Genomic DNA, 144179 nt, shown 5'->3' on the forward strand with positions numbered 1-144179 from the left:
CTCAACTCTAGTTACTAGAGACTGAAACTCTTTATACAACCAGGGGGTGCTGAAAAGTTCTCAGCCCAGTCAAGAAAAGAATGATGTGGATATAGTTCAATAAGTGATCTGAAACAATGTCAAAACATAGACTTACATTTCTGCAAATTGGCACTTAACGAAATAAGATAACTCTCTTTTCAGCTACAGTGACAAAATATTGCTCAGAATTTAGGGAATTGGTTAATTGGGCTGAGAATTTTTCAGCATCCCCTCATACAGTATATCTTCATAACAATCACAATTGGTGGCATAGACTGAAAGGATCACTGGCTAAGATCTAAAGTTGAAATTGATATGGAAACTTTAGTTGGTCTATCACAGGGGTAGGCAATTCCGGTCCTCGAGAGCCAGAGCCAGGTTAGATTTTCAAGACAGCCACAATAAATATGCATGAGATAGATTTGCGTCTCAAGGAGGCAGTGTATGCAAATCCATCTCATACAAATTCATTGTGGATATCCTGCAAACCTGACCTGGCTCCGGCTCTCGAGAACTGGAATTGCCTACCCCTGGTCTATCACATCTAGGATACGATATACTAACTTGAAACAGAATACGGGAATAACCTTTTAAATCTCTCCCGCCCATTGCCTGTCTCATTTTACATTACATTAGTGATTTCTATTCCGCCTGTGCCTTGCGGTTCTAGGCGGATTACAAATTAGAAGAGATCTGGACATTACCGAGAGAATTACGTAACAATGATTACCTAGAGAATTACATAACAGTGATTCATGTTCTTTATATGGTGTGGTAGAGGATTCAATTATAAGATATCTGGATTTTTCCAAAAGAATTACATAGCAGAGAATCAAGCAGTGGCGTACCTAGGGGGGGGGCGGGGGGGGCGGGCCGCCCCGGGTACCAGCCCTAAGGGGGTGTTCCCGGCCTTGCCGTTCAGTCCCCCGCCACCCCCGAAGGACCGCTCGCCCCACTGACCTTCCTGCACCATCTGTGAAGCAGCCCGCAGCAGGATCGCGAAGTCAGCGTCAGCATCCCTGCGCTGCTTCCTGCGCCGCGATCCCGCCCCACCCTGAAGGCCTGATGCCCCGACCCACCCCGAAGGACCGCTCGCCCCCCTGGCCTCCCCGCACCACCTATGAACAGCCGCAGCAGGATCGCGAAGTCAGCGTCAGCATCCCTGCGCCGCGATCCCGCCCCTCCTCTGACGTCAGAGGAGGGGCGGGACCGTGGCGCAGGGATGCTGACGCTGACTTCGCGATCCTGCTGCGGCTGTTCATAGGTGGTGCGGGGAGGCCAGGGGGGCGAGCGGTCCTTCGGGGTGGGTCGGGGCATCAGGCCTTCAGGGTGGGGCGGGCGGGCAGGCAAGCAGGCTTTCAAGGGGGAGGGGGGTGACAGGCAGGCAGGCAGGCCTTCAAGGGGGGACAGGCCTTCGGGGGGGGGTGCAGGCCTTCAAGGGGGGCAGGCAGGCCTTCAGGGGGGTGCAGGCCTTCGGGGGGGGGTGTAGGCCTTTGGGGGGGTGCAGACCTTCAAGGGGGTGCAGGCCTTCAAGGGGGGAAAGGCAGGCAGGCCTTCAAGGGGGGGACAGGCCTACAAGGGGGGGACAGGCCTACAAGGGGGGGGGGACAGGCCTACAAGGGGGGGGGGACAGGCCTTCAAGGGGGGGTGCAGGCCTTCAAGGGGGGTGCAGGCCTTCAAGGGGGAGACAGGCCTTCAAGGGGGGGAAAGGCAGGCAGGCCTTCAAGGGGGGGACAGGCCTACAAGGGGGGGACAGGCCTACCAGGGGGGGGGGACAGGCCTACAAGGGGAGGGACAGGCCTACAAGGGGGTGGGACAGGCCTTCAAGGGGGGGTGCAGGCCTTCAAGGGGGGTGCAGGCCTTCAAGGGGGAGACAGGCCTTCAAGAGGGGGAAAGGCAGGCAGGCAGGCCTTAAAGGGGGGACAGGCCTACAAGGGGGGGACAGGCCTACAAGGGGGTGGGACAGGCCTTCAAGGGGGGGACAGGCCTTCGGGGGGGTGCAGACCTTCAAGGGAGTGCAGGCCTTCGGGGGGTGTGCAGTCCTTCAAGGGGGTGCAGGCCTTCAAGGGGGGGAAAGGCAGGCAGGCAGGCCTTCAAGGGGGGAACAGGCCTACAAGGGGGGGAGAAGCTACAAGCCTTCAAGTGGGGGACAGGCCTTCGGGGGGGGGGGGTGCAGACCTTCAAGGGAGTGCAGGCCTTCGAGGGGGGGGGTGCAGGCCTTCAAGGGGGTGCAGGCCTTCAAGGGGGGACAGGCCTTCAAGGGGGGAAAGGCAGGCAGGCAGGCCTTCAAGGGGGGACAGGCCTACAAGGGGGGGGGGAGAAGCTACAAGGGGGTGGGACAGGCCTTCAAGTGGGGGACAGGCCTTCGGGGGGTGCAGGCCTTCGGGGGGTGCAGACCTTCAAGGGGGGGACAGGCAGGCAGGCCTTCAAGGGGGGGACAGGCCTACAAGGGGAAGGGACAGGCCTTCAAGGGGGGTGCAGGCCTTCAAGGTGGGACAGGCAGACCTTTAAGGGGGGACAGGCCTTTGGGGGGGGACCATGATTTAGAAGTACACAGAGGGAAGGGGGTGTTCAAAGAGACATGCATATGCCAAACTTTGGGGGGGGAAGAAATAATGGGTCTGAAAATAGAGGAGAGGGAGAGAGATGATGGACCATGGGATTTAGGGAGGGAAGGAACAGAAAGGGAGAGAAATTAGACACAAGGGATGGTGTGGAGGAGGGATAGAGATACTGGATAGGAGGGTAATTAGGAAAAGAAACGGAGAGATGGTGGACTCTGGGATGGTGGGGAAGGAGGGAGAGATGCCGGATGAAAGGGTATTTAAGAAAAGGTGGATCTGTGGAGGGAGATAGGGAGATGAAAAAAAGGAAAGATACCAGACTTCCTGGGAAGGGAAGGGAAATGGAAAGGGAGGACAGAGTTGGCAGATGGATGGTTAGCATGCAGAAAGAAGGAGACCCTGGCAAGCAAGTTATCAGAAGAAAACCAGAGCCTTGGACCAACAAAATTTGAAATATAACCAGACAACAAAAGGTAGAAAAATTAATTTTATTTTCTGTTTTGTGATTATAACATGTCAGATTTGAAATGTGTATCCTGCCAGAGCTGGTGTTGGACTGCAAACGTGAGCTAGGATTTAACAGAAAGAGGAAAAGTCCTTTTTGTTTCTTTATTTTATTTACACCACAGCGCCAGTGTGGTTAGGAGAAGCCAAAGGGGGTGAAAAAGCTATAAAACCCACCAGGAGTTTTGAAAAAAATCACCCAACTGGGCAGGAAAATCGAATTGAAAAACCAATTCAATAGGGCTGAATCGAATCAAAATTTTTTTTTCCTGTATCTGGCAGCATTAGTTTGCGCTACTGTCTTAGACTTTAGGACCTGGGATTGGGGAGAGATGGCATCCTCAGTACTTTATAATGCAAGTGAAACGAGGATTTGGTCAGACTTTTGAAGGGTCTGCAGAAAAAAAATATTGTATAGGCCGGGGACATGAGACAGCAGGAAATGGGAACTTTTCTTCCTTCTATTTTTGTGAATGGAAAGGCTGAGGATGTCAGAGAGGTCAGTTAAAATATGTGCTTTATAAGAAAATATAATAATGTGTTTTATAAAGTTTATAGCATAGCTGGCCTACCCAGTGAGGTGTTCCTAGTGGTGATGGTGGCAGCGTGTCAATGTGTTGAGAGGAAGAGGTGGTCTGGGAAATTCTGCTGAGCAAACTACGGGCCCATTTCCACCCCCCAGTTAGTCCACTCCACTCAACTGATTCACACACTGAGTGGGTCTTTGGGTGTTGTTTTGGGATCTCTTCCAGTGGTTTATCTCCTTCTGGTCCAAGGAAGGAAACTTTGTTATCCTTAGCATTGACCTACAGAATATGTTTGTAACAGCGCTGCTTGTGTGGCATTAGGCTATGTAGTGATCGAAAGAAAAAAACAGACCTTTGCACATTTTTGCACTATATGGTGGGTGTATGAGGAGATTCACATTTCCTGCACAGCTAAGTCCATGTGAAGTTACCTTGTGCTGTATTTGACATCTAGCAAGGTCTCTGTTTGAAAGGAAAGATCTAAACTTAAAAATGAAGTGGCCAGAAGTTATGGTAAAAGCAGATAGTGTAGCTGGTTTTAAGAAAGATTTGGACAAATTCCTGGAGGAAAAGTCCATAATCTGTTATTAAGACATGGGGGAAGTGTCTGCTTGCCCTGGATCGGTAGCATGGAATGTTGCTACTCTTTGGGTTTTGACCAGGTATTAGTGTCCTGGATTGGCTACCATGAGAATGGGCTACTGGGCATGATGGACCATTGGTCTGACCCAGTTAGGCTATTCTTATGTTATGTTCTCATCTGTAGGGGCCTTTGTTTTCACTTCTTATTTTAATGTATTTTTTTTCTGGGAACTTATCAGTGTTTTTTATAATGGGAACAAAAATGGAAGAGAATTAATGTGTGTGGAATGGGGGGTAACTAATTTCTTCAGCTAAATAATTCAATCCACTTCAAACAGACATAGGAGAACTTGTGCACCATTCACACACCCTCCAACCAAAAACGTCAAAAGAAAAAAACTGTTCGACAACCTCCTAGCCATTCGAGCTGCAACACTCGACCCCCAACTCTACAACCAATTGATATCAACCACAGACTGCAAAACCTTCAAAAAGAAATAAAAACCCTTCTATTCAAAAAACACATAAAACCGAACTAACACAATCAGAACTGTCCCAAGCATCACCTGCAACTACTCCATATGTACTTCTAATGTCATGACAATTTAGACATAATTTATGTTATGTTATGTTTGGAATAATGGTTACATATATGAGGTTCAATAAAAGAAAATTTTCACTGCCTGTTTCTATTCTGACCATTTATTCCATTTCATGGTTATTGCAAAAAAAAAAAAAAAAAATTTTTTTACATGGGGGGGGGGGTGTCAAAAAATGATGGGCCCCGGGTGCCACATACCCTAGGTACGCCACTGGAATCAAGTGATAACAGGATACAGTGGAGAATATCAGTATATATGGGTTACAGAAGAGAATTACCTAACATTTTCATCTCACATAAGCGTTCAGTGACAAGCAGTGACAATTTTTCACATTTCATGATAGAGCAGAACTCATGAGCATTTACCAACCAGTTAAAAATCACTTGTGTTCCTTTATGCTAAAGATCTTAATTCTTTTCTTTTTTCATTTAAATAATCTGCCTAACAATGGCATTTGCACTGCTTCAGCTTCAGTCATATCCTTAACCATAACCCAAATAAAGACCTTAACACCAATCTTTGTGAAAATTATTTTGGCCGCAGCTTTATTAACAAGTTTCTTTTATAACCATGTAATAATAATAATAATAATCATAATGTCCAAGTCATCCACCCCCATCTTCCAGGCCAGCCACTTAATCCAAACTTGACTGTCAGCTAGTTGGTGCCGACCTAGCTAATTCCAAATCACAACCTTGTATTCATGTAAATATCCATATTATTCACTTCCCATCCCCACCCAAGTGACCTGCAGTGTCGCCCGGCCTCACCCCTACTTGTAGCGGTGTTGCATACAAGTAATCACCAGTAATTCCATTTACTAATACTTCAATAACTTCACCAAAGTTCACAAACTGCTTGGCCCTGGAAGATCCACATTCTGCCACAACAGAGACTGCTAATACTTGTCACTGCTCCCCTCAATGTACACATCAGCTGCGACCACCAGAAGACCTGAAAAAGGGATTCAAACACATCTTGAATGATAAAAAGATATCCCAGCCAATGTTGGATAAATTAACTCCATCCGGCCTAAACATGCCAGGACAATCAACAGTCAATAAATCATGTGTTAAAACCACCCCCACCCCCACTCACCCCAAAAAAGCACTAACACACTTAGATACTTGCACATTCACCCTCTTCCTCAAATGCTCAACCCCTTTAACACTTCTGGCCTCCAGCCACACTAAACGAGGGATAATATGTGACCACACCACTCGAAAGGAAGGAAAAGCACAAAAAAATTGCACCAAATCTCGCTTCATTTGTCTAATCAACTCAACACCCTTCACCCTACATAAATCAATGCCCCCCTCCCCCCCCCATGAATAAAAATCACATCAGGGTAAGAATATCTTGGAACATTAAATACAGTAGGCAACAGTTGACTCCAGTACATTCCATGAAGTTCTATTCAGTGAATGGTGATACCCAGATTGGACCCCCCCAGTGGGATTCAGTCGCATGCTTTCCAGCCCAAAAGATGAATGAATGCCCAAACATCCAAATACAGAGTGGTGCAGGCATACAGCCAAGCCCAGAAACTAGAAAAGAAAAGACAAAACATTAATACTAAACATCCCGCACATATTCCAGATATTCCTGTACGCTGAATAAAATCTGAAGACCCACCTCTCACTGCAGCAAAGGATGCCACACCAATCCTAAATGAATGAGTCCCAAACATACAATGGTCCAGACCCACACTACCCAAAGCCTTGGCCAGCACTGACCCAAATTGAAAGCGAGTCAACAGAGACCCATGAATCAGCCAATACAATCCACCCAAAGGCCTTACGGCAGCATAAGAATGAGCCAAATAGACAGGACAAAAAGACAAAGAGGGAGACCACTGTAACTGAACCCATATATCTTTTCCCAACTGATCCTCACAAAAAGAAAGAACCTTATAAGACAAAACCACATCAAAACCAGTCCAACCTGTCGCATTCTTGGATGGAGCCACCAACTCACCCACTCACATTGCTCCAAAAAAGGCTACAGAAAAAAAGCCAAACTAAATAAACTTCAAAACTGGAAAAACATATTTGCCCCAAGACAGACAATAAAGCTTTCAGCGTCTCAGGAAGAAAAGGCAACCGAACACGACGGGGACTGACAGGAACAGCCCCCCGCCCATAACCAATTGCCAACTTCTGAATCAGAAAGGAAGCCATGGGGTCATGATGCCCAAGCAACTTTAAAACAAAAGACACACCAGCAAGGGACTGATGAACTAACCCACCTGACTACCCCACCTGCTTGGTGAACATTACAAATTGCACCACAGCCCACTTATTGACAGAGGAAAATGATGCCCCCCTAACCGCTGCAAAAAAAGACTCAAATCGCCGCCAACCAGCACAATAATATCTCCAGGTGCTAGAAGCAACATAATTCTTCAGAAGTGTTGAAAACAATCCAGGAATTTCCTCCAAAGAGCCACAAGAACAATGATAGGGAACTCCTCTGCACCAGGAGCCAGCGCCCGAAAACGCACCAACTGTGAATGAGAAAGGGCAGCAGCAATTTCATTCACATAACCTGGTATATGCTGTGCCCCCAAAGTCAAGTTCAACTGTAAACAAGATAAAACCACCAACCGCAACATATTCACAAACAATGGACAATGCGCAGACTGTCGGATTACAGCATGAACCACCGCCTCATTGTCGGAGAATAAAAGCAACCTGCGGTTACACAGGCACACATCCCACAACTCTAATGCCTCCAAAACTGGAAATAACTCCAACAAGGCCACATTAGAACACCACGGGCCTTCCACCAATTGGGCCAAACCTCCGCTCACTAGGCACCCTGAAAATACACTCCAAAGCCCAAGCCACCCGCAGCATCAGTGAACAATTGCAAATCCACCGACGAAACAGGTGGCTGTGGCCACATACACATAAGGTTGGGGAGGCCTCATCGGGAGGCCCCTGTCTACCCTCTCCCCCCCCAGTCAGAGTCAGACACCATGGTTAAATTTCCGCTAAGGAAGTTTTATTTATGGCCGCAGCATGGTTACAACACAATAACATTAACCATAATCAACATTTATGTTTATAAATAACATTGAAATAACAATAAATTATCAAAATACCGTACTTCAACTCATCCTAACTTCTACTAACCTCACCCTCGGGGGAGGGGTCTACCACCCTTCCAAGCTGGGCCCAAGCTAGGGGTCCATCAGCACTGCATATAAGTAGGCACCGCCGTTCAAGCGAATGCTCTACTCCCACTTGGCCCGAGCCGACGTCCAAGCATTCCGGGCCCCGTTTGCTATCCCTCCCGATCGCCGTCCAAGCGATTGGGGCTAGCGATGGTCCATCCTCTGCTTTCCCCTCCGTCCAAGAGGGGTCTCTCATCCATGAGGTGGTAGGAGCCCTCACTTTAGAGCGGCAAATCTTATTCCCTTCCCAACTGTTCCCCTCCCCGCTTGTGTTAGTTCCCCCCCTTTTCTTAAGCACTATCCCACAACTCGCGGCAGTGACACCTCACTTGCTGCGAGTTACCCACACCAAATGCCTCATGCTGTGTCCCTTCTCATTAATAAGGTGTCAATCCCATCTTGCATATTACCGATGAAAAGGTCCAAACCTATATCTGAAAGGTGAACCCCATCTGGCCGATATAAGCCTGGGCAATCTTCTGTGATTAATTGATGCCCTATAGTGATGCCCTTCAAGGAATATATAAATTTGCACATCCACTTGTTCAGTTTTTATCTTGCCTTTTCGACAGATTTATGTGATCTTTCATTACTCCACACCCGATGAGGTATGATGTGGGACCACACCAGCCGCGTACCCCTGCACATGTCCAGCATGTCCCGTTGCTTCTTTTTTAGTAGTTCAATACTGTGCGTAGAAGTAATATCATTACCTCCGAGATGCACTACGAGTGCCCACGGCTGAGGTCGGGTAAATAACAACTCAGAGATGGATGTTTGCAGCTGGTCCCACTTCATGCCTTGCATTCCGAACCATTCCAGCGTGATACCGGACATGAACAGGCCCAGGCCTACAGCTGCCTTGCGGGATTGAGCTCTCCTGCTTGCCCAGTATACGTAGGAATGGCCGCAGATCCAGACTACTTTCCTTCCTAAAAAAACAAGACAAAATTAAGGCATTTGTATTACGCTAGATGGGGGTCTAACGTACAGCTGGTATCGGTTAGACCTCCATCTGCCGATCTCCTGAACCGTGGTGCTCGGTAAACCTGCTAGTCTAGCTGAGGTGGCTTCCCCAATTCTAAATGAATGTGAGCTGTACTGTTTACTGCTAAGACCTATGTGTTCTAGAACTCTAGTGAGTAGCCTTGTGAACTGGTAGCACATCAGTGGGAGTGTATTGGAATGGCACAGTAGGCGCCCTTTTGGGCGGACAGCCAGGTAGTCTCCCAATGCTCTAACCGGGCACATGCTGTTGCCCGTAATTGCCCGCAGAGTAATTCTGCATCCTCTTGCCATCTGGTCCATCTTGGACCTATGTATATGTATGTACAAACTATCATGTTTCCATTCAATATCTCCACGCATTAGCCCTGTAAACTGCTGTGTATTGGGTGGGACCAGCTCCCCTAGCCTGAGGGCTCCAAAAAAGGCCAAAGTGAATGCAGCCTTAAATAAACATATCTCTAGCTGGGAGTAACATATTTTGGGAAGGGCTCGCAGCAGCACTTCTAGAATGGCAAATGTAATGGGTCTTCTGACATCTGTGGTCCTGGGCCGCTGTATTGACCAACCCTTCAGTATATGACATATAGCGATGTGATTAGTGGGATTCTTGACGCCTATTGCCTTGGCAACAAACCTAATTCTTGCCATACGGGATCGCACACTGGATACTGATGCTCCGCGCTCTCTCAAGTGGAGTAGATATTGAAGCAACACCTCAGGGGACGAGAAGGATATCTCATGTAGCCGGCTCTCTTTGCAGAATTGCATGAAAGAAGAAATCCCTGCATTGTATTTCCTCTGCGTTGCCTCAGATAGGGATGCGAAGATCATTCGCCAAATGTGTGTGGGGGGGGGCGGCAAACTTCCAGAGCTCTGACGGCAAAGGGGTCCTGTGTTTGTTTGCAGCTGGTGCGTAGCGACGAAAATCTTCCATCTTGAAACGAGAAAGAGCATCCACTATGTTATTTTGTATACCCTTGATATGCAGAGCCCTGAAAGTTATATTAAAACACATGCACTTTAAAACTAACTGCCTCATAATGGATACCACCCCTTGCGATCTAGCATGTAAATGGTTCACTACTCTACTACCATCGCGTTGTCTGATCTGAAAACTATGTAGTGATTGGCTAGCTGGGGGGGCCCATAATGCAATAGCAATCAGTATCGGGAAAAGCTCTAAAAATGTAATATCCCGAGTAATTCCGGTTTCAAGCCATAGAACAGGCCAACGCTCAGTGCACCAGGCCCCTTGAAAATAGACCCAAAAACCTGTACCACCAGAGGCATCTGTGAACAACTGTAACTCGTCGTTGGTCGCAGGATGCCTCTGCCAGAATGCTAACATGTTGAAAGAGCGCAGAAAATTGCACCAGACCTGGAGATCCGATCTCATCTGTGCGGTGACTCTTATATAATGGTGACTCCAGCGCACCCCAACTATTACTAAGGCCATTCTCCGTGAAAATATTCTACCCATAGGAATAATACGTGATGCAAAGGCTAAGCCCCCTAATAGTGATTGAAATTGCTTTAGCGTAGCCTTCTTCATTTCTGCAAACGTTACTATCTCCACTCTCAACATGTCTAGCTTGTCCTGTGGAAGACGAGATACTCAACCAACCACATCTAATTCTATCCTCAGGAATGACAGGCACTAAGAGGGACCCAATGATTTTTCTGGGGCCAGCGGTATCCCAAATTGCTCTGCTACCCGCGTGAAAACCCCCAAGGCCTCGTTACACTGTTGACGCGATTTCCCAATGAATAGGAAATCATCCAAATAATGTACTACCGCCATATAACAGAGTATTTGCTCCACTACCCAGTGCATGAAAGTGCTAAACGTTTCAAAATATCTACAGGAAATGGAGCATCCCATGGGAAGGCATTTGTCATAATAAATTTTCCCTTCAAATGTAAAGCCTAACAACCTGAATGAATTTGGGTGAACTGGAAGCAGCCTGAAAGCCGATTCTATATCTGCCTTTGCCAAGTGAGCATCCGGCCAAGCCTTGAGAATCATATCCACGGCTTTATCTATGGACGAGTAGCGAACCACGCACTGTTCCAGATCAATGTGGTCATTCACTGATGTGCCGTCTGGAAAAGATAAGTTATGTATGAGGCAAAATTTTCCTGGCTCCTTTTTGGGCACGATACCCAAAGGAGAGGAGACGTAAATGGGCCGGCCACTCTCACTAGCTGTACTTCTTTATTTATTTTGTCCCTTGCAATGTTCGTGTGAGACACAATTGACTAGGCATTCCTCGGGCAACGATCCGTGCCCGGTATGCCTTGAACTAATGGGATATTGAAACCTTCCGAAAATCCTACCCTTAACATTGTGGCCTGTTCCCTCAATGGGTACCGTGTTAGCCAAGGAAGTAGGGCTGAGTACTTAATTGGGGTGTGTGCTAGGGGGAGGGTCAGTTGCCCTGGGTTGGCTTTCTGGGTGGAAACACCTGTTCCTCCCCACCCAGCATTGGGATGCCGGGTGTGGGGAATCGCACTGAGAGCAAGCATGTCGGAATTTGCAGTTTAGCCAGGTGCATTGAATATTATTGAACTGCAAATTATTTTGCTCTGTGTAGGGACTGTCCTTTGTGCAAAAGTGGGTCTGTAACTGGCCAGTCAGAAAATTGATATTGCGGTCCGAGCTATAATTGTTAGCAAAGGTTGGTCCACTATCTGGATTATAAGGCCTAGCCAGCGTCATCTCATCCAGTCACAAATCCACCACCCGGTGCCCCCACGTAATAGTCGAGTTCTCAGACATACATTTCCAAAATTTCATATCATGGTTCAACCCTGGATACTTCTTGTGTGCTTTAGTGATTGTGTCTAGATATCTTATTAAGTATGTACTTATCCCTGGCTCCTTTTCAACAACTACACTCATGAAGATATGAAAAGCTGCCACCTAATTCGCAATAGACTTGCTAATCTTGTGCTTTCTTTCCCATTCTTGGCAGCAATGTAATCTATTGTCCCCATTAGCCCCCCCCCCCCATCTTCATTGTCCTTAATCTGCAAGGAAAGTATGTCTATGAACTCCCTTTTCCATATTTTTTGCTTAATTTTTTGAGGCGCACCCCCATCGAGTGTATGCACCCCACAAACTACATCCACTTTTCTAGCCACTCGTTGAGATGCAGTGTCTTTAGGCTGCAAGGAGGGGTTGGGCACGGATCCGGGAGCGGGGACGCGGCCTGGTCACCCTGTAGTGGCACCACCTCAATACTCGGCACGACTATAGGATGCACTAGGCTCCCCCCAGTGAATCCCAGACACGGTGTGGCCCCGCCCCCCTGGCCAAGCGCCCTTGCCTAAATGACTCAAAAGCATTTTAAATCACTGTTGCTAGGGCCAGCTCCCCATCCGCATCGTCTGATATCCCGGCTGATGCACCCGCCTACTGACTTGAACCTAGCAAAGCAGGAGTGCTGGGCTCAGTGGATCCCGGTACAGCAAAAGTGCTGGGCTCACCCAAACTTGGCACTGGCAGGGTTCTTGTCGCCGTGGATGACTCCTCCCTCTCTTCCGCTCAGAAGGTGGGATTCTAGCTCGGCACTGTATTGTGCATGCGCTGTCTCATTTCACCAACCCCAAATCGTTGTATATTTTCCCTAAATTCTTGCATCAGCGCTTCCACTGCACAATCTGACAATGTAGATGCTGCTGCTCTCGGTGTAGTCTCTTTCCTTGCCCGTGAGGCTCGCTTCATCCCCTTCCCCAACACCGGCTGTGCAGGGGCCTTGGAAGTCTTTTTCGCTGAGGGTGCCTTGGCATTTTGCGGGTGATTTCTTTGTTGGAGCAATCCTGCAAGCAGATACTATTGCCAAAGGAGATAGAAATACAATAGCAACAGTATAGGAATATACTAGCAACATATAATATGTACAATTCAATAACCAGTGTAGTCTCTGTGTGAAAGGAGTAATGCCTGCCTTTTAAACTACCATGCCCCTGCCTATCGTAATTACATTCCAACCTGATGACTACGTAAAATGCTAAATTTTCCATGAGTTAAGCCTCATAAAGCACCTTGCCAGCATGAAAATCCCAGCCCGTAAATTCAATTTAAGCCTTTCTACTATCATAATTAATTCCCCTTCTTGCTGAATGCTTCTTGAGAATTTATACATTCAAAACTCATACATATTGAAGCCATTTTAAAAGGGCAGGGCTGGATAGTTTACTTATGCTCTTGGGCCCTTCCCAATGTGGCCAGACCCGCCCAACATCCGAGCTCCCAAACTTATTTCTCACCCATCCCTCATTCTGGCAGCCCGTCACGTGCACCCTGACCTCCCAAAACCCCTTGTGCACTCTCCACACCTGCCTGCTTCTTGATGCCAGCTAGCCGCCCCTCCCTGCTGCCAAGCGCCACTCACTATGACTGCCTCCCCAAAGGAAGGACACTCATAGAAGCATGCGACTGTGCTCTACCCCCCAACTCACCCTGCAGACCTGTGAACTCCTGCCGCTGTCAGGTACAAGCGCCACCTCAGCCCTGCTCTCCGCACGACTCGCGGCTGCTGGGCATGCCAAATCTTCCTCTCGTGCTCAACCACGGGGCGCTCCGACGCAGGCACCGTCCGACACCGGCAAAGATCCTTCCTGCTCCTTCGCGGGGCGCTCCGACGCAGGCACCAGCCTCCCACACACCTCGGCTCACGACGATGAAGGCGTCCCGTGTTGGATACCCCAGAAGCAGTCGGCCGGGCCAGGGAAAACCAACTCAGGTAACCGAAAGGGGCGATGTGTTCAATTTGCTCTCCCAGGCGTGCCGCAAAGGAATGGCTGCGCTGAGAGTCAGTTTTAAAACCTCCCGCTGCCCCTCCCCTCCACCTATCCCTTCCTGGTCCCTTTCTTCCCATCCTGCCTTAGTTCCCCCGGAGCCCCCCACCCCACCTTATGCACGCCCTCCCCCCCCGCTATTCACTCCTGGGCTTCTCTCACCATTAAACTTCTGCAAAAACATCTGTCACTGGCGTAAATCAGCACGCACACTGGCAGGAATAGAAATGTGGTAATGTGGTAAAATATGCGCCCCATAGGGATAACCCGAGCAGCAAAATTAAAATGACCCACCAAAGATTGAATAGCTCTCAGAGTCATTTTTCTTTTACCCAAAGCCTCACCAATTGCTGCTCTCAACGCCTCCACCTTATCAGCAGGTAAACGAGATTCCATACAAGCAGAATTTAATTCTATCCCTAAAAAGGTCAGACATGTACATGGACCCTCTGATTTTTCGGTTCATAGACAACCCCACGAAAGACAAAGGCGCGCACCGAAAACTGAGCGCAAGACGGAGGCGCACGCCGAAGAAAATTATAGTTTTTAGGGGCTCCGACAGGGTGTTTTGTTGGGGACCCCCCCCAGTCTACTTAATAGAGATCGCGCCGGTGTTGTGGGGGGTTTGGGGGGTTGTAACCCTCCACATTTTATTGTAAACTTAACTTTTTCCCTAAAAACAGGGAAAAAGTGAAGTTTTCAGTAAAATGTGGGGGGTTACAACCCCCCACACCCCTCATAACACCCCCACAACGCGGCACGATCTCTATTAAGTAAAGTGGGGGGGTTCCCCCCACACCCCCCCCTGTCGGAGCCGTAAAAAGTGTAATTTTCTGTGGCACGTGCCTCTGCGCTGCGCTCAATTGTCTGCGCGCGCCTTTGTCCCGGCACGCTTTTGACCTGACACCGATTTTTCTGCTGCCATTGGAATACCCAAATCCCTAGCCACTGCACCAAACAACTCCGCCAAATGCTGACATTGAAAAGAGTGACTAACCCCACCAAAAAGAAAATCATCAAGGTAATGAAAGCAAATAGAATGTTAGGCATGATAAAGAAGGGAATCATGAGTAGATCTGAGAGGGTTATAATGCCGCTTTATAGAGCAATGGTCAGACCACACTTGGAATACTGTGTCCAACATTGGTCTCCCAACCTAAAGAAGGGTATAAAACTGCTGGAGAGGGTGCAGAGATGAGCAACGAAGCTGGTAAAAGGTAAGGAGAACTTGGAATACGAGGAACAACTGGGATTGTTCTCCCTTGGGAAGAGGAGACTGCGAGGGGATATGATCGAGACTTTCAAAATACTGAAAGGAATCAACAAAATAGAGCAGGAAAATAAGTTATTTAAAATGTCCAATGTGACATGGACAAGAGGACATGGTCTGAAGCTGGGGAGGGACAAGTCCAGGACAAATATCAGGAAGTTCTGCTTCATGCAGCGAGTGGTGGACATCTGGAATGCTCTCCCAGAGGAGCTTATTGTGGAATCCACCATCCTAGGATTTAAAAGCAAACTAGATGCACATCTCCTTACGCATTTGCAGATTGCCGGACTTGATGGACCGAAGGTCTGATCCAGAGATGGCGGTTCTTATGTAACTTATGTATTAGTATCACTACCCGAACTCTGCTCTGTCATCCAATGCAAAAAAGTGGAAAATGCTTAAAAAAAAACAACACAATGGCATACAGCTATCAAAATAAAACTGACCCTCAAACGTAAAACCCAACAATTGAAAAGACTGGATGCATCAGCAACAGGCGGAAAGCAGACTCAATATCTGCCTTAGCCATCAGCGCACCCTGGCCCAATGCCTGCAACATGTCCACTACCCAGACACATAACGAACACATAAAAGACACATAACGAACGTAACAGAAATGAGAGTCAATAAAAGCATTTACCCCTTCATCAAAAGTATGACAAATTGTGGATCAAACGGAACTTCCCCAACTCCTTCTTAGGCACTACCCCAAATGGATATAGCACCAAATTAGCAAATGGAGGAGTAGAGAAAGGACTAGCGATCCTACCCAACTTTTCCCAAACAACAGAAGAATGTGTAAAAATAGAAGAAGCATTCTGACATGGGTGAACAAATGCTGAACATTCAAAAGAGATCACAAAGCCCTTAGCAAAACCCTTCCCTAATAACTTGGCATCGCTCCTATTAGGATAATGGTGCAGCCAAGACTGCAAAGACACCAAATTGATGAGAAAAGAGGCCTTGCCCAACCATCCCTGGAGATCCAGGCCAATTGGGATTAATGGATTGCCCTCTACTCCATGCCCCTGTACAACTAACGGCAGAATGGGAACTCTGGCACTGGCTACATCGATGCCTGAATCTACATCACATATTTCCGGCATTAAACTGAAAACAGTTCACCCCAAAGGGCCCACTCCGCTGTCCATTCAGGACTCCAAACCCACCTCCACTGGCAGAGGAAAATCCCAAGTAGCCCCCGAAAATTGTCCCCTAACCGATCCCAAAACACTGAAGGGGACACTGCCCTGAAAAAAACAACACACCAACAGAAGTCATATCTGCTAACCACAGGCCAACATCCCTAAAACTCCAAGCATCAGACTTCTATTTAGCCAGACTGTGCCAAAAAATGCTCATCATATGTGAGCGATGCCAAATCACCATACGTCCAATAAGCCCTCAAAATTAAATCTTCATAACGCAAAACACCAGGATATAAATCAGGGTGAACACCACCCAAAACACTGGAATAAATATTAAAGCCCAAGAGCCAGTTAAAAATTGTCCATGACACACAGCCCTTCGGTCTTCTATCAGCATCCCTCCTATTCTCCCCTTTTTTCTGTTCCGACCTATCCTGATCTCATTCTAACAAAGAAAACACATCCACATAGCACCCTTTTAAAATTTTCCGCTTCAGTTTCTGCGATAACTGAGAGTCCAAAGGCACAATTTCATACAGTGTGTGATCTTACTGCAAACAACGGGACGCAGACCCCTCCACTCTTTCAACCACAGGAGGGGCCACCACACCACCAACCAACACCGAAGAAGAAGAAGGTGAGCAAGAAGAGTCCCATGAATCAGATGACTCCCACACCTGCATAAGGTCACCCGTCACCCCCTCTTACTTTTTTTTCCCCCTCTCCAAATGCTTCACGACATGCTGTAAACCAGGGCTGCCCAAGTACAGTCCTCGAGATCTACTGGCAAGCCAGGTTTTCAGGATATCCACAATGAATATGCATGAGAGAGATTTGCATACAAAGAACACAGTGCAGGCAAATCTCTCTCATGCATATTCATTGTGGATATCCTGAAAACCTGGCCTGCCAGTAGATTTCGAGGTCCAGACTTGAGCAGCCCTGCTGTAAACTTTTCAAAATGTTTTTTATTTCCCCAAAGATTTATTACTACCCCCCCCACCCCTTTAGCTTCCCCATTCCTAATCCCTAGAACAGCCAAACCACTCACCGCCCCAAGTCTGAAACCTACCGACCCAACTCACCAGGATCCCCAGAAGATGCGCTTACAGCTCCCGCAGCAGAAGAACAGGAAGGCACAACATCTGGATCAGCTGCCATCTGAAGACACCTTACCGCCACCACCCACACCACAGGAACTGCAGCAGGCTTAGCCTCTGGGGAGCACACACTCCACTGGAAGTAGCAGCTGGAGCAGCACCAGAGCATTGAGGCCCCTTAACACAGGCCCCACCCTTCTGCATTCCCCGCACCCTGAACCCCCTGCTTCTTTGGAACCATCACTAATGCCCTTATCCACACACTGCCACCCACCACCTACCCCCAAATAATTAACCAGCAAATGCCACAACAATACCCACAAAAATGCCCCCAACCCACACTCCCAAATCCCCTCTCCAACAACCACCCCCTCACACCACCACCACATGCCCCACCTCCCTAGCAACCACAAACCTTCCAACCAAAAGGCAGCCAAGAAAGCAAGCAAAGGCTATACTTACTCCCGAAGCTGCCATACAGATTCCTCCACAGCCAAAACAGCCCCACCACTGACAGGCTGAGAAAATAGATCACTGCTGCAGCCACATTATCAAGATACCTGAAACACAGGCTTTCCTTGATTTGAGCTTGGTAGTTGAAAAACTCAATGGCAGTGCTTGTTAATGGGTTCCTTTTTTTTTTTTTTTTTTTTTAAAAATCATAACAGGTTATACAGCTGTGGTAAAAATAGCCAGTCAATTCAATGGCTATTCATACACCATTATCAGTCATCAAAAAACTAGTCACCCACCTGAAATTGAAATTCACCACCCTTTAGAACATTTTTGATGTGTGTATCTTCTTTGACTTCAGTATACTGTCCTGTACATCAGCCAACAGATATTGGAGGTTGAATGTGTCTTGATATCCTTCCCCCCTTTCTCTCCCCCCTTCTACACATAAGTTCATGTAATCCTTTTTCTTCTTCTCTACCCACTATTTTAAGTTCTTGTAAACCGTGTCGAGCTCCATTCTCATGGAGATGATGCGGTATATAAACTTAAGGTTTAGATTAGATTAGATTAGATAATATGGGGTAGTTAATATATAGCCAGTCCCCGAGTTACAGATGCCTGATTTAAGCATGACTCATGCTTAAGAACGTGGTTGCAGTTTCATTTGATTTCACTGAGAGTATTTCCAGTGGCATAGACTCCTACACTTCTCCTGTAGCAGATTCAGGAATGATGCATGGCTGCATTAAGAACAGTGTGTGGTTGTGCGTGCTGTACCTTAGCGGGAACACTGAGCAGAGGTAAGCAGAAAGAATCTTAAAATCTACAAGTTCTGAGTTACATACAAATCTGATTTAAGAACAGCTTTAAAAATTTAACTCGTTCTTAACCCAGGGACTGCTTGTACTGAAACAGGTCTATACAGTTATTGTTGTGTGTTCATAAACTTCTAGGTAATTGTCGTGTTTATAAACTTCTCCCATTCCTCTTTGTCCTCTTCTTAATTTTTTCTCTGCACAGGACACAGTCTTATCATAAAATGCTTACATCCTGCCAGAAGTAATAGGGCAATTCTTTTTCATAAGTTAAATATCCTATTTTGTTCTCACTGTAATAGCATGAAAGCCTCTTTCTCCTCAGGCGTCATGCTTTTAATGCCACAACATTTTTTTCCACATAACTGATTTTTCTCTGTATTAAAAAAAATGAGGAAAGTACAAAATAACACTTTTTAACCCCCCACCCCTTTTTTAAAAAATAAGCTGCACTAGAGATTTTTTTTAGCGTGGGCTGGCACATTTAGCATGCCGACCCGCACTAAAAACCTCTTGTGCAGCTTGATAAAAGGGGTAATTTAAAATTGAAATAATTTTTCAAAACAAGCAATTTATCTGATTCTACCTTAAAGGTTACAAACAAAGTAGCTTATGAAGACATTATATTTATTTTTAGTATTTGTATACCACTTGATGACTAAGTGGTTACATTCAGGTAATCAAGCATTTTTCTCTATCTGTCTTGGTGGGCTCACACTCTAACTAATGTACCTGGGGAAATGGGGGATTAAAATGGCTAGCACGCCTTAGTAAAAGGACCCCTAAGTGACTTGCCCAGGGTCACAAGGTAAAGCATGGGAGTTGAATCCACAACCTCAGGGTGCTGAGGCTATAGCTCTAACCACTGTGCTACACACACGCCTTGGGAGGCCTCAAGGACTGCAGTGAGATCCCCCTCCCCTGTTAAGGGCTGGAGTCCACAGTACTACCCATATAGAGTTTCAGAAAAATATAAATGTTTCTATTGAGACATTGAGATTATTGAGATATTATCCACATTGTTCAGACATACGTTCCCACATCATTAGAAGTAAAATTAGCCAACTGCACTATTTTCCCTTGTATCATTTCTGACATCCCCTATATGTCCTTCAAGGAAAACTCCCCGTCGGATGATGATGTTATCTGATTAGTCTCATTATCTGAATAAGTTCATAAATAACTGGCATCAACTTAGGGCTCCTTTTACCAAGCTGCGCTAGCGGTTTTAGAGCACGCTTGGCACGCGCTGCATTGTCGCGTGCGCTAGCTGCTAACGCCAGCATTGAGCTGGTGTTAGTTCTTGGTACGTAGCGCAGGGTTAGTGCGCGTGGCAATGCAGCGCACCTTAGTAAAAGGAGCCCTTAGTATGCCGGCAGTCATCAGACTGAAATGTTCATAGATCTCATCTTGCCGGAAGTTCTCAAAAATTAAAACTTACATTTCCCTCTCTCAGTGGTAAAAACAGAACCTTTAAGAGATTTACCCCCTCTTTTACTAAGGTGCGCTAACCGATTAGTGCGCGCTAATCGAATTAGCGTTTTCTAAATGATAACGCATCCATAGACTAAGGGCTCCTTTTATCAAGGTGCGCTATGGGGGTTAGCACGTCGGACATTTCATCACGCGCTAACCCCCGCGGCAAGCCTAAAAACTAATGCCTCGTCAATGGAGGCGTTAGCGACTAGCGTGGCAGGCGGTTGAACGTGGGGCATTCTGCGCGTTAACCATCTACCGCACCTTGATAAAAGGTGCATTTAGTGCACGCTAAATTGATTAGCGCGCGCTAATCGGTTAGCACACCTTAGTAAAAGAGGGCCTTAGCCATTCTTTTGCTTTTAAATTAACCAAATTCTGGAATGCTTTACCGCTTACATTAAGAAGTTTAGGTTATTTTGCTTTATTCCGGAAAGTTCTAAAAACTTTTTTTGTTTGCTACACATTTTGGAAATTTACTATTTCAGTCTACTTTTCCTTGTCAAGTTTATGTATTAGGTATTACATTATTGTTAACCGAGTCGAGCTCCTCTTGGTTGATGACTTGGTCTATAAAACTAAGGGCTCCTTTTACGAAGCCACGTTAGCGGTTTTAACGCACGCACCGGATTAGCGCGCGCTTGCTGGAAATCTATCGCCTGCTCAAAAGGAGACGGTAGTGGCAATTTAGCGTGCGCTATTCCGCGCGTTAAGGCCCTAGCACGGCTTTGTAAAAGGAGCCCTAAGTTTTAGTTTAGTTTAGTTTAATGCCTTAGGGTAAACAAATGTTCCAGGATTGCCCCATGTCCCATGAGGACCAAACTTTGCCTGCAAACTGAGCATTCGTATATCTTCAATTCCAAAAGAAATCCCAAAGCCCACTAAATAGAGAGAAACCAAGATACTACATATTATATGAAAACAAAACAATTAGAAATCAAAAGAAGAGCAATTTGCCCCTTTACATATTAGATCTTAAACCTTCATATTTCACTTTTCACTTGATTTTATAAAAATTTTCCTGGTGGACCAGGTCAAAAATGACAAACCTTTGCTCCTGCAGATATATCTAACATTAAAACGTTTACCACCTGGAATCTATATTGTTAACGTCAGTAATAAATCTCAAAGGGAAGCCTCAGCCCCACCACTCCACCGCAAAGCCACTTTTCAAATTGTGGGAAGCTTTACGTGGTGCCTCATCATTGGCTTTCACCTTATTGATAATAAACTTTTCCTTGTTCTGCTTTTTATGACCTCCCTGAAGCTCCTTAAACTATCCCCCCCTTGAAACAATTTACACATATGCAGACGATATCCTCCTCCTCCTCGAAACAGATCCAAACCTTACAAACCTCCAAGAGAACATCACATCATGCATAATGAGACTTCACGCCTGGTCCCTCTCAGTACAGATGAAATTAAATGAATCAAAAACAAAATTACTCTGGCACGGCCCAAAATTAGCTCACCTGCCCGCCCTCTTCACCCTACCCACAGGCCCTGCTCTACACCTTGAGTTCTCAAGCAAGGTCCTTGGCATCACTATCGACTCCTCCCTTTCCCTCAACGATCACCTGAATTCCCTGGCAAAATCTTGTTTTTTCAGCCTCCACATGCTGAGGAAAGTTAGATCCTATTTTCACCAAAAGCATTTCACCGTCCTTGTACAATCCATCATCCTATCCAAACTCGATTATTGTAACGCCATCTACTTAGGCCTAACGAAAAAAAGTCTTCGCAGACTCCAGCTTATCCAGAACACTGCGGCTAAGCTGATTTTTGCTAAACGCAAATATGACCACGTCTCCCCTCTACTTACCAATCTTCACTGGCTCCCAGTACTTTCCAGAATTCATTTCAAATGCTCCTGCCTGGCTTTCAAGATCATTCAAGGCATCCTTCCGCCCCTAATCCCTCTATCCTTCCTCGCCCCGACACCAACTACCACCATATCTGCCCACAGACATAAACTATCCTTCCCCTCTCTACACGGCATCCTCCACGCAGGTAAACTGGGTAGATCCCTCCTCTCCAAAATCACCGGCCTCTGGAACAACCTCACTGTCCCACTGCGGAACCTGGACTCCCTCCAACTATTCCGAAAACAACTGAAAACCTGGCTTTTCTCTAGCATATAATAATCTCTTCTCCTGATTACATCCCCTCTTTTTATGCTTTGTAAACTCTTTCTCTTCTCTCTTCCCATATTTTTTAAACTCTGTAAACCGTGTCGAGCTCCACTTCAGTGGAGAAGATGCGGTATATAAACCTAAGGCTTAGTTTAGTTTAGTTTAGTTTTATGTTAATGAAATTATCTAAAAATCTTTTTGTTGCATAATAGCATAAGCTAAGTACAAATACACTATTTAAGCACTGTATATTTATATATATATTTATTAGAGGAAATGCTATTATGCAACAAAAAGATTTTTAGATAATTTCATTACATAAAAAGCAGAACAAGGAAAAGTTTATTATCAATAAGGTGACAGCCAATGATGAGGCACCACGTAAAGCTTCCCACAATTTGAAAAGTGGTTTTGCGGTGGAGTGGTGGGGCTGAGGCTTCCCTTTGAGATTTATTACTGACGTTAACAATATAGAGTCCAGGTGATAAATGCTTATATGAGATAGTACTGGACTTTAAGGAACACCGAGGGACCAATATGCAGACCAGATATGCAGTCGAGGGAAGTCTGCTGTCTTCCTGGAGCCAGAATACGAGATGTGACCACCTGTCTTGATAGACTACTTCCCCATGCTGCTCATCCACGTCGGAACGAATGACACTGCCAAGAACACCCTGGAGGACATAGCCAGAGACTTCAGAGCTCTGGGAAAGAGGCTGAAGCAGACAGGAGCACAGGTAGTATTCTCTTCAATTCTTCCTGTTAGGGGCAGAGGAAGGGACAGGGACGAACGTATCCTGAAGACGAATGAGTGGCTACAACGATGGTGCCGGGAGATGAACTTCGGATTCCTGAATCACGGAGAGACACTACAGGGACTACAGGGACCAGACGGACTCCACTTGACCAACAGAGGTAAGAACGTCTTCGGACACCGACTAGCCCATCTACTTCGAAAGGCTTTAAACTAGGTAAGTCGGGGGTGGGTACCCACTTTTACACCAGAGCAGTAAGTAACAATCCTGATGTGGCGAACCAAAACTCCACTTCTAAGTCTAAGGTAAGTACCCTTACTGCAAAAGAATTGCTAGGAGACACTTTAACTCAAATGGGTGGTTCTCTGCATGAGCTTAGTAAACAAAAAGAGTGGAGAGCTATGTATGTTAACGCACACAGCCTAGGGAATAAATTTCTAGAACTGGAAACAGAAATAGTTAATGCAGACCTAGACGTAGTAGCAATTTCAGAAACATGGTTCACAGACTCTCATGGGTGGGATATAACTATACCAGGATACAACCTGCTTCGCCAAGACAGAGAGGGTAAGTTAGGAGGAGGGGTAGCACTTTATATCAAAGAAAACATCAAGACAACCAGAATCACAGATATCAAGTATACTGGGGAATCCATCTGGGTAAACCTGGCCAGAGGCGGAGAAAAATGCCTGTATCTTGGTGTGGTGTACAGACCTCCAAGACAATCGGAGCACAAGGACATTGAATTAATTGAAGACATTGAGAATATCACCTTACGGGGAGACGTTGTTCTGTTGGGAGACTTTAACATGCCTGATGTAGATTGGAACACACTCTCAGCGACTACTTATGATAGCAGGAGGATATTAACGTCCATGAAGGGAGTACGACTCAAACAATTGGTATTAGAGCCCACTAGGTCCCAGGCCATCCTGGACCTGGTACTTACGAACGGGGAAAGCGTCTCAGAGATCTCAGTGGGAGAACCGCTAGCCACCAGTGACCATAACATGGTATGGTTCAACCTTAGGAAAGGCTTCCCTAGATCACAAACAAAAACAAGGGTACTCAATTTCCGGGGCACTGACTTCACACGCATGGGAGACTTCGTCCATCAGACGCTTTAGGTTCAAGAAGTAACGGAGAATGTAGAGGTTATGTGGTCAACCTTGAAATCGACCCTTCATGAGGCAACTATCCGCTACATAAAATCAGTAACTAAACAACAAAGAAAAAAGAAACCCCAATGGTTCACTGATGAGGTCTCGTACCTCGTCAAGGATAAGAAAAGAGTGTTTCTCTTGTACAAACGCACGGGGGGAAAAGAAGCAAACATTGAATACAGGACAAAGTCTGCAGCAGTCAAAACAGCAGTCAGGGAGGCCAAACTTCGAATGGAAGAAACTCTAGCGAAGAACATTAAAAAAGGGGACAAATCCTTCTTCAGGTACATTAGCGACAGGAAAAAGAACGCAGACGGGATAGTACGCCTTAGAACGCCAGACGGGAATTATGTGGAAACAGATTCTGAAAAAGCCAAACTACTGAACGATTACTTCTGTTCAGTCTTTACCTGCGAGGCGCCAGGGCACGGGCCACGGCTGGAAGCAAAGGAAAGCAAGGAAGACCCATTTCTGAATTTTGAGTTCACACCAGCTGATGTTTACAGAGAACTTTCAAGACTCAAGGTGAACAAAGCCATGGGACCGGACAATTTGCACCCAAGAGTGCTCAGAGAGCTGTGCGATGTTCTGGCGGAACCGTTAGCCATGCTCTTCAATCTCTCCCTAAGTACGGGGAGAGTCCCCCTGGACTGGAAAACAGCTAACGTCGTTCCTCTGCACAAAAAGGGTTGCAGAGCAGAGGCTGCGAATTACAGACCGGTGAGTCTCACATCAATAGTGTGCAAACTCATGGAAACTCTACTTAAAGGTAAATTAGACACGATAATGGATGAAGGGAATCTAAGGGATCCCTGTCAACATGGATTCACCAGAGGCAGGTCATGCCAATCCAATCTTATAAGCTTCTTCGATTGGGTGACAGGAAAGCTAGACTTGGGAGAGTCTCTGGACATAGTGTACTTGGATTTCAGTAAAGCTTTCGACAGTGTCCCACACCGTAGACTACTAAACAAGATGAAATCAATGGGTTTGGGTGAGAAACTAACTGCATGGGTCAGTGATTGGCTGAGTGGAAGACTTCAGAGGGTGGTGGTCAACGGCACCCTCTCTGAGACATCGGAGGTGACTAGTGGAGTGCTGCAGGGCTCAGTCCTGGGACCATCCCTTTTCAACATATTCATAGGGGACTTGACCCGGGGGCTTCAGGGTAAAGTAGCACTGTTCGCCGATGATGCCAAACTGTGTAACATAGTAAGTGAAAGCAACCTACAGGATAGTATGACACAAGATCTGATCACGTTAGAAAACTGGTCCTCGACATGGCAGCTAGGCTTCAACGCTAAAAAATGTAAGGTCATGCATCTCGGCAGAGGAAATCCATGCAGAACATACTCCTTGAAAGGAGAAATGCTAGCTAGGACCTCAGAGGAACGGGACTTGGGGGTAATCATCAGTGCAGACATGAAGGCTGCCAAACAAGTAGAGAAGGCCTCATCAAAGGCAAGGCAAATGATGGGATGTATCAATAGAAGCTTCGTCAGCCGTAAACCTGAAGTCATAATGCCACTCTATAGAACCATGGTGAGACCCCATCTGGAATACTGTGTGCAATTCTGGAGGCCACATTACCGGAAAGATGTGCTTCGAGCTGAGTCGGTCCAGAGGATGGCCACTAGGATGGTCTTGGGGCTCAAGGGTCTCTCATACGAAGAAAGACTGGGCAAACTGCAGCTCTATACCCTAGAGGAACGCAGGGAAAGGGGTGACATGATTGAGACATTTAAGTACGTCACGGGTCGTGTCGAGGTGGAAAACGATATATTCTTTCCCAAGGGACCCTCGGTCACAAGGGGGCACCCGCTCAAACTCAGAGGAGGGAAATTTAGTGGTGACACCAGGAAGTATTTCTTCACAGAAAGGGTGGTAGATCACTGGAACAGACTTCCGGTGCAGGTGATCAAGGCCACCAGCGTGCTCGACTTTAAGAATAAATGGGACATCCACGTGGGATCCCTACGAGGGTCGAGTTAAGGAACTAGGTCATTAGCATTCAGACTTAATGGGGTGGGTCAATAGAGTGGGCAGACTTGATGGGCTATGGCCCTTTTCTGCCGTCATCTTTCTATGTTTCTATGTTTCTATTCTAACTTATGCCACAGTTTATTTGGGCTGATGTATCTAACATTGGCATTCACATCACTCCTCAATATAATCATTACTAAAGAAGACGCAATAACACTTAGCAATGGCAAAGCATGGGCCACAGCTTTAATTATTTATTTATTCAACTTTCTATACCATTTTCCCAGGGGAGCTCAGAGCAGTTTACATTAATTTATTCAGGTACACAAGCGTTTTTCCCTGTCTGTCCCAGTGGGCTCACAATCTACCTAATGTACCTGGGGCAATGGGGGTATTAAGTGACGCCCAGGGTCACAAGGAGCAGCATGGGTTTGAACACACAACTCCAGGATGCTGAGGCTGTAGCTTTAACCACTGCGCCACACACTAACCACTGGGCCACACACTAACATTTTCATACAGAAATAATTCAGTGTAGCTTAACAACCATAAATCTTTTTGAGTTATTCGGTGTCGAACTAGCTCAACTCACAAAACTCAAACCCCTTGAGGCTAATCGGTGTCGAATTAGCCCATCTCACCACATTCATCCCATTCCAGCAAACCCCACTTCCCCCAGCAAGACTCGCGGTTTCGCAGAGTCATGCCGGCCATCCATGGCGGTTCCTCACATGAGCAGAATAAGCATGTATAATACATAACTTTATAAGCCACACTGTCCGCAATTCACCCCCATAACACATTTCCGCAAAAGCTGCAACCAACCCAACCTCCACCCACGAAAACCAAACAACCCAAAACTGAGCGGGTGGGAAGGGAACAAATGTTACCCTACCTACCCACCTCTTCCCACACTCCCACCCTTGACAAAAATGATTTAGCCCGCCAAATTCTACTTACTCCTACCACAATTCCTTTACAAATCACACTTCTCCTTTCCTAATACCCAATCCTTCTGTCCTAACACCCCAACAACCAATCCCTGCCACCTTCTACTTCCAATACAAACCCTCTCATTCCCAATACAAACCTCTACCCTACCCCCATTACAACTATAACGGGTTCGCTCAGCCACTGTTATCAGCTTACAGTTAATCTGTAAGCTCCCAAACATCTGCAAGGATATGCAGAAAAAAAAGAAGTTCCAAAAGACAAAAACTTTAATTGCAATTAGGGGGTAGTTAAAAAAAAAAAAATTGAAGAATTGAGTCTGATTAGGTTTAAATTATGAGGCACTGACTCTTGAGGGGTCTTTAAATATACTTGAATTGTTTCTGTAGCTGTGATTTTTTTTTTCTTTTGTGTATGTGTATGTGGTTTAGTGTCAGTTAAGTATATGCAACACAACAAAACAAAAAGGGAGACTCAGTTTTCCACAGTAAAAACAGACCAAAGATAAAAACAACAAACTGTGGATGTGAATGTTCTGAAAGATGATTTTTACTCGCTCTTCACAAGACAGTCATACGTGTTTTACTAATTCAGACTTTTATTTGTATTTTTATTGTGAAGAGCGAATAAAAAATCATCTTTCAGAACATCCACATCCAAAGTCTGTTGTTTTTATCTTTAGTTAAGTATATGCACAAGAGGCCTCTAAAAAGTTCTCAGCCCAACCAAGAAGAGAATGATGTGGAGACATGAAACTTACGAGTTATTCCATACTCTTCTTAACAGTTTTCAATGAGGCAAATGCATCTAGCAAATGGGCACAAGTATAGGGAAGCCAAGCCATTGTGACACCCAATGAGCCAATGAGGTTGGCTCTTAGGCATTGGTAGAATGAGGCATTATGACATCACAATACAAGGGGCAGTTGAAAAGTTCTCAGCCCAACCAAGAAGAAAGTGATGTGGAGCCATGAAACTTAAGAGTTATTCCACACTTTTCTTGATACTTTTCATTTCATAACACTGAAACAAAAAAGTGTCACGAAAAGTGTGGAATAACTTGTAAGTTTCATGGCTCCAAATCATTATCTTCTTACATAACATAACATAACTATTCTTCTATACCGCCACAATCAGAAGATTTCTAGGAGGTTTACACTGAAGAGAGCTGGACAATCAGCGAAATACAAAATACAAATAGCAAAAGTACGACATATATCTTAAGAATAGTCAGAGTAAAATTATTGTAATTAGTATAACTTCTGTTTAGGAAATAAATCTATCAAATACAGTCATAATTTCTTTCTGAAATGCGCAATAGTTCAACCTGGCTCCATTGATGTAATTACCTAACCAGGACTGCTGTTTACTTGCTTGAAACATATAAGTCCTATCCAAAAAGGACCTGTATTTACAACCAGTGATCTTTGGGTAGGCAAATAATTACAATTTCTGGTTATCCGTGTAGGGCTATATAGCACGAAATGAGATAAAAGATAGATAGGGTCCACTCCCCGACCAACTTGAAGCAAATGCAAGAGAACTTAAATATTACTCGTGCCTCCATCCGCAACCAGTGCAGTAGGAACTAATATGATCGCTTTTCTTCTTGGTTAGGTTGAGAACTTTTCAGCAGCCCTTCATATAATTTTACAGTTTGAATTGGTAAAAATCACAAGTATTCCTGTTGAACAACCTAAGCAGTCTGCTATAAAATTACCTTGCTATGTATTATAAAGTTCAATTCTGCCCTTTTCTATGTATATTTCTCTTTGTATTAGCAACATACAATTTATAGCAGAGGATGAGAATAAAATAGATTGTCCCATTCAATCATTGACAACATTATACATATTAATTTCCAAACTTAAAATAACCCCCATGCCAAGCCCAGTCCATGTGTCTTTCCAATCTCTCAGCCTTCTTCCTTACACTGGGGTCTATTTACTAAGGCACACCAGCTGTTTTAGCGAGCGTTAAAAGCTAACGTGCCCAATGGACACGTAAGCGCTTAGTGTGCGCTAAAATGGCTAGCGCGCCTTAGTAAAAGGACCCCACTATGTTACAAGCATGTTTTAATTCTCTTATGGTCCTTGGGCTCTACCACCTTCATCTGTTTTTGCAGAATTTATTTTCTCCCTCTATATCCCATTAAGTAGATGGTCTTGGAAATTCACAAAGCTAAGGGACATTTATTCCATGCAGGGGAAAAAAAAATATTGTACTTTCGACATTTATCATTTTATCTTGTGAAAACATGTTTAATATACAGATAAACAGGGTCATGTTAGATTTGCTGTTAGCCCAAGCTTCTCAGCTTCTGACAGACCTCGTTTTATCAACAAAGACAAATGGATGGGCAGAAATTGCACTGCAGCATCTACTAGTTCATCATTGTCAGGCCAAAAATAAATTCATTGAGTGAAGAATGGATGTTTTTCCGAGCTCCCTCCACAACCACTAAGTTGTCAGGATATCCTCTTATGTGGACGTGTCTTCAGTAGTAATAAATTCACCTTCATATTTTCCTGTCCACAAAACACATTTCCCAGAGTTTTTCCCTCAAAATGGAAAAGCTTGGTTTTCTGGCTTCTTATAAACTGCTTGAGTTGCATGGCACAATAGTGCAGTGATTCCCAACCCTGTCCTGGAGGAACACCAGGCCAATCGGGTTTTCAGGCTAGCCCTAATGAGTATGCATGAGAGAGATTTGCATATGATGGAAGTGATAGGCATGCAAATTTGCTTCATGCATATTCATTAGGGCTAGCCTGAAAACCCAATTGGCTTGGTGTTCCTCCAGGACAGGGTTGGGAACCACTGGTGTAAAAGATATGGTAGATAGGGACAAGATTCTAAATCAAAACTAATACTTAGGACACTTTTTGAAGCACTTCACCAACCGGCCCAAGTGGTGTGTAGCAGGATTATTATATTATATTACATTACATTTATTGACTTCTATTCCACCTTCACCTTGCAGTTTTAGGCAGATTACAATGAGAGATCAACTGGACATTTCCAGTAAGGGCTCCTTTTACAAAGGTGCGTTAGGGCCTTAACGCGTGGAATAGGGCGCGCTAAAATGCCCTGCACACTAGCCACTACCGCCTCCTCTTGAGAAGGCGGTAGTTTTTCAGGTAGCGCGCGCTAATCCGGTGCATGTGCTAAAAACGCTAGCGCACCTTTGTAAAAGTAGCCCTAAATATAGAGCAGTATTAACATATCCCGACATATTTCCTGAATAACGAGGTTTTTATTTCCTTTCAGAAAGTTCTGTGGTCTGGCATAGTCAATAGAACAAAACTGGCACTCAGCACTTGTTGCCCCTCACCCCCACCCCACTTCCTCTCAGGACACCTGTAAGTACCACGCAGACTCGCTGCTCTTTGACAATTGTGGATTTATTAATGGCCGCAACCATAAATGCTAAACTACAAACATCTTCAAACATCAAATACCAACATACCAAAACCATTAGCAATAAACATTTTAGATACCATTGCACAACATCATATTGCTGCATATCAATTCTTATAACAAACAACTCATCTGTTGATTGCCTAGCATATCTGGCCAGACTACCGTTGCTCTCCCAGGAGAGCTGTTCAAGCTGCCCCCACCTTCTCCCCATCCTGTTCAAGGAAGGGGCCATTCACCTGTCAGGTGTTGAAGTCAATGCCACAAAGCCTCCCCACTGTCCAAGCAGGGAGACATACCTCTAAGTGTTTACATTACTTGCTTCTGCAATGCTATACTGTACATTGTCACATCTTTTGCTATGAACAAATGTAACAATGTGTTCTTTCTTGGCCGTATGCTGTGCCTATGACCCCACTATGATCTCCCACTATTGCATCTATAGCTGTGATGAGCTTCCATTGGGGTGGGAGGGAATGCCACGACGCTCCCTTGGCAAAAGCCAAACTACAGCCTCCATCCTGCTCTCATTAACCCCACCCCTTGTGCCTACATCCCTGCCCCTAACTGGACCCCTGCATGCTTCACTCCACCCTTTCCCCCTTCCCAGCCTTCCACCTCTCCCATTTCCCTCCCCAGGCAATGATATGGTGGTCCAGTTTAGCTGCCTTGAAAAATAATAGACCCTCCAACATTTTTTTTTTATTTGATGCCCTTAATTGAGTTCTGGGCTCTCCTGGATCTGGTCATTTTTTTCAGAATGAAACACTCATTTGGGTAGCAGACAATAAAATTTAAATAATATTCTTGCCTGCTTCCTAGTTTTATCTTGCCATTATCCATTAATATATTATTTTGCTATGAAGAAATCTGCACTTGACAATAACCCATTTATTATTTGTTTCAGGCCATTTATAAGAATCATTTATGAGGGAATTGATCAAGGGGCACTAACAAAATTCATTAAGAGGCACTAATCGGTCCACTATGATTCTAACATGTGTTAGTGAGACAGATAAAATCTTGTTAATGAAACTTTACTTTAAAAATAGACTAACCAAGTTCTGTGGGAATTTGGTTAGTATGTTTCCTGATGTCTCAAGAGCTACTCAGTTTAGAAGGAAAGAATTCCTGAAATTAAGATCTAGAGTATTGGCACTTCAGGCTTCGTTTTATTTGAAATTTCCATGTAAATGTTTAGTTAAGATACAGGATACAGAGTTCATCTTTTGGGATCCCATTCAATTGCAACAATTTTTGGTAGCTCGTGAACAGAAATGAGTTTTTCTTTTTTATTTCCTTTTCATTGATCGATGAGAATTAGGGTAGGAATGTCTAATGTCTTAATTTAGTTGGGAAGGATTTGGGTTAATTGGAGCCCAACTCATTTCCTTGATTTTCTTTTAAAACTTAGTTGATATAAGCAATTTGTTCCCCCATTGTGGGCTTATAAAGGATTGTTTTTAGTATTATTTGTTGTATTGAACTTGTATGTAAACCTTTTTTTTCCTTGATATCTTTATGATATTGTAAATGAATTAAATTCCAATAAAAAAAAGAGGCACTAACAAGTAGTGTTTGTTATTCTTATGGGCATCTTAGTATGTACCATGTGCACTAATCGTTAGTATGCACTAACACAGTTAATACACACTAACCCCCTCTTTTTAGCGCACACTATATATTATCACGTGCTAAACACGCGCACTAATGCTTGCATGTTATCCTATGGATACGTTAGCGGTTAGCACACATGTTGATTCAGAGCGCGCTAAATCTGCAATAAAACGCTTAGCGCGCCTTTGTAAAAGAGGCCCTTAATGGCATAGGCCTAGATTCACTAGGGGGGTAATTTTAGAAGCATCTGTATGTGGCAACAGCTACAATTTGTGGGGAAGTTATCAACATCGGCTATGGTTAAAACATGTTACTTTGTTAACCCCAGTTTTTAATAATTAGCTCCTTCTTTTACAAAGGTGCGCTATGCTTTTTAGCACGCGCTAAATATTATCGCATGCTAAATGCTAACACAGGTATGTTATCCTATGGACACGTTAGCGGTTAGCACACGCATTGATTCAGCACGTGCTAGTTAGTTGGCAAAGATACTGTATATATGGGAATGGAGTAGAAATTGTACCATTCACAGAAGAGTTTATAAAATACTAGAAAAACAGAACATGGACAAAACCATGGGTACAGATAGCATAAGCCCAAGATACTGAGGATGCTCAGAAATATCCTAGCAGATTGGAGAGTAGCAGATGTCGTCTGACTTCACAAAAATGAGGAAGCGGGAAACTGCAGGCCAGTAAGCCTTGCCTTAGTGATTGGGAAACAAAATAAGATGCAACTGAAGGAAACGACATTGAATTTCTTAGAATCTAATGGGTTATAAGATTCTTGATAACACAGGAAAATCATCCCAAATGAATCTGATTGATTTATTTGACTGGGAACCAGAAAACTAAATTAAGGACATGCACTAGATGTAGTCTACTTGGTTTTCAGCAAATCTTGATATAATTCCTTACATGAAGCTCGTGAATAAATTGAGCTGGATGAAATTAGGACAACATGAGGGAATGGACAACATGAGAGAGCATTTACAAATGCTTGAAGAAATATATAATATCTGACAGTTTAAATTTAATGTGAAGAAGTACACAGTGATGCACTTGAGGTATAGAAACCCCAAGGAAATGTGGCAGTGGGTAGATGGACCTTGAGGATCTCAAGGTGGCAAAACAATGTGGAATATGGTGGACAGTTTCAAAAGGATGCTAGGCTGCATAGAGAGATGCATAATCAGCAGAATGAAGGAGGCATTAATGCCCTTAAACAGGTCATTTGTGGGGCCTATTTGGATATTTTGTTTAGTTTTAGAGATAGAATCTCACTAAATATATATATATATATATATATATATATATATATATATTTTTTTTTTTTTACAAAAAAATACACTTGAAGTGGTCCAGAGGAAGGTGATAAAAAGGCATGAGGTTTGTACCAAAAGCATATAAGAGACTTAAAGACCTGAATGTGCATATCATAGAATAAAGGAGGGACAGAAGAAACATGATATAAACATTTAAATACCTGAAAGGTACTTATATGCACACAAATCTTTGGAGTCATAAAAATGATAGAACTAGAGGACATGAATTGAGGCTGCAGGGTGGGGGATGCCTGGAATACCCTACTGTAGGAGCTAATTGGACATAAACAATGATTCATTTCAAAAGCACATATGAAAAACACCAAGAATCCCTATATAGAATTTTATGGAATCAAAATAAAAATTTAAATGACCCTCACACTTTCAACAGGACATAGAGAGATATAAACTCTGGTCACAATTGATAAGAATTACCATTTATCTAGATGTTAATCCATGCTCAACAAAGTTGTACAAATTTGCAGGTGAAATAGTCTTAAATAGTTGAGGACAAAGGATGTAATGTGGAGAAAAAAGCATTTGATAACCCCCAAATGTGAGTATAGGCAGCCGAAACATCACTGGTAAAATTTGCCTCTTTGAAGGTAATACCAAAATCTGCAATAGAGTAGACACTCCTGATGGTGTGGAAAACATGAGGAAGGATCTAGTGAAGTTTGAGGAATGGTCTTAAATTTAGCAGCTAAGATATAATGCTAAGAAATGCAAGGCCATGGATTTGGGCTGCAAAACCCCGAGGGAACAGTACAGTTTAGGAGGTTAAGAACTCTGTTAAGCTATAAGGAAGCATTGTTCAAAGTGTTCTGCGGTCTGTACATATGTATTTGTAACTTAATTCTGGAAAATAATCCAAAAGGAAAGAGCTTTCAGGTAACTGTGTGACTCTGAGGCCAGTTCACCTTGTAATTAGGCCTCAGAGTTGTATAACTATATAGTAAGTAAATGTAATGTAGCTTGAGTCTATGCTGCTTCTGTTATCTGTCTCACCAGTCTGAATTTTCTGAGTTCTTGGGCTTTTCTTCTGTTGGAGTCCAGTCTTTAATTCTTTGTTTTCTTGAACCTACTTCAAGGGGGAGAGTGTGGTGCAGTGGTTAGAGCAATAGCCTCAGCACCCTAGGGTTGTGGGTTCAAACCCACGCTGCTCCTTGTGACCCTGGGCAAGTCATTTAATCTCCCCAAGTACATTAGATAGATTATGAGCCCGCTGGGACAGACAGAGAAAAATGCTTGAGTACCCAAATAAATTCATTTAAACCGTTCTGAGCTCCCCTGGGAGAAGAGTATAGAAAACTAGCTGATGCCCCGGCGTTGCACGGGTATTTAATTATAGCAATAACACTGTAAATGGATTCAAATAAAGATACTTTATAGTGGTGAAATAAATTATTTTTTTACAGCTTTATAAAAAGTACAATATTCAAATTATAATGTGAAATATTTGACAAAATGAATACAATACAACTAACACAAAACTTGATTATAAACAACATTTTTAGTTTCACCTCCAGGAGCAAGAACATATAAATTCTTGGGTGAACCCACCCTTGAGCAAGCAACATAGAGTTGTCCATGGGAAAAACAGGGGGATCTTAAATCCACTCCACAGTATGTAATAGTCTGTCCCTGTGATTTGTTGATTGTGATAGAGAATGCAAGTCTCACTGGAATTTGCAATCTCTTAAACTGAAAAGGAAGATCTGTTGGAATAAGTGGTATCCGCGGGATAAATACGGTTTCACCTTGTCCCTTTCCGGTTAAGATAGTCGCTTCAATTACATTGGACAGTAACCTCTTTACACAAAGCCTTGTGCCATTGCAAAGTTTTGGTGGGTCAAGGTTGCTAAGTAAAATAACTGGAGATCCCACAGCTTTTTACATTTTTTCCATTGACATGAATGGGTGAAATATGATTTTATGCTTGTAGCTCCGCCCACGTGTGCAGGTGGGCAGCGAGACCCCCAGAACATATCACCCCAGGTAGTGACGGATCTGCATACCAAGTTTCGTTCAAATCGGTCCCACAGCTTTTTACATTTTTTCCATTGACGTGAATGGGTGAAATCTGATTTTCTGTTTGTAGCTCCGCCCACGTGTGCAGGTGGGCAGCGAGACCCCCAGAACATATCACCCCAGGTAGTGACGGATCTGCATACCAAGTTTCGTTCAAATCGGTCCCACAGCTTTTTACATTTTTTCCATTGACGTGAATGGGTGAAATCTGATATTCTGTTTGTAGCTCCGCCCACGTGTGCAGGTGGGCCGCGAGACCCCCAGAACATATCACCCCAGGTAGTGAGGGATCTGCATACCAATTTGCGTTCAAATCGTCCCACAGCTTTTTACATTTTTTCCATTGACTTGAATGGGTGAAATATGATTTTCTGTTTGTAGCTCTGCCCACGTGTGCAGGTGGGCCGCGAGACCCCCAGAACATATCACCCCAGGTAGTGAGGGATCTGCATATCAAGTTTCGTTCAAATCGGTCCCACAGCTTTTTACATTTTTCCCATTGACTTGAATGGGTGAAATCAGATTTTCTGTTTGTAACTCCGCCCACGTGTGCAGGTGGGCCGCGAGACCCCCAGAACATATCACCCCAGGTAGTGAGGGATCTGCATACCAAGTTTCGTTCAAATCGGTCCCACAGCTTTTTACATTTTTTTCCATTGAATTGAATGGGTGAAATCTGATTTTCTGTTTGTAGCTCTGCCCACGTGTGCAGGTGGGCCGCGAGACCCCCAGAACATATCACCCCAGGTAGTGAGGGATCTGCATACCAAGTTTTGTTCAAATCGGTCAAGCCGTTTTTGCGTGATCGCGGCACATACACACACACATACATACCTCCGATTTTATATATATAGATTGAATAAACAAATAGTCTTAAAGGGGAAAAAAAACATAACTTACTATATAACCCAAAGCCTCTAAATTAACTTATTAAAATAAAAGATAATTAGAGTCCAATCTAAATGTGTCCTTCCCACAAAATAAGATTTTCTTTTTGTTTCTTATTCAATTACCAAGACTATTATCTCTGTTTAATTCAGCACAATAAAATGAACCAATCCATCCTGACCAATGTTCTATTTCCCAGCACTAACACTATTAAAGTCCAGTAATTAGATTTTTCACTAACCAAAACAAATACAAAAATCTATTACTATGGGCTCCTTTTACGATGGTGCGCTAGTGTTTTTAGCGCACGCTACACTGCCACGTGCACTGAACCCACGCTACACGGAAAATACTAGAGGCATTAGCGTCTAGTGCATGTGGTATTGTAGTGCGTGCTAAGCACGCGCTAAAAAACGCTAGCGCACCTTCGTAAAAGGAGCCCTATGTTTAGAATAATATTCAAAACTTTTAAGCAGAGATAGTTCCAATCAAGTATCCCCTTACTAGCCAGATAAAAATCTTTCTAGTAAATATTTTAATTATAACAGTGTTCCGTCACTTCAAAAATACCCTGCAACTTAAAGTTAAACACAGAAACTACAAATTATAGCAGCAATCAACCTCTAGTACATAAAATCATTAACCTTGAAGCGAAATAAATTTCCTCGTGCTTTACCCACTAAATACAGTCAAATTCACTCAGACACTACGGAGTTCATAATCAAAATTTACATACATGTAAAAACCCAGCCAAGTCAGCACTTGGATGATCTAAAAGACAAGTCGCCCAAGTGATGGCCAGAAGCTTGTTTTAAAGGCCTACATTTCAGGCGCCTAAGTTTTTGAAGAACTGCGCCTACAGCGTCTAAGTCTCGCTCACCCATAGAAATGTCCACTTAGACATTAGGTGCCACTAAGCACCATGCAATAGGCACCTACCTTTTATAGAATTGGGTAGGTACCAATTGCCCAATTAAAATTTTCTTGTTATTGTTGACCTTATTAAGGGGATTATGCCAATTAAGTTAGGTAACCCTAACTTAATCTGGTCCTTACTGCTACTCTATAAATAAGAATTGCTCGAACACGGAAAGAACAATAGTGGCGATGTTCAATGGTTCAGGCGTGCAATGTTTATTTAGAAACAGCCTAATTAGTGTGATGGCTCAACACACACGTAGTTTGGCCCAATCGGCCTGCTTCAGGGGCCTCAATGTTAGCCTTTTGTGTTTTGCAGAGTGACATGTATCACAAAAGGCAGAACGTTCTTATAAACAATTTCTACACGATGCTCATAATCATAAAACTAAAAAGGCTGATTCGGCCAAAACATGTACGTGTCGAGCCATCACACTACATAGACTGAGTTTCTAATTAGTGTAAAGCAATTTTTTATTGAAGCATAAAGAACACTGTAAAAATACAATCATGTGAAAAGAGTAACAAATCCCCCCCCTCCCCCCACCCCAAACCCTACTCCCCCCCAACCCACCCCCAACCAACACCATCCAAGCGGGAGAAAGAAGAAGCACGAAATGCCAGCCCAGAACCAGCAGCAACCCAACCCCGTGCTACTAGGGAGGCTCAAGCAGCAAAGGCCACAACATTATGCAAACAGAGCTCTGTACTCTGATGAGCCCTGAGAGGAACCCTAGCCCTCCTACCTCCACTCCCATTAAAACACGGAAAAACAAAAATTAAAGAAAGAAAACTAAAAATAAAAATAATAAATAAAGAAATTGAAAAGAACAACCATGGCCGGGGAGGGGCATCCACGGGTCCACACACCCACCGCCTAGAATAGCTCAAATCTGCAACCTATTAAGAATTAAGCTCCGACTTCTTGGGGACAGGGAAGAAATATAAGGCCTCCAGACACGCAGAAAAAATTTTTTGTGTCGCAAGGAACCATGCACCTGACTCTTCTCAAGGAACATTAAAGCATGCAGCCTATTGCGCCATGCCCAATACGCAGGAGGATCTGCGGACACCCACTCAGTCAATATGACCTTTTTAGCCACCAAGCCCGCCTTCCTCAAGAATAAATTGCCGACTCCCCGCGGCAGACGAAAAGCCTCAAATTTATCTAAGAGAAACCCCACCGGGGTAAGCGGGATGGAACACTTCAACACCGCCTCCAAATACCGGACCACCCGCCTCCAGAAAGCCTTAACTACCGGACATCCCCAAAAGGCGTGAAAAAAGGACTTCGGGGAGGCGGCACATTTCTCACAAAGGTCCGAGTCAGCCAAACCAGAATGAAACAGTTGGACCTTCGTGAAATACGCCCTATGGAGCACCCGAAACTGGCACTCCCTAAGGTCAGCGGAAACAGAAAGAGTCGGGATCCGACGAATAAGGACGCCCACATCCAAATCGTTCAGGGGAAGGCCTAAGTCCGTGGCCCACCGAGCGCACAAGAGGGCCCAAGAGCGAGGCCGGGACAACAAGCAAAGCGCCTTATGGAGCGCCGACACAGAAAGCCCGCCTTCCTCAAAACCAGCAAAAAAGGAGCGAAGCCTAGCACCCAAACCAAGCCGCAAGCCCTCCGGCCTCAAGGAACGAATATAATGGTCCAATTGCATATAGGCAAAATAATCCGAGTCACAAATCCCGTGTCGAAGCAGCAATGCCGGCCAAGAAATGAGAGTCCCATCCCCGGTCAGCACATGTTCCAAAGAAGTCAAACCAAGCAGAGCCCAGCGTCGAAAGGAAGCTGAAGAGCGGCCGGGCAGGAATTGAAGGTTCCCTTGCAAAGGCAACTGATCAGACACCCCCGGTTTGTCTCCCAGGCGCTGCACAAACATCTTCCAAGTATCCCGCAAAGAGCACAGCAAAAAACTAGAACGCAACGAGGGAGGAAGAGCCGATCGAGGCGCATGCAGTAAAGAAGATAACTGCCAAGGATGATAGTACGCCCGTTCATAATCCCAGCACGTATACACCCCTTGTTCCAAAATCCAATCACCAAGATACCGGAGGAGGCAAGCCAGATTATAAGTCTGCAGATCGGGAACACCCATGCCGCCCCTCGACCAAGACCCTATCAAATGTTGAAACTGCATCCGCGGTTTCCTCCCATTCCAGAAAAACCTCGATAGGAGTCTATGAAGCTCCCGAATGTCCTTCCTCAACAAACGAATGGGCAACAACTGTAGCACATACAGCCACTTAGGGAAAATAACCATATTGAAAAGATGGATGCGACCATGCACCGATAGGGGAAAAAACCTCCAGCTGTCTAGCCGCCGACGAGTATAATCCAAAAGCATTTGTAGGTTAGTCTGCTTAAGGGATGCAACCGAAGCCGTCAGTTGAATACCCAAGTACCGAAAAGCACCAGGCGCCCAACGCAACGGGAAGCTCCCCGGCCAAGAGTCCCGAACCTCAGGAGACGTCGGAAGGGCCAAGGACTTATCTAAATTCAACCGAAACCCGGAGAAGTCCCCATATTCGGCCATCACCATTAAAAGAGCAGGTAACGAGGTGACCGGATTAGTAAGATGCACAAGGAGGTCATCCGCGAAAGCCGAAATCTTAAAAGACTCCCGCCCAATACGAACCCCACAAATATCTGGGTTATGGAGAACATCCCGAATCAATGGGTCCATGGTAAGAACAAACAAAAGAGGAGATAAGGGACATCCCTGTCTCGTGCCCTGCCGGATATCAAACGACTCAGAGAGTATACCGTTAATCCAAAGCGCAGCTGTGGGGGAAGCATACAGCGCTCCAATCGCCTCCAGGAAGAACCCCTCAAAACCATAATGTCGCAACGTATCAAACATGAAGCGCCACGAAACCCTATCGAAAGCCTTCTCTGCATCAAAACTGACCAACAGGGAAGGCTCCCGACGAGATGCAACAAATTCCAAGGAAGTCAAAAGACGGCGGATACTCCTAGTGCTATGTCGGTTTCGGACAAACCCAACTTGAGAGGCCTCCACCAGGTCCGGAAGAACACGAGCCAATCTGTTAGCCAGGATTTTTGCAAAAAATTTGGCTTCCAAATTGAGAAGAGAGATCGGGCGATAAGAACCCGGCAAAGTAGGATCCCTGCCAGGCTTCAACAACACCACCATGTGAGCCTCACGCAAAGACGGCGGTAAAGACCCCCGTTCTACATACACAGTAAAGGTAGAGGCCAAAAGAGGGGTGATCTCCACTGAAAGCATTTTATAAAATTCCGCTCGAAATCCATCAGGACCCGGAGCCTTCCATAACTGACTAGACTGTATTGCCAGAGCCACCTCATCAGGCGAAATGGGCGCATTCAGACTCTGGAGCTGAGGAGCAGTCACGCGTGGCACAGGCACATTGTCCAGATAAAGATCACTCGGCAGAGACGGCTCAGCGGGCTGCGAGTACAACTGCCGGTAATATGTACGAAAAACCTCAACTATTCCAGCATCCGAGTGAACCAATCCGCCCCCTTCCCCCACCACCCGCAACACCCTACGAGGACCGTCCGCAGCACGCACCAAATTAGCCAAAAGCCGTCCTCCCTTATTCCCGTGTAAATAAAATTTGCTACGAAAATATTGTAAAGAGCAGGAGGCTCGAGCCTGTAGCAACTCGTTCAAGGAGGTCTGGGAAGCCAACAAATTGCTACGGCGCCGAGGAGTCGGGTTACACGCATACCACATCCGGTCTGCCCTCACCTGTTTTTCCAGGCGTAAGATCTCCCTGTCCCGAGCCTTCTTCCGGAAACTGGCATACGCAATAATTTCCCCACGGAGAACAGCCTTAGCCGCGTCCCAGAACAAAACAGGGTTATCCAGATGAGTCGCGTTGTGGAACTTATAGTCTGCCCATTTCTGAAGCAGATGATCAGAGAAACCAGGATCCGTGTAGAGCGCCGGTGGAAACCGCCACCTCCTAGATCCCCCCGCATCCAACCCGAAGTCTAAAACACACCAAACAAAAGCATGATCAGAAATACAGTACGGTCCAATCCCTGCAGCTCTCGTGGAAGAAAAAAAAACAGAAGACAAAAGCCAATAATCGATCCGAGACTGAGTTCCGTGAGCCCGAGACAAATGAGTGTAGTCGCGGTCCCCAGGATGCAACGTGCGCCAAACGTCCACCAGGTCCAAAGAGGAACAAAGATAAGGAATACCTTTGGAAGAATCCAAACGATCTTGGGGACGGGGGTCCGATTTATCCAAACTGGGGTCATGAACAATATTAAAATCACCCCCCAGCAACAAAGGTAATCCAGAATATGTACTCAGCGCCTTGAACAAACGAATGTAGAACGCTTTGTCATAAACATTCGGCGCATAAATATTACAAAGAAGAAGAGACGTTCGTGCCACGGTAATGTGAGCCAATACAAACCGGCCAGCCGGGTCCGCATAAACCCCCTGAACTGCCGCGTCTAAGGTCTTGCGAAGGAGAATAAGCACTCCAGCCTTACGGCGCACCGCGGCCGCACCCACCACCTTCCCCACCCACCAACGAGCAAATTTGTCATGTTCCTGAGAGGTCAGATGGGTTTCCTGCAAAAAGGCAATATCTGCCTTGTGGCGATTCAGGGTTTGCAAAATTTTTTGGCGCTTAATGGGGGAGGTAACCCCGCAAACATTCCAAGATACCAATTTAACCATCAGACGTCAAAAGGACCCAAAAGGAAAGAAACTCCTGAGCACGAGTGAAGGGATGGTGGGACCGTCCCAGCCTACAGGCCCACCAGAACCCCAACTCCATCCAAGCGGTGAGCAGCACCCCCGAGAGCCCACCGGAGCGGCAAGCCCGGAGAGCCCCCCCCCCCCCCGGCCAATCCTCTGCACCATGGCTACCAAAGAAAACCTAAAGCAAACAAACAAAAAAAAACATAACATCAAACCAGACAAGGAAAAATTCAAACAAAGAAAACCATCCCCCTCCCTTCCCACCCACCCACCCCCCCCCCCTCCTGACCCTCATAGGGACATCCCCCATACCCCCCCCAAAACACCTGTGTCCCAGAGGACCCGCTCGGGTTGCCCCAAGCCCCCCAACCCCCTCCCGCACTCCCAAAACTAGAACTAGAACACAGAGAGCTCCCCCACCAAATGCCCCCCATAACTGACCGCCCCCCATTAGCCAAGCTGTGCTATACAAAAAGGAACACACACCCCGACCTGCAACCACACATCGGGAAGCCCCAGGAATTATCAGCCGAGGGCCAGCCATGGGTGGCCCGCGACCCAACCCAAGTCTCAACTGATCCCCTCCAGTCAAACCCCAAACCCACACCCTCCCCTCGAGCGAGCAATCCCAAGAATGCAACAGGAACCAAACAGGAAATTGGGATCGCCCGCTCCCACCCACCCAGCTACACAGACACATCGCCAGACAACCTTCCCACAGACATACCAAGTCCCAACAACAAATCCCTCCCGAAACACACTGTCAAGCAGTCAAAAACCCCCAAGGAGTGAAGCTCCACAAAGACGGCTGAAGTCCAATCCAAAGTCCAGAAATTAGGCAATGGGCAGGTGGCAGGTCTCTCGAGCCCCAAGGAGTGTCCTCCAGCCTCCTGAAACTCCAGGGCCAGCGGCAAACCAGAGAAGAGGGAGCCATGTAGAACTAGGAAGGGCAAGAGCCGGCGCACCCTCCAGGCAGGAAGAGAACTCAGCAGACAGCAAAGCAGAGACCACCCTGGACACCGAAGCAGGCCACAATCCTTCCAACCAAAGTGACAGGGGACTGTTACCCCAAGACCCGCAGGAAACTCAAAGTCATCAAGCCATCACAAAGTTCGATTAAGGAAGCGATCCTCAGCCGGAGCCAAGAGAACCTCACGGAGATGCAGAGCTGGTAGACGGAGTAGCCATCTGTGCCACAAATCGCGTGGCATCCTGCAGATGATCAAAGAAATGCGGCTTCCCTTCATAAAAGATCTTGAGCTTGGCAGGATACAGCAAGGCGAACTGCACATGTCTGCGGTGCAGATCCGCGCAGAGAGAAGAATAGGCCCGACGCTGACCGGATACCCTAGGAGAATAGTCTTGGAAGCAGAGAACTCGGTGATTACCATACAGGAGCGGCCCCTTCTGACGGATGGCGCGAAGAATCTCCATCTTATGCACATAGTTGAGAAGTTTAAAGATCACCACTCTCGGTTTTTCTGAAGGGGCACGTTTAGGCCCTAGCCGATGCGCCCGCTCAATCCGGAGAGGTCCCGCCCCCGAGCCCAACTCCAAAGACTCGGGCAACCAGCGCTCCAAGAATTCTCTGAGCTCCCCCTCAGTGATGGATTCCGGCAGGCCAACCAGCCGCAGATTCCCCCGGCGCGAGCGGTTCTCAATGTCATCCAGCTTATCTTCCAGTGTGCTAATCCGGGACTGCATATCAGCCTGTGCAGTGGTGACCTGAGAGACAGTGTCCTCCAATATAGACACGCGCTGACAACACCCAGCAAACTCCCCTTTCAGGGACTCCAAATGGCCATCCACCACCTCTAGCTTGTCTGTGATAGATTGGAGACGCTGATCTAGAGAGGTCTTAATGGCGTCTTTCACCTCGGAGACAATCGCCTGCAGCCATGCCGAGCTTACCGGAGGGCCCTCCGAGCCCTCCCCCTCCGCCATTTTGGGATCCGCGGGCCTCAATTTCTCCTTCTCCCTTCGGAGCGTCTTAGCCGCCATAAACGCTCAGCTGCGGGAAACTGCAGCAGCCGGTAAAAGCGAGCGGCTCCAAACTGAAATATGAGCCGGGAGAGGACACTCGTGTGCTGGGGCTAATTGCCGATAACGCGGGAGAGGCTCGGGAGCTCGAGGCACACGCGTCTGCTTCCTAGCTCAGCATCACGTGACCATCCTGAGTTTCTAATTAAATAAACATTGCACATCTGAACCATTGAACATCTCCACTCAAAGTTAGGCACCATACTGTATATAGATTAGTGCTTAGTACTGGAATCCATGCCTAATTTTAGGAATGAGAATTTACACAAACTGAAGCCTAGTATAGATTCTTACATGCCAATTAGGAACAGATCCTCAAAATCTATAATAATAAGTGCATCTTTAGCGACTTCCCCTGACCTAGATGTGGCCCCCTGACCTAGATGTGGATTTACACATGCATCTTTATAAAATAGTGTTTAGCAAGATGCACAAAGAAATCAAATTGTTGCCAATTAGCACCAATAATTATTAGCATCCAATTATTGGCAATTAACTTTAATTGCTTGTGCAATTATTGCCTATGGACCCCTTTAATGAGCGTCGGAGCTTTTACCACAGTGGTCTGCAATTAAAAAAACCCTTATGCAGCTTGATAAAAGGGAGGTGGGGGGTTATGACTGATGTATTCCAAATTTCATTGCCTAATTCTGAGCGCCATATAAAAAATCCATGGACATGTGGCTAGCAGCTTCTTGATATTCTTTATAGATCATCCTCACTTATCCCCCCCCCTTTTACAAAACTGTAGCGTGTATTTTTACGCCAGCGGCGGCAGTAACAGCTCCAACGTTCATAGGAATTTTATGAGCATTGAAGCTGTTACCGCCACGGCTGGCGCTAAAAACTGTGCTATGCTTTTGTAAAAGGGGAGGGTGGGATTAATAAACTACCCATTTAACAACTGCACAGACTTACGACCAATTCTCTGACCAGAGGATGGAATTCATTTTTCTGGGTCAGTCGCTGGCAGCATGTCGGGAGAACTGCCAGCGGCCTTTGAAGAGACAGAGAGCAGTGTAGCTAAATAAAGAAAAAAAGTTACACTCCCGTGGGAGCCCCAGAAAGGGAGGGAAAGAGATGCTGCATGGGCTGGGAAGGGAGGGAAAGAGGTGCTGCATGGGCTGGGGAGATGTGAGTATCAGTAAGTGGTGGCTGCTTACGTATTGATCATTTCATTTATGACCTTGTCATAAGAATGGAACTTAATCGTTAAGTATTCCTTTCCTAATAATTCCTATCATTCTGTTTGCTTTTATGTCTGTGCGATAGATTGAAGAGAGCATTTCATTATACAGAAGAACACCAGATTTATCTGGTGTGATATAACATTGGCTGAGCTGATGTCACCTGCTGGTAATATTTATTGAATGATGGTGTGGGTAAAATGGGGGGGAGGGGGGCAAAGGATGAGGGGAATATATGAGGTGTTGTCAAGGGTCTGTAGAATAAGGATTGACAAGTTTATAAGAGGAGTTAAGGATTGACAAGTTATAAGAGGATTGACAAGTTTATAAGGGTTAATAAACATAGCTTGTAAGAAAGAAAAATGATTAGGGAGGTTTCTAAGGTGATGGGGTGGAGCAGTCACGTGATTGGTTGAGTGTTGTGGCAGGCTGGAGTGAATTCTGTGAGGAAAGGGGAACAGTAGAGTAGTCTCTTCAGGAAAAGATTATCCCTCCCTCCCTCCCATTTGTGCTGGTGTTATGTTTTGTGTCAGTGTTGTGGGGTGGGGTGGGATGCGGTATATGTTATATGTAGACTTGGGTGAGTTTGGTGGAGCTTATGAGGTTGGGGGGAGTTGGTCGCAGCTTTGGGTGGGGCGGAAAATGGGGTTTGGTCCAGTTGGATCTGGGAGATGAGCAGTTAATAAATAAATAAATGTAGCACTCATATGCGTTACTGCTGCGAGGGGAAGCATGGCCTTGCGTCACCGTGGGTCATGTTTGGGGGAATGTTATAAGTTTAAAGACTTAATGGGAGCTAGTTTTAACACCAAGTAGTTCCCTGGGGGTGTGTGAAATATGCATTGGGGGTTTGTTGATTTTTGGACACGGATTGTATTGTAAGTGGAGATAATATTCAGAAAGATAATAAAGCTGTGGCCAAATATTTATTCCAATAAAATTGAATTGTGTGATTATTGACTGATGGTGATTAGCTTTCAGTTGCAGGTGATGGGAATGCAAATGCTAATGTTATTTCTATGACTTCTAATGTGTAACCTAGTATTTTGTAGATATAATTAGGAATTAATTTTCCCAATGTGTATCACTTTGCACTTATTCTCATCACATTTCATCTGCCATTGGATGGTTTGTCTGTCAGTCTTCTATCATCCTCTTGCAAATTCTTATAATCTGCATGCAATTTAGCAACTGTGAACAATTGTGTATCATCTGTTTCCATTTCCAGATCATTTATAAATATGTTAAAAAGCACTGGCTCAGAACAGAAGGCTGCTAATCACCATCCTCCATTCAGAGAATTGTCCATTTACTCTTACTCTTTATTTCTTTTAGCCAGTTCCCAATCCATAACAAGACACTGCCTTCTATCCCAAGGCTTTTTAATTTCCTCAAGAGTCTCTCATGAGGGAGTTTGCCAAACACTTTCTGAAAATCCAGATACACAATGGGGGGCCCATTTTAGGTGAAAGTCTATTCTATAATGGCTTTTGGGTGTCCAGATTCTATTATAGAATCTACTATAATAAAACGCTAAGCACACATGCGCACTCTTACCTGCGTGATCCCTGATCCCTGATCCGTAGGTCCGTGGCCGGCAGGAGTGTGCATGCGCGTATACAACGGTCCCTCTCTCACAGACCCCAAGGTGATGTGCAGTCTTGCCGGCTCCCTTACACTTCACGTCTGGCCGAAGTTTATATTTAAGTTTAAAAGCTGCCGCCGCGGCTCCTCTCATGAGCCACACCTGCATCGGAGAAGGCTTCCGACGCAGGTGGTGATCATGAGAGGAGCCGCCGTGGCACCTTTAAACTTAAAAATAAACTCCGGCAAGGGACTAAGGGAGCCGGCCAGACTGTGGGAAGGGAAGGGAAGGGGGGGGGGTGGCAAGGGACTAAGGGAGCAGGCCAGACCATGTGGAAAGGGAAGGGGGGATAGGGGAAAATGTTGCTGCTGATGCACAGAGATGTGGAGGGGGAGGGAAATACTGCTGCTGCTGCACAGGGAAGTGGGGTGGGGGGAGGGAAATGCTGTGGCACAGGGAAATGGAGGGGGAGGGAATGCTGCTGCTGCGGCTGCTGCACAGGGAAATGGAGGGGGAGGAAAATGCTGCTGCTGCACAGGGAAGTGGGTTGGGGAAAATGCTGCTGCACAGGGAAATGGAGGGGGAGGGAATTTTGCTGTGGCTGCTGCACAGGGAAGTGGGGGGGGAGAGAAATGCTGCTGTTGCATAGGGGGTAGGGAGAAAGACAGATAGAAAGAAAGACAGACAGACAGCGGGAGGGAGGGAGAAAGAAAGGAAGAAAGCCACAGGGGCAGGTAGAGAGACAGAAAGACAGACAGACAAAGGGGTCCAGGGAGAGAGACAGACAGAAAGAAAGACAGACAGACATATATTCTAGCACCCATTAATATAACGGGCTAAAAGACTAGTACTAAAAACAAGCTTCCATCCTGTTTAGGGGGGAGTGCGGCCAAATTGGCCGAAGCCGTTGTGAGAGGGGGGTAGGAGGAAGAGGCAGGGAGCGGCAGAGAAGAGCAGGCAAGGCTAGAAGAGGGGAAGGGCAGGGAGGAGAGCCAATCAGGGAAGAGGGGGGCAGGTAAGGAGGAAAGGACAGCGGAGAGCGGAAGGGGAATCGGTCTTTCGAATCTGGCGCTTGCAGGAGATGGTAGCGACTTGCTTGATTTACTTGGCAAGCTGTATCGGCGTCGGCGATCATCATTTACCTCCCTTTCAGCGAGCGCTCCATTCGGGCAGAGCAGCAACATCGGCAGCAACACTGGCAGTCATCAGTACACTGCAAGATTGCATAGAGGCTATGTTGCTACGTTCGAGCCGCAGCTATGATACTTGGGGGAACCCGCGATAAGCGAGGTTTCGCTATCCCGGGTAGTGGAGGGTATCAGATAGGGGTCATAGGCACAGCATATGAAGCACCTTCACATAAGTTAGAAAAAAGGGGTATGTCTCCTTGCTTGGATGGTGGGGAGGCCAGGCCATGGTATTCACGGCAAAGCTGGGTCAGGGTGAGGATTGGGAAGCTTGTACAGCACCCCACAACGTGAGCTGATGGAGAGGCATATGCTTTGCACCTGATCATATTGGTTGTTATATTGCATACTAGTAACAAGTGATATGTACATAGAGTGGTATGTTATGTTCATTTGTTCAGTCTTGATGTAAAGTTGATTATGGTTCATGAGTTATTGTATTGTACAGTTATGGCTGCGGCCAAATAAATTCCACATTTACTGACGAACACTGGTATATTGTGAGTTAATTAATGGTAGGGTTGGGGCTGGAGCAACAAGTGCTGAGTGCACAATTTGGTATAACCCAGTAGTGGAGTTTCTTACATTTAGGTGCTAGAAGCTACATCTGCCATATACTTTGTGTAACTCTGAGTGCCTATATGTGACAAGGGAATCCGTAACTAACTATATATACAAGTGCATGTATAAGTAACAGCCCTACTCATGTCCCTCTCATGTGAACATCTCTTTGCATTTATACTCTATGCCACTTGTGCATGCTCTTACTGAATAGCACGTAGGTTTTTGCTGATACTTACACATGTAACTGTGCACCTACCTGTGAAAATTACAGAATTATGTACACTTATGCACTCAAGTAGCATGTAGATTGTGCAAAACAGTTGCTTCAGCCCACTAACAGTAGTCTTACATTGTTTCCTTATTTGGCCACCTGACTCCTGATGATAGAATCACAAGACTACCACTAGGGGCATTAGGTAGCCATTTTGATGCTGGGAGCAACAAGGGCAGGAACATCCTGTGATAACACCTGTACCCCTAGTAGCTACCAAGAAAACCTAGTGTAGACAGTAGGAATTTGGGGAATATAGGATTCATTGCTGGGTAATCCGGGATTGAGAGATGAGCTCTAAGGGGAAATAGGGATAATACTTGAAGAAGAGGGGATTGTGAGGTGTTGGGTAGTGGTAATTAATCCCAGGGAAATCATAGTGGTAGGGGGAGTTTTGAAAATGTACCAATCCAGCACTTGAAAGAATAGTGGACAGTATTTAAGGATACAGAAAAACTATAAATTAGATTATTTATTTTATTTTATAAATAAAATATTTAGGGATGCAGTAAAACTACCCCCCCTTTTTTTTTTTTTTTTTACTAAGCTGGAGTAGAGGTTTTTACCATGGCCCAGAGCGCTAAATGCTCCAATATGGTTCCACTGTTCATAAAAGTCCTATGAGTGTTGGAGCTGTCAGAGCATTTAACGTTCCGGTCCACGGTATAAACCTCTACTGTGGCTTAGTAAAAGGAGGGTAGGGAGGAGATGAATTTATTTTACCACATCAGTCATTAACCTGTAGTACTGAGATACCACAGGTTAGTTATAACATGGCAAATTTTGTTTTGGTAAAATAGCACATTTTACCATTGCATAATAGCTTTCCTTATAAGTGATTAATTGTCACAATTGATTAATTAGAACTGGGTGCTTAAATAATTTAGAAAAAGTGAACTGTTCTGCAGAGTAAGTGTGCACAACTGAGTTTGGGAACCTTCTAGAGTGTTTACAAATCTTTTCTTAGTACTGTAATATTCCCTAAATGCAGCAGTATTTAGCAATTATAACAAAATAGCGTTAGCATTTATAGCGCTGGCCGCCATGGTAACTGCTCTGACGCTCATAGAATTCCTTTATGGCACTTAACACCACTTCCAGGTTTATCCATGCCTACAGTGGCATTAAGGTGTACTTCTGCGCTATGTTTTTAGGTATCAGTAGGCGCCTTGAAAATCAGTTTAAAATGTTGTTTAAAAGGTATTTTTCACTTAGCTTGGGTGCCTACCAGCATCTAAAAAAAACAGCACCATTTAGAGAATCTGGACCTTAGGCACTAACAATCAATTATTAGAGTTGATTGGCACTAAATTGGCATACATATGTTCTACTATATACTGTATTCTAGAACATGCATGCCCAAATTTCATAGCATGCAATTCAAAAGGGTACATGGCCTAGGAAGGGCATGGGTGGTTCACGGAAGTTCCCAGAAATTACGCACAATGTTATAGAATAATTGGATTTATGCATCCAATGCAAGGATTTATACCAGGTTTCAGCAGGTATAAGTCCTCGAACCCAAAGTTGGGCTAGAATCCATGCTAAGCGCTATTTTATAAAGGTTGCTTAGCACTAAACGGCACCTAAATCGACCTAAATCTGTAAACAGCACCTAAATCATCCGATGCCTAGAAAAATGGCACTGGCTGCATGTTAATCAAGCTTAAGCGCAGTTTACAGAATCACACCTAGCAGCACCAATGTAAGAACTTAGGCACCGAAAATGTAAGCAAGAGTTTTAAACACCTACCTGTACATTTCAGACTCCCACGTTTTTGAAGAATCGAGCTTAGTGACGCTTAAGTCACGCTTCACCCATAGAGATACCTACTTAGGCGTTAAGCGCCATTCAATGGGCACCTATCTTTTATACATAGGATAGGTGTCTATCACTCAATTTATTTCTAATTATTTAGGCCATTAAGGGTATTTTGCCAATTAACCCCCCCTCCTTTTACAAAACCGCACAAGTGGTTTTTAGCATCAGCTGGTGCACTCAGTGCTCTGCACTGCTCCAACACTCATATTCCTATGAGTGTCAGAGTAGCACAGAGAATTCAGTGTGCTGGCCGGTGCTAAAAAACGCTTGCGCGGTTTTGTAAAAGGTGGGTTAAGTTAGGTGCCTAAAAGTCGCCTAGCTTTAGGTGCCATTTATAGAACCTGGGCCTAAGTGAATTTTACAGAATTGTTTCTTAGAGCGGATCTTCAAGGCACCTAACTTTGGATACCATTTGCTGACCCAATGGTTCTCTTGCTAGAATATCCAGTTTCCAGGTTGCTCGCTTCCTTTGATTTTTCCTTTTTTGTATTGTCCTCTCTTCTTCATCCTTTATCTGTACAATATCTATTGCAGTGATAGATCTCAGTAGGAAGCCACAGACCGGTATTCATCTACTTTGCAGCTCAATTTTAGTATTGCTGCTGTAAAAATGCCTGACTTCTCTCTCTCTCTTTAGTGGGTGTCCAATAAGCAGAAGGTACCTTCAGGAACCCAATTGAGATCTGCCATGTTTAATGTATTACACTACTGCTATGCTATCATGCTGCCTCCCACCTCAACAAATGAGTTAAATGTGACCAAGATGTAAAGTCTTAGTTTTACATATTAAACAAGGTTATAAATCATTTATAATTATTTAAATGTGAAGCTGCTTTATACCTTTCTCTGAGAAACAGCATAAGCAGCATGATAATGTCAAATAGCAATTACCTGTGCTCCCGAAATAAATAGCCAACACTGTCCTAATCATAGAAGCTACTAAAATTCCATTCCTTTGCTCAGGTCATCACTGTCCGGTGAAGGTCAGATACTTGCTGCATTCTTTAAATATCCGTTTAAAATTTCAAGATGACTTTAATTGACTGTGAGATGCTTCATTAGTACTTACTATCAGCTATTCCTCTTTTTTTAAAGCATTTTTTAGCATAACATATCATTGCAAAGACCTTTTATCAGAGTAAGAATTCATATGTGTAGAAGGCAAACTCTGTTGCATTTTCCCCTGTATTCAATATATGTTGCCTTGAGCTGCCTGCATAAATTCAGGCATGTGACAATTGAGCTGTGTGCACAAATTTGGGCATGTTCAACTTAATTGAATAATTGAAAATTGTCTTAATAATTATCAGCATTAAGAACATAAGAATTGCCATACTGGGACAGACTGAAAGTTCATCTGTTTCCAATAGTGGCCATCCCAGGTTCCAAGTACCTAGTAGAAACCCAAATAGTAACAACATTCCAGAGCTCATATTGTGATGTCATAATGCCTCTTTCCACTAATGTCTAAGAACCATTCCTTGTCATCAACAGCAGATGAAACCAGAGACTAGTGGGATTACGTCCATCAACCAGCAGGTGGAGATAGAGATAACTGATTTGTCTTCAACCTTATTGGATGCACAGCCTCCTGGTCAATCAGTATAGTCTATCTCCAGGAGGCTGTGGATGTGTTTCTCACAGCTCCTAAATTCTGTGGGTGGATTTCGAGCCAGGCCAGGCTATTTGGAAAGAGGGGTGTTCTGGCTGATCGGTGCCAGCTTAGAGGCTCCTAGAGACACCTCCAATATAGGTGGCCTACATCAGAAGGTTTTGTTTTTTTTAAAATGTGCATCCCGATTGGCTGGTTAGACAGCGGTAGGACGCCTACCTCCACCTACAATTGTGACGCCGTTTATAGAATTTGCCCCTAAACAGTGATTTGCACATATAATAGTCCACAAAATTCACAGGGGTTCCATTCCAGGAACCCCCACAAATTTTGAAAAACTGCAAATATAGTTAAAAGGCAAGAGAGAAAGTGGAGGCCAGCTGGGGTGCCAGCAGGTGCAAAATTACTCGAAGTATGCTCTGACCGCCTCTTCCTGTTACTAAAGTCAGGCTACACCAATCAGAAGCTGCTTTGACAAGCAGCTCCTGATTGGTATAGCCCAGGGATCTCAAAGTCCCTCCTGGAGGGCCGCAATCCAGTCGGGTTTTCAATGAATATGCATTGAAAGCAGTACATGCACATAGATATCATGTACATTAATTGGGGAAATCCTGAAAATCTGACTGGATTGCGGCCCTCAAGGAGGGACTTTGAGACCCCTGGTATAGCCTGAATTTAGTACAGGAAGAGGTGGTCAGAGAATACTGCAAATTAGTGAGTCTGCAATTTGCGAACCGCAAATTCGTGGGGGAAAGACTGTATAAATAAAAAACAATTCTGAGAGACCAACGATTGGCATATTGAAAAACAATTTTGGGGCCTTTTTACCAGAGGGTGTTAAGCACTTTTTCACATGGTTAGTATGCGGTAACAGGCTTCTCACAAATAACTGTCCATTACCGTGCATTAAACCATGTGTTTCAGCATTTAAAAAAAAAAAAGTTTCTGTGAGGGGATGTGGTATAAGCAGAGAAGGGGCATGACAGAATTAGCCAGCTAGTGCATTATACTACAACATCCAAACTGGCTAATACAGTGTTAATGCAGGAGCAGATAAAGCCTCCTAGATAGAGATAAGATACTGGGCTTGATGAACCATTGATTCAAACCAGCTTGGCACTTTGCATCTTCCTTTTACGCACTCAGGTCATTTTTCCGAGCAGAGTGACTTGGCTTGCATAACTTACTGTCATAGGGAAAAACACCCTCCAGGAATTCAAGACAAGGTAGGGCTAGTCTCAGTTAGGGCGCTGGTCTTTGACTAGAGGGCCGCCGCGTGAGCAGACTGCTGGGCACGATGGACCACTGGTCTGACCCAGCAGTGGCAATTCTTATGTTCTTATGTCTTGTGTTAACTTCTTGTAGGTACCCTATGCTAATGGCCTAGTGGTTAGGTCTGCAGCCTAAGCACCCTGAGGTGGCAGGTTCAAGCCCAGCTCCTTGTGACGCTGGGTCCCTTATTTATTTATTGAGGACCTCTTTTACTAAGCCATAATAGAGGTTTCTACTGCAGCCCAGAGTGCTAAATGCTCCAACACTGCTTCGATACTCATAGGAATTCTATGAGTATCAGAGCAGCATCGGAGCATTTAGCGCTCCAGGACGTGGTAGAAACCGGTACCTCAGCTTAGTAAAAGTGTGTGTTTGTGTGTGTGAGGGGGAGGGTGGTTTAAACCTTCTGACAACACAAGCAGCAAAAATCAACCATTCCATCTCCAATCTTATGACAATATCAGACAACTTCAAAACATTCAGAAAAGAAATCAAAACCCTGCTTTTCAAAAAATTCATCCAAATATCTTAACCCCTCCTCTTTTACCTCCAGAAGATTCACCTACCTTCAGATAACCTTCCCCCAAATTACCCACCATAACACCTTCCAATTAAACAAATACCATAAATAGATTGTAACCTACCCTCTCTAACTGCATTCCATATGTATTTTTCATACAGTTCTTCACTGTCAGTTTAATTTCCATCCTATAAGTTCACATAGAATTTTTCTTTTTTCAACCATCTTTATTTTCTCTTCTTTATTAATTTCCAGGTACTTTAGTTAGATTGTGAGCCTTCGGGACAGTAAGGGAATTTTTTAAGTACCTTCTTACTTCTCATTTATAATCTTAATGTATATTTTCTTCAAACCGCTTAGAACCTAACGGATGTAGCGGTATATAAGAAATAAATTACATTACATTACATTATTTATTAGGATATAATTCTAGCTTTTTTGAATACATTCACCCAAGTGGTTTACAGCTACATTATTTAGATTGAAGGCAGAAAGGTCACATTGTATGATGGTTCCAGTTTCACTTAGGTGGAGATATTGTTTGTCTGCATAATATATGCAATTTAAGATATTTTCAGTACTTTTTGCTTTGTCTTATGACATTTGAATAGGTACCATGTTACACTGGATCTATGTCTTGATTTTTTCATGAATATTAGGTTTAATTAATATGGCGTTTGATCATTATACTTCTATAATATGTTTAGTAATGAGTCACATTTCGTGGCAACCCAGTGGTCTCTTTTCACTTCTCTTCCTTGCCTTTGTCATGCATATATTTTTAAAGGGTGATCGCTTAATTTCATCAAGCCTACAGACTGAGCGAAAGCAAGTCTTGATTTTCATAGAAATAGAATTTCACCAAATCATTCAGTGTACAGATAATCAATGTTACTGAATTGCAGTATCTATCACCATTATAGGTTCTACCATTATAAAGTAATTGGTTTCTATCACTGTTACGGACTGTGCCATCACAAAGTAATTGCAATGACATGGTGCCATCCTCTGCATAATCAATGTTCTTCAATTAGCACATTATACCATGCTTTCTTCTCCCAATGATATATAAAATGGTGTTGTAGAAATGGCAGTGGAGGGTAATAATTAATCAGTGCTAGCATGCCAAGCATTCTTCTGACAAGTCAAAAGATATTTGTAATTGGAGTCTGGGTTTACCTTCAATAAAGAAATGAGGCACTTGGATTGGAATGCAAACCTAATATATGACCACCCTGCAATAAACAGACTGTCAATCCAGTGACTGTGAACACATTTGGTCTTCTCCATACTTTTCAATGTCTTTGAAGTATATATTGAGTGAAAGCCTAGGTGTCCTTAGTGCACCTTGTGCCCTTGTGGAGAAAGCAAGTGGCCCTTCTGTATAAAATTTGGCCATTATTAATTTTGGTTGATAATTCTATGGAAAAGATATATCTCATGTATTGTGTGCTTTATTTTCTCTCTGCAGGTCAAATTCAGCTCTCTACAACCACAAGTTGCTACTTCCCTCAACAATTAAAATTGATTTTACTGTATTCCACTTGTTTCTCTGGTTGACCTCATTCCTAATAAAAATGATTTAAAAAAAAAAAAAATAGAACTGAGCTGCTTGGTATTTCATAAGAAGCTAAAAAAAACTTTTTTAATTTGATAAATTTCATTAATGTTGTGCCTTAGTCATTTATTTATACTTTTGTCATTCCCCACGGGCCCCTTTTACAAAGCTGCATTACCAAGACTTAGCGTTGCAAATGCAACGCAGCACATAGAACTGAATGAGCTACGTCACATTTGCTACATGGGAGTTGCTACTGTGGCGTTGCAAAAGGGGCTCCATATTTTGTATTGGGTTATTTTTATTTATAAATTACCTTGAGCAATTAATAGATTAGATTAGACAAAAGTATCCTCTTTTAATTGAGGCCTGGCTGAGGAGAAGAGAGGAATCTTTGCTTTCTCATTGCCAATCCAGTAACTATACAGTTTTCACTAAGAGCGGGAACTCATACCAGGGTGGAGAAGAAGCACTTTTCACCAATGCTTGTTCTCTGCCATTGAATTGCAGCCAGATACCCTTTCATACTATTACTTGTTGAAGCTTCCTCATCAAATTCCCTTGCATATTCTTCTGTTATATTTCTCATCCACATTCAGTTCCTCTTAGTTAATTAGGGGCCATCGACTCATGCTCGAGTCCTACTGACGTGATAAATTACAGACCTAAAAAGAGATTGGTTTTGTGCCAGTCCAGTAAGGTCCTCCAGAATCATCCCCATGTTTTGTTTTTTTCAGCATGTCAATCCTTTTACTAGAATTTATTATTAGAGACATTAACAGATGCTGTTGTCAGATTTTCTAGTCTTATTCTAGGAGAATTAAATTTTCATATAGGTGATCCCTGCTTCTAGACTTGGGCTCTGCTCCAAGAACATATTTAATTCCCTATATATATTAGGACACAGTTTAGAATTAAATTTAGGACGCCTTTTACAAAGCTGAGGCTGCAAATGTGAAGCAGCCCACTCAATTCCTATTGGCTGTGTTGCATATGCCACGCTGTGACTTGCTACTGTGGTTTTGAAAAAGGGGCCCTTAATTCTTTCTATATTTAAATGTGACTCCTTCATGCTATTAGACTTTTCAGCCAAATATAAGAACATAAGAATAGCCTTACTGGGTCAGATCAATGGTTCATCTAGTCCAGTAGCCCGTCTTCACGGAAATACCCCCCAAATATGCAGTGACACTCCCCCCTTCCCCCTTTGTTAGGCCCGCTCCTCCAGTAGTAGGTCTCCCCAGGCCTACCTTTTAATTTTCCTAGATTCTAGTGGGATCTGAGCAAGAGAAATCCCCAGTTGCTTCTGCTTTGCTGGAACTGGGTTCAAAATATTGCAGAACTACTTCTAGGAGTCACAAGCAGTGTGATTTATTTACTACAGGAATCAGTAACCTGCAATACTTCTGGTTGATGACTTCCATGTTAAATCAGGGTGCGGTACCTACCATCATGTAAAGTTCTTGCATTTGCTCTCAATCTGCTGCAACAACCCTCTCACACTATCCCCCATTCCTCTTACATTCCTATCCCTCCCCTCAGGATACTTACTGGCTCTTTTTAAGCTCCATTGCGGACTTCAGTCTCCACCCCTAAAACTTTGGGGAAAAAACTCCTTTCTTGGCAGTGGTGGGTGGCGGTGAGGGGAACATTATTTTATTGTAAATCACTTAGATGATTTTTTGATAAGCAGTTTTTTCAAAAAATAATAAAACTTGAAACACTTGAAGCACATCTCCTTCTTCCTGCAGTATATCTAAGCAGCCTTCCCACTGGCTGGATTCTTCCACAATCTCTGCACCAGAAGTGGGGAGGCCTGGTGAGTAATAAAGGCAGTGGCGTACCAAGGGGGGGGGGGCGCGGAGGGGGGTCGGTCTGCCCCGGGTGCACGCCTTGGGGGGTGCACAGCCGGCCCGGTTTTGAAGGCGACGTTGGACGCTTAGCTGTCCGGTTCTCACTTCCTCTAACGCCGGCCCTGCAGCTCCGGATTTCCCCACACCTGCTCCCCCCCCCCCCCCGGATCGCTATTATTTAAAATGTTATGGCAGCCGCGGCGCTGTATCCGTCAGAGGAGACTTCTAACCTCGGCCTGCCCCGGAACTCTTCCTGCAACAGTGACTTCCTGTTCCTAGTGGCTGGCCCAGAACGTCCTCTCTGACGTCAGAATTTCCGTCGGAAAGAAGACTTCTTGTCGGCGATTAGCAGCAGCAGCAGCGGGGAGGTAAGACTGCAGCGGCGCGGACCGGGGGAAAAGAAGGAGAGAGGCTTTTTTTTTTTCCACGGCAGGGAGGGAAGGATGTAGGCAGGCAAGCTGGCTGGCTTTAGCACAGTAGGGAGGGAGGGAGATAGGTAGGCAGGCAGGCAGGCTGGTTGGCTTTGGGGGTGAACAAAATCTGGAAGGCACTGGGGGCACTAAGAACACAGGAAGGAGGCACTGGGGGCACTATGGACACAGGACGGAGGCACTGGGGGCACAAAGGACACGGGAAGGAGGCACTGGGGCACTAAGGACAGGGGAAGGAAGGAGTGAGGGAAGGAGGGAATAGAAAGGGACAATTGTTGGGCCTTAGTGCAGAAAGAAAGAAATGAAAGAAAGGATACACAGTCAATTAACAGATGTCCCCTTTTGAAGAAAAAAAAAATGATCACGTTACTTCTGACTTACTTTCTCTGCAGCAGAGTCAGAAGCCACGCTGAGGATCAGGAAGGTCCCGCGATGACTCATCTGCTGGCTCTGCTCCAGAAGAAGTAAGTTACGTTGGAAGGGGTGGACCTGGAAGACGCAGTCATTGCGGGACATTGCCACAACTCCCTGCATCTGCCGGGTCCACTCCCTCCGACATAACTTACTTCTTCTGGAGCAGAGCCAGCAGACGAGTCATCACGGGACCTTCCAGCATGCGGCTGCCGAGTCCGCTCCAGAGCAAGTACGTCGGAGTCGGGTGAACTGGCAGCCGGCAGCTACAGTCATCGCGGGACCTTGCTGTATGAAGGGAGAGAAAGGAGCAGGACTGCTGGAATGGAAGAGTGGTGGAGGTAAAGAAAGGGGGCAGTGTGGTATGGAAGGGTGGTACTGATGGAATTGATGTACAGAGAAAGGGGAGAGACATAAGGGGGAAGGATATAGGAGGGAAAGAAAGGGGCAAATGCTGATTGAAGAGAGGTGGATGGAGAGAGAAAGGGCAGACATTGGATGGTAGTGGGGAGCCTATGCTGGATGGAAGTGCAGATGGGAGAGATAGGGGAGCAAATGCAGGAAGGAAATGGGAGGAGAGAAAGAGGGTAGCAGACGCTGGATGGAAGTGGACAGAGGAGGAGAAGGTACTAGATGGAAGGGTTGGAGAAAGAGGGTACATGATGGAAGAAGGGGATACATAAAAGGAGGGCACATGATGGGGAGAAAAGGATTGAGTTAGGGAAACACTGGAGGGGTGAGGGAAAGAGGTGTCAAGCTTTAGGTAGACAGTAAAAAAGGACATTGATGAGAGGGTAGTAAGAACGTAATCTAGATAGATGCAGAAAATAAATTGAAAAGGAAAATGAGAGTAAAAGGGATTGCAGAGAAGAGGTGTGGGAGAGGGAAGGAGAGGAGAGAGATGCCAGACCAATGGGGGTGAAAGGAGAGATGGAAGGTGGAGGCATACAGTTTCTGGAAGGGGCATAGAAGGAGAAACCACAGAAGACAAAGGTAGAAAAAAATTTTCTATTTATTTATTGCTTTAGGAGACATGTGTCACTGTTTCTGTGGAGCATTGTATGCAGAGTCCAGCTTCTTGCTGGTTCAATTTAACCTTTGTCTATGTATTTCTATTTTATCCCCCCTTTTACAAAACTGTGGAGCGTTTTTTAACGCCAGCCGTGGTGGTAGCAGCTCTGATGCTCAGAATTCTATGAGCGTCAGAGCTGTTACCTCTGTAGCTAAAATCCACACTGCAGTTTTGTAAAAGACGGAGGGGTTAGTTTGTGATTACATATTCCATACTAGGCGAAGGTGTGTTCGAAAGACATAGTTTTTTGTTAGGCTTGACTGCAGGATTGATCTATACTAGTCTGGCTTGTTTAGTTTTACAGTGGGTGTATTGATGTTGTACTGCTCATTGCAGTATGTAAGATGCTGCCATTTTCTAGCTACTCACTCATGTGTTACGTGTGGATTGTTACTAAAAATCATATTTTCATACAGTTGGGGGGGGGGTCAAAAAATGATGGGCCCCGGGTGTCACATATGCTAGGTACGCCACTGAACAGAGGGCTAAACTCTGAAATTTATCCTAATACTTTAGCCATCTTTTTGGCTTTGAGAAGGTTAATTTACAAATTTGTAGAATCCTGAGTCTTAGCACATGTGGCAAGGGCCTCTAAATCTTTAGAACCTAGGCATATGACTGGACCATAATTTTACACTGCTTTCAGTACAGCTTACCTCTGCAGAAAGGATGCAGATAGAGTGCAGCCATAAAGGAGTTTGACAAAGAATATGTTAATAAGGAAACCTACTAAAGACTGTAAGGGGCCCTTATACCAAACTACGGTAAGCAAAAACACATACTTACTGCAGGATCCTGAGTTAAAATCCCAATGTGTGTGTACTACCCACGTGCTACATTTTTTTTTTTTTTTTCCTTGGCCAAGTGGGCCTGTCTGGGGGTGGAGAGTGGATGTGTCTTTGCTAAATCAGTTACCACAGCCACATTGCTGTGGGCTAACTGATTAGCGCATGATTACTGTGTGAGTCATTGTCATATAAAAAATGGGTGGCGGTAAGGGCAACATTACTGCATGGCCATAAATGCCAAAAATATAAATTTGGCCACTTTTGACACCGCTTTGTAAAAGGGCTCTTAAGTGCTGACAAAGGAGTTCATCAAAGGGCACTAACTCCATTAGTGCATGCTAATGGATTTAGCACACACTAATGATTAGCGCTTGCTAAATGCTAAGATGCCTGCCTGTGGGTGTCATCATTTATCATGCACTAAATCCGCTAGCATATACTAATAGAAAATGACACGGTGGCGGTTTACCCGCGGCTACTGCATTTAGCCGCGGGTAACCCGCCAAAAACGGGGAATGAAAATTAGCAGCCTCTGCGGGGACGGGGACAAGGCCATCACCGCCCCGTGGAGCGGTGAATGGTCTTGTCACCGCAGTGAGGCATAAAGGATCGTGCGGTCCCCGCACCCCCATCCGCCCCCTCGCACGCCGGCTCGATCGTTTAACCAGCTTCCTCTCTCCACCTCACCTTAGTTTGCCGGCTTTCTTTTTCGGCGACCGGAACGCTTTCAAAAGAGCCGCGCACGCGCGGCTGCTCAGTATTCAATCTTCTGCTCTGACCCAACCGGAAACAGGAAGTTGCAGCAGAGCAGAAGATTGAACTTTGAGCAGCCGCGCGTGCGCGGCTCTTTGAAAGCGTGCCGGTCGCCGATAAAGAAAACCGGCAAACTAAGGAGAGCTGGAGAGCAGTAGCGTACCAAGGGGGGGGGGGCGGGAGGGGCGAAAAAGGTAATGGCGCCAGGCCTTGGAGCACCGAGGCAGACCGCTTCTCCCCCCTCCCAGCCGAACCCCCGTTGACCCTCCTATCTCTCCCCCCCCCAAGTGAACCTTTCCGACCCTCCCAGCAAAAGCAGCAAACCTCCCTCCAGTAGCGTCGGCTTTCTCCTCCCTCTGTCGCATCACTGATGACGTCTTCAGTGACGCGGCAGAGGGAGGAGAAAGCCGCGAAGGAGGTTTGCTGCTCTCGCTGGGAGGGTAGGAAAGGTTCACGGAGGGGGGGAGATAGGAGGGTCAGCGGGGGTTCGGCTGGGAGGGGGGAGAAGCGGTCTGCCTCGTGCTCCATTACCTTCTTCGGGCAGCAGCAGCGTTTACAATTCGCTGCTGTTGCCGGCTTCAGGCCTTGTTCTCTTCCGGGTCCTGCCTACTTCCTGTTTTCATGAAGACAGGGCCCGACAGAGAGGAAGGCCTGAAGCGGGCAACAGCAGTGAATTGTGAATGCTGCTGCTGCCCGATGAAGTTCAGGACATCGGGGAAGGAGCAGGGAGAAATCGGCTGCTGGCTTGGGGGTGAGGGTAGGGAAAGAATCGTGGAAGTGGAGAAATTGGCACGATGGCTTTGTGGGGGCTAGGGGGAGAGAGAAAGAAAGGAAAAAATAAAGAGGGGGGCCAGGGGGAGAGAAAAAGAAAGGCAGAAATAAAGAGGGGGTCAAGAGGGAGAGAAAGAAAGGCAGAAAGAAAGAGGAGGGCCAGGGGGAGAGAGAAATAAAGAGGGAGGCCAGGGGAAGAGAGAAAGAAAGGCAGAAATAAAGAGGGGGGCCAGAGAGAGAGAGAAAGAAAGGCAGAAATAAAGAGGGGGTCAAGGGGGAGAGAAAGAAAGGCAGAAAGAAAGAGGAGGGCCAGGGGGAGAGAGAAATAAAGAGGAAGGCCAGGGGGAGAGAGAAAGAAAGGCAGAAATAAAGAGGGGGGCCAGGGGGAGAGAGAAAGAAAGAGGGGGGGGGCAGGAGAAGAAAGAAGGACCAGAAGAAGGACCAGAGACTCATGAAATCACCAGACAAAAAGGTAGGAAAAATGATTTTATTTTCAACTTAGTGATCAAAATGTGTCCGTTTTGAGAATTTATATCTGCTGTCTATATTTTGCACTATGGCCCCCTTTTACTAAAACGCAATAGCGGTTTTTAGCGCAGGGAGCCTATGAGCGTCGAGAGCAGCGTGGGGCATTCAGCGCAGCTCCCTGCGCTAAAAACCACTATCGCAGTTTAGTAAAAAGGGGCCATAGTGCAAAATATAGACAGCAGATATAAATTCTCAAAACGGACACACTATTTTTGTATAGTTGTTACTGAGGTGACATTGCATAAAGTCATCTGCCTTGACCTCTTTGAAAACCCGCGGAATATAAATGATAATTAACATTTTCTCTGCGTACAGCGTGCTTTGTGTTTTTAAAATTTTATTGTTGGTAGATCATTTTGACTTGGCCACAAAGGTAAGGGGGAGGGAGGGAGGGGAGCTGCTGAAAGACATCTAGTAATCCTTGCAGGCTTGACTGTGCAGGGAATTATTTTTGTAAAATCATGTTTTGTTATGTGACTGGCATTATCTAGACTTTAATTTCTATGAATGAATAGAATGAAAATGATATAAAATTACTTGCTTGCGGGGACCGCGTGTTCTGGCTCACACAAGGAAGGAGGGGGTGAAAGGGAAAAAGTTTCTCTTCCTTGGAAATAGATTCTGAAGTGACCTCATCAAAGAAGACCAGCACTAAATGTACAAGAAATCCCTTAAACAATGTCAAAAGAGCCCAAAATAGAAAACTGCTACTGCCTTGAGACTCCATTATTGAAGGAATCAACTTGAAATCACAGAAGAGACAGGAAAAGGTTAAATGCCTCATGGAATCCTCAGGTACAAAACACAAACCAAATTGTGAATGAAATCAGAGCAGAGAGTAAGAATTATAAAATTGATGTCATTATCCATCTGGAAAAAAAGGCGTACTAGAAATAATGCCTCAGCAATACAATTTTCAGAAGTTCTATTTGCTCATGGTAAGGGAGAAGGGAGACTGCTAGTGATGGTGGGGGGACTGATAGAAGATATGAAAGAAGGGTGGTAGAAAGGAACAGATGGTAAAGGAGGGAGGGAAGGTCGGTGGTGGAAAGGAATAGAACAGACATTGAAAGAGGGTAGAGAGGAACAGACCCTGAAAGGAAATGTGGAAGGCAGAGTGGGGAGAAGACGCTGGAAGGGAAGAAGACAGATGCCAGACTATGGGGGAGCGGAGGGAAGAAGATGGGTGCTAGACGGGGATGGTGACGGGGCGGTGAATGGGATGGCAGGGGCGGTGAAAGGGATGGCGGTGAAAGGGATGGCGGTGACGGGGCGGTGAAGGGAACGGCGGTGACGGGGAGGTGCAGAGGATGGTAGGCCGGGGACGGTGCAGTGACGGGGACAGATTTTTTCCCCGTGTCATTCTCTATGTACTAACAATGTTAGCGCCTCTTCATGAATTTCTTCCTAAAGCTGTTGCTTAGTTAATGCCTTATGACACATTTTTTTCCTGGATAATCCAAATTTAGTAAATTTTTTGGCTCAGAACTGCAACTGCTGGCCCGGATTGACTTATTAAATTAAAGGAGAATGCTGTGTGAGTGAATTACAGTGCCAGTTGGCCTTCCAGTTTATGCTGGTGTTGACTCTGACCCCACAATAAACTTTGAAATTATTAGAAGTGACTCAGGGGCTCATTTAAAAAAAGATAGATGTCCAAAAAATGGCATAAACCAGCATTTGGACGTCTTAGGGCTAGATTCATTAACCTGAGATCCGTGTCCAATTGCAGGCAGGCCAACAAATTCACTCAAGGCCTGCATGCAAATGGGGGTGATCGTTGGCATGCCCCCCACCGACCACACGGATCATTGAAAAGCAATCCTTGAGCATGCATAGACCATCTTCCTTCACTGTAGATGGTCTGCGCATGCGCTGGTCTTTCGTGCCCATGTTTTTTTCTTTTTTTACTTTACTGTGTTTTTTAACTTCATGAGCTCATGGTTTTAACCCACAGGTTAAAACTCACTCTACTGCCATATAGGTGATATCTGGCATAAGGGCTATTGGGGTGGTAGACAGGTAGGTACAGAAGGTTTTGGGGGAAGTTTGGAGGGCTCATCATATAATTTATGGGGGTTATGGTAAGATGTATACCTAGTGCCCTTAATGTGAAGTTCACAGCAGTGCCCCCTATGGTGCCCCACTGCTCTACTGGCATGTCTCTGTGGCCATTCCATTAATATTGGCCCCTCCTACATGCAAATGTTTAGACATTTTTAATTTGGACTTTTTTTTTATTAATATTGGCAAAATATTTGAATGTCTAGCTGGACAAAACATCTAGCTGGGCCATTTTTGGGAACAAAAAAAAAAAAAAGATAGTCTTGTGGGTTCAAAAATTGACATTTTTTCCACCTGATTTTTGATTTTTTTTCTCAAAACGTCCAAAGTCTGACTTAGGGCTCCTTTTACAAAGGTGCGTTAGGGCTTTAACGCGTGGAATAGCACATGCTAAATTGCCCCACGCGCTAGACCTTAATGCCAGCATTGAGGTGGCATTATTCTAGAAGCATACCACACGGTGTAGTGCTTGGTAATTTTAAAATGGTAGCGCACCTTAGTAAAAGGAGCCCTTAGATGTCCTATCGAAAATGCCCTTCTCATTCTTATGGTCCCAAACAGACATCCTTCTCACATGTATTTTTGAAGTAGAAATACTTCAAGGTTTCCTGTTTGAAAATATGTGAGAATGATGTCTATACAGTATATTAGAAATATTCTGCATGAACATCCATTTTACAAACTGAAAGGTCCAAATTGTTAACAGGGAAAACAAGAAACATGGACTTCCATATGGCAGTATTCTTTGAAACTGACCTCACAGACCTCCATGCAGAGCAGAGAGGCAAGGTCTTAAAAATATATATATATATGTAGAGATTAAAAGAAAACTTCTGATCATCAGACCTATCTTCCAGTTATGAATGTACTCAGAAACATTTGGGACAATTATAAATTGGTACCTAGAAGTATGCACTACTTATACATATAATTGGCATCAATAATTGGCAACGACAAACACAAATGTGGTAAGGTGTGGCTCACTGCTAGAGTTTCTGTCTCTGCACCCAGAGGTTGTGAGAACAAATCCCAGTGCTGTTTCTTGTGACCCTGTGCAAGTCACTTAATCCTCCAGTGCATATGGCTGCAAGGAAGCAGAATTAGAAAAGGTACAGAGAAAGGATACAAAAATGATAAAAGGGATGGGATGACTTCCCTATGAGGAAAGGTTAAAATGGCTAGGGCTCTTCAGTTTGAAGAAGATACAGCTTAGGGTGAAATGATAGAGGTCTATAAAATACTGAGTGGAGTAGAAATGGTATATATGAATTGCTTATTTACTCTTTCAAAAATACTAGGACTAGGGGACATGTGATGAAGCTACAAAGTAGTAGATTTAAAACAACTTGTGTTAGATTATATCAGTGAAGCCCAAACAAGGTTGAAGACAGATGTTATCAACTTGTAATTATTTGTATGGACCTTCAGACCGCAGCCGGGCACCAAATGCTACTGGATGCTAACCTCTTCGTCGTTCCAACTTTTATTGAGTATCATTAATATTTTGTTGGGTTTTTTTATCATTACTTTTTCACCTGTGTGGTCTACCTGATCCAATATCCTTGCAATAAAATCTACATTGGGCGGACTATATGTTCTATTAAGATCCAACTTAACAAACATAAATCCCGGGTTCGCACTGAAAGGGACACCACTCCATTGGTAAAATATTGCAATTGATGGCAATAAATATGGCAATTGATGGGCCATAAATGGTCTGACATTAAGTGGAGAATTATTGATCCTGTAATAGTTGGGTGGGAGGGAGGTAACATCCAGAAAGCTTTAGCTATCAAAGAACAAAAGTGGTTATTTAGATTAAAATCACTAGCCCCAGTGGGATTAAATTAAGAAATAGAATGGTTATCTATTATATAAGAGCTTTCTATAGATGGATCCCATTGCTAGGTTTTCTCCGATTATTTGAGTTCTGTATTGGGGCCATCAGTGACGTCAGTTGCTCCTTTTTTTGCGTCTGGTCAGCTGTATTTAATGGCACTAACCACAAACTGCGGCCATGTTGTAAGTTCAACATAGGCTCCCTCAAATGGTAAGCGGCTTATTTTGTACTATAATAGAAACAAACAATCTGTTGTTAGTGAGTTCTAGCTATGTATTTGAAAACTCTAAGGAGTAGATAGATATATAAGCAGTGTGTTATTATTATCATTGCAGTTTTCCCTTGACCCTGAAGAAAAGTTTCATCTGAAACATGCATGTCAGGAGAGGTGAATTAATGACGTAAGAGAGTCCACTATAAAGTTAAGTGGCTTTCTTTTGTTTTTACATTAAAAATGAGGATAATGACTAAGGGCTCCTTTTAATAAGGTGCGCTAGCGTTTTTAGCACATGCTAAAGATTAGCGCACGCAAACCATGTGCTAAATGAAAAATACTAACGCAAGCTCTATGGAGGCATTAGCATTTAACGCGCGTGGCATTGTAGCGCACGCTAAAACCGCTAGCGCACCTTAGTAAAAGGAGCTCTAAGAGTGAAAAACTGAAAAAGTAATGATAAAAAACAAATCAAAAAATTAATGATACTCTAAAAAGTTGGACTGAAGAAGAGGTTAGCATTCGGTAGCATTTGGTGCCCGGCTGCAGTCTGATGGTCCATACAAATACAGTCAAACCTTGGTTTACGAGTGCACCGGTTTGCGAGTGTTTTGCAAGATGAGCAAAACATTCGCAAAATTGGCGCCTGATTTACGAGCACCATCCCCACGATCCGGCATCCCCCCCACTTGCACAGTGGAACCTTGGTTTACGAGTATAATTCATTCCAGAAGTATGCTCGTAAACCAAATTGCTCGTATATCAAAGCGAGTTTCCTCATAGGAATGAATGGAAACTCACTTTGATTCGTTCTACCTCCTCCTACTCCGCGATCCGGCATCCCCCCCCAGCGATCCGGCATCCCCCCCATTCACGTCACCCCTCCCCCCACCGTGATCCTACATCCCCTCCCGAGCACCGAAACGACATCCCTTACCCCGATCGGGCACCAGCACCAACGCAAAGGACATGCCGGTGCCGGTGCCCGAAGATCCTCCCTCCTCGGAGAGATCGAGACCAGAAGGCTTTGAGCATGCGCAAATGCTCAAGGCCCAGTCCAGCCCAGCACAGGCAAGAGGAAGGATCTCCGATGCACTGCCCAGCCCAGCACAGATGAGGGAGGATCTTCGGGCACCTGCATTGGCATATCCTGTGCATTGGTGCTGGTGCTGGTGCCGGTGCCCAATCAGGGTAAGAGATGTAATTTCGGTAATCGGGGGGGGGGGGGGTAGGATCACTGGGGGGGGGGAGGCGTGATGTGAGTGGGGGGGATGCCGGATCGCTGGGGGGGGATGCCGGATCACGGAGTAGGAGGAGGTAGAACGAATCAAAGTGAGTTTCCATTCATTCCTATGAGGAAACTCGCTTTGATATACGAGCAATTTGGTTTACGAGCATACTTTTGGAATGAATTATACTCGTAAACCAAGGTTCCACTGTAATTATAAGTTGATAACATCTGTCTTCAACCTTGTTTGGGCTTCACTGATATAAGCTAACAGAAGTTGTTGGATACAATCATATTGAGTGTAAAATAGTGGCATATATTTGCAGGATTAAAATATGCTAAAGCATCTTAATCTTGTATATATGAGTGATAGGTCTTTAATTAGAATTCACTAAAGAGTTTTATCTGATCTTTATCCTACTAGGGATTACATCTGCCAGTCACAATACCTGTGACCTGGTTCTATCACTCCCTTGCAGCAGATACACTTTCTCTTTCCTAAAGCATATTTCAAAAGTCAGTGATTGATAACAGTAATACATATATATATATATACAGTTATATATTGTGTGTGTGTGTATATATATATATAACTTGTTATGAAAGGGAATTATAATGGCAAAAAGGGTGATAATGATAACACTGCTTTAATTAGTCACCCATCCACAATCTATAAATCTCTTTATCTATACAATAACCACACAGTATAATACATGCTCAATAGTGAACGCTCAGACTCACAACTATATCCCAGTGAAATATCACAGAGAAGCTGTGTAAAGAGACCATCATTGCTTGTTCACAGTCTCTCCCACCATTACTATATAACATTAGTTCATCACAACATCCACAGCTCCTAAAATAGGAACAAAAGCTACTTATCTTAGTAAGGTGGTACTGTGGTCTTTACAGCTACTCCGGGTACATCTTATTCACCACAGCTACACAAAATGCATATTCACTGGCCCCCCAACCCAGGTTTCACTGGTTGGCTTCATCAGGAGGGGTACAGGAAAAGCAACTTCCTTCGTCCAGCACACAGAACACTTTGGCATCTGGGATATAGTTGTGGGTCTGAGCGTTCACTATTGAGCACGTATTATACTGTGTGGTTATTGTATAGATAAAGAGATTTACAGATTGTGGATGGGTGACTAATTAAAGCAGTATATATATATATGTACATGAGAATAATATATAGTAATATATAAAATATGTAATGGTAAATAAAAAAGTAAAGGCAAAATACAGCAGCGTGCCAGATTTTAAGGCCAGATGGGATAGACATGTGGGATCTATCCGCAAAGATAAATAGGGAGGGTCATTAGAGTGGGCAGACTTGATGGGCCGTGGCCCTTATCTGCCGTCTATTTCTATGTTTCTATGTAACAGAAGTAACTCTGAGCAATTGAACATATCACTTTTACACATAGTCCCCATGCAATACAACACTTTTGTATCATTCAATTACCTTCTGCATTCCTGAAGAGAATAAATTTTTTAGCTGCACCCAAAGCCAGGTCAGCATTGCTTCCTTTCCATCATCATGCTTTGTATATTGTTCTCTGGGTTGCAGTGATGCACACATGTCTCGTCACCGGTGACAATTTTCTCCAGAATACTCAGATTTTCTTCATACTAAAAAAGGAGCCCTATGTACTACACCAGCGGTCTCAAACTCAAACTCTTTGCAGGGTCACATTTTGGATTTGTAGGTACTTGGAGGGCCGCAGAAGAAATAGTTAATGTCTTATTAAAGAAATGACAACTTTGCATGAGGTAAAACTCTTTATAGTTTATAAATTTTTCCTTTTAGCTAAGATTTAATGATAATTTTGTAATTTATAGCTAAAGAGACATATGATCAAGAAACTTTTATTTTACTTTTGTGATTATGATAAATATACCAAGGGCCTCAAAATAGTACCTGGCGGGCCGCATGTGGCCCCCCCGACCGCGAGTTTGAGACCACTGTATTACACTGTCCTTTGATGATGCAATCTGCAATGGAGCCTCCATGTTTCTGACCTTATGGCTGTCACACGACTAAAGGCCGAGTGCTGCACTGTGCATGGACAAACTATCCAACGACAATGTATGAGTACAAATGTTGCATTTTATTAGTTCCATTCTGGTTATCATATAATTTAACAATTGTCTTTAATTTTTGATTTACCCTCGTATATATAGTACTGTACCTTGATTAAAACTTTAAATCGCATGATTAGTGGCATAAAGTGACTCCTCACATTTCATTCTATACACTGCAAAAATATAGATTGCAGATTTAAATTCTCAAATCTCACATATTTCTATTACTATTACTTCCGCAGTTTTGTAAAAGGATGGGTAAGTACTAGTACAGTACAGCCCAGAGCTGAATATTTGGTCAGCATCTTAAATCAACACTAATCACAGAAGTTAATTATTAGAGGGATGACATTAAAAATAAATAAATAAATAAAAACAAAATCCATAGAAGCTTATTTTTGTGTCCTATAGTTCTATTAAAAAAATAATTTTCATGCAGTAAAACATTCATTGATTTATTTCCAAATTAATCACCAGATCAAGACACAGAGAAGATGGAGAAATTTGCATTTTTACAGTATTACCACATTATGTTCCATTTCAATGTTTGCTGGCTTAATTATATATGTCCCTCAAAAGATCAAATGTTCGCAGGCACAATCTTACTAGAGAAAATCATTTGAAAAGAAAAAATGCTAACTGCTTCTTAACATTTTTTTTCATGAGGAGCATGAAAATATCCTTTCCCTGTATGAGACAGATTTAGATAGCCAACTCAAATTAACAATAATGTCAGTTGTACAGGACTTCTATATCCCTATGGACCATGCTGAAAGATTATTTCAAGCAGACTAACATTCCCAAACTCATTTTAACACCGCAGTGGTTACTCTGACAGTTAAAATGTGACACACCACCTGAAAATACATGCCACTTGAAAAACAATGATTGCTTTATAATTTATGAATTTTATTATATCTCATTATTTCATGACAAGAAGTGTGATGAGACCAAAGGTCCAGAATCTCTCCTGCAGGTAGAAAAAAATATATATAAATCTCAGTTTCCCAGATAGCTTGACCTGATAATTGCATAAAAATCTCAGTCTATATTTATTACTGTCATTTCAGGAGACTTTTTATTCTGAGTAATTATGGTACAACATGATATGACATGACATTTTCTGACAACGTATCACAAAATATGTCTAGGGTTATGCAAAACTTTGCCCCATTCATGTTTCCCAGCCATAGGAAAGGACAGAAAGGAGACAAATTTTTCCTATATGAAAAAAATCATTCAAATAAAATACTCACCTTGCCTTTATAAGGAAGCTGCAACTAGGATCTGTTGTCCTGTTTTTAAAAATAAGGAAAATAAAAGAGGGGGGGGGGGCTCTTTTTACTAAGGTGTGCTAAAAAATTGTCATCACTATCACCAGTGCTGAGGCTACTTTTAGTAAGACTATAAAATGGCTGTGTTTCTCATTTTCTCAATTAATGGTCCCACACTAGTTTCCCCATTAGCATATGAGCACTTATCAACTTATGAGCACTTATTTTCAGCTCCCAAACTCACTCTCAGCGCAAAAATATATATTTTTATTTTTTAGTGTGTGGGAAGTGCCCACTGACCCAAAAACTATCATGGAGCACCTGAGCATGTCCTACGGTACTGCTTTATAACTTGAAGTAAGCATGCGTCGGTTTTACCACAGCTTAGTAAAAGGGCCCAAAAAGGAAGCAACCATTTCTGTTTTGATATTTGTTATGGCCTGACCGTCGGATATTGACTCAGTATGGACATAGCACTATGAATCAATAAAAGGTTTATGAATAGGTAAAAAGGTTTAAAGTGGGGGAAAACAGGTGTAACCGAAGAAGGTGATTGCCTTGATTAGAGACCGATGGATAATGATGTCTCAACTGACTGCTAATTTGGATATCAGCTATAGATCTGCATTTGCCATAATTCAAGATGACTTGGGATACAGGAAAGTCTCCACACAGTGGGTTCCCAAACAGCTTACAGTTCTGCTCAAGCAACAGCGTGTGGAGGTTTCACCCCAGTTCCTGAGAAGGTATGAATAATATCTGAGTATTCCAGAGAAAATTGTCCCTGGCGACAAGATATGTGTGCATCACTGCGGCCCAGAGAGCAATATGATCTAACCTGTATGATCTAACCCTCTCTCATTGTCCAGATCCCTTTCCTTGCAACAGGCACAAGCAAAGGGTTGGAGGTAGTATGTTTTTAAGGATGGATGAGTCTTAACTTTAGCACTAGGAAGTTTAACAAAAATATTGGGCCAAATATTCAACAGGAAGGATGAGTGGCTCCTATCCAGACAAGTCTAAATCAACTGGTCATACCTAGATTTTCAGGGCCACTTAACTGGATATTGCTATTAAAATTCCTGTCACACTGCCACAGATAATATCAGTTTATGTTTATTAAAAGTTTTAACTGGACTTCGATTTATCAACAGAATGGTGTATAAAATATATAAAAACAAGAAACAAAAAGAACACCATTTAAAATAGGAAAGCAAAGACAAAAAAAAAAAAAATACAAGTAATCTATAAATCTAAAAAACTAAAAACAATTTTTGTGTAAATCTTGTTTAAATAGTTGCCAAAAAGAAACAGGATCCTAAGTTACCAATCCTCTCATAAAAATGCTAAACCAAAAAGATGTGTCTTAACCATTGATCTGAATTTTACATAAGATAACTCAGAGCGAATTATGACTGGGAGGGAATCCCACAGGTGAAGAACTGTTGCAAAAAAGTCAGACTTCTGTGTAGATGCTAGATGTACCAAATGAACAGCAGGTAAAACAAGTTGGTGAGCAGTCAGTGAACGCATGCTATGAGAAGGCTTATAGGGAGCTAATCATTTTCCTAAATAGTCTGCTTGACCTGATTGTAATACTTTATATGCAAGTAAAGTTAGGACAGCAAAAATCCTATCTTAACTTTATCTGGATAGCTATTTGGATGTTAGACTGAATATTGCAGGTACCTGATAAGTGACAGTAGCTACAATATGTTTCTAGCTATGGCCTAGTACTGAATATTTAGATGTAAAAATCCTGGTAGCATGATCTGGTCCTCTGTGTAATTTATATTAATTAGTTTGATATGGTGGGCTACTTTCTACAGGTTTTATGAATGTTGCTTTATAAACCTCTGTGAAGAAATACATGGAGGGGCCTGAGAGTATGCTTAAGAACATAAGAATATCCTAGTAGCCCATTCTCACGGTGGCCAATCCAGGTCACTAGTACCTGGCCAAAAGCCAGTACCAGCAGAGGCTTCCTCATATCTTAATAACACACTATGGACTTTTCCTCCAGGAACTTGTCCAAACCTTTCTTAAAACCAGCTTTGCTATCTGCTCTTACCACAACTTCTGGCAATGCGTTCCAGAGCTTAACTATTCTCTGAGTGAAAAAGAATTTTCTCTTATTGGTTTTAAAAGTATTTCCCTGTAACTTCGAGTGTCTCCTAGTCTTTGTATTTTTTTTTTTAATTCTTTATTCATTTTTATAACTTACATCAAGTGCATAAAACACCATTTTTGCTTAAATAAATCACTTGAAATTATACAATTCTTTAAATTATTTTTTTTTATTCTTTATTCATTTTTAAACTTTGAACAAGTACATAATAATACAATCATATACACTTTAATATCACTTATTAATCTTACATATATTGAAATCATAATATAATTCCTTCCTCCCTCCAATATATCCTTATAATTTCAGATAATATAAAAATTAATCCCACCCTCCCCCACCCTATATTTCAATAAATAAAAGGGAAGAAATAAATTATTAATTATAATCAATCCTTACAATATTTTGTTAATGGCTTCCAAACACCAATGAATTTTTTATAATGTCCCTGCTGAATAGCTAATATCCTCTCCATTTTAAAAATATGACACAGTGAATTCCACCAAAAACTATAACTTAATCTATGACTTAAACTTCCAGTGCATTTCTTGTTTACTAAAATAGCAACCCCTGCTTTTTTACCTATGGCCGGAGCATAAAAACAATGTTTCACCCAATCTCCCTCTAATTTTGATGATTCATTGGCTGAAAAATGAGTTTCTGGAATGTAATATATGTCAGCTTCTTGTTTCTTTAAGAAATTAAGTGTTTTTTTTCTTCTTTTAATTGGATGGTTGAGGCCATTAACATTTTCCTATATCTATCAATTACTAAGACCTGTTACTATTACCTATTACTAAAACAATAAGTTTTAATCCAGTAAAGTCAAATGGCATCTATTTATGGAGACTCTGTAATACTTTCTCCAGCTTTAATTGCGTTGACACCAAGGTGAAGTTAGGAATGCATTCTCTGTGCAAAATGAGGTGTGGATGCTTTTTAAATGACCATATCAGTAATTTCCATGGATGATTTGATGACACAACTGTCTGCAGTTTATAGATCTCCATCTTTGGTTGTAGCAGCTTGAAGTATTTGTAGTCTAGCTTTTGATTCTTTCAGAAGCAGTATGTAATCAATGTGCATAGAGTAGCTGCATAGAGATCCCAACTAGAGCCAGAAGTCTATGCTTTTACATATACTCACTTTCTATTCAGACAGCACTTCTCCTTTGCTCAGCCGAAGTTCCCATCACATATAAGTGGTTTTCTGGCACAGCCAACTTTAGACACATATCATATCGCAGCATTTAGTAGTGGCATTTTTCAAACCTGCTGACTATGTCACATCTTTGGGTCTCTTCCCTTGATTTCCACAACTGACTATGTTGAAATGATGGAAGAACTTCATTCTTTTGTATGTGAAGCTGATTTATTGGTAATTGGGAAGTTGATTATTAGAGCAGAAAAGCCAAACTATAAAACCAGTCCATCCTTTCTATATGAGAACCGACATTTACTGTAGCAGCATGACCATCTCAACATGAACTCTCATTTTCCGTCCAGTCTTATCATCATTATCTAGTTATCTATTTTTATCCTTCCTTCTTTACTCCTTCCGATGACAATCCTTACAGTCAGAAAAGCACTGTTCAATTCATATCGACTCTCTAACACCGAAGAACAGACATCCTCAATCGATCAGCAATCACTTCACCGTCTTAAACCATATGTCAAAATCCACACAATTCTCATTTTTCTCCGATTAGTTTTAAACTGTATTCTGCTTTTCCCTTTTCTTTCTTCCTCTTTCTTCTTTTAATTAATAATCATTTTTCATTCTAACCAATAGGTTATTTGCTTGCTTTTAAATAGTGCCATTTAACCAATCTTCATTATGCCAAATCTTTTTCTTTCTATCTGGGTTTTCTCAAATCACATATTCATTGGTTCTTTCTGTTGTGAAAGGAACTCTATGAGCTCTTCTGGATCTTCAAATTGACAGGTCTTATTATCTAATGTAATCCTCATTATTGCAGGGTACATAAGACCGTACCTTACTCCTAACTCCTTTAGTATAGGTCTTAATTGGAGGAATTTTTTATGTTTTCCCCTCCCATCCCTTCAATAACCCATATACCATATAATAAATTCCCCCCACCCCATTATTTCATTTGTACAAATCAAGGAAAATAATACCTATTCATTGCAATAATTTGTTAATGGCCCCCACACATCTTTTAATTTTGACGGAGTGAAAAATTGATTCACTTGGACCCGTTCTACTCCACTCAGGATTTTGTAGACTTCAATCATATCTCCCCTCAGCCATCTCTTGTCCAAGCTGAAGAGCCCTAACCATTGTAGCCTTTCCTCATATGAGAGGAGTTCCATCCCCTTTATTATCTTGGTCGCTCTTCCTTGAAGTTTTTCTAGCGCCACTATATCCTTCTTGAGATAAGGAGACCAGAATTGAACGCAATACTCCAGATGAGGTCGCACCATGAAGCGATACAGGGGCATTATAACATTCTTAGTCTTGTTAACCATCCTTTTTTAAAAATAATTCCTAACATCCTGTTTACTTTTTTGGCCGCCGGCGGACATTGGGCGGAAGGTTTCATCATATTGTCTAATGATACCCGGTTCTTTTTCTTGGGTGCTAATCCCCATGGTGGACCTTAGCATCCGGCAACAATGATTCAGGTTATTCTTCCCAATGTGCATCACTTTGCATTTGTCCACATTAAATTTCATCTGCATTTGGATGCCCAGTCTTCTAATTTCCTAAGGTCTGCCTGCAATTTTTCACAATCCGCATGCTTTTTACCAACTTTGAACAGTTTAGTGTCATCTGCCACCTCACTCGTCATTCCAATTTCCAGATCATTTATAAATAAGTTAAATTGCATCGGTCCCAGTACAGACCCCTGCTTACACAGATCCTACCTACAAACTAAGGCCATTTTTACCGCTTGGGCTAAAGGGCAAAATTTCTGCTTTTTAAAATTAATGGCCACATGCTAATTTTCCCATTTTTGTGTCAACCCTTACTGCCACCTTTTTTTAGGTGGTAATGGCTCATACAGTAATGACATGCTAATTTGTTAGCATGCAGAAATGTAGCTGCAATAACCAATTAGTGCAGAATATCCTTACTCTTCATCCCCAGACCCACCGCTAAAATAAAAAGAAATCTGTTTTTTAGCATGTGGGTAGTGCACCTTGATGCCAAAATTACCATGGGATATCTGACCATGCCCCACAGTAAGGCATTTTAAGCTGCAGGAAACACATGTAATCTCAGCTTCTTAAAAGGACCCTATAATTTGTTAGTATCAGTGGTGTATAAAATGTTTAAATGAAAGGTAAAAATAAACATGAAAAGGAAGTTCAAGATAATATATGAGAGCTCTGCAAAGCAGCGATTCCATGGCAGTTAAAATCCTGAACTCATAGGAAGGAAGCTCATAGTAGAGCCAGGGAGTCTAGGTGATGTAGTGAGATTTGATAGGACACTGAGCTAGATGCACTAAAAACAGTCCTTAAGACCGTGCGGGTTGCTGTGGGCCAAGTTTTTGGCCGATTTCTAAACAGTGATTAATATTCAAATGACTCACCATGCAAATGAGTTTTGCATAGGTCAGTCATAATCCCTTCTGATCACTTGCTTAGAAACCGTCTCTCAAACATATGCAGAGCTGGTGGCTTGGGGATGCCAGAATAGCTGAGCGGCAGGGGAAGCCCCAAAGTAGCCTCCTGTTACTCAGGTGTTCTGGGTTTTTTTCTTTCTTTTTTGTTATGGCACAGATGTTTCGCCCCCGAAAAGGCGAGTCAAGTGAAGCCCCCCTCTCCCCCAGTGATGCCCCCAAGTGACCAGAAATAGAGGCAGGAGGGATACCTACTCTGTCCTGCTGCTGCACCCCTGCCAAGCCTAACTGCCCCACCCTCATCAGGACCCCTTCTCCTGACTGCCCATCCATACAACAAAACGGCAGGAGAGATGCCCACTCCCTCCTGCCACTGTGAATCCCCCCCGAACTGTCCCCCCCTGCCAGGACTCCCTCTCCCAACTGCTCATTTTTACAAAAAAAAAAAATGGCAGGAGGGATGACCACTCCCTCCTGCCTCAGCCCCCATGACTCCCCCTACAGCCCCCAAACCTTCCCATACCTCTGAATACTGATGACAGCAGGAGGAATGCCTAGTCCCTACTTCGTGCAGGCCCATCACTCCAAAATTGTGGGCCTCCCCCTTCTGACGTTGGAGAGAAGGTTTCCGGGTCAGCTATGTGCAGCATGTGAACCAGTGTTGGCTGAGCATATCCCAACAAGCTGCTGAAGGCAGGAGTGACTGTGGCAAGGAGGTAACTGAGAAACCCCCCCAACTGGAAGGCTTTCCTCTGACATTGAAGGAAAGCCCTGTGGGTTGGCTTCGGGAAGAAGGAGGGGGGGGCAGGGATCCCCGGCTTCAGTGGGTGTGATGGGCAGCAAGGAGGGATCCCTGGTGGTGGCAGCAGAGCTTCGACGGATGGGTAGGGAATATTTTCCATGGCGGCCATGCCATGTACGCCCAACAAGCGGCCCACATACTATGTATTGAGAAACACAGATCTAATATATCTGGGGCAATGGGGGGATTAAGTGACTTGCCCAGGATCACAAGGAACAGCATAGGATTTGAACCCACAACCTCAGGGTGTTGAGGCTGTATCTTTAACCACTGCGCCACACACTCCCTATGACTAGTAGTTCAATTTCTGATTTAAACAAAACAAATAAAAAGCAGTACTCCTGTGCTTTACACCGTAGCTGCCATATTTGATTATCAGAGCAATTTTGGGTTTTGAACTCTTGATCAGTCCAAGCTAGAGAAATAGGTTATATGCAAAAAGTGAAATACATTTATATGACTGATGACCCCAGTGTCTCACCTCTCTGGAAGATTATGATCTCCAATGATTAGAACCATTTGTCTTAATAAGGTGTGTCAGTGTGGCCCACCTCATTTCAGAAAAGTATACAACTTAATGATTTTTCAAAGTCCATGTATGTACCTTTGAAAAATATTAATTAGCAGCAAGAACAGCTAATTAAATATTATCTTTCCCCAATATATACTTTCTTTTGAATATTCAGCTTAGAAACTGAACTCTATAATAACATAGCATGAATGAAACTAGATGACTTCATACTTATATCTTAAAAGAAGATTTGAAGAATTACAGTTCTACCTACTGTATCCAGGGCCTGTTCATATATTTAACCTGTTTCCTTTGTCTTATGTTGGCTATTATCTACAGACTTGCCTTACATTTTTATCAATAGGTAACCCAATTTGTGCTTTTGCTGAGTCACTTTGGCTTTATATTTCAGCACTTGCTTTTATTAATGTTGGAGTGACCAAAGCAAATCAATCCATATTAAATGGTGAAACTTTGATAGATGGTTCTAATCCACAAAGAAATAATAAAATGTGCCCCACTGGGGAGCCAGCCATTTATATTTGTAACATAGAAGCCCTTGAAATTCCCCAGGTCCCAAACACTCTTATTCATTTTTCCATCAGTCATTCACTTTTTTTTTTCTTGCTCTAGTTTGGGGTATGGCTTTTGTTTAACCATGCAACTATTAGCTGCCGATGGACAATGTGCTCTCATTCAAGTTCTGGTCAACACAATCTATTAGATTGATTCATTTTTCAAAGAACCCATTTCCATGGGCACCAATATTTCAAAATGATTGATGGTGCCAAACACAATGGGTTATACAGCCAGTGGTGATTAGCATTTGCCAACCGCTAAACACATAAATTCAATGCCAGGCCATGTCTAGGCACTGGAGTCAGTGACATAGTAAGGGAGTGGGGGGGGGTTAGCACACCCCAGGTACCATCTTGGGGGCAGAGGCTCTGGCACCTCTCTGCCCCCCTACTCCACACTCACACCCTCCCTTACCTGCCCCCTGTACCGCTTTAAAAATCTTTGCCAATGTGAGCAACTACTCTAGCCTGCTGCTCATGCAAGCCTTGGTTCCTCTGTTATCACTTCCGGGTCATGAGACCAGGAAGTGCCATCAGAAAGAAAGCCAAAGTCAACACGAGAAGCAGGCTGGAGAACATGCTTGTGCTGGTGAAGATTTAAACAGGTACTAGGGTGGAAAGGGTGGCATGAGTATGGTACGGGGATGTGAAAGGAGCAGGAGGGGGGCAGAGAGGAAGGTATGGGGGGCACCACTGCCCTGTGTGCCTCCTACCATCGCTACACCACTGACTGGCATTGAATTTCCTGGTTTGTAGAGTTGGCTAACCCATAGCTGATTAACCCCCCCTTTTTAAAAAACACACAAGAGGTTTTTAGTACTGGCTGGCACGCTGGAATGCTCTGTGCTGCTCCGACAGTCATAGAATTCCTATGAGCGTCAGAGCAGCGAAGAGCATTCAATGCATCGGCTGGTGCTAAAGACCCTCTTTTGTGGTTTTGTATAAGGAGGGGGGGGGGAGTAAATGCAATTCTGCACCTATCCAGCCATGAGTTACTGCATAAAGATAGGACTAACTTTTAAGTGGTCTTAACTAGCCAAGTGCTGACTCCAGTGAAGAAGGAAGATTAATTTCCAAAATGGAGTTTTGTTAAGAACCTGCTTTTGATTTTGTACTTGGAGTTCATTAACCCTCCCTTTTACAAAACCACACAAGAGGCTTTTTGCACCGGCCAGCATGCTGAATGCTCTGAGCTGTTCTGACACTCCTAGGAATCCTATGACTGTAGGAGTAGTGCAGCACATTCAGCGTGCTGGCTGGCACTAAAAACATCTTGCATGGTTTTATAAAAGGGGAGTGTAAGATACGTGTTTAGCAAATTGCATTCATACTTTTATGCATTGAAGATGCATGGTTTTGAACTTTATAAGAGTGAATATCAGTTTGAAACGTTATGTTGAAAACCAAGACATTTTGATGTGTTTAAAGGTATTTGTTTTCAATTTTGAGACTTTTTTGTATGAACTTATATTTTATGGACATTTAACGATTTGACACTTATGTTTTTCAAAACGCGAGAGGTCCAGTGATGTTCACATTGACCCATTTGGGTCGAGGTCTAGAAGCCCATCAATGTGTGGTTAGATCTTAGCGAGCCTATACTTTGAAAAGAGGACCCTCACAAACACTTCATGTCATTTATCACATTGTCATATCATCTTTTGGTAATTAACTAATTTATTACATTTTGGGACAATAGTCTTGAGATTTCATATATATATATATACTGTATTTACAGTGATACCTTAGTTTGCGAGCATAATTCATTCCAGAAGCATGCTCATAATCCAAAGTGCTCATATATCAAAGCAAAGTTCCCCATAGGCCATAATGGCAACTTGGATGATCCGTTCCACTGACTTAATAGGTACATCTCTCCGACCCGACCCCCGACCCGAGCTGACCCCCGAGCTGACCCAACCCGACATCCGACCCAACCTAACCCGACATCCGACCCAACCTGACCCACTCCACTTTGACACCCCACCCTGGGATTTGGCTTTGCTGCTCCCCCGAGGCCACCGGCGCTGCTCCCTCCCTTCGTGACTAAGATCGCCTCCTCCCTCCACTGACCGGCCCTGTGCTTACCCGTGCACCGTGCTGAAAGTGCTTGCCACTGGTTCTCTGCTGGGCTGATGATATGGCAGGGTGATGAGGGGTGGGGGTGCTGGTATTGGTACAGATACGTTCTCTTACAGCAGGTATTTGTATTTGTTTGTGCCTGGGGCAGGTGTAAATGGTGACATATAGTTTTTCTTTGATGACTATGTGAAATAGGGGATCCATTTTGATATGTTAGACCCATCCAGATCTTTCTTCTCTAGCTAATGCTTGTCTTTAAACGGTTCCTTTCTTTTTATCATTATCTCTGTGCATAGATCCCGATAAATAAATATGTTTTACTTTTTGTAAATTGTACTGCCTGATTACATATTTCTTCTTTTCATACCTTAAGCATTTCATGATCATTCTGGTCATTCTTTCTCCTGTTCTGGGCTTTGTTCACCTTTTCTGGATTATGTTTTTTCCCCCTCATACTCTAACAAGAAATAAGTGACTGGCAAGCCCCAAATAAAGGCAACCAAATTTGGAATCTCGGCATCCTCTGGCACATTAAATATTCTCAAATTCAGCATCTGATCTGTGTTTCCATGCTTCTGTCCATTCTGCCATTTGTATAATTTGTGCCATCTGCTCAAGTCTCTTATGTAAGTGCTGAATGCCCACAAGAGTTTCTACTATCCCATCCTCCAATGCTTTAATCAGGTACTCTATCTCTGTCAGTCTCACATCTTGGTGCGTATTTATAAAATGCTGTATAGCTAGAAAATGGTCATCTACACCTGTATGCACATCTGTATCTACATATGTGCATGTGACTAGAATACTGACATTCTTAATTGCTAAAACTAAATGGTTTCCTATAGAATATATGTTAATGTGGGCACTTACCACATGGCTGAGCTGAAAGTGTCTTTTAGTGGTTATGCCGCCATGGAGTCATGAGCATGACGCTCATCCAATATGAAGCTTTTCATTTTTGCAGAAAAGATTGTCAATTAATCTTCCTCTTGAAGACGCCAATGGGGAAACATGTACGTACTGTGTTAAGAAGCCATTGGGAGGAAGTCTGTGATGTTTGGATTATGAACAGTATCAAATGTTTTATGGATTATGGTCTACTTTTTTGGTTTTTTGGTTTTTGATGTGAATGGGGAGCACTGAGAACTTTGGACTTGAAATATTGTGAGCCCAGGACGTAACAACTGTTCTAGCTGAGATAAGTACCCTTCATTAAGTATTTGACATTTTTCATCTTGATCAAAAATGTGAAAATTAAGATTATTGGTAGGGAAGGAGGGGTGCTATGATGTATTTAAGCCTGAGCTGGTAGAGTCCTGAGCTCTTATACCAAAAGCTTGTTTGGGCTTTAACTGAGCACAATTATATATAGTTATGCTATTTTTGATATGATATTGTAAATTCTCTTTTTGGAATTGCAAAACCTTACCACACTTTAGAAGAAGGACCCCTTGATAATTAAAAAAATGCTGTGCTAGGAAATTCAGATTATGTTGCATATTAATTTCTACAACTTTGGTATAATATAGCCCGTCTGTGCCTCCATAATGTATAGATAGAAAGACTATAAGGTTGATATGGTCAGAAAGGGTTTCTGTGGCAATGGAGCACTATTGTTGCTTTGTTGGTGTTCTTTGTGTTTGGTTTTCTCACTCTTTGGAAGGCTTCTTATTATTAACAGCACAGCTCCTGTTATTTTCAGACAGCTCTTGTTCTGTCATGTTTTCATTAGCCTGCATCTAAGCCCTTATTTAGCCTTTTATAAAAAGTGATGGGGCTGTAATTGAATCCTACAGGAGGCGAGCAAACCAAATGAAAGGTCACAATGTTTTATATTCTTTGGGAATGCAGTAGATAAAACTTTGGTCATTTTTTTTTCCCCACCGAATTTGTCTCTACTTGCTTGCCTGCCTGCCTGCCAATGATAAGACTTGCAAAGGAGTCAATCATCCATCCGTAAAACCTCTTGGTCTGTCGATAACTGCAAAGCTAACCAACGCTGGCAGATTACTAACATGCTAGCAGTGCATGGTCTAATGTGCATTCAGGACCCATCTATAAAAAGTATTTTCTGTGCCTTTTTGAAAAGGTTTGTACCCTTATAGGACTTTACTGGCTTCCTACACTCTCTTTTTAAACACCTTTTGACATTGTTTTTTCATATTTTCACTATTCATTTAACCCCCCACCCCCATTTTCCCCTTTTACAAAACAGTGCAAGAGGTTTTAGTGCCAAATGCCGCACTGAATGCTCTGCGCTGCTCTGACACCCATAGAAACTTAGGCCCAAATTCTGTAATCAGCGCCTAATGTTAAGCACTTATTTGGGAGGCGCCCAACTAGAGAAGCGCCTATCTAAATTGAACAACAAGCTCAATTAAGCTTTTTAATCAGAACTAATTGAAACATAGGCGCCCATCAAGAAATAACAATTCTGTAACAAGGTGCCTCTAAAAATTTAGGCGGCCTTCAAAAAACTAGGCGCTATGCATGTTAAGCGTGGGCGTGGCTTTGTGTTAAGTGCCTTGTTAAAGGATTGCTGCTCTTAGGGAGTGTGTGGTGCAGTAGTTAAAGCTACAGCTACGGAACCCTGGGGTTGTGGGTTCAATCCCGCACTGCTCCTTGTGATCCTGGGCAAGTCACTTAATCCTCCATAGCCCCAGGTACGTTAGATAGATTGTGAGCCCACCGGGACAGATAGGGAAAATGCTTGAGTACCTGATTGTAAAACCGCTTAGATAATCTTGATAGGCGGTATATAAAACTTGAAAAAACTTGAAGCTTAAGCGCTCGCATGGGCACCTAAGTTTTAGTTGTATTTATTGGGGTGCCTCCAAAATAGGTGCTGCTCAGCATGATTCACTAAACAGCACCCGATTTTACTGAATCATGCTGAACTGTGCCTAATTCGGTGCCTAACTTTTGGGCACTTCTTATAGAGTTTGCCTTTTAATGACTATTGGAGCAGCGCATAGCATTCAGTGTGCTAGACAGCGCTAAAAATCTCTTGTGTACTTTTGTAAAAGTATTTTTTTTTAATGTAATTATTACATAGCCAATTACATCATTAGTGACAAGGAAGACTAATAGAAATACTGTGCAAGATAAAACCTAAACCTTCATATCAACCAGTATCTTACTTCCAAAAGATGTGAGTAAGGTGTTGTTAGAAAAGTATATAAGAAACAAAAGATGTGTGGACTTTAAAATGCTTAAGAAATGGCTGACATTATCAGAAATGTTCCATGAAGCAAGAAATACTAGTACTGACTAGAGTTAAATACATCAAATTATATAACAAATACTCTAAATCATACTGTGTCCTGGACTCTTGTCCCCCAGAAATCATGAAAGCAGCTCCACTAGACTTTAAACTATCTCTATTGAACTATCTAACCAATAACCTAAACAATGGAAAATTCCCCACTAATAATGGTCATATTATAATAACCCCAATCCCAAAAAATTGTAAAGAATCATCAACATCAGTAACCAACTATAGACCAGTAGCATCTATTCTGTCCAGCCTTCTTCCAATGTGAACCGCCTAGAAGTCGCCTGACTATGGGCGGTATAGAAAAATAAAGTTATTATTATTATTATTATATATGGAAAAAATCATGGAAGGATTGGTACACACCCAACTAATGGAATATCTCGACCAATTCTCTCTTCTGCATGAAACTCAATCTGGTTTTAGGCTTCTGTTTAGCACTGAGACAGTAATTGCGGCTATCCTGGACAATTTGCATCACTTGTTCTCCTACAGCGATCAGCCCTCCCCCCCTACAACGATCTAAACAGCTGAACGTAGAGGCAGGCCATTATCAAAAAAATCTCCTTTTGGACATTTTTTTTGATAATGGACATTTTCCCTGCTTCTAATTTCAACGTTTAAGGCCTTAGGCCAAAAGGGGACTTAGACATTTTGTTCGATTATGCCTCTCTATGCGCTTTACAATATTAAAAACAAAGAGGAGACTTACAAGGACATATAGACAGGACAAATTAAGGACTTAAAACAAAAACAAAAGGTAAGTTTTGGTGAAATACAATATTTACAGGAAAAGCAAACCTAGAGAGGGAAGAAACACGAGAAGGGGAGGAAGAAGGTCCTCTTTGATAAAGAGGCTGGAAATGGAGAGAGTGTAGGAAAAGGAAGAGGTTATTACTTAAAGGCATCTTTGAGAAGGGCAGCCCTTTAATGAGGCCAGGTGAGGGAGCGTCATCTTGCTGCCAGCCAGCATACCTGCTGGTCGGTTTACTCTACCGCTCCCCTTCCTGGCATCTAATCTTTTCACACTCCCCCACGTCTACCTTTAGATTTGTTGGCAGTAATTCACACAGCAGCCCTGCTGACCCCGGCACTTCTCTCTACTGTGACCCACCCTCTCTAACAACTTCCTGTTAATACTGGGGTAGGCATCAGTGGAGAGAAGCTCCGGGGTCAACAAGGCCACTCTGTGAATCACTGCCACTGACAAATCTAAAGGTAGATGTGGGAGAGGAGGGGATGGAACAAAATGCAGATCAGGAGTGAAAAGATTAGATGCCGGGAAGAGGAGTGGCAGAAGGAGCTGACAGCAGGTATTCTGACAGGCAGCAAGATGCCACTCCTCCAAAAGTGCTTGATATTGCACTTGGGGGCAGTGGCATATCAAGGGGTAAGTGAGGCGGGGGATCAGTCCACCCCAGGTGCAGTCCATAGGTGGGTGATCTGAGAGCCAGCATCGTGATCTTCTTCTGACAGTAGCAGTGTTCACAATTCTCTGTTCTGCCGGTGTCAGGCCTTCCTCTCTGCCAGGCGGGAGCCAGCAAAATCCACGAGTTGTGAAGGCTGCACAACTGATGGGGAGGGGGAGGTGTGGCAAAGATAGAGAGAGGGAAGTATAGGGGAGTGGGAGAGAAATGCTGCACCCAATTAGGGAGCGAGAGAGGAAAGGAGAAGGAAGACCAGGGAAGGGATAGAAGAGGAAAGAGATACCAGACAATGGAGAAGGGAGGTAGGGAAAAGAAAGAAAGAAAGAAAGAAACTAGATCATGGAGGGGGAACACAATCTCCGTAAATACAAAAATTGCCCAGTGGGAATATTATTTCTCAGATGTCGAGGATAGTAACTGTCATATCTCAAAAGGTTATTATGATCCATGGGCTTACGGAAGAGAGTGGTAGAAAATGATGATCCTGCGATAGTTATCTTCATGTCCAAAAAAGATGCTGATTCCCGATTTATATTGGGTATAAAAAAACAAGTTGGAATCACACCCATTTAACCACTGGGCAATTTTTGCATTTACATAGGTTGTGTTCCTCAGTGGAATAATTTAAGGAGTGTACTGTAAACATGTGGACATGATTTGAGGAGAAAGGCTATCCTTCTGGTATCATCAAAAAAGCATATAAAAGAGCTTTGAATGCGGAGCATGATTGGCTTTTAAATTCTGCTACCCCTGTGACAAACACGGGTTTGGTGTGTGTTCTCCCTTATTCTCACTGGGCATTTCAAATCAAAAAAGCTATACAGAGGAAATGGCATATTCTTCAAACATATGAGGTATTTGTAGAGACACCATGCTTTGCTTATGCCCAGGGGAGGAACTTATGAGATATGGTCATATGTTCAGAGTAGAGAATGACATGGGAAAAAATTATGTTCCCGTCACTGCCCCATTCTAAACCACCATCCCCTTCACCGCCCCATCTTGGCCGTCCCCTTCACCACTTCGTCCCGTCCCCTTCACCGCCCCGTTCCCATCCCCGCAGCATCCATACAAGTCTCAGTACTGCAATACAGTATTTAGCTTATTCCTTTCTTAGAAATCAAAGTTCTGGCTGCTGAACTAGAGAAAAAGATGTTCAGCTGGCAGGGCTTTGTTTATAAATTTTTATCAACACAACTAATATACTACTTTATCCTAAAGCAAAAAAAGGAAATAAATATAATTTTTTTCTACCTTTGTTGTCCGGTTTCTGATTTCTTCATCTTCTCATTCAATTCCTTCCATCCACTGTCTGTCTTCTCTCAGCATCTTCCATTTGCTCTGTTACTGTGCCTCTCCCTTTAATGCCCCTCCCCCCCTCCAAATTGGTCTGGCACCCATCTTCTTCTCTCTGCTTCCCTCATAGGCTGGCATCTCTGTATTCTCCCCACTCTTGTCTTCCACATTTCTCTTCCAGCATCTTCTGCCCACTCTTGTCTTCCACATTTCCCATCCAGCACCTTCTCCCCACCACCACCCTTCCCTCTCGCCACCTCACCGCTCTTCAGCACCCCCTCATGCAACCCGAGAATCCCCCTCCCCCTTACCTTTGCGGTGTGTTAGTAAAGTAAGTTGCTCAAGCCGGCCTAGCCTGCCTGCCTGCAGTCGCATATGTGTAAATGGAAGCTTCTTCTCTGATGCAACTGGCCGGCTTGAGCAACTTACTTTACTAACGCGCTGCGAAGGTAAGGGGGAGGGAGGGAGATAGATTTGGTAGGTAGGAAGGAATGAGGTGACCACGTGTGTTCCCTCCCTTAACTTCGGGGACAAGGCCATTCATGGCTCCATGGGGCAGTGGATGGCCTTGTCCCCGTGCCCACAATGAGCACTTCTCCCCTCCCCCCGTTTCGGTGGGTTATCCGCGGCTAGTCATTCTCTAGTTTAGAGTACTTGCCTCAAATGTCTGGCCAGAGCCAGAGCTTCATGTGACATAAAAGTTATGGTCAATGTTCTATTTGCCCGCATGTTATGACAGACTGTGTTATTCATCCACGGCTGGGATATATTTTTTAAACCCAGGTCAGCGACCAATTGTAATTCTGTAGGAGTGATGTAACTGATTGCATGTCCATGTGGTCTTTTTTATATAGGTAGAGTGGTGGGCATTTTTAACTATTCTCAACTTTTTCTCTTTTTCTTTTCTGTTTAAACAATTTCCAATTTTCATTCATTTTGCAAGGTGGGTGATGTCATTTCCGGTTTTCAGCCCTTTAAAAGCAGGAAGTGAGCTATGAGTGCGCGTCTGCAGTTGAACGTACGTGTTTGATGAGATAGACAGGTACTATTGGGATGCCATGATGTTTTTGTTTTCAGTTTGTTGTTTATCTTGTTCTGTAAACCTCTGTGTTATCAGATTGTAATTTCTTGTTTTTGGTTTTTTTGGTGTGTTACAGACCACTTGTTTTTTGAGTTTTTGGGCAGTTTGTACTAAGGGCTTTTTGAAGAAATTAGGTGAAATACATCAAGCCCAGAGTTTTTCTTTTTTAAAAAACATCTTTATTTAGTTTTCAAAGCCAACAAAAAGTGCAATACAATATACATACAAATAATAATAATCAAATAAGCACTTATAATCAATCAGTATTAATCTATATATATAAAATCGGAGGTATGTATGTGTGTATGTGTGTGTATGTGTGTATGTGCTACGATCACGCAAAAACGGCTTGACCAATTTGAACAAAACTTGGTATGCAGATCCCTCACTACCTGGGATGATATGTTCTAGGAGTCTCGCGGCCCACCTGCACATGTGGGCGGAGCTACAAACAGAAAATCAGATTTCACCCATTCATGTCAATGGAAAAAATGTAAAAAGCTGCCAACGCAAAAACGGCTTGCCCGATTTGAACGAAACTTGCTATGCTGATCCCTCACTACCTGGGGTGATATGTTCTGTGGGTCTCGCGGCCCACCTGCACACGTGGGCGGAGCTACAAGCAGAAAATCTGATTTCACCCATTCAAGTCAATGGAAAAAAATGTAAAAAGCTGTGGGACCGATTTGAACGAAACTTGGTATGCAGATCCCTCACTACCTGGGGTGATATGTTCTGTGGGTCTCGCGGCCCACCTGCACACGTGGGCGGAGCTACAAGCAGAAAATCTGATTTCACCCATTCAAGTCAATGGAAAAAAATGTAAAAAGCTGTGGGACCGATTTGAACGAAACTTGGTATGCAGATCCCTCACTACCTGGGGTGATATGTTCTGGGGGGTCTCGCGGCCCACCTGCACACGTGGGCAGAGCTACAAACAGAAAATCAGATTTCACCCATTCATGTCAATGGAAGAAATGTAAAAAGCTGCCAACGCAAAAACGGCTTGCCCGATTTGAATGAAACTTGGTATGCAGATCCCTCACTACCTGGGGTGATATGTTCTGGGGGACTCGTGGCCCACCTGCACACGTGGGCGGAGCTACAAACAGAAAATCAGATTTCACCCATTCATGTCAATGGAAAAAATGTAAAAAGCTGCCAACGCAAAAACGGCTTGCCCGATTTGAACGAAACTTGCTATGCTGATCCCTCACTACCTGGGGTGATATGTTCTGTGGGTCTCGCGGCCCACCTACACACGTGGGCGGAGCTACAAACAGAAAATCTGATTTCACCCATTCAAGTCAATGGAAAAAATGTAAAAAGCTGTGGGACCGATTTGAACGAAACTTGGTATGCAGATCCCTCACTACCTGGGGTGATATGTTCTGGGGGTCTTGCGGCCCACCTGCACACATGGGCGGAGCTACAAACAGAAAATCATATTTCACCCATTCAAGTCAATGGAAAAAATGTAAAAAGCTGTGGGACCGATTTGAACGCAAATTGGTATGCAGATCCCTCACTACCTGGGGTGATATATTCTGGGGGTCTCGCGGCCCACCTGAACACGTGGGCGGAGCTACAAACAGAAAATCAGATTTCACCCATTCACGTCAATGGAAAAAATGTAAAAAGCTGTGGGACCGATTTGAATGAAACTTGGTATGCAGATCCCTCACTACCTGGGGTGATATGTTCTGGGGGTCTCGCGGCCCACCTGCACATGTGGGCGGAGCTACAAACAGAAAATCTGATTTCACCCATTCAAGTCAATGGTAAAAATGTAAAAAGCTGTGGGACCGATTTGAACGAAACTTGATATGCAGATCCCTCACTACCTGGGGTGATATGTTCTGGGGGTCTCGCGGCCCACCTGCATACGTGGGCGGAGCTACAAACAGAAAATCAGATTTCACCCATTCAAGTCAATGGAAAAAATGTAAAAATCTGTGGGACCGATTTGAACGAAACTTGGTATGCAGATCCCTCACTACCTGGGGTGATATGTTCTGGGGGTCTCGCGGCCCACCTGCACACATGGGCGGAGCTATAAACAGAAAATCTGATTTCACCCATTCAAGTCAATGGGAAAAATGTAAAAAGCTGTGGGACCGATTTGAACGAAACTTGATATGCAGATCCCTCACTACCTGGGGTGATATGTTCTGGGGGGTCTCGCTGCCCACCTGCACACATGGGCGGAGCTACAAACAGAAAATCAGATTTCACCCATTCATGTCAATGGAAAAAATGTAAAGAGCTGCCATTCTCACAGTAATTCAAAAACGGCTTGACCGATTTGACCGAAACTTGGTATGCAGATCCCTCACTACCTGGGGTGATATGTTCTGGGGGTCTCGCGGCCCACCTGCACACGTGGGCGGAGCTACAAACAGAAAATCAGATTTCACCCATTCATGTCAATGGAAAAAATGTAAAGAGCTGCCATTCTCACAGTAATTCAAAAACGGCTTGACCGATTTAACCGAAACTTGGTATGCAGATCCCTCACTAACTGGGGTGATATGTTCTGGGGGTCTTACGGCCCACCTGCACACATGGGCGGAGCTACAAACAGAACATCAGATTTCACCCATTCATGTCAATGGAAAAAAAGTAAAACGCTGCCATTCTCACAGTAATTCAAAAACGGCTTGACCGATTTGAACGAAACTTGGTATGCAGATCCCTCACTACCTGGGGTGATATGTTCTGGGGGTCTCGCGGCCCACCTGAACACATGGGCGGAGCTACAAACAGAAAATCAGATTTCACCCATTCATGTCAATGGAAAAAATGTAAAAAGCTGCCCTTCTCACAGTAATTCCAACTACCTGGGGTGATATGTTCTGGGGGTCTTGCGGCCCACCTGCACACATGGGAAGGGTGGGTTCACCCAAGAATGTATATGTTCTTGCTCCTGGAGTTGAAACTAAAAATGTTGTTTATAATCAAGTTTTGTGTTAGTTGTATTGTATTCATTTTGTCAAATATTTCACATTATAATTTGATTATTGTACTTTTTATAAAGCTGTAAAAAAATATTTTCATTCACCACTATAAAGTATCTTTATTTGAATCCATTTACAGTGTTATTTCTATAATTAAATACCCGTGCAACGCCGGGGCATCAGCTAGTACAAAAATAAAAATCCCTGTCCCATCCAACATTTTCCAACAGGGAATAATACCAAACAAAAAAAATATAACTACCCACCCTCCCCTGGATGTGTGGTTGCTAAATTAACAGGAAATAAAGAAAAAAGAACAACTATAACAATTCTACAAAAGCCCAGTTTTTCAAAGCAATTCTATATCAAGGTATATATTTCAGATAAGGGTTTTTTTGACTGCAATTTATATAGTAAAAACATGTGCGATGATTAAAGAGTGTTGTTACCGCGCTTTGGTCTTGAAAAATCAAATACTCCTCAGCACTGTTTTTGAATCAGCTGATGTACATATGAATGTCTAATGTGAAGATAGTACTAGCCACTTCTTTTTTTTATATTGTCTACATTTGTTTGAAATGACATGGGAAATAACAACTAGAGTAAACCAGAGGGAAAATGGTAACACAAAAGCCACAGTACAATAAGAATGTAGAAGGCCGCATATCAAGCCTACTATGGTTCTTTGCATTGTGTTGGTTATAATTTTTCTTGTTAGTTTTATTTTATTCTACATGTTTATGTGTTAATAAATTATACGAGGATGCACAACATATAAAATGTTCATATAATGATTCAAAATGTTATAAGATTGTGGCACCGAGGTACCCCCCCTTCAAACCCAGCATGCACCCAAAAAGAGGGAGAAAAAGCCTGGCTCCATTGGTGAAATAAGGTCAGTTGTTGGGAAGATTGGAGAAGACATGACAGTGTTGGAACTCAAGTCGTCTTTTGTCAGGCTAAGTCCTTAAACGTGCCTCTAGGTGACTTTGCCCTTTTCTAAACCTGAACAGTTCTGTGAGGGAGGTTTTTTTTGCCAGTGAAAGTATCAAAAGCAGTTTTGATTTGTACCTTTTAGTTCTATACTGCTACATTAGTCTGTGGCTTTTTCTCCTACTTTTTGGGTGCATGCTGGGTTTGAAGAGGGGGGTACCTCGGTGCCACGATCACACAACATTTTGAATCATTATATGAACATGTTTATATATGCAGACCTCTGATGCAGGCATTTGCTGAAACACAGACCATGTTGGGTTTTGAAATAAAGTTGTTTCCCTGTGACTGTGCCTTGTTCCATCTGCAAACTTCCATTCTATCATTGTGCTGATAGGAAATATCAATACCATTTCCCATGTTATCTTGTATCATTATCTATGGTGTCCTGTCTGTTTGTCCAAATTAGATTGTAAGCTCTTCTGAGCAGGGACCATCTATTGAATGTTAAATGTATAACACTGTGTATGCCTTTCAGTGCTATAGAAATGATAAGTAGTAGTAGTTATCTTGTGTCATTATCTGCCCTAAGGAGTGCACATTATCATTAATATTGTTCCCATAACAGCAACAACATAATCATTATTCCCAGTAAATGGCACAGGAAATGACACAAAATTAAAATGTTGGGGCTGCACACCCTATGGACACTGGCATTTCCAATTATAATGTTCTTACCACAGAGTATCTTGCTGCCAGACCTCAAATATTTTTATGATCAAACTGTTAATAACAAAGTTTGCCCTCAATTTTACTGACAGACAATGTAATTAGCAGAGGAATGGCTTTAGCCTATAATTTGGCACTAATAATAATTTGAGCTGCTGCGTTTTATATCACCTGTAATCTAGTATTCTGTTCAAAAAGATGAAAAATAGAGGCTAAATATGACTAAAATACACCTTTGACTGCATATATGAATTATGCAATCTGAATGTGATTTTGTGGAAAATGCGATATGAATTGTATTGTGTTATTCTTAGAAATCATGGATGATGCAGCCATAACTCAGCTAGTATCACTTTGCTGAACAAATTGCCTTATATCAGTTCCAGAGATCGTATAGTGGAGTGTTGTGATCTCTTACCTGTCAGTGTTTAATTATGCAGACACACATTTTTACATAGCCATAGATTCGGTGTACTGCTATGTTTGTAGTGAAGTGACATTTGTGTGTCACAAAAGCAGAGTATATCCACTGTGGTTAAGAAATCTTACCACCTTTTGGGGGGCTGCAGAATTGGAGATCAAGACACAAACTGGGTTCTACACATATAATGCAACATTTGTACAACAAATACTCTCTGGTGGTTGGAAAGGAAATCTATATCTTTTGCGATGCCAATAATTTAGAGACTGTTAGATCATATCAGAAATTCTTACTTCTACATGTTGACTCCAGATAGTGAAGGTTTGTCAAAGAAGAAAAAGTGGACTGTGCAGTATCTAAACGCCATATTGAGATGTGAATTTTTGTTAAGTTGAGGACAGGATACTGAAGAATTCACAATAGGTAAACGATTGTGCTTTGAATGCATGCTGATTATTCATGTTTAAGTAGAGTTTTTTCAGATCTGTGATGATATGGTTTGGGAGCCGAATATAATGCCCCTGTATCGCTCTATGGTGCGACCTCATCTGGAGTATTGCGTTTAATTCTGGTCTCCTTATCTCAAGAAAGATATAGGGGCACTAGAAAAGGTTCAAACAAGCGCGACCAAGATGGTAAAGGGGATGGAACTCCTCTTGTATGAGGAAAGACTAAAAAGGTTAGGGCTTTTCAGCATGGAAAAGAGCAAAAGCTTCCTATTCCCTCCTCGTTGGTTTTGAATAATATGATCAATGACAAAACATCTAAGATCGTGAAAATTATAAGCAGTGCTGCATCATAGGCGCTTCCATTACACATATAGTAATGGCACTGCGATGTTCATTCACTCTTATACAAAACTTTCTTGATGTTTGTCTGATGTAAAACTTCCCACATGAACATACAAAACAATATACCACAAAATCTGTGTCACAGTCAGTTTTATATTTGAGGGTGTACACACTATTATCTATAGGGTTAATGAACTCAATGATGGAAAGAATAATATCACAGGTAGAGAATGACACGGGGAGTGATCCCTGCAGGGAATCGCGGCGTGGCTGCGGTTTGGCTGCGGGCTTTGGAGACTCCATAGCCAAATCGCCGTAGACACGGGGACAAAAGTTTTCACCGCCCGCAAAAACGGTGAAAAGATTTGTCCCCGCAGGCAAATGTACCCCTTCTATGTACCGCTATTTACCTTGTCTTCACCGTGAGTCTTTAGTTCGGGACCGGGTGTCAGATTTTTTCCGGCGGCCATGTTTGTCTCCGCGTGGTCTGTCTCCTCAACTCTCTAGTCTCTACCCACTTGCATGTTGCCGCATTGACTCCGCCCCCTAATATACAGGCTCTTCATTGGTCAGTTCTTTTTGCTCAAAGAAGGGGACCAATCGCTACTGCCACACCTGATATTTAATGGGTTGTAGTGCAGCAGTAGCGATTGGATTTCGGAGCCGAGCCCAGGATATGGATTTTGTTTGCAGTCGCTGCTTCGCTTGGATTCACTCGTTTCATTTCGTCAGGTACAAGTAAGTGTTCTCCCCGGCTGATTTAGATGACCACCCAGCTAATCCTGTTGCTGCCGCCGATGTTCCTTCCTGGGCTAACTCGCCGCCGAAAATTTTGTTTGACCCTTGCCTTTTTTTTGCCAGCATGCTTTTACTTGCTTTGGGCCTTCCTCGTTGCCGGATCCTGCCTACTTTCTGTTTCCGCGAAGGCAGGACCCGGCAGCGAGGAAGGCCCGAAGCAAGTAAAAGCAGCAAGTTGTAAGCTTCCCTCAGGGCCGGGGCTCTATCATGTGCGTGCCGGCTTCCCTTCTCTTCCCCCCCCCCCGGGACGCTACTTCTGGTTTCGGAGGGAAGAGAAGGGAAGCCAGCACGCACACAATAGAGCCCCGGAGGGAAGCTTACAACTTGCTGCTTTTACTTGCTTCAGGCCTTCCTTGCTGCTGGGTCCTGCCTTCGCGGAAACAGAAAGTAGGCAAGTCCCGGCAACGAGGAAGGCCTGAAGCAAGTAAAAGCAGCAAGTGTAGTGGTATACAATTTGAGAAAAAAAAAACGCACGGACATTGGACCTGATTCTGCTTGCTCTCGCCACGGACACGGACCGACACGGACCTCAGATTTTTAAGACAGTACGGGTTTAGATCTGCGAGGTCCGTCAGGTCCGCGTTTTACCCCTTCCCCAACCTTGGTGCTTATTGTGGTCAGCCAGGAAGAATGAAATCAAAAAAGTTCAAGTTTAGTCAAGCTGTGATTTGAACTTTATAGGCTTTTTTTTTTTTTCATCCTTTAACTGGCAGGCAGAAGAATGCTCCATTTATTAATCTTGCAAAGTCTGATACAGGAAAAGCTAGAAGTGCATCACGATTTAAGGAGCTTGGGGTGTGCAAATCTACTTAATGCAGAGATTACAGTAAAACAAAATCACTTTTCTATTTCACTGCAGCTCTATGAGGTTCTTTTGCCCTTAGCTACAGTCAAATGATGGATAGGAATATGTTTATTTCATTTAAGTTAAGGGAAAACAATATTTTTTCTGAGTATCCTTTAAATAATGGTTCACAAATTAATTCAAAAGAGAAGAAGAACGCAGCACTGCTATAGTTCTAAAAGGGAAGGTACAGCTAACTGGAGGAAAAAGCCTCAGATAGGAGCCCTTCCACCACCACAATGGTGGTCCAAGGTGGTTGGACGTAACACCTCACTGGCAAAAAACCTCCAGACCGACCCCCCGTAGTAAAGAACTTAAAGCAGGGCGGCGGTGCAAACGATAGAGGATAACAATCCACTTATCTAGATTAGTAGATCGGTACACCGACGATGGCCAGCGTTTCACTCATCTGCTGCCTCAGGGTGTAAAGAAATCCGATCAAAACTTAAGATAGGACGCAAGCTGCATCTCAAGATCAAGATCTTCTTTCTTCTTTTTTGTGACATTTTCTCATTTCAGTGAAAGTGTTCTTTGTAATATTATTGAGTTTCACAATTCCGAGTTTTTTCTTGTCACAAATTAATTCAGCCTGTTTTAAGGCTGGGTTTTGTTTTCCATATTATTGCTTCTGTTTTTATAATCCTTAAAAATAAGGGGCAATTTCCAAGTGGGTTCTTCCTCGTAGGCACCCTGAGACTGTACAGGGAACGCCTATTCTATAGCAGTAAATGGGCTCCCAGGTTCCATTACAGAATGGTAGCATATAGCCTTAGATTCAGGCACCTTACAGTTAAAGCAGCCATAGAGCATGTCCACTTGTGGGAGAAATGATTTTATTTTCAGTTTAGTGATCAAAATGTGTCTGTTTTGAGAATTTATATATGCTGTCTATATTTTGCACTATGGCCCCCTTTTACTAAATCGCAATAGCGGTTTTTAGCACAGGGAGCCTATGAGCATCGAAAGCAGTGCAGGGCATTCAGTGCATCTCCCTGCGCTGAAAACCGCTATTGCGATTTAGTAAAAGGGGAGGGGGGGTATATTTGTCTATTTTTGTATAGTTGTTCCTGATGTGACATTGCATAAAATCATCTGCCTTGATCTCTTTGAAAACCTGCGGAATATATATGGGGTGGGGGAAGATTAGTGATAGAAAAATTGTATGAAAAATGACTATTTCCAATTTAGTGATCAAAATGTGTCAGTTTTGAGAATTTATATCAGTTATCTATATTTTGCATTATATTTGTCTATTTTTCTATAGTTGTTTCTGAAGTGACATTGCATATTTTAGTCATCTGTCTTGACCTCTTTGAAAAATGAAACAAATATTAATTAATATTTTCTCTGCATACAGTGTGCTTTGTTTCTTTTAATTTTGTGGTTACCATAATGAATTAATATTATATACAGTAGTGTACATGAAAAATGAATGGAAGAAATTGCATTACAATTAGTACTATTTACTATTATGATGGGGATGGGGGTCAGGGGTGGAGATTGGCCTGGGAAACTTGGTTGAGAGAAACATTGGTCTAGGTGACTATGGACTTCACTCAGTAAGGGCCCCTTTTACAAAGCCAAAGTAGCGATTCTCCCTTGGCAAATGCACCAAAGTCCATTTGCTGTGGCACAATTGCACGAATGCATGCCCTTAAAAATCAGATTTCATGGTAGCAGGTTTGCATTTTAACCCACTTGTGCAGATGATTTGTTGTTCATCCACGGGTTAAAAAATAAGGACAATTAAAAGTACAGGTTGTGTTTTGTTTTTGTATAGTTAACTAAGTTGTAAAGTTGTAAAGAATGTTTCCTTTATACGTTAATAAAGATAAGTATATAAAATCATACCTGTTTGAGGCTTTTATGCATGCTGCGGTGATGGTGACGGGGCAGTGAAGGGAATGGCAGTGACGGGGCGGTGCAGAGGATAGTCGGCCGGGGACGGGGCGGTGACGGGGACAAATTTTTTCCCCGTGTCATTCTCTAATCACAGGTTTTACATCTACATCCTGCAGTGACATCCTGCAGTGTGCTCTTCCGTGTGCGATCAGCATAAAATGTCTGGACATAAGATTTCCTTGAAATTCTGCTCTCTTCTATATACCACTTATAATCTTGTGTTTTGAAAAGCTGGCATTAAAGATATTATGTGCCAGTGTTTATGCAGAATCCTAGACACTGATCAGTACTCACATCATATTTGAGAGTACAGGTAATAATTGACTTTTGTGCTTTATTTCTGTGATCTTGCTGTATCAGAAGCTCTCTATTGGCATACAAAGTGCTCTTGTATGCCTTACGCACCAGTTCTTTAGGGTATCCTCTAAAAATTAACTTGTCTGTTAAATCTTTAGATTTAATTTTGTATTCTTGAACAGTGGACCAAATCTTTTGATAAGAAATTGTGACACTGGCAAGCTTTTCTTTAAATGTAGTGGATGGGAACTTGAAAAATGTAAAAAGGTATCCCCTAACATGCTGCCCGATTCGCGATTCGAATCGATTCTCCAATTCACTTTGGGTGAATCGATTCGAATCGGTTTGTTATTGCATAAAATCGGACTTACTGATTTGTTGGCCTCTCGCTACCACCGCAGACCCGTTCGGGATTTCCTTCTGCCACCAGAGTCCTTGCTTCGATGTAACTTCCGGTTTTGCAAAAACCGGAAGTTACATCGAAGCAAGGACTCCGGCAGAAGGAAATTCCAAACGGGTCTCTGCGTACAGATCAGGGCAGCAAGGCTCTCTCCTTCCCAGCAGCAAGGCTCTCTCCTCTCCTCCCTGGCCAGGCAAAAGCGGCAGTAGCAAATGCGACTCACTACCCTGCCGCTTTCTCTCCATTCAGCTGCCCAAGTGGAAATAGGAAGTTTTCACTGAGGGCGGGCCGCAGTGGAGAGAAGATGCGAGGAGTGCTGGCAGGCGTGGATCGTTACCGCCAGGGCAGATCTCTTACCAGATGCGTCCCTCCTGCTGGACTCTATTTGGGAAAGGTGCGGGGGTGTGGTGGTGGTTGGGGTTGGGGTTTAGGAGTGCTATAAAAAAAATAAAAAGGCAGATGGAGGGAGAGGGGAGATGAGGAGAAGATAGATGAGAGAAATGAACTTGGTGTAGGGGGGAGATGGACTTGGGGGAAATCATGGAGAGGGGAGATGAGGGGAAGGATAGAAGAAATAAAGATCTAAAAACAAGAGAGGGAGAGAGATAGTGGACAATGGGATTTAGGGAGGGAAGGAACAGAAACAAAGAGAAGTTGGACACAAGGGATGGTGTGGAGGGGAGGGATAAATATACTGGATAGGAGGGTAGTTGGGAAGAGAAAGAGAGACATGGTGGACCCTGGGGTGGTGGGAAAGGAGAGAGAGAGATGAAGGATGAAAGGGTAATTCAGAAAAGGTAGATGGAGATGAAAAAAAGGAAAGATACGAGTCCTCCAGGGGAGGGAAGGGAAACAGAAGGGGAGGACAGAGACAGAAGATGGATGGTTAGCACATAGAAAGAAGAAAGAAGGAGACCCTGGCAAGCAAGTTATCAGAAGACAACTGGAGCCGGGGACCGATAAGATCTGAATAATGATCAGACAACAAAAGGTAGAAAAAATAATTTAATTTTCTATTTTGTGGTGTTAGACCACGAATGTGAGCTAGGATTAAAGAGAGAGAGGAAAAGTCTTTTTTGTTTGTTTATTTTGTTTACACCACAGCGCAAGTGTTGGTAGGAGAGGGCAAAGTGGGTGAAGAGGATATAAAAGGGGTGAAGAGACTATAAAATAAACCCACCAGGATATTTTGAAAAAAAAAAAAAAAACATCCACTTGGGCAGGAAAATCGAATTGAATCGAATCGAAAAATCGATTCAATAGGCTGAATCGAATCAAATCAAATTTTTTTCCCCTGAATTGGGCAGCACTACTACTGAGCAATGAAAAATCCAATCAGAAAGTGTCCCAAAGGGATGATCAACTCAACAAAAAAGAAGGGGGAACACTCATAATAAATAACACACCTTTTAAACTAACAGGCAGAGCTCAGAACCATAGATGGTGTAGAAATCACAAACAGGGACAAGCCCTAAAATGTGTTTCCATAATGTCTATCATTGCTCCATCTTAAGTTAGTTAGAAAGTTTTTCATATAATTTCAAGATGAACTTAACTGCTCAAAAGTCCATTTCAAATATGTATAGAGTAAAGAAAAAAAAAAATTTTTTTTAACTTTTTAACTTAGTTTAAATGAGTGAAAAAAGCAAATTTGAACATGTCTGAAGTTGTCTCACTGCAGCGGGTTACTATAGACAGTAGCCATTATATCTCCAGCTGGTATGTCCCTCGTTGCTACTGCTGGTTGCCTGAAGATTGAATTATAGCAGCTTGGCCTAGGGAGGAGGTAGATGGGGAATTGGGAGAGCCAACTAAACTCAGACAGACTATTCCTTTGTTTTAAAAAAAACCTGCCCGGGCACCCAGACAGTCCTCTAAAAAGAGGACATGTCTGGGTTTTCCCAGACAACTGGCAACCCTATCTATAATATGACCAAAATCTGACCTCTCCTCTCCGAGCATACTACGAAAACCCTTATCCACACTCTCATCACCTCTCGCTTAGATTACTGCAAATTGCTTCTCTCAGGTCTTCTGCTCAACCACCTCTCTGCTACACAACTTAGGGGGATGGGGGGAGGGTCAATCGCCACTGGGGGATAAAGGGGATGTCATGCTTTTATTCTTCCAGTGGTTATCCAGTCAGTTTGGGTCTCTTTTTTTGGCACTTAGGAGAAAATTCTGTAAGGGCCGCTTAAAGTTAGGCAGCGGTAGGCATCTGAAACAAGCCTACCGGTACTTCACTTAATTGTTTTTAATTGGCTTTAAGTGATGTGATAATTGAACACACCATTAAAAGCCAATTACAAAACAATTAACATAAAAATAGGTGGCACTAAGCATCTTCCATGTCCCTGGCGCATATCAACGCCTAGTGATGCCTAATGTGGAAGTAGGCATGGTTAGGGGTGGCATTACTATATGTGATTCTCTGATATACCTAGGTGCTGTAAATGTAGACCTTTAAAACTTTCACCTATTTTTCTGGCACCTAGGGTCTATGGTAGCTGCAATTCTTGAAGTGGCACCTGACCATGATTGATACGCAGCAGGTGTCCATTTTGTAGAATCAGCCCCTTAGTCATTTTTTTTTAAAATAAATTCTTTATTGTTTTTCAAACTTTAACAGTGCATTACAAAAAAATCTAACATTGGAAGATTACATAAAAATGAGGTTTGAAAATAGCAATTTTGGCATTCATTGCAACAAAAAAATGTTCATCTGCCACTTTGTGCCCTTTTTTGGATGTTTTTCTGTTTTAAAATGATGCCCTAAACGTGCTTCTGGCTTCAATGACAGAACAAAACAATGAAAGGCAGAATTGTTCTGGGTATTTATTTTAGTCTTGATTCATTTGTATTGCCTCCTAAAACGCGTACAGAAAATCCTGGTCTTAATACAATACTTTCCTTTTTCCTCCTTTTTCTTTCAGGCTCCCTATATTAAACAACTGAGCACGTTTTAATTCAACACATAAGCAGCTCTAATGCTAAACAACATCTCTTTGATTGATTTTCTGCTTTACACTGGGCTAAGGGAACTACCATTTTTATGGTGCGCTCAACTGCACATACAGGACTCAACAGCAATCTGTCAGAAGGAAACAATAGAATGTAAAATGACATACAAAGAGATTGTGTAATGTTAGGACAGACATGCTTCTGGAAATTCTATGCTGTCTGCAGCGTGTTTTCTTTAGTAGGTTTGATGTTGCTCTGGTGCTTTTAGATACAGTACTAGAAAAGTAATGTGAAGGTTCCCATAATTTATGAGTTTGTAGTGTGAGATCGGCATAGCATGAGTTTATTTAAAAGCTAAGAGCTACTTTTACTAAATGGCGCTAGAGGTTTTTAGTGCGAGCCAGTGGAGTAAATTTTTTCAATGCACATAGAATTCCAAGTTTATTATGTATTTGATGGATATACTGTCTATCAACTTGTACCTAGATGGCTTACAATGCTAAAAATTTAAAAGAAAAAAAAAAAAAATTCAATAGACAAGACATAAATGTACAGAAACATTAGGGTCAGGGGTTAGGTAAAAATAAAATACAGTACTCCCCCGATATTCGCGGGGGTTCCGTTCCAGGAATCCCCGTGAATGCTGAAAAACCACGAATACGGTTTTAAGCAGGGGAGATAGGAGAGGGCACCCGGAGAGGCAGGAGAGGGCAGCCGGAGCACCAGCGAGTGAAGGAAATCACTGTATATGCTTCCCCCCCTCCCCCCCCCCACAGTATGCTTCCCCCCGTCTCTTCCTGCACTAAAGTTGGGCCTCACCAATCAGAAGCTGCTTTGACATGCAGCTCCTGATTGGTGAGGCCCGACTTTAGAGCAGGAAGAGGCGGGCGGAGCATACCACGAGTGATTTCCTTCACTTGCCAGCGCTCCGGCTGCTCTCTCCTGCCGCTGCGGCTGTCCTCTCCTGCCCAGTCATCCGTGAATGACTGGGACCACAAACAGCGAACCGCAAATGACCGGGGGAACGCTGTACATTGAGATAAAGTAAATAAAAAAAGAGGGCAAGGAGAAAAAACAAAGGGGAGGGGGATGAGCATTGGAGCATTTACTTTGCCAGCCCCCCGCTAAAAAAACTCTAGTGCCTCCAGCGTGAGTCTTCATTTTGGAGACCAAGAATGAAAATGTCTTTGATATAATGGGGCTCATTTTCAAAAAAACAAAAACGTGTGCAAAAAGGACAGATGGATGTTTTTCTTGCCAAAACCTTCCAATTCACAAATTTTAAAACCTATTTTCTATACGGATTTCCATGCTAATCATCCTCAGTTCATCTAAATCTCAAAGGGACATGTTAGAGGTGTGGTTTGGATTGGAATAAGACAGGCTTATGACCTGGACGTTTTTCTGCCATAATCAAACATTTAAAAATACATCCAGGGCACAATTTGGATGTTTGGGGCTAGACCTATTTTAACAATTAATAAGTGCCAAAAAGGTGCCCGAACTGACCAGCTGACCACTAGAAGGAAGAAGGCATGACCCCCCCGACACACACACACACACACACACACACACCTTTCCTCAGTGGTTACTGACCTCCCCTCCAAGGATGTTAATGAAACAGTACATATCTGCCTCTATGCCTGCTGCAGATGTTATGGCCAGTCCTATTAAAGTTGGAAGCAGCTGTCTGAATTAACCTGGTGGTCAGTGCAATGGACTGCAGAGAAGGGAAATCAGGCCCTTCAACTACTACAGTTGTGGTGGAAGCCCGCAAAAGCTTACTGTGCCATCATATAGGTGATACCTGCAGGCCTAAGGGCTATTGGTGTGGTATACAGTTGGGTACAATGGGTATTTCAAGGGTTCTGAAGGACTCACCATACAATATAAGGGGTTATGATGATGTATATACATGAGTCCTTTTATTTGAAGTTCCCTGCTGTGTCCCCTGAGATGCCTCACTGTTTAAAATGCTGTCCCTTCTTAGAGAATGACACAAGGACAGAATTTGTCCCCATCCCTGCAGATAACCATGAGACACCATCCCGTATCATTCTTTAGTGTTTATTTCAACCTCAACCCTTCTACGCCAGCATTCTTCGACGCAAGGCTTAAGGGTCAGTGGCTGTGCCCATTCATACTGATTCTTTCCTCTCTCCTTAAAGAATGACGTGCCTTGTTTTGTGCAATTTTCTTTTGGATGTGTGTTGTAGGTTTGTTTGTTTTTTAATGGTTCAAAAAGATAGAAGCACATCTAAAAAAATGGCCATTTTTTGACAAAAGAAGATAGATGTCCAAACTCAGATTTGGACGTCATATCGAAAATGCCCCTTCACATGTTCTATAATCATGGTTCACTTTCTTTATGTTCAAGAAACAATTTTGAGCATATGCAATTTCCTTGTTCCTAAAATCTAGATATTTTTTTAAAAAGTTGTGTTACATGCAGTGGAATAGCGAAGAAGGTTTGCACCTGGGGCGGTGGCATCCAGCATCATAGTACTGTGCACCCCCTGCCCCTCCCACTCTTCCCCACTGGGCTATATGCCACTGCCCCCGTGTACCTCTTGAAATGTTTGCCAGCAGGAGCAGCATCTTCCACTCACTGCTTGCGCCAGCCTTGGCTCCGTGTTAACGTCATGCCCTGATCCCACAACTAGAAAGTTATGTCAGAAGGAAGCCGAAGCCGGCATGAGCACCAAGTAGAAGATTCTTCTCGTGCTAGCAAACATTTCAAGAGGTATGGGGGGCAGAGCATAGAGGAAGAGAGGTGCCAGCTGCAGCACCCTATTGTGAAGACGGTATCCAGGGTGGTCCATCCCCTGTCCCCCCCCCTCTTACTATATCACTGGTTACATGGAGAATATGTTCCTGTTTTTATGTTATTCTACTTACAAGTTTTATTTAAAATTTGATAAAACACTTAAACAAATTTCTTTTTTTTAAAAAAAAAATCTTTATTAATTTTCAGAACTGATACAAAGTGCAAACAAATATACATTCAGTCACTTATAGTCGAACAAATATTAAAACAAAATACGCTTCTCCCCCCCCCCACTCCCTCCCTCTCTGGAATATTAAACAAATTTCTAAGTGATTTACAAAAATAAAATATTCATTTAAGACTATAAATGACAGATACAAACCTGGATGTACTTGACTGGGGAGGAAATAAAGTGGAACTACAATTTGTCAGGTAAAGCACATAGAAAGGGAAAAAAATTAGGGAAAGTTATAAAACTGAGAAATAGGTTTCCTAAAAGTACCTAAACAATAGATATGAGAAGAAAGAGGTAGGTCATATAGCATTGGCATTCACAGATTCACAGTTCCCTCCTCATCTTGCTTTCCCATAAATTAACAAACTTGCATGTGGCAGAAAACAGACCGAAGCTTTACTGTGCAATACAAACTTAACACATTGCATTCCCCCCAAATCCATCCCTTCTTGTAGTCTCCAAAACATTAACACAATAATCTCAACAAAAAAACATTCTCATTCACTTCAATCTTCTGGTACCAAACTAACCTATGTTACTTGAATATGCACCCAATGAACACTATCAAAGTCTATGGTAATACAAAGCCTTGCCCTTCCTTAAGGGTCCATGATAGTATCACATATGAAACCAAATTCTCCCTTCTTATGACCTAAAATGATTCTAAATGGGAATGAGAACTAGAAAACTCTGCTGTGACAACTACTCTCCCACCCCTACCCCCTTCCTTGTCACTATCCTGAACATACATATCCCAAACCTAACTTACTAAGGTGAATGGGTAAGGGAGATCGACAAACCTCCCACCACCTGAGGTATCTGCACTAAAATTTCTAGCCCACCAAAACACTGTGCTTTCAGCACCTTGCTAGGTTAATTTTGATTGGATACCCACTATGCTCCTGAGATCAATCCTTTAATACTGTTGATCACCACCTACTCCTTGATACACTGTTGTTTCTGTGATTTCAGGGTTATGTTCTCTCCTGGTTTTTCTTTTCCTATCTCTCCCATTGCACTTTCAGTGTATGCAATGGTGGATCCTCTTCCACTGCTATCCCACTGTCAATTGGTGCACCTCAAGGCTCTGTCTCCACCCATGGCTTTCAATATCATCTCTATGCTGATGACTCCCAGATCTACTTCTCCACACCAGACATCTCTACAGGAATACAGGTCTGCCTGCCTGTCCGACATTGCCACTTGAATGTCTCACCACCACCTAAAAATGAAGCCACAAGCTCTGCAATGTGCTTTCACTTTCTTTTATTTTCTCCTTTTCAATCTACAACTGATCTTCCATCATTAGCAATTGCCCCTTAAGAGCGTTCTTTTACATCCTTAACTGAACTGCACACTCTGCAGCTAGTCTCTGGTCTTCTATCTGGTATCTATATAGTGATTAACTGCCCCTAGCTCCACAGCTAGATCCCAAGGTGGACCTTGATCTATTAGGATTTTTGTTCCTTCACCTGATATAGAAAACATTGTAGACAACTGATTCAATTTTCCAGTCTCCTCCAAACCATTGGGGTTGTAGTTCTCTCACCTTTTGGGCTGCACTTGAGACCAGCGCTTAACCCCTACCTGGCGGTCATTCCAGCTCCCCTTTTCCTTCTGACACATGCTTTTTCTTTAACTGAGCAAAACTCCTGGGTTTACAAACTGCTTCCCTCTGTGGCCCAGTCTCTTGGCTCTGTATTGCTTGATTACTGACTCCAGGGCAGGACCTTTTGTGCTCCTCTGGGTTGGCCAGGACCCTGCTGCAAGGGCAGCAATGTGTGCTGTTACTCTTCCTCCCATATACAGTACTCATCTTGGGTTTTCATATTCTGGTCTTTCACCAGCATAGCCTGTTTCTTTCTCTTTTACCTAATAAGTCCACCCTAAGAGAGGTAATTATTGTTGAAATGCACGTAAGGGCTGCTAGCTGAACAGGTGTCCACAGTGGCTTAATTAAGCCTGTCACCACTGCACTTTCCTTTTCTCTCTGCCTTGGGTAAAGCAGAACTCAAATAAACCAAACAAATTGAATAAAATCCTGCTTACCCAGCGCTGACTGAACTGTTCACAGGTCCCTCTCTTCCATGGAGCTTGTGTTCTTTGCGATTCAGAAACAACAACAACAAAAAGAACTTTCTGTATTGAGGCCGCAGCCTCCAATTGTATATGGGTCATTCTTAGTCCTGGGCTTCAGTGCCATATGTGTCAAACTAGCGCTTCACCCCTCCCCCCTTCCTAGTTTTGGGAGGTAATATTTGTGCGCACACACTCTGGCACAGTTTTAACTGTCACAAAACCTTTATTTATTTACAACACCCTGAGTCTGTTTCCTCACAGCCCAGGGAGGAAAATTATTCTCAGTTCAAACGAACAGTCTCAGTCACACCGTGAAATATGTTCCACAGTTCTCAGAACAAGAGGTTTGGCTTACCTCAACCACCTGGTACAGTCGTTTTTTCTCTCTCTTTCAAGTGCTGTCAGCTTCCTCAGGGCTGCTGCATCAGCCATGTCTAGGGGAAAGCTTGGGAGTCCCTTTCTCTTCCAAGGACCTCCTTGAATGATTCTCCTATGTGGCAGATAAACACCTCCCTGCTGAGTCCTACCCCCCTGACTCAGCATGGTTACCTGGTTAAGGTGGCTCAGCATTGAGCTGCAAAGCCCAATGCCGTTTGGGACATGTAGTCTGCTGAGCCTTGGGCTAGCAGCCCCTGCTGTATAGAAATGGAATAGTAGCATTAGTGGAAGATACTGAGAGAGGTGCTGGGATGTAATACAAGTATAGAAAACTAATCAGGTAATAAGTATGGAAACCCAACCAAGTCGTGAATGTGCAAGACCGGAGGATTAGGACTTCGATGGGAAGATAGGACTTCAATGGGAAACCAAGGTGGCAAGGGGGCCCCTTCTGGTTATTCAGACAGGTCGTGACCTGTTTGGGCCGCCGCGAGAGCGGACTGCTGGGCAGGATGGACCTATGGTCTGACCCGGCGGAGGCACTGCTTATGTTCTTTATGTTCTTATAACCCCTTATTCTTCCACATGCACCTAACTGAAGATTGACAAGCGTTATGTGCCTCATTCCTCAGCGCCTATCTTATGCCTATCTTTTAAGTGCCATTTATAAAGGTCCTAACTACAAATTTTAGTGGCACCTAGCTGGTTAAGTACCACTGAAAATTAGTGGCTAACCCCAATCAAGCAATTTAACTGATCATCGTTCAGTTAAATAATACGAGGGTGAATCAAAAATTAAAGGCAATTGTTAAATTATGTGATAACCAGAGCGGAGCTACAGTGATAACCGGAGCAGAGATACAGTGTTGACATGAATCTGCATACATGGAACGAAGATTTCAGCTGTTTCAGTTAAATACTTTAATTGACTTTGTACGTTTTTTCATGATCTTTTTTTTATTGACTCCTTATTGATCTTAATGAATGGAGATACAGCATCGATATGAATTTGAACACATGAACTGGAAAATCTAGTTTATTCAGTTGAGTAGTTTGATTGATTTATTTTGCAACGTCTGTTTCATGATCTTTTCCCACTGTTTTTTCATTGATTTCCTATTTATTCAAAACTGGAGATACAATGGTGCTTGGACATGAACTTTGATATGAAATTTTATATGACTTTTTGAAATTTTTGAAATTATTTATTCATTTACTTATTCATGAATTTGAGGATTGTTGTTTTCTTATAATTTTTGAATTTATTGCTTTTTGAATTTATTTTTTTTTCTAAAACACTCTTATATTTTCCTTGCTCCCTAACTGGATGCACGTTTGCACTTTATATTTATTTATTAAAGTTATTTAAAATTATAAGGGTTTTATGATGTACTGGGCAGGATTTATTTAGACCTTTGGTCTAGTGCTAGTCACTCATGAATACCTGCCCGGGGCCTTTGGTTAATCATAGGGATAATTGAGCCTGTACTAAGACCCCTTTATTTAATCATTGAGTTCATTTAATGATTGAGTTTATGGTGCAACTACCATCCTAGCGTTGGTTTAGCAAGGAAAATTGTAACAATTTGTTTGAATCAGGATAACCGGAACAAAGCCAGCAAAATGCAACATATGTACTCATACATTGTCATTGGATAGTTCATCCATGCGTAGTGTAGCACTCGGCCTTTATTCATGTGGCAGCCATGAGGTCAGAAACTTGGATGCTCCATTGCAAGATTTCATCATTGAAGGACAACGTGCAGTACATAGTGCACTTTCTTTGGGCAGAAATTCACCATCAGATATTGACTAAGTATATTCATAGCACCGTGAATCAACAACAGGTTTATGAGTGGGTAAATTGGTTTAAAGTGGGAAGAACAGGTGTAACTGTTGAAGGTTGTTCTGGTCTCCCATCAACATCATGCACACGAAAGCACATTGCCAAGGCGGATGCCTTGATTAGAGAAGACCGAAGGATAACAGTGTCTCAATTGGCTGCATAATGCATGATGACTTGGGATACAGGAAAATCTGCGCACGATGGGTTCCCAAACAGCTCACTGATCTGCACAAGCAACAGAGTGTGGAGTTTGCAACCCAATTCCTGAGACGGTTATGAAAAATATCTGAGTATTCTGGAGAGAATTGTCACCGGTGACGAGACATGGGTGCATCACTGTGACCCTGAGAGCAAAAGATAAAGCATGATGAAGTAAAGAAAGCGGTGATCACCTAGCTTTGGGAGCAGTCGAAAAACTTTTTCTCTGTTGGAATGTAGAAGCTAGTTGAACGATGTAACAAATATGTCATTTTGCATGGGGACTATGTGTAAACATGATATGTTCAATTGGTCACATTTACTTCTATTAAAGCCATTCAATATATTTTGCCTTTACTTTTTTATTTACCCTTTGATTATCATCTAGAATATTTCAATTTTTTCCTGTATCATTAATAGTGCATGGTGTTGTTCAAATAGTGTGCCCTAATATTCTATAATATCCACTATTGCTCAATAGTGGACAGTATTTAAATTTGAGGCTCCTTTTACGAAGGTGCACTAGGGCCTTAACGCACACAATAGCGCGCATTAAATTACCGAGCACGCTAGCCGCTACCGCCTCCTTTTCAGCAAGTGGTAGATTTAATTTTGTGCAACATTACACAATAATACATCTATCGAAAAATAGGGTACACTATTCAGTAAGAGTACATTATTACAAATAATGAATACCATTGATGACATGTCCCCCTTCCCCATGAAATAAAATTAAAAACCAAATAAAATGAAAAATCCTATAAATAGAAAATTAAACAAACTGAAAATGTCTGTACTGCGTATCCCTAATGTCTACCTTTCTATTTATCTACAGATAGGTGGACTAAAGCATAGCTAGCAATATTTTTACAATGCTATTCACTCTATCCGTGATATGTACTTCAGAGTTCCTTCCATGAACAAAGAGAGAAATCATGAAGGTTTCTAGCATACTAACAGGAAGGTTAATTAGAGAAACTACAATACAAGACAGGCAATTAACAATCTAGCACATTTTTGACAAAACTAGTGTGTTAATTAGAGGAAGAAAGACAGGTTTTTTTTTCCCTGCAGAATAAAATTCTACTAGTTCCTTTTATCTCTACTATATGTATCACCACAGCATAATTAAGAAAAGTATTACCTCCTCCTCCAGATGAAATGTGACCCTCAGACATGAGAAAGAAAAAAGACTGTTGCTGATTTTTGTAAATCTTCAATAAAGAACAGATATTGTTAACTCTCTCAAGTACTGCTTTCCTATATGCTATTGGTATTCTGTGAAAGGGTTTCCCATGCTTGCCTTGGAACCCCAAAGCCTATTGGAATTTCTGGATATCCACAATGAATGTATATGAGATTGCAGAAATTGTAAAAGAGGGAGGGGTTAGTTTGTGATTCTGTGTGTTTGAAATACATGGTTTTTTGTTAGGCTTGACTGTAGGATTGATTTGTACTAGACTGGCTTGTTTAGTTTTACAATGGGTGTATTGATGTTGTACTGCTCACTGCAGTATGTAAGATGCTGCCTTTTCCTAGGTACTCATGTGTGACATGTGGCTTGTTACTAAAAATCATGTTTTTTGTACAGATGGGGAGGTGTCAAATATGCTAGGTACGCCACTGCTCTTAGGTCATAGCACATGGGATTAAGTTAGAAGAGCAAAGGGTTGAGACTGAGATACTTAAAGAAAGATCTTCCTTACAGAGAAAATGGAATTCATAGAAAATACTCAGAGGAGGAATAATTTAAGATTTCTTAATTTTCTAATATCACCTGTAATTGTTCCATTAGTAACACAGTAACATAGTAGATGATGGCAGATAAAGACCCAAATGGTCTCTCCAGTCTGTTCAACCTGATTCAATCTATTTTTTTTTCTACTTCTTTTTAGCTATATCTGATCAAGAATCCAAAGCTCTGCCCGGTACTGTTCTTAGGTTCCAACTACTGAAGTCTCTGTCAAAGCTCACTCTAGTCCATCTACACCCTCACAGCCAGTGAAGCCCTCCCTAGCCCATCCTCTACCAAACAGCCATATACAGACACAGATTGTGCAAGTATGACCAGTACTGGCCTTAGTTCTTCAATATTTACTATTATTTTCTGATTCTAGATTCCCTTTGTTCATCCCCCATTTTTTTGAACTCTGTCAACACTTGGGAGCACATTCCAGGCATCCACTATCCTTATTCGTAAAGAAGAATTTCCTTACATTTCTCTTAAGTCTACCAGCCCTCAACCTCAAATTATGTCCTCTGATTTTACCATTTTCCTTTCTCTGGAAAATATTTTGTTCTACATTAACACCTTTCAAGTATTTGAACTTCTGAATCATATCTTCCCCTGTCCCTCCCTTCCTCCAAGGTATACATATTCTGGGCTTCCAGTCTCTCCTCATACATCCTTTGGGCAAAACTCCTATCATTTTTGTCACCCTCCTCTGGACCGCTTCAAGCCTTTTTGTGTCCTTCACCAGATACGGTCCCCAAAATTGAACACAATACTCCAAGTGGGGTCTCACCAACAACCTGTACAGGGGCATCAACACCTTTGTTCTTCTACTGGTTACGCCTCTCTTTATACAGCCCAGCATCCTTCTGGTAGCAGCCACTGCCTTGTCGCACTGTTTAGATCTTTGTACACTATCACCCCAAGGTCCCTCTCTCCATCCGTGCATATAAGCCTCTCCCCTCCCAGCATATAGGGCTCTTTCCGATTATTAATCATCAAATGCATTAATCTGCATTTCTTTGCGTTGAATTTTAGTTGCCAGATATTAGACCATTCCTCTAACTTTTGTAGATCCTTTTTCATGTTTCCCACTCCCTCCTCAGAGTCTACTCTGTTACAAATCCTGGTATCAGCAGCAAAAAGGTAAACCTTTCCTTCTAATCCTTCAGCAATGTCACTCACAAACATATTGAACAGGATCAGCCCCAGTACCGAACCCTGAGGGACTCCACTACTCACCTTTCCTTCCTCCAAGCAACTTCCATTAGCCATCACCCTCTGGCGTCTGTCCATCAACCAGTTTCTAATCCAGTTCTCCACTTTGGGTCCTAACTTCAGCCCTTCAAGTTTGTTCAAGAGCCTCCTATGAGGAACCGTGTCAAAGGCTTTGCTGAAATCTAAGTAAATTACATCTAACATGGGGAGTCTTGCTACACTGAAGGATATTGCTGAGGGGTTTTCTTGCCGGTCCTGGTCTCCTGCAGCAGCGACTTTCCTGGGCAATTTTCTTACCTACACGCCGACAGGCACTTACAAGAGATGGACCCCCTGACGTCATCGGGTCCGTCTCCTACTATTTAAAAGGAAGCTGCCGCCGCGGTTGCGGCTGCAGGGCGTGGCCAAAGGGGCGTGCCCTAAGGGGCACGCAGAGCCCCTTGAAGCCACAAGGAGCCTGGGTCCTGGAACTGATTGGTAACTTTATTAACATTCCTTATAAGTTTTCTATATACTTGTTTGAATATGGGGAAAAGAAAAATTAAACCAAAAAGTTCGACACCAGTGGTATCTGGTCCCATGGACAGACATTTAACATTATTGTCTGATAATCCACTTGAACCACCATTAAATGTTGACTCCTCTTTGTCAGAAGCTTCAATAAGTCCCCTCGAAAGGACTCCTCCCCTTCACCCGGTATCCATTGATAGTAGGAATATAAATCCTACTATATCCGAGGGTCATGTGGTTTCATCCACCCACATGAGTAAATTAATATATGTTGAAATACCTAAACCATTGATTTTTTCTAGTGGAGTGGAGGAAAATCCACGGACAGAGGAAACACAGGATATTACTTTGAAGGACTTATGGTTAGGAATAACTAGAGTGGAAGGGTTTCTCAGGACAACGATGAAACAAATGGGAGATTTTTCTCAGTCAGTTTCTTCTAAATTAGAAAATGTGGATGCTAACCTAGGTTGTTTGGATAAACAATTGAATGTTGTTGAAACTCAATGTAATAACTTACAAGCTGTCTCGGTATCAGCTGTTAAAGATTCTACTGTGATACATTCTTGAATCCATGGAGAATAGAAATAGAGTGAAAAATCTCTGCTTAGTTAATTTTCCAGTAACTCATTTATTGTCACCTGAAATCTTGCTAAGAAAGTTTTTTAAAGAAATACTGGGAATGGCTAATGCGGAGAATTTTCCAATAAATAATTATTATTATATTCCTCCAAAAAAATTGAATCTGCCCAGGAGGTGGACCATCTGACCACACCAGAGGTAAACTTGACTGAATTTTTGGAAGATACACAAGATATGATTCAGAGTCGGTCCACCCTAGTAATAACATGCATGAGTGAGATGGATAAGACATTGATAATGAAACTGTACTTTAAAAACAGGTTAATGAAATTTTGTGGGGATTTGGTTAGGATTTTTCAGGAAAGAATTTTTGAAATTGAAGGATAGAGTTCTGGCCCTGGATGCATCCTTTTACCTGAAATTTCCCTGTAAATGTATGGTTAAATTACAAGAGGTTGAGTATGCTTTTTGGGATCCTATACAACTCCAACAATTTTTGGTTGCAAGAGAATAGAAATGAGATTTGTTTCATTTAGCTGAGATTATGAGGAGAATTAAATTAATTAATATCCCAATTTAAGGAATGAATCTGGGTTCCCTAGTGTGAACCTAGAATTATTATCCTTTATTTTCCTGATTTTATTTGAAAATATAGCATGTGCTCCCCATTAATGTGGGCTTGAAGGGAATTATGTGTATATATTTTGATTATGTATTGGTTTAATATGGTTTTTCCTTTTTTCCTTTGGAATTGTTGGATAGTGTAAAGTATTCAAAATTATAAATAAAAAAAAAAATTAAAAAAAAATTACATCTAACATACGTCCTTGATCCAGCTCTGGTCACCCAATCAAAAAATTAAATCAGGTTCGTTTGACAAGATTTACCTTTAGTAAAACCACGTTGCCTTGGATTCTTTAATCCATTAGATTCACTATCCTTTCGTTCAACAACATTTCCAACATTTTCCAACAACCGAAGTGAGGCTCACTTACCTATAGTTTCCTCTTCATCCCTGTGACCACTTTTGTGAATAGGGACCACACCCGCTCTTCTCCAATCCACAGGAACCACTCCCGTCTCCAGAGATTTGTTGAACAAGTTTCCAAGTTTTCCAAGTTTATTATATAGTTTGATTAATCGCCTATTCAACATTCTAGGCAATGTACAAGTCTTTAATAGGACCTGCTAGAACCTCTCTGAGTTCCCTCAGTATCCTGGGATAGATTCCATCCGGTCCCATTGCTTTGTCCACCTTCAGTTTTTCAAGTTATTCATAAACACTTTCCTCCATGAACGCGCAGAATCTACTCCATTTTCCCATGTAACTTTGCCAGACAATCTTGGTCCTTCTCCAGGATTTTCTTCTGTGAACACAGAGCAGAAGTATTTGTTTAGCACATTTGCTTTTTCCTCATCACTCTCCACATATTGGTTCCTAGCATTTTCTAGTTTAGCAATTCCATTTTTCATCTTCCTCCTTTCACCGATATATCTGAAAACATTTTGTCTCCCTTTTTTACAGTCACCAATCCTCCAGCCACCTCCTCAGAGTCCCCATACTACATTCCTCCCCTCCAACATCCTCTATCACTTCCTCAACATCCTCAAACACACCTCCTGTACTTTTGATACAGAAATCAGATGGAAGGATGCCCATCCCCTCCTGCCAGGCCCCATCGTACCCCAATACCCCACCCCAAACCACGATACCTCCTGAACCTGTGGCACCCCAACCGGCACCCCCTGAACCCGTGGAACCTGATTTGGCGGGATATCAAATTTTTAATAAACTTGTAACTCCACCCCAGCACCCCGAACACCTGGCACCCCCGACACCCCACAAAATCATGGCACTCTACCACTACACCCCCCTACATCCCCAAACCTTCAAAGATAATATGGGATTAGGAATGCCCACATCCTCCCACTGGCAGGCCCACCTCTTTATAATTTCACAGGCTAAAATGAATATAGTAGAAATTCAGTCTAGGAAGAAATTCCTTTCAAGGAAATTATATGAGTTGGTTTCAGTTTCATCACCTAGCGGGTGGGATATCCACTCCCTCCTGCCAGCAGGCCCACCTCTTTATAATAGCAGGCCATTCCCTTCCTGATGTATCCTGGGATGCACTGGGAGGGGCATAAGTTTGTGATTGGCCCAAGTGCCTAAGGCCTCTCCCAGTGCATCCCAGGATGCACCAGGAAGGGGAAGGCCCCCTATTGTGAAGATGCGGGCCTGCCAGTGGGAGGAAGTGGGCATCTTTCCTGTCAGGAGATAAAACTAAAAAAAAAATTTAAATAATTTCCTTGAATGGAATTTTTTCCTAGACTGAATTTATGCTGCATTCATTTAAGCCTGTGAAATTTCATTTATCATGTGTCCTTTGGGTTCTAAATATTTGAATCTGTAGTTTCATTTCAAAATAAATGGTTATAAATTGTTCCTAATAAATGATAGTTATGTTAATTTTCATTAAAATTAATTCATCATAATAAATACTAAACATTTTTATTTAGACATGTTGCTGGCTCATGAAAAGTGTCCACAAACCTTATTGCATATGCATAGAATCATGACCCTAATGTTTTAGAAAGAATTAATGGCCCCCTATGGAGCTGCTAATTGACAAACACTGCAACCATAGGTTTCCTGAGATATGGTTGCCATGGAAAACTGACTCAGATGTTAACAATTCTATTTTTTTTTTATTCTTATCTTTTTCTTAATTTAACTTGTGGATAAAAAGCATCTCCATTTTTCCCAAGAGAGGTGTGTGTGTGGGGGGGTGGGGAGGGGGGCATACACCCCCCTCCCCTGTAATAATTGTGCATTCTGGAAAGATGAATATTGGAAAACAAGACTTCTTAAATGTATATTGCAGGGATTTAATTTTCCTTTTGTGTCCACTAGGTTTATATTTTAATCAAAGTTAAGTGGTTTTGTTTAACCCAAATTTGTATACGTTGCTAATTAAAGATTTAGAGCTGCAGTATGCCAGCATGCCTTTGATGCAACTGAATAAAAAATACGTATGTAAGCAACTTCAAAGTATTTAATTTTCCTAGAAGGGTGTCATAGGTTTGGAAAGCATACTTTAACTAATATACTAGACATTATCCCCTGGATTCTATGTATGGTGCCAAAATATAGACACAGAAATTTCAATGGATCCAAGATGCTCATACAACTAAAATAGTTAACAAGCTATCAAGTATAAATTAATGGGCTTTAGCGATTAATTTTTGCACTTAACTTGCACTAATTTGGATTTGCACACATATCTGATTGAGCACTATTCTATAACCCTGAGTGCCTAAATGTCATAGCATACAAATCAAAGGGGGTGTGGCCAGGGGAAGGGCATGAGTAGGTCAGGGGCATTCTGAAAATTTGAGTGCAGTTTTATAGAATAGCACTATTTATATGCCAAAATTCCATGTGTTGACTATCCATTAAAAGTGATATCAAAACAGCCATTCACACAAAATTCCTCATACTCAAATATCTTTAAATATTAAACTCATGAACTTCAGCGGCTACCCTCAGAGGACTAAAACTTGTCCAGGCTGAGCTCAAGTAAGCCAAATTTTTCATAAGTTCAAGAGATCTTATTTGCAAATGTTCATATCATTCAAAAAAGGCATTAGTGTAGTACTCATCTTATTTTATGCATTTTTCCTTTTATTATTTTCTTCAATTAGCTCAGTAGGGACTCTGACATAATATCACATTTTGCCAAACGGCTGTTTCATGGCATGAACCGCTAAAAAAACCATAATCTCTTATTAAAGATCTATATGAAAGCCCTCTGTTTTGACATAGGGCTGATAACATTGGGAGAGCATTCCAATGAGCAGTAGAGGGGGTGGATAGGAGAATAAGGTTATGGGAAAAGTTTAGAAGCTAAATAATAGTAGAACATATAGAGTAGGATATTTAGAGGAGAAGCTATCTTTGATGAAGGGGTAAAAATTAATTAATAATTTGAGGTAACTGAAGGGTTAAGTAGGAAGCTAAGAGTGAAGGGTGGAGGGAGTGGATTGGTTAGATGGTGAGGAGAGGAAAAAGAAGGGGTGGGAGGAAAGTAAAGGAATAATAGAAGGTTTGGGGTAGGAAGAGTTGACATTCTACTTTAGGTAAGGGTAGTGAAGGCAGTGGGAGGCTGAGTGGAAAATGCTGCCCCACCCGATCTCCCCCTTTTTTCTTGGTGGGGTGGGGGGAAAGTAGATGGCATGAGTCTGGAGGGTGAACAGTCATAGCTGGCGGGAAAAAGAGGACCAGTCACTTGTGTAAAAAACTGCTCTGCCCCGACTCTTCTTTCTCTGGCTCCCCTGCTCTCTTTGCCTCCCAAGACTCTCCTGTTCTCTGCCTGCCCCAACTCTCTCTAGCTCCCCCTGACTCTTCCTGCTCTCTGCCTGCTCCAACTCTCTCTGGCTCCCCCAACTCTCCTGCTCTCTGCTGCCCTTCCCCGCAGTTTTAAAGTGGGGCTGCACTGTGGGGAAGGGCGGCAGAGAACAGGAGAGTCAAAAATTGCCTACCGCCCGCCCAGCCTGGCCCAACCTGAAACTCAGTTCCTCCTGCTCTGTAGGCCTCCCTCCTGCCACTTGGCTGTTCCAGGCTGGTCGCATGTGGGGGAGGGTTTTTTTTTCTTTTTTTTTTTAATAGGCCTAATATTTTGTGGCCTATTAAAAAAAAAAAGTAAAAAAAAAAGCTGGCAGAGCCCTGACAGCAGTGACAGGAGGCTGCTTCTCCTGTCACTATTGTCAGGGCTCTCCTGGACTCAATCTGATCCGTGCAGTTGGTTTGGGGCATGTCTCTGATCATCCCCATTTGAATGAAGATGGTTGGTGAATTGGTCGGCCTGCCTCCAATCGCACACAGATCAGACACGGATCGGAAGGTTAGTGAATCTAGCCCAAAGTCCGTTGAGATATAAAGGACAGCTAGTGTGATACCACCTAGCTTAGAAGATGTGAGAATGTTTTGTAATGCTACAGAATTATGCTAATGTTTCTGTTGTTAAGAATGTGTTTTGTTGTAATAAAGCTGTAGCCAAGGCTTTGCCACTATTCAAATGAATTGAAGTTTAATTTTTTTGGCACTAAATGAGTAAGCAAATACAAATGGAATTGCGAGTGCCAATGTTAAAAGTATTTATAAAGATTCTTGTGAGGGGACATGCCTTGAAACAGCCATTTGGAAAAGCTTGATATCATGTTGGAGTCCCTATTGAGCTAATTGAAGAAAAGAATAAAAGACAAACAGAAGGAAAAATGCATAGAATGAGATGAGTACTATACTAATGTTTTTTTGAATGATATGAACATTTGCAAATAAGATCTCTTGGACTTATGAAGAGTTTGGCTTACTTGAACTCAGTTCGGCAATACTTAGTCCTCTGAGGGTAGCCGCTGAAGTCCATGAGATGCTGAAGTCCATGAGTTTAATATTTAAAGATATTTGAGTCTGAGGATTTTGTTTGAAGGAGTAGAACATTGGCATTTACACCAGACTGCCGCTGGCAAGAATATCGGCACTCAATTTTAGGTGCAAGAATCAACTCTAAAGTGCTATTCTATAAAGATATACTCATCTCGGAATACTGCTTAGCACCTATTTGCATGTACATCTCAGAAGTGTGCCCAAAGTTGAGTATGCAACTTTTGGTGCCATATGTAGAATCTGGAAGCTAATCCTCAAAGGTTCAAACCAGCTCAACATAAGAAAGTCAACTCAATCAGTTGTGAAATACACACAACACAATGTAAAATTTTAAGTAGCAGTTTTTTCAATAAATATTTCTGAAATAGGTAACTCTAGATTTTTTTTTGGAAAGCAAGATAAGAAGATAGTAGTGTTATAATCTGAATGGGGAGGTCATTTGTGTATCCTACTTGCCTGAACTATAAAATAACTATCCTATGACCTTTTATAAAGAACACGTTTAATAGAAAGATAGCTCAACATTAATGAAGTCAAGAATCTTAAAGAGTTACCCATCATAGGATATGATAATTAAACATAGTTGACATTCAGAACAGAATCCTTGTAAAATTTTATATATAGTATAAGCTGTTTTAAATTCAACTCATGCTTCCCTAGGCAACCAATAGAGTTGGATCATTAGTGGTGTAACTCTGTAATATTTCAGCAAGGTATAAATCAGTTAAGCAGCTGCATTCTGTAATAACTGAAGCTTACGAAGCAGTTTAAAAGAAGTACCCAAAATGAAGCAGATTACGATAATCAAGCTGTGTGTGGTAACATGGGTGAGGATGGGCTGTGGGACCAGGTAAGATAGCCATACACACTCAGCAAATTCTGGTAAAAACAAATTATATTCATTAAATGTGTCTGATAAGAACTCCTGTTCACATCATAGAAAAGGAGAAAATTATACTCAAAAACTGGTTTAATAATATAACAGTGTTCAGGTGGCCTGCTCCTGAGGGCCACTGCATAAATGAATGTCTTTCTCTCAGCTTCTGGCCTAGTCCTTGGATCCAGAGTTACCAATACAGTTTCTTGTAAGGCAGACAAGACTGGCCTGAGCCAGCAAGGTCAAAACACAAATCTTCAAGATTCCAAGCTGAACTTAGATGACTTGAATATGATGTTTGCAGTTTCTCAACTCTGGAGTGGAGGCACCTGCAGCAAGCATCACTGTTTCCAACTCAGCTTTTTTAGCCCAGCTCTGGCCTAGTTTTTTATATTTCCTAGATCATGCCTTACTGGCTCCAACTCTCCAGTGCCACTTTCCCCTTAGGCAGACCTAGGAGTTTTAAGGTGGCTTTATCACTGTGAGGGAATATACTTAAGGAGACATTGCAGTGTTCTGCAGACTCCTTTTTACTGTGAACGAATAATAGTCTGAACCATCATTCTAATATGAGTTACATGAAAAAGAGATCATATGGATGTTAACTGCTTTAATCTAAAGAATATTTTCTTGAACAAGGGGCTCTTTTGCTAAACCTGAGCTCACATTAGACTATTTTATACCTAAGGGCCATGTGGAACTTAGCACATGTTAATATCCATTAGTATGAAGATGGTTTGAAAAATTCAGTAAAAAATCAAGTTAAACAAATATTATATTTTAATTTGACAAAATCATATTTTTCTGATGGGTTGGAAAAACTGGCAACTCACAGGACTAATGCTGTCTTTTACAAAGCTATGGTAGAGGTTTCTGTTGTGGGCCGTCATGGTAAATGCTCTGACGCTTATAGAATTCTTATGAGCATCAGAGCATTTACCTTGTCATCCTCTACCGCAAATTTGAAAAAGGAGCTCAAATTGTATAGTGGAGGCTCTGTTGAGAAATATAAGTTGTTGGTTTAAAAAAATATATATATTTGTTTAACTTGATTTTTTAATAAATTTTTCAATCCACCCTCATATGTACTAAGTTCTAGTAAAAAGACCCCAGGTTATTTACCTGTGGCTCAAAAGATAAACTAGGGTGAAATATCATATCCAACCCTTTAGCAGACTTTTCATTTGCAATTGGCTGAGATTTGACATGCTAGGAGGTCCATGTATGGGGTGGATGTTTTTTCCAGTATATTTAGGGATAGGGAGTCTTTGATTAAGATTGCTTATCCTCCTCCTCTTTTTTTCTCTCTGCAGGTTTCAAGTTTCAAGTTTATTAACAGATTTTTCAGACCGCTTAATCAAACCTCATGATACCTCAATTTATCTCAAAATCATTAATCCCTTATATAACCCAACGCCCATTACGATCATCTGAACAAAACCTTCTAACAGTACCGTCTTTGAAAATCATAGGTACACGAAGAGCCGACATGTTTACAGTAATGGGACCACAATGGTGGAATGCACTTCCCCAATATATTAGAACTGAACATGACATTACAACTTTTAAAAAATTACTAAAAACTTATTTATTTAAAGACACTTTCACTCCTGATTGACCTAAGAATACTTTTTAATATTGGCTTAAACCTTATCGTTTTATTCCTTTTAAAAAAAAAAAAACTACTTACTTAAAGACCATCTTTAATCTCAAAGTGTTTATTTGCTTTAGAGACAGCTTTATCTTGTGTTTTGATAAAGTTAAACCTAGCCTTTTGTTTTTCCCTTTTTTCTAACCCAACATTGTAACTTTATTTTATTCCTAACCCCTCATGTATGTTTTGGATGAAATTTATAATGTAATATGTCAATATTTGTAATACTTTAGTTTCTTGAATACTTTTACTCTGAATATGTACATCGCCTAGAAATTTTTTAATAGGCGATTCATCAAATATTTAATAAAACTTGAAACTTGAAACATCACTGTAGAATCTGCCTCTGTAGTAAATGTATTCTATATTATATCCATTGGAATTCCTTCATTATAATCATTAATATGAGAGGGTGCTGAAAAGTTCTCAGCCCAACCAACCAATTCCCTAAATTCTGTACCTGAAAAGAGTGGTATCTTACTTTAAGTGCCAAGTTGCAGAAACAAAATTCTATATTTTGACATTGTTTCCGATCATTGATTGAACCATATCAATGTCATTCTCTTCTTGGCTGGGCTAAGAACTTTTTAGTACACCCTTGTAACTAACCCCCCTCTTTTGCGAAACTGCAATAGCAGTTCTTAGCACGGGGATCTGCGCTGAATGGCCTGCACTACTCCCGACGGTCATTGAGTTCCTATGAGTGCCGGGAGCAACGCGGGCCATTCAGTGTGGCTCCCCGTGCTAGAAACTGCTATCACAGTTTTGTAAAAGAGGGGGTAAGTTTTTGAAAAAAAAAAAACCACAACAACAACATCTATACTTAGGACTTATTGTCTGTCTTTCTGAACTAATCAATAAAATAATAAGCAAGATCATTAGCTGAGGACTGAAAAGATACATTAGTTGAGTTCACCTTGGCAGATGAAGTACACCTACTGACATACTGTACTTAAATAGATTATGCTGATCTTAATTTTCAGAGCTTCCAATGCTTCCCCTCTCTAATACCATTTTGGATCACTTTCCTGACACAGAGTTACCAGATGGCTCAAAAAAAAAAAAAAAAGAGGATGGGTTGAGATATCCAGGTTTTACTTCCATTGCTTTCTGGATCCATCTGGTAACCCTAGGGAGGGGGCACATGTGGAGGGGCATATTCGAAAGGAATGTCTAAGTCTGTTTTTGTCTAAGTCGCAAGTCGTCCAAAGTAAAAAGCAGCCTAGGACACATTTTCGAAAAATACGTCCAAAATTTTTTTTGTTTCAAAAATTGTCTAACTATATGTCCTGCCGATATGATCGTCCAAGCCGCTAAATCGTCCATCTTTATACCACATTTTCGGCCAACTTTTCATCTAAGTCAAAAACGCCTAGAACAAGCTCTGTTGGACGTGGGAGGGATCTGTAAAGTGATGGACTGAACACCCAGACATGGCACCTAAATAATGGGGTACCTTACAGGGCACTGCTGTGAACTTCACAAAAAGGGTGCCATGTCTTCTCCTCACTACAGCTCTCTTATAGGTCATGGTGAGCCCCCAAACCAGAATCCCCTAGACCCACTTATCTACCACCCAAATAGCCCTCATGGCTGCAGAAGCCACTTATATGCCAGTAAAAAAGGGTTTTGGGGGTGTATAGGGGAGTATACATGTTTAAGTATCAATGCAGTAATTACAGGGGCTTATGGGCAGGGGTCCTCCTCTCCATAAGTCCCTAACCCACCCTCAAGATGGCTTAAGCTGCCTCTGTGCTGGACGATTAGACTTTCCTATGCCAGGCTGCCAGGTGATGATGGTCTGGAGGCTGAATTTTAAAGGTGTAATTAATATTTTTATGGGGGGTCGGTGATCACTGGGGTAGTGTGTGGGGGTCTGTTTTTTGTGTTTGCAGTGCTTATCTGGTGAGTTTAGGTGGGTTTTTGTGACTTAAACCATGTTTTACATGGTCTAAGTCACAACGTCTAAGTTCCGTCGATCCTGGGTTGTATAACTTTCAGTTATACATGCTGTACGACTAAGTCTAAGATGGCCCACGTCCCGCCCTCGACACTCCTCCTGAAATGCCCCGTTTAGCTTTGGTCGTTCAGCGGCACTATGAAGGCCTAGGTCGTTTAGAAATACATCCAAAACCCATTTATATTATCGGCACTTGGACGTATTTTGACAATGTTCGTCCAAGTGCCATCTTAGACCTGTTTTTGGACATTTTTCTCTTTCGATTATGAGCTCCATAGCCTTCCTGTAGCCTATTTGGTTAAAAAAAAAAATGTACCAAGGAAGGAAAAGCAGAGCAAAACATTTCACAGTTTTCTGAAGCAGAAGAGAAGATAAAACAACACTGTGGAGGTCCCTTCAGTGGTAAAGATTTTTGTTCTTATAATCTGTTCTCAGAAGTCTTTACATATGACACTTTATGCTTGGATTACCTGTGCTCTGTCTTCTCTGGCAATATGACAGTGTTGTTTTCTGATGCCTTTATCTTGATTTATGTCATCACTGCCAATGTTTGTAGATCCTGCTGTGACAGCAAATAAGCAATCCTTTTGTATGTGTGTGTGTCTGACTGTGTAGTACTGAGCATTAATCCAGGTTATATTGTCTGTGTTGCAGTCCACTGGGTCAGATCAGGGGTACAAAGCTGTAAAGGGCCTGCAAATGATTTTAAAAAGGATAGCGATTCAGGGATATTAGATGCAATTTGATCATTATGATACCTAGGAGTCCAGAACATTTTTTAGCTAGCAAATTATCTGTTTGCAAGAGGGTTTGCAATAGATTTCAATAAGATTTCTTTTTCTTTTATTTATTTATTTATAAATTTTCAATAAGATTTCTGATAATTCCTCTCCAGTGTGACTCACTATGGAAGGTGTTGATACAACAATGGGTCATTCTTTAAAATATGAGGTGCTATATACATTTCATCCCAAATCCTCAATAGTGCACCACAAGTAAGACGGTGGTAGGTGTTCTACTGCCGCCTAACACCCCCTTTACTAAACCACAATAGCGGTTATTAGCACAGGGAGCCACCTTGAATTCTCCGTGCTGCTCCCGACGCTCATAGGAACTCTATGAGCATCGGGAGCAGTGCAGAGCATTCAGCACAGCTCCCTACGCTCATAATTGCTATCGCGGTTTAGTAAAAGGGGGGTAATTGGCTTAATTGGCACACTAATTAGTTACACCTATTAAAAACCAATTAATCCACAGTTTAAAAGCAATGGAATTGCCTAAGGGTACTTTCTAAAAGGCCGCCAATATTCCATCCACAGAGGCACCTTATGTTTATGGTTAACACTAAAAGGGGTGTTAGGTGTCGTAAAGTACCTCCATGGATATGATTCTGATGGAATATAGGCACTGGAAATATAGGCCTTTAAAACACTAGCCTACATTTCTGGCACCTGTCTTCCACATAACTGTGATTCTGTAAATGGTGCCATTGTCTGATTGACGTGATTGGCTGCCATTTTTAAGATGGCCACCAATATTGATGCCATTTACAGAATCTAGACCTTCATTCCTAGTTCAAAAAGGTGTCTAGAAGTTGAAATAGATCTTTTCATTTGAGTATAATTAGAAAATATGAGGAAATAATAGCCATTAAACAGAATAATATTACTAATTTTACTAAGAAAGGATGGTTTTTGTAAAAATTTGAAGGAGAATCTTCCCTAATTCCCTCCCATCTAAATTTGATATATGCATCTTATGAATATTTTATTTTATTCTAAGTTTAATTTTTGTTTAATTTTATGTTTTTATTTTATAATAGATATAATCCTCATTAAGCTGTAATAATGTATTATTATTATTGTATTGTATATATTGGAAGTGTGTGTTATTGTTATTATTGTATTGTACTATTGGAACATAAGAACATAAGCATTGCCTCTGCCGGATCAGACCAGGGGTCCATCATGCCCAGCAGTCCGCTCCCGCGGCAGCCCCCCAGGTCCATGACCTGTAAGTGATCCTTTACCTAAATCTTTTATTCCCTAATCATTTAATATCCTGTATAGTAACCCTCTTTCTATACCCTTCAATCCTCATCTTCAGGAAATCATCCAATCCCTTTTTGAAACCCAATATTGTACTCTGTCCTATCACCTCTTCTGGAAGCACATTCCAGGTGTCTACCACCCTCTGAGTGAAGAAGAACTTCCTAGCGTTTGTTCTGAATCTGTCTCCTTTCAATTTTTCTGAATGCCCTCTTGTTTTTGTTGTCCCCGCTAGTCTGAAGAATCTGTCCCTCTCCATCTTCTCTATGCCTTTCATGATCTTATAAGTCTCTATCATGTCCTCTCTAAGTCTCTGCTTTTCCAGGGAAAAGAGCCCCAGCTTCTCTAGCCTTTCAGCATATGAAAGGTTTTTCATGCCTTTTATCATCCTTGTTGCTCTTCTTTGGATCCTCTCGAGTATCGCCATATCTTTCTTAAGGTATGGCAACCAGTATTAGACGCAGTACTCCAGATGTAGGCGCACCATTGACCGATACAGTGGCAGGATAACTTCCTTTGTTCTGGTCGTGATACCTTTTTTGATAATGCCCAACATTATGTTCGCCTTCTTTGAGGCCGCTGCGCATTGTGCCGCCGGCTTCATTGTTGTATCCACCAATACCCCCAAGTCCTTTTCTAGGTTACCTTCCCCCAGTACCATCCCTCCCATCGTATAGCTATACATCAGGTTGCCTTTCCCTATGTGCAAGACTTTACATTTCTCTACATTGAAGCTCATCTGCCATTTTTTTTGCCCACTCACTCAGATTGTTCAGGTCTCTTTGTAGTTCTTTACATTCCTCAACAGTTCTAACCCTACTGGAGAGTTTTGTGTCGTCCACAAATTTTATAACTTCACACTTTGTCCCTGTTTCCAGGTCATTAATGAATATATTGAACAGCAGCGGTCCCAGTACTGACCCCTGTGGGACACCACTCGTGACCCCTTTCCAGTCAGAGTAGTGTCCTTTTACTCCTACCCTCTGTTTCCTGTCTGCCAGCCAATTTTTGATCCATCTGTGCACGTTCCCTTCCACCTCGTGGCTCCACAGTTTCTTTAGTAGGCGCTCATGGGGTACCTTGTTGAAGGCTTTTTGGAAATCCAGATATACGATGTCTATGGGGTCACCTTTGTCCAATTGTTTGATTATCCCCTCAAAGAAGTGCAATAGGTTCGTTTGGCATGATCTTCCTTTACAAAAACCATGCTGGCTTGTTCTCATCAGTTTGTTTTTTTTCTATATGCTCATTGATACTGTCCTTGATCAATGATTCGGCCATCTTCCCCGGAACTGTAGTCAAGCTCACCAGTCTGTAGTTCCCCTGGTCGCCCCTCGATCCTTTTTTGAAGATAGGTGTAACATTCGCTATCCTCCAGTCATCCGGCATTACCCCTGTTTTCAAGGATAGGTTACAAATCTACTGCAGTAACTCCGCTGTTTCGTCTCTGAGCTCTTTCATTATTCTCGGGTGGATTCCGTGTGGGCCCGGAAATTTGTCAGTTTTTAATCCATCTATCTGTTTGAGTACGTCTTCGAGGCTTACCTCCATGCATGATAATTTTTCCTCTTGATCTCCATTGAAGATTTTTTCCGGTTCCGGCACATTGGATGTGACCTCTCTTGTAAACACCAATGAGAAGAACATGTTTAGTCTGTCTGCCACCTCTTTTTCCTCCTTCACCACTCCCTTCTTGTTTCCCTCAATCAGAGGTCCCATCTCCTCCCTCGCCGGCTACTTTCCTTTCACAAATCGGAAGAACAGTTTAAAATTTCATGCTTCCCTGGCTAGTCTTTCTTTGTATTCTTTTTTTGCTTTTCTGACCACGCAGTGACATTCTTTTTGGTGCTTCCTGTGCTCTTTCCACTTTATCATTTTTCCACTCCCGGAATGATTTTTTTTGTCTCCTATCGCTTTCTTTACTTCGTTGGTTATCCATGCCAGGTCTTTTGTTTGATTCTTTTTGCACCCTTTTCTAAATCTGGGTATAAATAGGGTTTGCACCTCGTTTACCATGTCCTTGAATGAGGACCAGGCTTGCTCCACAGACTGTGCTTTTTTGGAGCTGTTTCTGAGTTTCTTTCTCATCATTAGTCTCATGGCATCATAGTTCCCTTTCTTGAAGTTAAACGTTGTTGCAATGGTTCTCTTTCCCTTTGGAATTCCTACTTCCACTTTGAACTGGATCATGTTGTGATCACTGTTTCCTAATGGTCCCACTACTTTCACTTCCTTTGCAGGTCCTTTCAGCCCATTGAGGATTAGATCCAGAATAGCAGACCCTCTCGGTTCCTTGACAAGCTGCTCCATGAAGCAGTCCCGTACAGCCTCCAGGAACTCTGTTTCCTTTGTACATTTTGAAATTCCAAGACTCCAGTCTATCCCGGAATAGTTGAAATCTCCCATAACTATGGTGTTTGTGTTCTTACATTCTCACCTCAACTCGGCTTCCAGTTTTGTATCATTTGCTTCAGTTTGCCAAGGTGGACGGTAGTACAGTCCCATCTTTATCTCGGATTCATATCTTCCTGGTGTTTTAACCCATAGTGATTCCAGTTGGTCATTTGTCGCTGCTGCATCCACTCTGGTCGAGTGAATGGTGTCCTTTATGTATAGTGTTATTCCTCCTCCTTTCTGATATGTCCTGTCTCTTTGGTACCCTGAGCTTGTACCCTGGCAGTACTATGTCCCATTTGTTTTCCTCGCTCCACCATGTTTCCGTGATCCCTATGATGTCTAAGTTCTCATTTTTGGCCATGACTTCTAATTCCCCCATTTTGTTCTTTAGGCTCTTTGCATTAGTGTACATGCAGTTCAAGTCCTGGTATTTTTTCTTCCTTGTTATTTTCCCTTGTGTTTCATTCTTCTTTCTGTCCCCTTCCTGACCTGCCGACTCCTGATTTTTGTCTCTTTTGTCTTTCCCTTGTGGTACGTTCTTGTTGTCCTCCTCTTGTCCCTTCCCTTCGTCTTGCTCCATTTTGACTTCCCCTTGTAGTACGTTCCTCCTATCCTCCTCTTGTTGTTTCGTCCTGCTCCATTGTTTTTTCAGATCCTGTTTTGTGCCATTTGTGTCTTCCCAGCATTTTTCCCACTCAGTATCATCTCGGGATACTTTCTTCCGAATCGTCGACACCTGGTCGGCTTTCCCCTTCTACTTAGTTTAAAGCTTGCTCCATTGCTCTCCTGACGTTGTTTGCTAGTAGTTTATTTCCTGCCATGCTCAGGTGTAGTCTATCTCTCCTGAAGAGCTTGCTCTTGCCTCAGAATGTTGTCCAGTTCCTCACAAAGTGAAATCCCTCTTCCTCACACCATCTCCTCATCCACGCATTTATTGATTGTAGTTCCGTTTGTCTCTTCACATCTGCCCTTGGTACTGGCAGGATCTCTGAGAACGCTATCCTCTGAGTCCTCATCTTCAGCTTCCTTCCTAAGATCTTGAACTGTTCGGTAAGTGCATTCCTGCTGTAGTCTCTCCTGGTGATATCGTTCATCCTGATGTAGACTATCACTGCTGTCTCTTCTGTCTCTGCTCCTTCCAGGATTCTTTCAATTCTGTTGACGATGCCCTTTGTTCTTGCTCCTGGGAGACAGGTCACTAGCCGATCCTCTCTCCCTCCTGCTATGTGTCTGTACACTTGTCTTAGGATTGAGTCTCCCACCAAGATTGCAGATTTCCCCTTTTTCAGCTTCCGCTGTGGTCATAGGTCCGTGTCCTTGGTGCGCTTCGTTTCTTCTCCCTCTAGGCACTGGTAGAATCTTGCCTCTTCTTCCTGCAAGATTCCTCTATGGGTTCCTTCCGCCTTGATGTCAGATGGTTCTTGTCCTCCGTTTTGTGTATCTTCTTCGTTCCTGCGCTGCTCATGTTCTTGTTCTTCCTCGATGAACTTCTCGAGCTCCCTGACTTGTTCCTCGATGTGCCTCTCTCACATAGGGTCTTCGGCTGTCTGGAATGGGTCTTCTGAGATGTAGAGTCCCTCCAGTTCCTGGATCCTGTGCTTCAGACGACTGACTTCACTCTTCAAGCTTTTCAGTTCCTGACATCGTCCGCACACATTCAACTGCCTCCCCGAGGGGAGGTAGTCGTATATGTGGCAGTCCGTGCAGTACACTGGGAAGTTCATCCTCTGGTTTCCTTCGGCTTCCATTCTTGTCCGCCTTCTAGAAGTCCTAGTACTCTTTGCTTGTGTGCTCACCCCTGTGCCTGGCTCTTCCTTACCTTCTTCGTCTTCTGCTTCCCTTTGCTTGTGCGTGCGTGTTGTCTGCCTCTTCCTTGCCTTCTATGCCTGCCACTTCCTTTTGCTTGTGTATGTGTGTGTGTTCTCTCTTGAGTCTGCCTTTTCCTGTCCTTTTGTGCCTGTTGCTGCCTTTTTGCGTGTTTGCTACCTCTTGGGCCTACCCCTTTCTTATCTTCTGTTCCTGCTGCTTTTCTTCTGCACCTTCCGCTTCCTTGTGTTCGTGTGTGGGTGTGGTCTTTCCTGGGCCTACCTATTCCCTTTCTTCTGTGCCTACTGCCCATTTGCCTTACTTTGCTTGTATTTGTATGCTCTCCTCCACGCCTGCTACTTTCTTACCTTGCTGTCTTTCCTTGTGTTCCTGGATGTAGCAGCCCGGCCCTTCGCAAAGGCGCTCTTGCTAAGGCCTTTGCCGCTCACCTTTGCCGTGTGATGAACAACTGCGCGCCATTGGCTACCCCCCTTTTAAGGGGAGTCTGGGTGATGATGCTGCTGCTGACGCGGTGGGGGTGGGCGGAGCTTACTCTCACCGCTGCCCGCTCCTTGCCGCCACTATCTCCCCTCTGGCTTCCTCGTCCTGCTTCCTTCTTCCTCTCCTCACAGCACTCTCAGCCCTTCTTGCCTCGTTCTCTCCCTTACCGCTGCTTCCTCCTTCTCCTCGCGGCTCGCAGTGGCCTTCACGCCACGGCTCCCCTCCTTTTAAGGGGGAGTCCAGGCGATGACGCTGCTGCTAACGCGGTGGGGATGGGCGTAGCTTACTCTCACCGCTATCTGCTCCTTGCCGCCACTATCTCCCCTCTGGCTTCCTCGCCGGCTTCCTCCTTCCTCTCCTCACAGCACTCTCAGCCCTTCTTGCCTCTTCCTCTCCCTTACCGCTGCTTCCTCCTTCTCCTCGCAGCTAAAATATTTATACATAAAAAAAAGAAATAGATTTTTTCAGTATGATCTTATTTTGACCAGGCTGTTCTATGAACACTGTTTCATTTTCTAGTCCTAGCATAACCGGATGCCATATGCTACGAGTGAAGGTGCTATGCAGCATAAGGGGAGAGGAGACAACTAGTAAATTGAACTATTAAGGGATGTTCGTGTGGGTTTCAAGAGATTAGTGTCAAAAAGCTGAGGGTTAGGTATTGTGCAATATATTAAAATTTCAGGCAGATGCTATGAATGGTATACCCAATGAGGAAAAAACCAGTTACCAGGGGATTAAATTATTCTGCTGTTCTGTAGCAGGGTCAGAACAGCGGAAGAATGTGAAGACCTACAAAGGGACCTACACAAACTGGAGGAGTGGGCAAATAAATGGCAAATGAACTTTAACATAGAGAAATGCAAGGTCATGCATATAGGGAAAAAGAATCCGATGTTCAGATACAAAATGGGGGGATCAGTGCTAGGGGAAAGTAACCTTGAAAAAGACTTGGGTGTGCTGGTGGATACAACAATGAAACCAGCGGCACAATGTGCAGCGGCCTAAAAGAAAGCGAATAGAATGTTGGGTATCATTAAGAAGGGTATTACAACCAGGACGAAGGAAGTGATCATGCCGCTGTATCATGCGATGGCTCCGCCCGCATCTGGAGTACTGTGTCCAATATTGGTCACCGTACCTCAAAAAGGACATGGCGATACTTGAGAGGGTTCAGAGAAGAGTGACGAAACTGATAAAAGGTATGGAAAATCTTTAATACGCTGACAGGTTGGAAAGGCTGGGGCTCTTCTCCCTGGAGAAGCGGAAACTCAGACGAGACATGATAGAGACTTTCAAGATCATGAAAGGCATATAGAAGGTAGAAAGGGACAGATTCTTCAGCCTATTGGGAACCACAAGAACAAGGAAGCACTTGAAGAAATTGAAAGGGGACAGGTTTAGAACAAATGCTAGGAAATTATTTTTCACTCAGAGGGTGGTGGACACCTGGAATGCGCTTCTGGAGGTTGTGATAGGACAGAGTACGCTAAAGGGTTTCAAAGAAGAATTGGATAAATTCCTGAAGGATACGGGGATTGAGGGATACAGATACATATTCATAGGAGATCTGACTCAAGGGCTTCAAGGTAAAATAACACTATTCACCGATGACGCCAAACTATGTAATATAGTAAGTGAATGCAGTTTACAGAATTATATGGCGCAGGACCTGCTTACATTGGAAAGTTGGTCCTCAACATGGCAGCTAGGCTTCAATGCTAAGAAATGTAAGGTCATGCACCTCGGAAGCGGAAATCCATGCAGAACGTACTTCTTGAACGGAGAAACTTTAACTAGGACTTCAGCAGAATGAGATTTAGGAGTAATCATCAGTGCAGACATGAAAACTGCCAATCAAGCGGAGAAGGCTTCATCTAAGGCAAGGCAGATATTGGGTTGTATCAATAGAAATTTTGTCAGCCGAAAGCCTGAAGTCATAATGCCATTGTACAGGGCCATGGTGAGACCTCATCTGGAGTATTGTGTGCAATTCTGGAGGCCACATTACAGTAAAGATGTGCGCAGAATTGAATCGGTTCAACGGACGGCCACCAGGATGATCTCGGGGCTCAAGGTTCTCTCGTACGAAGAGAGACTGAACAAATTGCAGCTCTACACTCTTGAGGAACGTAGGGAGAGGGGAGACATGATCGAAACATTTAAGTACCTCACGGGACGTTTCGAAGTGGAAGATGATATTTTCTTTCTCAAGGGACCCTCAGCCACAAGAGGGCACCCACTCAAACTCAGGGGCGGAAAATTTCATGGCGACACCAGAAAGTATTTCTTCACAGAGAGAGTGGTTGATCATTGGAACAAGCTTCCAGTGCAGGTGATCGAGGCAGACAGCATGCCAGACTTTAAGAATAAATGGGATACCCATGTGGAATCCCTACGAGGGTCAAGATAAGGAAATTGGGTCATTAGGGCATAGACAGGGGGTGGGTAAGCAGAGTGGGCAGACTTGATGGGCTGTAGCCCTTTTCTGCCATCATCTTCTATGTTTCTATGTTTCTATAGAGGTAGGGGTAGGTTATGAAAGGGTACAGATAGAAGGATAAAAGGGATTAAAGGGTTTGGACAAGGATCACCTTACAGGTTATGGACCTGATGGGCCACCGCGGGAGCGGACTGCTGGGTGCGATGGACCTTTTGGTCTGACCTAGCGGAGGCAACTTCTTATGTTCTTAACTGTAAATGTGTGAATTTTGTTATGATGTCTGTGTTCGTGTTCATTTAGTTGATTTCTCTTTCTCTTTTGGACAGTATTTCTAGTATGCACTGCAGATTTCAACTTGATTCTGAGAACAGTGTGTCCTATGTGCGATAAAATAATACCTGGGGTACAAAAGTACTTCAAATGACAGGACTGATTACAAAACAGTGGACTTTCTAGGTCCAAAAGATTTTTCAGGGTATGTTATGTAGCCTGCGACAGGATGATAGTAAAAATGAGGAAGCATTGATGGCATTGCGGAGGAGATTTTAAACTTTGTCTGGATAATGGCAATATTCAGCAATCCAGTAGAGCATGTCAATTTTAGGGGTAGATTTTTATTTTTTCAAACTTTACAAACCACTTGTGGCCAAATTATGCGGTTTTGTATCCTGAATCTAAAGCTATTTTCTGAAACTGCTTAATGTGAGTCTTGCCTACATCAAATCACATTTGAAATTAGTAATATTAGAACATTCAAATTGTCTCTACTACACCTGTAGCCACACAATTGTCTTTAAAATGTCATTTATACAGTTAATTTAATGTTATTTAATAAAACCCAGCAAAGAGGCCATATCATGTTTGCTTCTTTTTTGGCTCATGAGCTCCATGTTGACCATCTGATCCCTAATATAATGTTACCTCCTCTTCTAATTGTACACAAGACCAGCAGCCTCAGTTGTCATATTTACACACCTTTCTATGGACTGGGTATACAGTATAATGGCCAGTTTGGAACCACCAAGGACTTGCTCAGAAATACCTTGATCTTTGCTGTTGTCAAGGTACAGTTAACAGGAGACTCAGAGACTTTGGAATTCCAGTCAAGTAATTGGATGAGTGTAATAGCCTCAGTCTTGATAGATGGTGCTTTCTTAGGTCTCATCCTGCTGTCTGCAATCTTTGTTTTCTCATTTTCTTCACCTCTGATCGTTAATATCTATTCCATGGCATCTCTTCTCTCCTTGCAGAACAGTCTTCCTATAATTATACCAAGTAGACCTTCTCACTGTAAGTATGACTTTCTTCCTTATCTCTTCACACTGTTGCAGCTGGAAGAGAAGATACCTGAGATCTTGTGTTCAATTGCCATTTATTTTTATATTGAACCAGTTTACCAAGTAGACCCAACACAGAACTCTACAATCATTTGTAGGTTTTTCCTTTCAGATTATGCTTGGAAATCCATATTCTTATGACTCTTAGAGCTGTTATGAACCATCTGCTAAGTGACATAAGTCCTGTTTCACACAGTACCAGATCCTATGACAAGAACCTCATAGCTACAATTCACCTGTTATAGTTTTGATTTGTGCTTGCGTTTTTGATCACTTCACTGGTAAGCTGAGGAAGATCAGGGTCAACATTATTTTACTTAGCAGCAGAATCTACTCATAGCATTTTTCAAATGAGACTTGCCATTTGCTGTTGCTTAATGTCTTGCCATGTAAAGAAGTCAACAAGTTCCTGAATGGTCTGTAACTTGCATGCAGGCAAGCTACAATCCACATCAGCTTCCTTTGTAGCCTTTCTTCAACATTATGTATCACTCTTCCCTCCCAAACAGTGTTTACATTCCAGGAATTACCTTCAATAGTTTGAAGAGTTTTGTCTGCTCCTTTTTCTCTCAGTCATACAACCAAATTCTCAGCAATTATTTCTGCATGAGTGTTTTCTTTAGTTTCTTTTCTAGGAACAAAATGTCACAGATATTTGCCTCCTAGCTCCATACAAATTGTGTAATGTTCCTCTTTCACCATACCTGGATACATTTTGGCATTCTCTTCTGCCTTTAACATGACCCTGGTATCATCACAATGACCATTAACGAAAATGCAACTGATGACATTCTATTGTAGTTCTTCTTCAAAATGTGCATCCAGTTCTTCATGATTCTTGCCTGAGCCCTCTTGACCTTGTTGTAATCAATCACTAAAGCAGTGTCCAAATGAGTAATGAGTCCTGCATCAATGCAAGCAGTAGTAGAAATCTCTGCTGTCTCTCTCAGTTCAGTATGGTGTCTTAAACTAGCAAGGTTTTTGTTGGTTATAGCCTCAGTATTACATGTCGTCCTCTTCCAAGCTTTCTCTAGAATAAGAGCTTTCTCTATTGGTTCTTCTACCACATCATCTGAATCTTCCTTTTCCATTTCAAGCACAGATCTATCATCTCATGCTCTTCTGCTGTTATTTTTTCACTCTTCATTCTCTGCCTTTTTTTCATTTTCCTTCCTTTTTTCCTGCCTTTTCTTCTGTAGTTCTTGTCTTCTGATCTCAGGGAGGTCAACTTGTCCACTCTGATCAGGTCCAACACTCCCATTTTTTCTCTCTGACCTTTTTATAAAGGCTAACTAAATCACAGGAATCTTCAGCAATCACAAAGTATGTATATTCTATTGACATAGGCAGAATTACATCCTCTATCAGAACAACTCTTTATTTCACACTTGCAGGTAAGTATATCTATCGGTGTTTCCAGCTTCTCCATAAATCTGTCTTTCTCCTCCAGCTTTGCTCTGCCCACACAAATTTTGCTAGCTTATTCCTACATGGATTTCAACTTTGCTTTAATTTTAACATGGCTGTTAACTGGATGTTGGCTTTGCTTTGAACCACTGAACAAAGTAATCTAGTCATTAGGTAATTGATCATCAGTATTGTAATTTTGTCTATCTTGATCACTGATGTCTTTCAAATACAAACCATATCTAATGAGATTTCTGGTAGTTGGTAGTTCAGTTAAAGCTGTAAATAGTCTAGGGTAGCAACATAAAGCTATCCTGATATGTTTAACCAGTTGTACTCGGTGATATTATCTTTTCTGGATATCTTTTTTTTTTTAAATGTAAGATACAGTGGTACCTCGGTTTTAGCGTGGATATAGTGCACGCTAAATCAACGCATGTGCTTACCGCTAACGCGTCCATAGGATAACATGCATGCATTAGCATTTAGTATGTGTTTAGCATACGCTAATATTTAATGTACGCTACAAAGCTTAGTGCACCTTTATAAAAGAAGGGGGTTAGGTGCCTAATTTAGGTCTTTAGATAAAAGTTAGGGGATTGAGAGCGAGACCAGAAGGCATGCGCAAATGCTCAAAGCCAGTCCAGCCCAGCGAAGACCAGAAGAAGGAGGATCTCCGATGCACCGCCCAGCCCAGGCCGTGCCAGAAGAGGGAGGATCTTCAGGCACCGGCACTGGTGCCAAGTCAGGTAAAGGAAGTGTCATTGACTGCTCGAGGGGGGGAAAGTAGGATCGCGGTGGAGGGGGGGGGCAATGCGAGTGGGGGGAGGATGCCGGTTCGCAGGGGGGGGAAGCCGGATCGCGAGGAGGGGTTTGAAACAGCGTCGGATTCCTCAAGGGGGAGGGAGAATGGAGCAGCGCCGGTAGCCTCGGGTGGGGGAGGAGGTGGAACCAATCAAAGCAGTTTCCCTTACTTCCTATGAGGAAACTTGCTTTGATATACGTGCAATTTGGTTTACGAGCATGCTTCTGGAACGAATTATGCTCGTAAACCAAGGTTCCACTGTAAATGGATAATTTAATCTGGATTTCTTTAACCAGATATTGTAATATTTTCCCCTAACTTTTATCTAAAAGACCTAAATTAGGCACCTAACCCCCTTCTTTTATAAAGGTGCACTAAGCTTTGTAGCGCACATTAAATATTAGTGCATGCTAAACACATACTAAATGCTAATGCATGCATGTTATCCTATGGATGTGTTAGCACATGCGTTGATTTAGCATGCACTATATCCATGCTAAAACGCTTAGCACGCCTTTGTAAAAGAGGACCTAAATCTTAAGAAGCTAAATTTAGAACTGCAGTTCATTTTCCTATATCTAAACACTGTAGATATGCACAGGATATATTATGTGATGTCACTTGTTAATATAAACTGTCATGATCCCTTAAAAGATGACAAATTATATATTTATAATGAAGTAAACTGTGATACGATGCACATTCTAAGCACTGCACAAAGATGGCTGCACTTTTCAAGGCTGTATTGTTTGTTTCCCTGATGAGCCAAACATTGGTGAAAGAAGGTCGCTTGTTGGGAAGATTGGAGAAGACGTGACAGCATTGGAGCTCAAGTCGTCTTTTGTCAGCTAAGTCACTGAACGTGCCCTTTTCTAAACCTGAGCTGTTCTGGGTGGGAGTTTTTTTGCCAGTGAAAGTATCAAAAGCAGTTTTGATTTGTACCTTTTAGTTCTATACTGCTACATTTGTCTGTGACTTTTTCTCCCTCTTTTTGGGTGCATGTTGGGTTTGAAGAGGGGGGTACCTCGGTGCTACAATCACACAACATTTTAAATCATGATATGAACATATTATATGTTGTGCATCCTTGTATAATTAGCTAAAATTTTATGCAAAAAAAAATGCAAGGTCATGCATTTCGGCTGCAAAAACCTGAGGGAATGGTATTGTTTAGGAGGTGAAGAATTTATGTGCATGACAGAAGAGCGGGACTTAGGTGTGATTCTATGTGATGATCTTAAGGTGGCCAAACAGTTTGAAAAGGCGATGGTGAGAGCTATGGCCAGTAGGAAAAAGGAGGTATTGATGCCCTTGTATAAGACTTTGGTGAGACCTCATTTAGAATATTGTATACAATTCTGGAGACTAAATCTTTAAAAAAATGGATTTGGTCCAGAAAAAGGCTACTAAAATGATGCGTGGCCTTTGTCATAAGACATATGGGGACAGACTTAAATTCTCAATATGTATACTTTGGGGGGAAAGGCAGGAGAGAGGAGATACAATAGAGATGTTTAAATACCTATATGGCATAAATACGCATGAGTCAAGTCTCATTTGAAAGGAAATTTTGGAATGAGATGACATGCGATGAAGTTAAGAGGTGATAGGCTCAGGAGTAATTTAAGAAATATTTTTTTACAGAAAGGGTGGTAGATGTGTGGAACAGTCTCCCAGTAGAAGTGGTAAAGACAGAGACTGTGTCTGAATTCAAGAAAATGTAGGATAGACACATGTGATCCTTTAGAGAAAGGAAGAGATAATGGTTACTGCATATGGGGACTGGATGGGCCATTTGGCCTTTATCTGCCATCATGTTTCTAAGTACAAGATATGGATGGTGCCAAAAGTTCACTCCTTATATTGGGGCAGAAGTCATTGGACCCATCTAAACATTCCACAAACTAAATATCAAGTGCAGATAGACCAACTAAAAAAAGAATGACTGTGATTCCACAATAGTATAGGTTTCTTAATAGGGTCTGAAAGGGTCAAGTTCCATTTTTCAACATGATGTGTGCATGCAATTGACAAATTTCCCAGAAGAACCTGAAAGAGCTTTTAAAAAGCTTTAACAGCAAAGCTCTACAGAAAGACATGACCTTGGAGGATTCACAATTGAACATACAGTACTACCTATAAACATTAGAGAAAGGAATCCTGGTAATCTTCTCCTGTATGGATGGCAAGAAAGAAAGGGATACATTTTAGCATTTCATTCCCCAGAGTTAATCAATGTGTTGGAGAACAAACTGGAATTGTCTGCTTTATTTGTTTTAGCATTATCAGCAACTGTGCTGCAGTACTTCAGTTGTGAAGCCAAAGATGGTTATTCTGCTTCTATTCTCAAATATATTATTATCCCAGGACAAGCAGGCAGGTATTCTCACATATGGGTGATGTCATCGACGGAGCCCGGATGCGGACGCTTCACAAGCAGACTTGCTTGAAGAAACTCGAAGTTTCGAGTCGCCCGCACCGCGCATGCGCGAGTGCCTTCCTGCCCAGCACAGGGCACGTCTCCTCAGTTCTCAGTTTTCCGCAGAGCCGAGAAGTCCGTCTTTAACTCTCTGCATTTAACTTCGTTCGCTTTTTGCCTTCTCTCATCCACGGTTGGTGTTTTTTTCTTCACGAATCGCTGTTTTCCTTTGTTTCTTTTGTTTTAGTAAAAAAAAAAAAAATTATCATCTTCTGTTCATTTTCTGGGACGGGCCACTCGGCAGCAGCCCGCGAGCTTCAACTTTGCAGCAGCTATTTTTGTGCCTATGTCCCGGCCTGCTACAGGCTTTAAGAGGTGTAGCAAGTGTCAGCGCGCGATCTCTCTCACAAACCCTCACAGACGCTGCCTCAAGTGCCTTGGGCCGAAACATCATCCTAGGTCATGCCTGCCTTGCCAAACACTTCAGCCTCGTGCTTTCAAGCGTCATTGCATTCTGGTGGACAAGCTTTTTGAGATGGAGTCTCCTACTGATCCCTCGACTTCGAAGGCGTCTTCGGCCTCGACTTCCATCAAGCCTCCTTCTGCGCCTACTGCTTCCATCTCAAGCCTCATCAGACCTTCGTCGTTTGCAGCGGCTCTTGCTTCGACATCATCTGCTCTATCTTCCCCTGTTTCCTCAGGTCAGATAGCTCAGCAGTCGGTTCCACTGCTGTGGTGGTTAAAGTGTCCAAGACTACTAAGTCAAAGCACACTCACACTACCTTGAAGGAACCTCCAGCCAAGGCAGGTGGTCCGATTTCAGATGCGGATCCATCCTTGCCGGCTTCTTTCCAGACCATATTAGAGAAACAGTTTCTTCAGTACCTTACTATCATGGGTCCTAAACTGCTTCCTCTTATCCAGTCTGGGCATTCAGCGGCCTCCCGTGAGATCGAGCCGCTTCCTATGCCCCAGTCTGAGCTTCCACCCTCTTTGTAGGGAGCAGAGTCTCTGCGAGTGTCTGGTCTGCGATCCAAGCACGAAAAGCAAGGAGCAGATTCTTTGCGAGTGCATCGACGAGAATCCTCACACTCTAAGCAAGGAGCAGAGTCTTTGCGAGTGCATCGAGGTTCCTCTACCAAGCCTCTGGAGCTTCGATCTACAGCCTCTAGTCCTATTCATAAATCGGCATTGGCTGCTTACATCTCCGAGGTGAACTCTCCTCGATCCTCGAGATCTGGTTCCAGACACAGTTCTCACCACCATTCAAGGCCTTCATTGAGGCATTCTTCCAGGCATCGTTCTTCTCAGGATAAACCATCTTCCTCGAAGCCTCGCTCTACTCCAACCTCGAACACACCACCGACTCCTCATTTGAGGTCTCCGATGCTGGACCTCGAGGATATTCCGGTCTTGATTGCCTTGTCCAAATCACCAGGTTCCTTTGATGCCTTTTTCCATGCCGAAGCTTCTTCTTTGACACAGGCTGCCTCAACGTCCTCAAGTCCTTCTCGAGGAAAGGCATTGCTAGATCAGCTATCTTTCTCGTCTTTCCTGCGACAGATGGCTGTAGACTTGGATGTACAATTGGATACTGGCTCCAAATATTCTAAGGAATATCTAGAAGTCATGCGTCTTCCTCAACCTCCGGCAGAGTATCTCAAGCTTCCACTTCATAAGCTTTTGAATCAGACTTTTGTTCGATGCATGGAGACTCCTTTTTCCATACCAGCAGTTCCAGGAAAATTGGACTCGAGGTATAAAACTATGCATCGCAAAGGGTTTGACAACTCGCAGTTATCTCATCAATCCCTGCTTGTTGAATCCTCCTTGAAGAGATCCCATCCTTAAAGGTTCTATGCCACAGTTCCTCCTGTAAGAGAGGGGAAAACTATGGACAAATTTGGACGTCGCATCTACCAGAATGCTATGATGACATCTAAAGTCCTCAATTACTATTTTTATTTCATCACTTATTTTTAATTTCTTCTTTCTCTTCTACCAAAGTTTTTGACTTATATGGATAACCAAATGCATTTTGAGTTTCAAGAAGTCATTGCTTTTTTCTCTCAGTTATGTCTCCATCTTCTCCAATCATTTTATGGTGCCTTTGAGTTATCTGCCTGAGCGGCTGCTTGCTCTGTGGCTATGCGTCATCTTGCCTGGCTTCGTACCATTGACATGGACTCTAATCTTCAAGACTGCTTAGCTAGCCTTCCTTGTCAAGGCAACAACCTCTTTGATGAATCCATCGAGGCAGCCACTAAGAAGTTATCTGACCATGAAAAATCATTTGCTTCAAATGTCAGACCTAAACCAAAGCCAGCTCCTGCCAAGCCTGCACGCCCTGCTGTTATCTATCAAAGGCATTTTACTCCAAAGCCGGCTCCTTATACTCTCCCTCCTCTGAAAAAACAGCAACCTCAGAAGCAACAGAAATCCCAACCTTCTGTTTCACCTTCTGCTTCTCAGCCTTTTTGACTGTTTACAACAGAGCATAACCTCCACCGTTCTGTCTCTGCCCCTTTTTTCCCCTCTAGGAGGTCGTCTCCATCATTTTTACAACCGATGGACGTTAATTACATCTGACCTCTGGGTACTTTCCATCATCAGAGAAGGATACTCTCTCCATTTCACTCCAAGAGAGTATCCTTCCAATCCATCCCAGACCGCCCATCTTCTTCAGGAAGCTCAAGCCCTGCTTCATCTCCATGCCATCGAACCAGTTCCCTTGGACCAGCAGAAAAGGGGGTTTTACTCCTGTTACTTCATTGTTCCGAAGAAGACGGGCGATCTGCGACCCATTTTGGATCTCAGAGCTCTCAACAAATTTCTAGTCGAAGAAAAGTTTTGAATGTTGTCCCTGGCATCTCTTTATCCCCTTCCAGAGCAGAACAACTGGTTATGCTCTCTGGATCTCAAAGAGGCCTACACTCATATTCCCATTCAACCGGCCTCCCATCAATACCTCAGATTTCGGGTGGGGAATCTGCATTATCAATACAAAGTTCTGCCCTTCGACCTGGCCTCGTATCCCAGAGTGTTCACCAAGTGCCTGGTAGTGGTAGCAGCAGCTCTAAGAAATCATGGTCTTCAGGTATTTCCTTACCTAAACGACTGGCTCATCAAAGATTCCACATCTCAAGGGGTTATTGTAGCGACCCAATGGACTACCTGGTTCTTACAAAGTTTGGGATTCGAAATCAACTTTCCCAAATCTCAACTTCAACCCTCTCAGAATCTACAATTCATTGGAGCTGTTCTGGACACTGTCCAACTCAGAGCATTCCTTCCACAACAACGTCTGGAAGCTCTTCTTCAACTCTGTCACACAGTGTCTTCCCGCTCTTCCATCTCAGCGAGACACATGATGATACTTCTGGGTCACATGGCCTCCACAGTACACGTGACTCCTTTTGCAAGACTTCACCTCAGAATTCCTCAGTGGACCCTGGCATCTCAATGGACGCAAGTTTGCGACCCTCCTTCTCGACACATTTCAGTCACTCCTTCCTTGAAGAAGTCTCTCCATTGATGGATGCTCTCTTCTAATCTTTTCAGAGGCTTGCTTTTTTCAAACGCCCCCTCATCAGATCCTCACGACAGACTCTTCAACCTACGCTTGGGGCGCTCATCTCGATGGTCTCCGTACTCAAGGCCTCTGGACCAGTAGGGATCATTAGTGACATATCAATCAGTTGGAACTCAGAGCGATCCTCAAAGCTCTCCATGCTTTTCAACATCTGCTTCACGACACAGTAGTCCTCGTTCGGACGGGCAACCAAGTCGCCATGTATTATATCAACAAACAAGGAGGGACAGGGTCTGCCTCCCTTTGCAAAGAAGCTCTGGAGGTTTGGGACTGGAGAATCTGCCACAACACCTTCCTCAAAACTGTCTACATTCAAGGGGCAAAGAATTGCTTGGCGGACAACTTGAGTCACATACTGCAACCTCACGAATGGACTCTCCATTCCTTGCCTCTTCACCACATTTTTTCACAGTGGGGAATGCCACAGATAGTCCTCTTTGCAGCTCCCCACAATTACAAACTGCCTCAGTTCTCCAGGATATACTCTCCTCACCGCCTCGAGGCAGATGCTTTTCTTCTGGAATGGACAAATCTTTTCCTCTCCGCATTTCTTCCATTCCCTCTCATTCTCAAGACTCTGGACAAATTGAAGAACGATCATGCCACCATGATTCTAATCGCTCCTCGATGGCCGAGACAACCCTGGTACTCCCTTCTACTTCAACTCAGCAGCAGGAAGCCATACCTTCTATCAGTTTTTCCTTCTCTGCTTACACAGATTCAAGGATCTCTACTTCATCCCAACCTGAAGTCTCTACACCTGACAGCCTGGTACCTCTCAATATAACCACTCTTCAGTTTTCTCAATCTGTAAGAGACATTTTAGAAGCTTCTAGAAAGCTTACAATAGACAATGCTATCACCAAAAATGGACTAGATTTTATACATGGTGTTTTTCTCATCATAAGAAGCCTCAGCATTCCTCCTTATCTTCTGTTTTGGACTATCTTTTGCACTTATCCAATTCTGGCCTCAAGTCTACATCTATACGAGTCCATCTCCGTGCAATTGTGGCTTTCCATCAGCCTATTGAAGAGAAACCCCTCTCTGCTCATCCGGTGGTTTCCAGATTCATGAAAGGACTTTTCAATGTCAAACCTCCTCTCAAACCGCCTCCTGTGATTTGGGACCTCATTGTTGTCCTTACTCAACTCATGAAGCCTCCATTTGAACCAACTGATAAGGCTCATCTGAAGTATCTCACTAGGAAAGTGGTGTTTCTCATTGCCCTCACTTCTGCTCGAAAGTCAGAGCCCTTAAAGTCAGAGCAATGGCAGCTTCAATAGCTTTCCTCAGATCTACACCTATTGAGGAAATTTGTAGAGCTGCTACTTTGTCCTCGGTTCATACCTTCACTTCTCACTATTGTCTGGATACTTTCTCCAGACGGGATGGACAGTTTGGCCAAACAGTATTATAAAATTTATTCTCCTAAATTGCCAACACTCCCACCATCCCATTCTGGTTATCTTGGAGGTCACCCATATGTGAGAATACCTGCCTGCTGGTCCTGGGATAAAGCACAGTTACTTACCGTGTTATCCAGGGACAGCAGGCAGCTATTCTCACAACCCAGCCACCTCCCCTGGTTGGCTTCTCTGCTAGCTATCTGAACTGAGGAGACGCGCCCTGTGCTGGGCTGGAAGGCACTCGCGCATGCGCGGTGCGGGCAACTCAAAACTTCAAGTTTCTTCAAGCAAGTCTGCTTGTGAGACGTCCGCATCCAGGCTCCGTCGATGACGTCACCCATATGTGAGAATAGCTGCCTGCTGTCCCTGGATAACACCTGTTACGGTAAGTAACTGTGCTTTCTGGGCAGAAGTGTAGCCAATGGTTCAATTGTATAATATAGAAGCATTAGAAAATGAAAGACTGTTCCAAATTAAGTTTAGTGTTATTTCTTTATCATAAGTAATACTTCATAATACTATTACTACTGCTATTAGTTATTTCTAGAGTGCTTCTAGACATACACTATGCTGTACAGAGTCATGAAGGAGACAATATCTGCTTAAATGAGCTCATAATCTAATCAAGAATAATTTTCAGATCAATTTACCTGGGTAAATTGTGCTCAGAGTGAAAATGGCACTGAGCCTAAAATTGCATGTGAACTGTCAAAATACACATACGTTTAGCTGGAGTAAAGGAGGTATTTAGCTGGAGTAAAGGTATTTAAAGCAAACATTTGATTTATAATTTGTATGCAAATGCACATGCAAATCAGAATTCTGCTCATGATCCATCCAAACTCCTCCCATGAGCACACATATTGTACAAGTATACATTAGCTTGAACCACATGTACTTTTTGGTGTTGCCTGATTTTACAAAAGGACTTTTATGCATGTAAAAGATTTATATATTTTACAAATCTTGAGCTAATCATTCTCTGTTGCCTCAGATACAACTTGTAAGTCTACTTTGGCATGAAAATAAATTGTGTACCTAAATATAACTTTCTTTGAGCTTGGGTATAGGAAAGAAAAGTAAAAAAATCTAAATCCAATCCATGCATGATGGTTCCTTCTAGAACCCTGGGTCTTGGCTACAAGGTCACTGGGTATTGCATGTAATAATGACCATGGTAAGGCCAACTTTCTTTGGCAGCACCCACACCCACCTCATCCCTCCTCCCCCGTGCAGATTCAGCATCTATTCCTCCCTTGGGTTGAAATCTCTCCCCTCCCCATGGACCAGCCTCTCTTCCTACCCATGGGTCCTGTACTACTCCCTCACCTTTCTCACTCCATCAGTCCTTTGAAAATTTATATTGATTGCCAGTGGCTACCTCCTGGTTCTTCCTTCTGCTGTGTCCTGCCCACAGGAAATTGCATCAGAAGGGGTAGGGCATAGCAGAAGGAAGATCCAGCTACTGGCCAGAGGCAGTCTGTCATGCTGCCTCAACTGGCAACCAATGTAAACTTTACAGGGATGCTGAGGAATGAGAGAGGTGAGGAACAGTGTTGGACTTGAGGGAAGGGGATCTCACCAAGTCCAGTACTGAGCTTTTAACATCTAGACAATGGAATTTGTTGGATGAAAGTGTGCAAGTCACAGAGCAGAGGAAGCGTCACCAAGCTTTTTTTCAAGATTTCTCCCTTCAACAGTGAGTCCATGGACCAACACAATCCACTAGTCACCTTCTTGATATTATTCTGACCCACTCCTCTTCTAACCCTAAATTTTCTGTACCAATTCTTAATCTGATTCCTTGGTTTCATCATGTTCTTCTTGGATTCACATACATCATTGC

This window comes from Geotrypetes seraphini, chromosome 4 (genome assembly GCF_902459505.1).
Source record: "Geotrypetes seraphini chromosome 4, aGeoSer1.1, whole genome shotgun sequence".
NCBI lineage: Eukaryota > Metazoa > Chordata > Amphibia > Gymnophiona > Dermophiidae > Geotrypetes > Geotrypetes seraphini.